Source organism: Lotus japonicus, chromosome 1 (assembly GCF_012489685.1).
Source record: "Lotus japonicus ecotype B-129 chromosome 1, LjGifu_v1.2".
Classification (NCBI taxonomy): Eukaryota; Viridiplantae; Streptophyta; class Magnoliopsida; order Fabales; family Fabaceae; genus Lotus; species Lotus japonicus.
Window position 1 is genome coordinate 71,624,792 of NC_080041.1, and position 139,825 is coordinate 71,764,616.

The following is a 139,825-nucleotide window of genomic DNA, read 5'->3' on the forward strand; positions in this document are numbered from 1 at the left end:
TTTATCTAGATTTTTTTAAAGAGGTTGTGGAGGAACGAGCCGTAAGCGTGAAGTAAAAAAAATGGGTCAATAGGATCCTCATTAGAGGAAGAACTACTTCAATCTCTTTCAAAACCTCTAATATATCCATATACATCTCTATTTAACTGCTCAAGTTTTGTATAAAGTTTATCTAAATCCCTCTTTATGAATGAAAGAGGTTCCACGATCTGAAGAGGAACGTGAGAAACCTTAATAGCAAATTAAAAATTTGGATCTCTATCATTTTTACTCTCACTCGTATTTTATCTCTACTAAATGAATTTCAATCATTGTTTAATTTACATATCAGAGAAAAGAGAAATAAGTAAGAAAGGAAGATGTTAAAAATAATAACATAAAATAATTCATGTGACCCTTACCTAATAGCTTAAGGTTATGGAATAATTTGTTGCTTGACAATGAGTAAGGGTCGGGTGAATGATTCTATATTATATCCTAACAGGAAGGTACTTGGAAGGGAAAAACTCTAGGTAAATTCTGTGGTACCTTGAATTTTTTTTGGGTATGGTACCCCGACTAGATGAAATTGTGAAATTGAAGGGCAAAGAAAGAGAGAAGCTTAGACCTTTTAACTTTTGTTGGAATCTTACACGTCATGCCGGTTGTTGTAGCTCTTTTTAAGTTAGAATCTAGTGGTGGAAGTGAAAATGTATGCGATGTAAGAACAAGAGAGTTATTGACCACAATAAGGGTGAGATATGAAAATTGGTGTCTGGCAAACGACAAGATAATGACATAATCTACTAAAATGCTCATGAATGATGGTGCTAGAGGCTTTTAGAAGTTAAAAAAATTGGAGATAAAGAGGTTTTACGTCATTTAAGGTATTGTACCCTCATTTAAATTAAGGTACCATAGCGAGCACCAAAACTCTAAGGCTTTGCTTGGTTGATATGATTTTGTGGTGAAAGCAAACAAGTGCAGAGAAAACATGTTGCCCAATAAATTTTCTCCTCTTTGGAATAAAAGAAAACTAGGGAAGAATAAAAAAGAGCGTGTGGATCCCACAATATATGTTTTCTTCGCCAAGTTGAAGAGGAAACAAGTTACGACACTTTTTTATGAGTTTTACCAAAATACCCTCATATTTTATATTTTATAATAATAATAATAATAGTAATAATAATAATAATAACAATAATAATAATACTAAAATATTAAGAAATATTAACAGTAGCAGTAAGTTAATTATTTCATTTCAAAAAAATAATAAGTTCATTATTTGATAGTATTTATAAAGTTTATCACAAATGGATGAGGGATGGGTGCAACGTTGTGCTCAGGCACGAACCATTGAATTTTTGCCAGTGGATGTTTTACAAGAATCATTTAGTCAGATTGGTCTGTTCAGTTTTCACCTCATTCCGCTGGGAGCGAGAGAAGTATTGCTTGAATTTGAAAATAGGGAAGATATGCAGGAGACAATAGAAGAATGCAGGGTTTTCTTGGAGCAGAAATTGACAGACGTTAGACCATGTACACCATTCACTTTTGGTGTTGCTCATTATGTCTGGATTCGCATATGGCAGGTTCCAATGGGATTATGGACAGAGGATTTCTTCACAGCAATAGGTAACAGGCTAGGATCTTATGTATCATCAGATTCTGCAACCTCATGTCGGCATCGGGCAGATTATGCAAGAATTTTGGTTTGTATGCATCATCCGATATTGAACTATTTTACAATGTCTGTTGATGTGAGCGGGAAACCTTGCATCATTTTGATAGAAAAGGATGTTGTGACGTATGATTATAGCAGTGTTGAACGTATGCCGTCAACGCTGGTAAAGCTTTATATTTTAGAGGACGATGATTTTTCTGATGATGACGACTGTAAGGATGCTGTTGATCCCAATTTTGATGTTGGGATGGAGAAAGATTATGAGTCAGCAGTAGATGTGGAGTCGGAGGAGGAAGAAGAAGACAACGCATGTAGGGAGGAAGGAGCAGCGGATGGTTGTTTCCCGGTGGTGGCAGGCGGTGGTCAACCTGAGAGTGCGGTGGTGGCGGGATTCACGTTTGGAGAAACTGATGAAGTTCAAAATTCAAATTGGAAAGACCAGGGCATGAAACCAGGCGCTGAAGATGGAGAGCAGTTGTGTGAAGAAGTAATGACGGTTAATGATGAGGCTATTAATTTAGCAATGATTGATGGAGAATTCAAAGAATTGGTTGTTACTAATTAAAAAAGTGGGGGCGTAATAAGTGATATTAATCACTTAAATGACAATCAAAGTCAAATTCAAATTTTGAACACTCAAGTCCAATCTACACGTGATGGTATTACTGGTGGGACTGCCTTGCACATTTTTTTCTCCTATATTAGTTTCGGCCAAACAAAAATCACGTGATCATGAGCATTGTGGGTTAAGCCAGGTGGTGGACCGGGTCAATGACTCTGGAGCGGGTTTGAAGGGTTTGGTTTCAGAGGACAGTTATAGAAGAATCAAAGTTCACCATGGCTTGGCTGAATGAACGCCAAAAACCCATGATTTTCAATCGGCTACAAGATCGCACATGTTGTTGTCGCGGGAACAAGAGGTAGAGGTTGTGGTTGCTAGTACGATATTGCAGCAGCCTGATGTCGATTTGCTTAATTCTGGCTATTCAATGGAGGAGATTGAGATTTGGAAAAAATCAGTAAAGGCTCAGGAAACATCTGTTGAGGGATATCAAGTTCAAAGTAAAACGACACAATATTTTGCCAAAGATTGTGCTCAAAAGTTTCCTGTTACAGGATATTCCTTCAATGCACAAGATTTGTTTTTGAAACAAAGGCAACCGAATTCTTATAATTGGGATTCACATATTTTAGATCAGCAACAAGGAGATGGGGCGTGTTTGGGATCCTATGTAGATTATCCAAGCGTGTTTGTTAATCAGGGGCAGGTTTTCTATCATACGTCTCCAAATCAGATTGTGCGACAACAGACTTCAACGACTCCTTCTCTTCTGTGTGCTTCTCGAGTTATAGAGGCGGTTCAGCAGCAGATTAAGTCTCCTCCAACTTATGAGCATGCTTCCATAACGTCACCAGTGGTGGTGTCAACTCCACAAACTAACTCTTTACAAAAAAGCTCTCAACAGGGACGTCCGAAAGGAAGTAAAAACAAACCCAAGCTTTACCAGTTGATTTTTTGGAACCAGTTCCGGGTGAAGATGGAGTAACGACACGTGCACAAAGAACGTGGTTGTTAGGGAAAGAATTGGGATTGAAGCCAAGGGGGTCAGAAGCTTTGATGATTAGAGGATTGGAGGCTCAAATTCGAGAAAATCACCCTCACCTCAATTGATATGCATGGTCCTTGGCTTAAGTGGTTTAAAGAAAATGGAGGCAGTAAAGAAGGCTAGTTCGCATTGGAGACCAGAACTTTTGTCAAAGGAAGAATGGTGAAACGGATGCTTTGGCAAAGGAAGGTTGCCTCATTTTGGAGCCACTGTGGAAATATGAGGGACACCTTTTGGCCTAATTAAAGGTCGTGGAGGTGGATTTTGGTGTTGTGCATTTTTTCTGACTTTATGCAGTGTATGATGTTGCTGGTGCTTGCTGGTTTTTATTTGTAGTTTGTAGTTGCAGGAGATGATTTTATGCATGAGAAAAATTGTAAGGGTAGCAAGATTGGCTATCTTAAGGATAATGTACTTTTTTTCCTTGCTAGGTTTTTTCCTCAGGGTTTTTCTTAGCAAGGTTTTAATGAGGCACGTTCTTAAGATTTCGTTTTAGAGCCAACTTGGGGGGAATTTGTTGTGGGGTTGCCTCGGCTGACATGTTTGCTAGCTTGCGGGTTGTAGTAATCTGTACTTTCTATCAGCCTTGAGTATCTTTACTCTTGGTTGTTCTATTAATAACATGACTTTCATTTTCAAAAAAAAAATTATTTCTTTACAAAATTCATGATTATAATTTTTTTTTACTTAAGGATATTTATGTCATTTAAAAAAAATATTTTTTCTTTTCTTTTACTTTTTTTTCACTTTCTTTCCGGCCAAACAACTTAATAATCATCTCATTTTCTTTTCTCTTTTCTTTCTTATCTCTTTTTTTTTCTCATTTCTTTTCTCTCACCTTTCTTCTATATACCAAACATACCCTAAGGAATGAGGAGAGAAGATTAAATGATCAACCAACAAACACTTAAATTCTTAGGTAGAAGAATCGTTTTCGTCTGTTCTTTGAAGCAATGCATAAACTTAACGTGAAAATAATTAGTTGACAAATATATACTTATAAGGAAAATTTGGGGGCAAAATGGTAATATTCTAAAAGGCTCCTCCCCGTAAAAATGTAAAAAAAAATGTGAAAGAGGGTAAAAGTCTAGAATAAGATGAGAAGTTAAAAATGTGTCTACGTTTAAGTCAAAATTTTACCACACGTTTCTATGATTTAGTATTAAAGGTCAAATCATAATTATCATAATATGATCAATATCAGTTGAAAATTATGACAAACATTTCGTCTCTAGCATAATCATATATCTTATTGTAAATTTTAAATTGTTCATCTAAGATTTTGATTTATTTGTTTAATTGATCATAACATGACACATTATACTTAGCATTTCTTGGTTGTCCTAATATTGCATAAGTATTATTATCAAGTTGGTGGCTCTTGTTTTGGTCAGCTCAAATGACCACTTGACCAACTTTTATCCTAGTCAGCGTAATAATTACATGATCAAGTGATCGTCAAGCTGGTCGGTCAGGACGATTAAACTCATAGGTAGCGTTTGATAGACAGGTGGGAAGGGAACGGAACAGGACACATGGGTTTCGTTCTGTGTTTGTCATGTTTTTAAGATGGAACGAAACGGGACAAAAGGCTCCAGGAACGGGACACTTTGGTTCCCTGGAAAAGGGTGGAACGGAACGGAACACTCTCTTAAAACTTTTGCAAGTTCAAAAATACCCTTAATTTATATTTGAAATTTTATGTATCTAAACAGTTTAAAATCACTTCTAAAATTGAAAGCACTTATTATATTTGTAGACAAAGTTAAATGAAAATCTACTTTTTCAAAAAAATCACTTAAAATAAAATCAATTATTTTTTCAAACGTAAAATCACTTGTTGTAAGCAATGATAAACGAGCCAATTAGAGTGCGTTCGATTCAACTTATTTTGAAAAAAAACACTTTTTAATCAGAAAAACCCCTTTTAAAATCAAAAAATCACTTTTTTAATCAAAATCTCACTTTTTGTGTTTGTTTCAGGTGAAGCTGAAAACAAATTATTTGAAACAGTTACTTTAGCTTATCATGAAAATCTATGATGATAGATGAGAGGAGATAAAAAAGTGATTTTAATGAGAGTAGTCAAACACGAATCAACTTAATTAAAATATAATCAATTATTTTTTCAAAAGTAAAATATGTTTTTGTAAGCAATGATAAACGAGCCAATTAAAGTGCGTTTGATTCAACTTATTTTGGAAAAATCACTTTTTAATCAAAAAATCACTTTTTTAATCAAAATCTCACTTTTGTGTTTGTTTCAGGTGAAGCTGAAAACAGATTATTTGAAACAATTACTTTAACTTATCATGAAAATCTATGATGATAGATGAGAGGAGATAAAAAAGTGATTTTAATTAGAGTAGTCAAACACGAATCAACTTAATTAAAATATTATCAATTATTTTTTCAAAAGTAAAATATGTTTTTATAAGCAATGATAAACGAGCCAATTAACTTCCACTTTCTAATCAACTAGCTGATTTGATATTATTGATGGTCAAGTTTGCCTAAGTAAGGTTAACACCTCAAGTGTTAGCCACATAACAATCTGGCAAAGGTTACATACTTTCATAGCTGCCCACTTTAACTTCTATATATAGTTTGATCATATTGCAAGGATTGCTCTTAGTGCTCTTCTAAACTTAAGAGAATTCTTTATCTATTTCAGAGTATCTTTTACATATACCTCTGCACTGTAAATCCTCATTGTTCTACCGTAATCTCAGCCACCTACACTACACTACCACACCACGATCAAAGAAAGAGTTAATCTCTTAGCTCGTGTTCTGGAAGAACACACCTCTATGTATGTCGGTGGTCTGGGGTGTGAAAATTGTTAAATTATTTAATTTAAAAATTCAGTCCTTAGTTTGAACTTGAAGTTCTGTGTCTGACTATTTGGTGGTCTTTGTTTCAGTTTGAAATTGAATACTGATCAAGTTTTTCAACGTTCAACCAGGATAGGGACAGAGAACTTTTCCCTTACGAGGTGGTAACTTGAAATCAAGAGGAGCTAGCCCCTTTCAATTCCAATCAATTTACGAATCATATTTCTTTCCATCAAAGTCTACTTGGATTTGGTGTCCTACAAAATGATTATAATGAAAAATATGAATGGTCAACTCTCTACAATATAGCAAAGAGATAAATGAATACCAACTAAACAATTACTTTTTACCATATACAATGGTTAAACAAAAAATGTTTTGTTTAACCTTTTTCTACCCCACTTTTTCTCTTCCCAACACTCCACATCATCTTCTCTCTCCAATTCAACAAACTTTCAACAATTACCCACTCCAATGGTTTTACTTAACTCTCAACACCCTACCCCACCACTCACCACTCACCCTACCCCACTACTTTTTTATTTCACATTTTTATTTAATTTTATATTTTTATTTTTATAATTACATAAAATTACAATTATCGATTTAAATTAAATTAAAACAATAAACACTTAACAATTTATTTATTTTTTTAAAATATAGACTATAATTTTTTTTTTCTTAACTTAAAATGCAAGACAACAAACTAAGCATACAAGAATTTATTTTATTTTCTTAAAATAAAATGCAAGACAACAAACTAAGCACACTATATCTTAAAATGCAAGACAAGGAAAAACTAAGCACACAACACACAAATAACGTAATTAGTACGATACAAATCATCTTCAATCCTGAGACATTCCAAACTTTGCCCAGATGTGCTTCACTAGATCTGCTTGCAGTTCATGATGAACATTTGAATCACGCAACTCGGATCTAGCACGCACATGATTTGCAAAAGCGGGTAAAACCTCGGTCGAGTATGGTTGCTGTGTACTAGATCCACCTTCCCCAGATTGCTCAAAATCGGTCCAATGTTGAGCATATGAATCTCGTTCATCCTTGACAATCATATTATGTAATATGATGCATGACCTCATAATGATACTCAACTCATCTATGTCCCACAAGCGAGCTGGTTCACGGATGATTTTAAAAAGAGCTTGAAGAACTCCAAATGCACGTTCGATGTCCTTCCGACATCCCTCCTGAACTTTTGCAAATAACTTATCGGGTTCACTTTGAGGAAGTCTAATCGTTTTGACGAAAGTTGGATAAGAAGGATAGATACCATCGGCTAGATAGTATGCCATATTATAGGGACGACCATTCACAAAGAAATTCACAGCTGGAGCCTTTCCCTGTTCCACGTCATCAAACACTGGTGACCGATCTAGAACGTTTATGTCGTTCAACGTTCCAGAACATCTAAAAAAGGCATGCCAGATCCATAGGTCATAAGTTGCAACTGCTTCAAGAATAACTGTTGTGGTTCCCTTATCCCCTCTAGTAAATTGACCTTCCCATGCTTTAGGACAATTTTTCCACTCCCAGTGCATGCAGTCAATATTCCCGATCATGCCTGGGAACCCCCGCATGTCATTAGCATGTAGTATTCTTTGCAGGTCTTCTTGGGTTGGTGCTCTCAGGTACTGTTGCTCATACAATCGTATGATTCCTTTACAGAATCTACGTAAACACTCCAATGCAGTAGTACCTCCAATTTTGATGTACTCATCGACCGCATCTGCTGCCACACCATATGCTAACATTCGCATTGCTGTGATACATTTTGCTAAGGGTGATATACCTTGTTTATTGGCTGCATCAACGCGTTGGGTGAAGTAGTTATCACTACTTGAAAGGTCATCAACGATTCGAAGGAAAAGATATTTTTGCATCCGGTACCGACGACGAAACATTGCATCGTCATATGTAGGCTCATTGGCAAAGTAGTCGCCAATTAGCCTCTAGTTTGCCGCTGTATGATCTCTACCGAGATATTTTCTACTACGAGGTGCAGTATCTTCTCGAATTTTTCTTCGACGCTCTCTAAATCGGTTGAGTACATAAGCTTCTTCAATTTGACTATTTTGAATGTATGCTGCAAGATCAAAAGGACAATCAGATGGATCCATTTTTTGTGAAATTTGAAGTAGATTGGAAGAGATTTGGGATATTGGTACATCAATGGATCTATGAGTCCATATAAGTAGGTACATTGAATGGTGGTTGAGTGCCGGATTTGAAATAAGTTATCAACCAGAGTTAATTATCGGAAAAGGACAAGATTCGAATTGAGTGGTACATATTCAAACACAGTTACCCGAGAATTATTAAAGCCAAACACTACTGACTTGACACCACGGGCAAATTATTAAAGCAAACACTACAGGCTTGACACCACTGGTGGATTTGAAATAAGTTATCAACCAGAGTTAATTATCGGAAAAGGACAAGATTTGAATTGAGTGGTACATATTCAAACACAGTTACCCGAGAATTATTAAAGCCAAACACTACTGACTTGACACCACAGGCAAATTATTAAAGCAAACACTACAGACTTGACACCACTGGTGGATTTGAAATAAGTTATCAACCAGAGTTAATTATCGGAAAAGGACAAGATTCGAATTGAGTGGTACATATTCAAACACAGTTACCCGAGAATTATTAAAGCCAAACACTACTGACTTGACACCACGGGAAAATTATTAAAGCAAACACTACAGACTTGACACCACTGGTGGATTTGAAATAAGTTATCAACCAGAGTTAATTATCAGAAAAGGATAAGATTCGAATTGAGTGGTACATATTCAAACACAGTTACCCGAGAATTATTAAAGCCAAACACTACTGACTTGACACCACGGGCAAATTATTAAAGCAAACACTACAGGCTTGACACCACTGGTGGATTTGAAATAAGTTATCAACCAGAGTTAATTATCGGAAAAGGACAAGATTCGAATTGAGTGGTACATATTCAAACACAGTTACCCGAGAATTATTAAAGCCAAACACTACTGACTTGACACCACAGACAAATTATTAAAGCAAACACTACAGACTTGACACCACTGGTGGATTTGAAATAAGTTATCAACCAGAGTTAATTATCGGAAAAGGACAAGATTCGAATTGAGTGGTACATATTCAAACACAGTTACCCGAGAATTATTAAAGCCAAACACTACTGACTTGACACCACGGGCAAATTATTAAAGCAAACACTACAGACTTGACACCACTGGTGGATTTGAAATAAGTTATCAACCAGAGTTAATTATCGGAAAAGGACAAGATTCGAATTGAGTGGTACATATTCAAACACAGTTACCCATACATTAAAGCAAACATTACATAGCTGTCACCACTTCAAAATTATTAAAGCGAACATTAAAGCAAACATTACATAGCTGTCACCACTTGAAAGTTATTAAAGTGAACATTAAAGCAAACATTAAAGCAAACACTACAGACTTCACACCACTGACAAGTTTGACCGAATACAGACAAAGACTCGCTTGAAATTAATTTCCAAATAGCTCTTTGGACAACTGCTCTAACAACTCTTTCTTACGGTCACTGAGATGCTCTTCCGAAGTTAGCTTTAGATACATGCTAACTTTCTTAGCATTAGTCTTCTCTTTCATCGCATTAGTCTTCTCTTTCATCAATTCGTTAGTCTCTGCTTGCACCGATGCTATCTTGTCCAATCGTTCAAGCTCTTTCTCCTTGAATTGGATATAAGAATCCCACTCTTTGTCCACCACCTCGTCGGCATCTTCTCTAATTTTCTTTTTACTCTTTTTTTTAGCTGCCTCCCTACCCATTGGACGAGGAATTGATCCTATAGAGTTTGAGCCACTTGCATCACTGTCGTGTGATCTCTTAGATCCACTACTTCTCGAGCCACTATTTCCTCCTACCTGACTACAAAAACGTGGTTGATCACGAAGAACGCGCCATTCTTCCATCAAAGTAAATTGACCAATCTTCCCACTTGCGTATAATTCCTGCGCTCTTGCGATAACATCATCCTCCGACCAACCGCTTCGGTGCTCACGCTTAGCGCTATCATAAGCGCCAATCCATTTACCCAGTCTTGTGTTCATATAATTCCAACGGTTTCGGCAGGCAACCCAATCGCGCGGAGGATCGAATGAGCAATGCTCATTACAATACTCAGCAATATCTCTCCAAAATGTTTCTCCTTTCTGGTTTCTTCCGACAACACTGTTTGTTCCACAATTAATCCACCCACTAACTAGCACTAGATTTTGTGCAGTGTTCCATGCGGGTAAATGGGCTTTTTTGCTCTTAGGATTGATTTCATTGACTTCATTATCAGCTGACCCGCCACCAAGATTGACTTGTGTTGAAAATTCCGGAAATTCCGATACATCAACACTCGGAAAATTTTCAGGAACCACTGGCATATAACCACTAGACTGAGGTGTTTGAGATGAATATCTCACAGATCCATAAGATGGATGAGAGTTTGGAACAATTGATGACTGGTTAAAATTTTGTATGTTTTGAGGAGGTTGGTACGAATATTGATTTGGATCTGGATAATAGTTTGGATTTCGAGGACGTTGGTTGGAGATTTGATGTGGGACTTGATAATAGTTTGGATTTTGAGGACGTTGGTTGAACAATTGATGTGGGACTTGATAATTGGTGGGATTTTGAGGACGTTGGTAAGAAATTTGATTTGGATCTTCATAGTTGTTGTGATTTTGGTTGTAAAATGGGTTGTTTGAAGAATTTTGGGTGTTGAAATGGTGATTGTTGGGATCCATTTCAATACAAATGTTAATAGATAGATAAATAAGATGGTGAGAGAGATAATAAGAGAGTGAAAAAACTTGGTTTTTTTTTTCTGTGTCCAAATCAAACGAACCAAGTTTCTATTTATAGAGAAAAAAAAATCATGAATTTTGGTATAATTTTTTTTTTCAGAAAATATTTTTTTTGATGAAATAATTGAGTTCAAAAGATAAGGAAAAACGAAATCCGGACTGACCAACCAGAGGCTGCCACGTGGCAGGGGCAGAAAAATCCGTTTTCTCTCTCCTGCAGACAAGGCGCGTCACGCGCCTTGTCTGCGCGTGTTGCACACGCGCCTGCGGTGGCCACTAGCCTCGCGCCACGTGGCACATCGCAGGCTCTTTAAACATGTTGAAAATTTTCAACAATTTGATACTCTCTCTCCCCTTTCAACCAATTTCAACAAACCATTAAACCTCTTCAACAACTTTCAACAACATCAAACACCCCATTCAACCATCCATTGTGGATGGTCTTAAAAGACAAATATTTGAGTTTAAATTGTTATATCTATTTTATTGTTATTATCTATACTTCTTGTCTTATTTCAGAATACGATTCATTCTTTTTTTTTAACGAAGAATAAGATTCATTGATCCTGGTCATTTGTGAAAATTTCTACAAAAGGAATTTTAATATTTTTATTCTTTTCTTTTGCAAACAGGTTATAATGAAAACCTTGGGCTAAATAACTAGATAGAAACTTCAAGTGGTAAAGACTCGGTTATACAAATATGGACAATAGGTAGGTGAAGTGCACTCTCAAAGGTAACAAGAAATCGATCAGAGATTTGTAACATTGGGCGATGTTGAAACATATTATGGAATTAGATGACATGTTTGACTCAGAATCATTCTAAGCAAAATAAGGTAGCTTCCTCCCGACACGAAATCTAGGAGCCTGTTGGTTATATCAGACAGGCCCAGGTCTCTACCAACCAATGATTTGGTGTTGGACCCCAAAAAAAAAAAGGGTTTGGTGGGAGAAAACATGGCCAGTGAAACATGATACTAGCAGCCAATTGTGGCTCAAAATAAAAAATAAAAAAAACCAGGGTAGACAGAACATAGAATAACCAAGTTTGAAGTTTTTGGCTATATGGTTGAGAACCTCATAATCACTTCTAAGAAAAAGCTACAAAGTGTAGCTTCTGATATTACCCTGCGAACGCTGAAGTGGTCAGTTGATCAATGGTGACAAGCAGTAGATGGCAAAAGACAATTTCACCAAGTTGACCATTATAACAGAATCAGCCACTACTTCATATGGCTTACCAGAAAGATTAAAATAAGTATCAATTACAGAATTGCAGGCAGTAAAATATCACGTTTGTTTTTCAAGTGTCCCCAACTGAATGCCGACGAAGGGGCTGAGCTCATTTCCCGTTGGGGCCACAAGAATTCGCATCAAATATGGTTTTCAACTTAAAAACATAAACTAATTTTGTAATATGGTTCTTTAAATAAACTATAAACTCCACAGGTTATAAACATCCAACCATAAAATCCTCTGGTTATGCAAGACCAACCCATCATAAATTAAGCCTTCAAGATCCTCAAAATGCCATCCAACTCTACACATAACTCATAATCCCAACGAGAAACAAAGATACCATACTGCAAGACTCAAGGGCAACAGTATCTGTTTCTATGTATGTATATATGTAAATATATCTCAGCAGCAATCAACCCCAGAAACATACATGGAAGGATGATTCAGTGCATTGGAGAACGAGGATAGCGAGACATTGGAGAGCGAGGAGAGCGAGACCGTACTGGTGTTTTTGATGGACTTACCCTGCATACCAAACATGAGATTGGTTGTCACAAAATTAAGAGAGTTGCTGCAGTTTTTTGGAAAGTTATAAATCAAAGGAAAAATCATTGATCCAACCTTATAGGCAGTGAACCCAATATCACACCACTGCAACTCAGAGCAGCAATTGCACTCTCAGCCTGAAAGTATGAGGCAAAGAAAACCTTCAGAGAACCAAATAAGAAAAGAGACTAGGTGCAACAAATAGTAGCCCAAGAATATTTGAGACAGCTGTTCATTCTTACATATAAGCACGACACATAATTCATAAAAGCAAAAGATTTGATGCCTATCAAAGATATAAAGAACTTTAATCATTAATGTCCTAATATGACATTTTACTAGGGGAGTAAAAATCAGGACCACAGCCAGTGAAGAAAAACTGTAAAGATGTATCTTCCAAAGGGAGAGAAATTCGAACTAACGAAGCTAAGATGATATATAAATGCACGACCTACAAACATAAAAAATACTCATTATCTTAGTGTGGGAGCTTTATAACATTCAACAATATAGCTTAATGAGGTCACAAACCAACATGGTTGATCCATGAATCACTATCGAGTGATTCCTGAAAACCAAATTGTACCTTAATGAGGTCATGTGCAAGTATGACTCCCTTTCATCACCCAAAGTGAGACCCCGCCATAAAATATACAGCAAGTAGCAAAGTGTAATGTGTAATATACTAGAACTGGGTCAAAGTATAGAAAGAAACAGTGTTCATTGATATAGATTCTCTATTACACTCTAGGTATCTGAGATACCCTGGTTCTCTCCCTCCCCAAATTTCTCTCCAAAACGAATCCTAATTATTCGCTCCTTCCTATTAATTATACCCTCTAGATCCTCCTCTCAAGTCTCAACCGCATTGGGCAAGCAACCAAGAAAAATAATAGCTAGCCTAGACAAGGTCACAAACCTGGAGGAACAGCAGAAGGTTGAGTATGACTCCATTAACATGAAACTAAGGTTAAATAAATAATATTTGGATGCATGGTGTTGGGGCAAAGTGAGTTCATAATACGATTCTTGTATGATAGAAAATTATCTATATAAACTGAAATTCATCGTTAAAAAAGTAGTTAGGTTGAAATCATTAAGTTCCAGACAAGGTCCAACAAGCTTAATAGCTCTTCCAATTCAAACTAAGGAAGACCAAGCATGGGTGACTACAAATGGAAACAAACTGTTATAATAATCTTTTACCCAATAGCTTAAGGTTTTGAGATAATTGGTTCTTGACATAGTATCAGAGCCCTCTATGATTAAGTGGTCTAGAGTTTGATCCTTGCCACCCCCAATTCTTAATAAAAAGTTCAGCTCATGGTTGGTGGGTCAGTACTTTGTCCACGCTTCAAGCCCAAGTGGGCTCTTGCATGAGGGGGTGTTAGAATATAATATAAACCCATTTATGTGGCCTTTACCTAAAGCTTAAGCTTTTGGGATAATTGGTTATTTGACACAAACCAACACTAAGTGATACCCGAAAACCAAATTGTACCTTATTGAGGTCATGCTTAAGTACTAATGCCCTTTCATTACCCAAAGTGAGACTCACCATATAATATACAGAAAGGGATAAGCACCTGACTAGATTACCAGAGCTACAGGAACATAGTACATGGAAACTGTAATGTGTAGTATACTACAACTGGGTCAGAATATAGAACAAAACTGAAGTTCTATTACACTCTAGGTATTTGAGACACCCTGGTTCTCTCCCTCCCAAAATTTCTCTCCAAAACCAAGTCCTAACTATTCGCTCCATCCTACTAACTATATCCTCTAGATCCCCCTCTCAACTAATTCATTAGCTAACTACATCAGTTCCTGTTATTTATATTACCAACTGGTTTGAGCCTTGCTGACGTATGCAACATAATCAAGCATCAAAAACTGTATTCTCCCATTCTTAGTTCTAAAGGTCAAAAGCATACTCAAGTACCAGATCAAAGACCATCAACGGCCACTTACAAGTTAGAACCTTCCCCAGACACATCAATTCATTCAATTGCCTATTTTCTTCCCTCTCATTGTTCTAATTAGAACATAGAAAACTGGCTGTACAACACCTCCATGCTGCAGCTTATAGTAAGCAATTAGAGGAACAGGAAACCAACGGACTTTGTCAGGCCTGTATTATAGTAATTCCTGTACACACTCCATAGACAAACAAAGGTGAAAAAAGTAAAAATTGTAGCCATCATTCTCTCACAGAATTTGGAGATGATTATTTCCAAAGAAGGAGCCACCTAGAGTACTTTGACATTATTATTATTCAATAAATAGTTGTGAAAATAAGGGGAACACCCAATCTGAGATTCAATTAACAACTTTTACTTTATATGATTATGAACAAATTTACCACTACATACGGTTGAGGCTGGCATCCACACATGAGAAACGGTGATGTAAGAGGTGGCCCCACGCACCTTCATGTGCATCTAGTCGTGCACACAAGTGGAGAAATCAGAATGGCATCTAGAGAGATATGGCGCATGTTGGCACACGGCTAGGTGATTGGGCTGGAAACTTTAGCTATGGATTGGACAGTTGGTGACAAGTCGAGTGGTGAACTGGTGATCATTTTTTACCAGAACAGTCAGTGGAAATAAAAATCTAGTGATAGAGATTGGTGACAGATGGCAGAGACTTCGATGGGAAAGATGATTGTTGTAGAAGAAAATGAACATGGTTAGGCAGTGGGCTCATGGTTGGCACTCTTTTAGGCTCTAGATAACATGTCGACAGCGGGAAAAGAGCGACATATCATGAATTCCATGTCACAATTACACAGCATAGTACATAGATAGAAAAGTAATTACTACACTTATTACAGTTATCCTAATTACCATTACCATAACAATACAATTCAACCTAATCAATGCAATGTACTTACACATACAATTTACTTATATTCTAACACAGCTTATTTTCACAATACACTCAGATTGGCTCTGGCGTCGCAAACAATATTGTGCAAAATAGAGTAACTTGTGAATATTTTACGACCTACCGCTTTTCTCTTAACAATAAAACTCAATGCCTTTGTGTCTAATATAATTTTCATTAATGGATTTTTTGTAATTTAATGTTTGTTATAAAAAAATCAATTTCATCAGATTGTCTTTCGTCTTCCCTATTTCCTAAGCATGAATATCAACAGTTAAAGCTTGACTTTGAATACAGAACCAACCAAAACATCACTCCTCTAGTTTGAAAAAAGCATCAGCTTGTTGATAAAAAAAAAAGAAACAAAAAAGGATGCTAATCACTTGTGGTGAGTAGAAATTGCGAGAGAACTTAATCTGGCCAAATCTTAATCGAACCCTTTGACGAAGATACAGATTTACAGAAACTGGCCAAATCTTAATGAATGAAAAGCGAGACGAAGTCATTCATTTGGAACATTTAATAATAGTCTCACCATGAAATGTTTACTGTTCTCCTTTGTTTTGTTTTACAAAAAATTGTCAGTATATAAAATTTTGAAAGAAATAAGAAGAAATGAGAAAAGGAGGTGCAAGTTTTTTTTTTCACTTATAAACAGTAGATATTGTTTTAACAATCATAAATTTAATATTAAAAAAAAAAGTGCACGGGTGTTTTCTTATGTAGCTTGCTATCATACTCAAAACGAAAAAAAGAGTAGAAGGATCTTAGCAGCTCTCTTTACAGTTTACACACAGCTCCTGTCATCCTAATAACACATCAAGATTTACTCAGTTTTTCTCTTGATTCCTTTTATCAAATGAAGGACTGTTTGGAACTGTTTTAAGGGGAAATGTGCAGTTACTATTACTATGGAAGCATGAAATGCCATAATTGAAAGGGGTGCACCCAGAAGAAGTAGAAAGTACAAACAGACTGGAATTGTTTTTCTTCTTTTTGGGGAGGACGGGAACTGGGGGGAGGGGGGGAAATAACCACATGGCCGCAAATGACTAATGCAAAGCCAGAAGTACCACTCAATTTGAGGGTTATAGCTAAGTAAACCAGGTACAAGTAGATAAAAATAAGACAAGTGAAAGTTAGTGAGTAATTACCACTTTGAACTCAACAAAAGCAATTCGAGTTGAATGATTGTGATCCCCAAGAAGCCTCAACCGTTGAACCTAGATGAACAAATGAACATGATCGAAAAAATAAGATACTTACATTCAACTGACAACAACCATTAGAATACAAAACCTAGATGATCATGGCAACATAGTAGTCAATCGCGGATCACGGCCTGTCGCGGATGACCCCCAAAAATGAAATCCCATACAAGGGAAGGCCGCTATTGGCCGCTATTGACCGCGAATAGCGGGATTTCGCGGCCGCGATCCCGTCGCGGAAGGGGTCCACTACTCTACGCAACGGCACTATAGCGCCGCTATCGCGTGCTATTGATAAATATGCATGGCAAATAAAGGAACATATCTAAAAAGCTGAAAAATTCAACCAACAATAGACAAGATAGGCCTTGTTTCATGAAAAGCTACAAACCTCTCCACAAATAGATTCAAAGAAGTTTTTGACATCAGATTGAGTAAGCTGCATCAGTAACAGGAAAATACATTATTGAGAATATCGAGCTTTGATTGCTGCATAGCTGCAATACAAAATGGAAAAAGACCACATAGTTCATCCAAGCAGATTCTAAGGAAGTATCAAAACCTAACTACCTTCTTGTCAATATTTGTGCAGTAAATTGTTCTTGAGCACATCTCCCTTTCATCTTCAGACTAAGAAATGTAGCACCATCAGAAAGACAGAAAACAAATGCATTATCAGTTCACTCTGTTCAATCATCTTCTGATACATGTAATACGAATTTCTAAGAAACAAAACATTACCCTGGGCAAATAAGTTGGATTAACAGGTGCAATGGCAGTTTTCGAAGGTAGCACTCTCAGTGGGTAGTATCCAAGCATAGTTCCAGACAGGTTCAAAGCAGTCCTTGCACCTTCTGCAAGCACAACAATGTTAATACGGTGAAATGCCAATAATAAAAACAGCATATAAATCACATATATTTGATGGAAATGCTACCTTCATCTGTAAACTCAACAAAGGCGAACCGAAGAATAGAATTAGGATCCCCACATACACGGCAATCAACCACCTATGGACAGGAAAAAAGAAGTTAGTTCAGTAACATGATTCACCGACAATAACAAGAAAACAAACATCTTAACCATTTTGTAACAGTTTCTACCTGGCCACAGTTAAGAAATAGAGCCGCCAGCTGCTCTTCAGTGACCTAGATGCCAAAAGAAAACGACAACAATTTGAGCGAATATACATGAAAACAACAATCATTCGAATGAATCAATGTTGTCAAATCGCGGACCATCGCGGTGAGCTAAAAACTCCGCTATTTCGGCCGCTATTTAGCGGCAAATAGCGGGAATAGCGCGCTATAGTGGGCAATAGCATCGTCGCGATTAGCCAAAAATCCGCTACGCCGCTATAGCCGCTATTTGATAACACTGGAATGAATACACATTTAAAACATCAAAACCAGCCGAAATGAAAGAAACCACAAGTCAGCTAAAAGTTGTACCAGTTGATCAATGTCAGACACGTAAACAGTCCTCCGAATCATCTCATCCCTTTTCTCCATTTCTATCTTATGAAAAATTCTTCTCTTCCCAGAATTATAGACATTCTTCCTCTGTAACAAGTTAAAACCATGTTAAAAAATGTGAAAACTATCATAGTATTGGGATAACAATAGTATGAACCAAAAGAAATCAAAATATACCCTTCTATTAGTCTGTCCAAAATCATTTTGCAGAATAAAATTGTTAGGATAACCAAACCCAGCATTAGGTCCAGCTAAATAGCCATGGCTATTAGTCAGTGAAGGGGGCACAAATTCCTCAGCCATGGGGTTCAACTTTGACAACAGCTCAGCCAAATCCCTCATGTCACGCTTGAAACTCTCATCCCCATTCTCCCCATACCCATCATTGTTCATCACAAGCTGCTGGTTCTGGACACCATTTGCTTGCATCTGACCCACTTGAGCATTATAGCTGTAGTTGCCATTAGGAACTGCTATGTTCCCAGGATGATGTTCATGGTTGAAACCACCGTTGCTCAGATTCTGATCGGTCCTAGTCTTCGATTTCTCCACCTCACTTGAGTCCTCAGCTGACACAACAGTGTTGTTGTTGTCCAAATTCTGACCGGAAGAACCGATTTTGGCTCCAGCATTCTCAGCAACCGCCATGATCACTTGTCTAGAGGTAAAAAGTTCTCACCTTTTTTTATCTCTTACACAATTTCAGCGAATCTGTAACAAGAGATTGAACAAACAAAGAAACATGAAACAAAACAAGACACGACCCAGTACCAGAAAACCATGTAAGAAAAAGAAAGTTTATACCTTTGGTTTTATCTAACAAATCTCCATCAAAGTAAGACCAAAATGATCCTGAAAAATTGTGAGTTTCACAACTTTAGTTTAAAACCCACAAAAGAAATTACTCAAAGGAAAGAACTTTGGTGAAATGGAAGAGGAAGAGGAAGAGATGGTTTACCTCACTGTTGTTGATGATGATTGTAGAGAGAGAAAGATGATAAAAGGGTATTATTCTTCGGATCGTTTGTTTTTGCTGCACTGACTTTTTGGACCTTCCTGAGAAGAACGTCCCAAATTGATGTCTTGGGTTGTGTTGTGAATTGTGATGATGATCATGATGATGATGAAAGTATCAAAGGAGAAAAGAACAATTTTTTTTCATTAAATTTCCATATCTACCCATTTACTCATTTAGTCACACATGTCACCACAAGCCTAAGCATATCATGCAACCCCCAAAGGTACATACATGGTTAGTAGTAGTAAATCAAAATAATGACTTTGATTTTGATATTTCAAGGCATTAATTGAGAACCCACTTACCTTTTTTGGCAGGTTTTATTGTGGTAAGGGTATTCTTGTAAGAATTGGATAAACATCTTGATACGATAAGAATAATGTTTGTTTGAGGTGGATGAGATAACGATTGAAAATGATGTAAGCAGACAATAATCATAAATGAATGAAATTTCTCTCTTTGAATAAAAAATATATGATATTTTTTAGTATTTAATCTTATTAAATGAAAGTTTTTTAACATTAAATAAATATTTTTGCAAAAACTTTAACTCATATACTACAAGAACATCATATGTAAAATATTGTATCATCAAACCACAACTTGGAAATTTTACAAATTTAATAAATATGGTTTATATGTGCAATGTTGTTAGGTTTGAGGGTGAGATTATGAATGAAGAATGACGAAAACTAAATTTTGTTGCACCCCAAACACTTCTTTACTATAAAAAATTCACCAATATTAATTGTAAAAAAAACATATGTTTCTATTTATTTATTTTACCCTAAAAAGGGAAGACATAATAATTGAGTAGAACCAAAAAAATTCATTAAAAACAACAACAGATGACTTTGCTCCATCGAGGTTATGGCGCCGCAATAGTTGAACTATCTATGTCGGCACCATTTTCAGTGTTTGCATGTGGTTGCACCTCTCCTTACGTTACGTAAAATGATGGTTATGCAGTTGTTTGTAGACTTGTTATGTATAAAGTTTAACCTCTACTTCTGACTTTCTAGCGTTCTCGTCCGGTTTATATGTGCAATGTTGTTAGGTTTAAGGGTTAGATTATGAATGGAGTATGACGAAAACTAAATTTTGTTGCACCCCAAACACTTATTTACTATGAAAAGATCACCAATATTAATTGTAAAAAAAGCTTATATGTTTCTATTTATTTATTTTACCCTAAAAAGGGAAGACATAACAATTGAGTAGAACCAAAAAAAGTCGTTAAAAATAACAACATATGGCTTTTCTCCACCGAGGTTACAGCGCCACAATAGTTGAACTATCTGTGTCGGCATCATTTTCAGTGTTTGCATGTGGTTGCACTCTCCTTATGTTACGTAAATGATGGTTATGCTGTCGTTTGTAGACTTGTTATTTATAGAGTTTAACCTCTACTTTTGACTTTCTAGCGTTCTCGTCTGGTGGCTGCTCTTTAACACTATCATACTAGTTTTTTCCTGCTTCGTCTCTTTGCTGCTCTTTTGTTACCATTCTCAAGTGGGCCTTCCATGGCGTCCTCGCCAAATTCAAGTAGCAAGGGCATTCAACTCAGTGGTAAGAAGGTTGAGGTGTTGAATGTCGATGTGCTTCCGGTTGATCCAAATTTAGGAAATGACATGAGGTTAGTGGGAAAGCTTCTATCTTGCTCTCAATTCAACATTAATACATTTTGTAATGTTATGCAAAAGCTCTGAGGTAGCAAGAGCTACGTGGATATACATGAGGTGTCGTAGAACCTCCTTCTTTTCAAGTTCGCCAGTATGCCAGAACGTGATGCGGTGACAACCTTTACATAAGTAAACAAGGATTCAACTAAGTTTCTCCACAAGAAATTAAAGTTGAGGATATAATCTAAGTAGATACCTTGTATTTTCGCTTAGTGATTTTGAACTTAAGCTTTCATAAAGGCTTACAACAGAGTGGGAGAATGAATTAAAACTTAGAACAATGTATCGCATGAAGAAATTAGTTGGCACTTAAGTTTTCAATTTTCTCCTTCTTCTTTATATAAACCCTAGAGATATTATTAGAAAATACCAAGTGGAGACTCAAAGAAGTCCAACATTAAGTGTATATATAATAAAGAACCACACACACCCATTGTCTTAAGCCTAAGGTTTGGTGATGTGTCGTTCTAACTTAGGATCTCTAACACTACCAAAGTGAGTGTGATGACTCTTTATATTGGGAAGAAGTGGAACTATAAAGGTTTCATTACTAGAGTCTCCAAGAGCCTTCTCCTATGTGTCTTCAATAGGGCCACAGCAACAAAACGGAACATGTGCCACTACTATAAAAAAAGACTCGCAACTTTTACATATTCCTAAGCAGTACTGAGTGGCGGTTAATCCACACTAATAGGACTTAGAACGAAGTCGTAGAGGTTTGTAATGAGCTTAGGATATTCTCAGTAGCCCCAACCAACTTTAACTTTTTTTGTTACAACCACCTTTTATTTTAATATCATGTTAACTCTATTTTTCTCACTAATTATAGTTCAAGTTTTTCTTGATTTATTCAACACTGAAATATGTATAATTGCCTACATTATCTGCTTGTTTTAATCAGCAACTTCAACATGCACTGATATGCTTATATCTCTTTCGGATTGATACATGTGGCATTCCATTTTGTTCATTCATTGAGTACGGTTAGGTGTTTAGTTTTCATTAGGCATTTGGATCACTTTAATTGTTAGCTTTCCATTATACTTTATGTTGTAGTCTACTAATCATGGCATTTTCTTAACGAAGTTCATGTATGCATTCAACATGAAAAATAATTTCAAATGTCAAATAATTGTCTTACTAACTCACTGAAAAGCACAACTGCCAGACTAAAAGTGATCATTCTTGTTCAAACGAAACAAACCCAAAATGGTAGCAGCAATTTAAAAACATGTCTACAATCCCGAGAATCCACAAACTGATAACTACCACAAAAACAGCTCTGGTACATTAAGATTTCCATTAAACAATGTAATCCAAAGGAAATAAATTCCAATAGTGCCCAAAATAGGGCAATTGCTCCAGAGAAAATTCTGCAGTTGGCAGAAAATCAACCACTACCAGACGGCGCCTGCGAAAAAGTTAATGTTTAAAGGCCATTGCTCATTTTTTTAAACAAATCACAGACATGCGGAAAAAAATAGGTATACTAGAACTTAAAATAGTGTGATTCACTACTCTGTCATGGTGAAAAAGGTGCCCAAAATGTTAACTTCGAACATCATTCCTAAATCCCAACTTTGAAGTCAAATGGTTATAAAAACATTTTCATTTTCTTTACATTACATCCAAAATTTCAATTGTAGCAATTTTCGTATAATATTAGCTCTGAACACTAGAAAACATGGTGTAGAAGATTGGGAGACGATATCAAGTTATATCCTCAAATAAGTCATTCACTGAATGCTTTCAAATTTTTATATTCCCTCTCATCATGACAGGGAATTATGACACCATACAATCCATGCAGCCAACCTCACATAGTAAAGGCTTTGTTGTTGTGTTCCCTATTTACTACAAAAAATATTTGGAAAGCCAACACATCTGAATCAAAAGCTTTACATACCTGGCGTGGAGATACAGACCGTGATCGTGATTTTGATCTTGATTTTGGCCTACATAATTGAAAAAAGAATTCAGGTGCATAAAAGCATGAGGTTTACACCAATATTAAACCATGGCATAACCATATATATTTCACATACCTGGAAGATTTGATTCGGGAAGCTGATCTGGATCGAGATCTTGACCTAGATACAGATCTGTCCAAAGACCTATGGCAGAGGGAAACAGCATAACTTTACATAAGTAACTATGTTGGGAAGGGATGACAATTGACAATGATGAACACTTGAACAGTAACAGAAAAAGGTAGCACCTTCTAACCCTCTTTGGACTTCTGCTCCTGCTGAGGCTTCTGCTGCGGCTCCTTGATCAATTGCTCTCAAACTTTCTTACCTGTATTGCCACAACTTTGACTTAGGGTATAACTCCCAACAAAACACTTCTCACTGAAACATTCATGCACTCTTATTCTTCAAATGTGTGTGTGTGTGTGAGAGAGAGAGAGAGAGTGGGAGAGTTCAATATCTTTTGTGGAAAAAGAAACAGACAAAAACACAAGGGTGCGAGAACTATCAGCATGTAGAAGTCACTTGAGGTTTCAAGATCATGTGTTCAAAAACTATCTTGGATGTAACCATTCCAATCAAATATGAGGGGTCTACAAATGTTGAGCAGAGATTTCATTACCCGAATGTAGCCTCTGGCCCACGGATTTTTGAATTCAGTGTCATCCAGTTTCCGAATATGTGAAACAGAAAAATATGCTAGAAAACAGATGGAAAAGGAATACCGTGTCGATCTTGTATGATTCAACAAAATGAAAAACTTACAGCATACTTCATGTCATCATAATTAGTATAATCAACAAGGCCAAAAGTCCCTAAACAGAGAACAACATCATTACTGGTAAGTGTGAAACTATATTTCAAGCATGAAAGCAGCTGGAACAGGATATATTATTCTGTAAAATAGTTATATCACAAAGGCTTATATGAGTTGAGGAACTCGCATCTCATTATCTCCAGAAAAATACTCCAGGGCTATGTAAACAAAATTAATTCCACATTCTTAAATGAACATGAGGAAACTCTAACAACAAATTATCAGCTCATATAAGATAGATGGCTTTATGCATCAAAGCCTTGTAAAACCATATTATCTAAACTGCTTGGTGCTAAAATACTGTATTTCATAGATAATGGGTTAATATAAAAGAATACAAGATTAATTATATCAACGTTCTCAGCTGCAAACTCCAAATTCCTAAAATTTGTAATTTTCCAACTTGATATCATTCGACATATATGCAAGTTGAATCAGTTCAGGTAATTCGAAATTAAAAAGCCACATGCTTGATCATTCTGTTCACACTTCATACTGGTGAAGATTTTATGACATAAGAAAATCCACTAACAACTAGGTCCTGATAGGGCATCATAGTGTTAGGGACCCAATTGCAAGGTATGGGACTTGAGTCCCACATTCGAAGTATGGGATTCTAATGTGGGGTTTATAAGGCATTGGGCTCTCCAACTACAACAGCTAGCTTTTATGGTATAGTTCTCCCAAGGTTCTTGTCACAAAGTCTCAGCTCTAGTAGAATAAATAAATCACTGAAGACTCATCTTATTTCAAAAAAGAAGTCTCATCTTCTTAAGTATTACTCCCTCCGTCCCCATTTATAAGTCACTTTTACCTAATTCTCTAGGATTAAGAAAAGAAGTTGCTAGCATTAAATTTGTAAAAAGTTTTATTGAGTTTCCTAGATTACCCATCAACTTTTCTCTCCAAATTAATTTCTTTTCAAAATTACATTATCTCTTTCATATTAAATATGAGGGTAAGTTTGGAAAAAAAATATTAAATGCTGCATTGGTATTATAAAGTGACTTATATTTTGGGACTAAAAAAACTCTCAAAAAGTGACTTATATATGGGGACGGAGGGAGTACCATTTACCATAGAGGAGCCTTCGGGAGAGATTCGTTTTCATTTGAAAGGGGGGCGAGGGAACCACAAATCATATTCTTTTGTTGGATGTGGACTAAAGTTCTATCATATGCAATTAACAAAAGAATCAGATATGATATCATTAGGGTAAAATTCATATCCACAGTTTAAATCCCTCATTTGGCTTATTTACACTTGGAAGCGGTGAACTAGTTCTGACTTGAAAAATTGCTCCAAGCCACATCTGGCATTTACTCTAAGCCTGTGAATGAAGAATTCCCAATCCGAAAAATTGATATTTGTTAGATATTACTAACTACAAGTATACCAGATTAAAAGTAATGGGGAACTTTATATGTTTGTTGGTTCATTGATATTTGTTAGATATTACTAACTTCAATATTAATTCAAACATTAGAACCACCTACTCATAATTAGACTGTTTGTATTTGAACAATATGAAGTTATGAAGTTCAAGCCACAATGATCATATAAAAAGGAAAGCAACAGCTATCTTAAGCAAACAAACTTCAAAAAAAGGGTTGATTTTCGCTGTTACTACTGGTAACTTCATCTTCAAGAACGATTGTTCAAAACCCAAGCACAACCACAAAAAATAAAATTAAACAAAAGAACAATGGGAGCACCATGAGTTCTTTATCTTTTACTAGGCCCTAGCTCCCTTTTCTTCCATGTTTAAAACAATAGAAACATGAAACTTACTTCGATGTAAACATCATAAATGATAACAGTAAAGACGGAAAAACACAAACCAAGATGAAGATGTACCTTCACTATCACGGGAAACCTCAGCAAAACAAACATCACCAGCTTTTCGCATATGATCCTGATACCAAATATTCAAAACAAATATCATAAGATGATAGAGATTTTAGTAATCATTAACTTTAACAGTATGAACATTCTGATACCTTCAAATCTTGCCAGGATGCAGAAGACGGGAGTCCACGGACAATAACTGTTGAAGAACATAAAATAAAGATGTATGGTATTAATGTACACGGTCATTTAGAATATGAAACAAAAACCTTCAGTAACTAGAGCTGATTTGTAATACATGAAAAACAAATCTCATATTAATTATGAAGCATATAAAGCAAAGAAAATACATGCTAAGTAAATAATTTTCTGCAAATGCCAAATTCATGTGGATGTAGTGTAGTTCATAGTCATGGACCATGGTTTCAAAGTTCTCAATATGATAACTGAAATATCATAAAAAAAAATGCATCAAACATGTCCAATTCCATATTAAAAAATTATAACATACATAAATACGCATAGCTCAATGAGAAGCAGTTCAAAGGAAAATAAAATCATTCAGCATATGCTTGTTGTACTTCTATATATGAAAAAAAGGAATTTCCTGATAGACCACACCTCGAAATTCAGAATGGCGTGAGATGCCAAAACGTCCATCACCACCATCGCGGCCGCCGCCGCGACCACCACCACCATCGCGGCCACCACCATACCCACGTCGATCACTTGATGATGGCCCTCTACCACCGTGAGCAAGCTCAACCTACAACAACAATAGATCAGGCATACGAAAGAAAAGTATCAGCTACTAAACAAAGGTTGGAAAAGCTCATCACCCTTAATCGACAACCATCAAAGTTGTATCCATCTCGACCCCGAATAGCTTCTTCTGCATCTCGAGCATTGTCAAACTAGCAGGCCACAAACAAGAAATATTTCAATAATCAAAGAAAAGGTAAACACATAGAATCGATCACAAAGAAAATGAGGCAGTGAGAAAAATACCTCGACAAAGCAATAACATGGAGGTCGAGGAGGAACCTTCAATTCAATCTCCATTATACGGCCATACTGCAGAGAGAATATCATGGAAACACTACTACTTAGTACACAATTACCATCGCCACTCATCAACCCTAGAACTATAAATTTCAAGAACATCAAGCAATTGCTATACAATACAAGGTGCAAGCCTTATCCTTAAGTTAGGCTAATCTTGGAAAATTATAACCTATTCCCCTTTTCAAAGGTATACAAGATCCATAATAAGAAATCCAGTATGGGAAGTCAGGAATTCAAAATGACTCTTTATCCTTGCTCATAAGTCATAAGAACACACTACACTTACAAACATCTTCATTATCAGTTAACACCACAATACAACCGCCACCAACACCAAAGCCTTTTCCCACTAGGTGGGATTGGCTATCATGTCTAGTAAATGATTATTTCATTAGTTACTATATTTTGTTGATTGATTTCCAAAATGCAGATATTAGAAATGTAATTTAAAAACAACTCATATGTCTTCACCCATCAGCTTAAGCTTTTGGGAAAATTGGTTCATGACATCGTATCAAGGCTTCTACGACTAGGTGGTCTAGAGTTAAATCCATGTTGCCCCCAATATTTCAATTTCAGAACATGGTGGATGAGAACATGCATTGTCAACAATTCCACGCTTCAAGCCCAATGGCTCTACATTAGAGGACATGTTAGAAATATAGTTTAGAAACCACTAGTAAGTCTTTAACCAACCGCTTAATCTTTCAAGATAGTTGGTTCATGACAGTTAAAAAAAAAGGTTACATGGTTCTAGTAAGGAAATTCATATCTTAGAGTTTACAATATCATGAAGGCATGTCCCGGACAGCAGGTTAATATAATGAACTAGATGGGCAACAATGTAAATACACAAATCAAACCTTGTAGAATATATCTTCAATTTCTGATTCTCTTATATCACCAGGCAGGTTGCCAACATAAATTGTGCGAGAAAAGCGACCACTCATGTATGATGGAAGAAGTAATATAGGTTCTCTACAAACAAAATTGGAAGGTCATCAGCAAAGAAGAATTCTATGACTTTCGGAAGCCACACCAAAACCTGAAATGCCTAATTATCATCATCGTTACTCTATAATGATTACACAAAGTAAATAAAACCAAAACTATGAAGCAAACCAAAAGAGCAATCCTTGAGGTGAGCAGTGCTCCACAAGCTCCATTGCTCATTTGCTCCAAGATGCTCCAAAGCTATAACAATATGGTAATTAAATTTGATCTCCTCATCCTTTCCAGAATATTAGCATGCATACATCTTCTGAGAGTGAGCAAGAATCTCCAAATATTTAAAAAAATAACCACAACTCCACCCCGATTCTCCCACTCCCTCTCTATATCCCTATGTTTGATTGCAAAGCTCATATTGTTCCAAGCGCTTGACATCTATCATAAACAAAGCATTGGTGTCATGAGATCGAATTGAGATCAACATACACTTAAACATTTACCTTACTCATCTCTCTTTTAACAGCATTGAAAAATCAACCCTGGCAAAATTTCGCAACTTTAACCCTAATTGTATTTGTATATACTTTCTTAAGCACCTTAATTGTCCTGAATGCGTAGTGAAACTACATTTCTTTACCCTACCTATCTGAAGTATACACAAACCGTTTGAAAGAACGAATATTTGTAATCCTAAAATTGACAAGTTAGAATCTTTCTTCAACATCTAATACAGATTTCACTACCCGAGTGAAACACAACCAGAATTGACAACCAAATCGGCTAATTTGGAGGTTGTCTTCCTATAATAACTTGGATAAACACCATAAAAAGGAGAAAAAACGCGATTGTTAAGACAATGACAACAAGAACCGATAAAATGCACAGAAACACCCATTACGAATTATAAAGAACTGAAAAATTCCAAGCTCACCGAGGGAATTGAGGTCAAATTCACCTCAAAAAAACCCTAATTGAAGACCCGGGTCATTCAAAATCGAATAGAGAGACATGTAATAATAACTACAAATTGAAGTAGGCGACAGTGATTTGATGAACACCATACCAAAAGGTGAACAATTGAAGTTCACAGATCGACCCTTTGCGAAGATGGAGCTGAAGCCGAAGGTGACGAAAACGAAGCTTCTGAATTCGAGAAAACAGAGAGGGGAGTGATTAGGGTTCAGATACGAATTTATGAATCGCGAACGGGATTGGGCGCCACTTCAATTCAGCTCATGGAGGCCACGGCGTCACGACGGCCTTTGAGAGAAAAACGGGTTTGTGCCTCCACTGCAAAACCGGCCCATATCTCGTTTCAATCATCAATGTAATTGTTTGACAAAAATAACTAACGGCCAATATAAGTTTTTTTTTTTGGGGGCCGAGGAAAAAAAAACAGGCGGAAAAAAAAAAAGAAAAACTAGAGCATCCAAGTCCTAACTAATTAATCTATTCGTGGGAGGAAGAATGGCATCGTCGGAGGTGGGGTTCCCGAAAACATGAACTGATTGCGATTTCCATCAGCTTGCTTGTTCGCTACTGAGTTGCAACCATTAGGAACATGAAGAAGTGTGACCTACCAATCAAGATGCAGCAGTTGGAGAGTAGATGCCAGTTCAGCACTATATATGGGGAACTGACCAATGCCATGTTGCGGAGGAGATTAATAGCTTTCATATAGTATGATTCGCATCGAATCCTCATAAATCCCTTTAGACAACAAAGAGTAAGCCCTTGCTAGATGGTTGAATCTTTGCTAAAAGTGTATTTCTGCCACCCAATTAAGTCATGAAACTGAAGATCCACATGTTGTTGGAGTCTCACACAACACCCCCATTTAAGTAATTACCGTTTGACAGGATATGGCTGCCATCTGAGTTCACTTTCACCTACTGCTAAGGTGAAGGGATCTAGCAATCTGAAGAACCAAATTTGTCAAAAATAGCTGAGGAAACTAAGAGCAGCTTCATGTCCTAGAGGGAGAAGGAGATGGTGCACTGCACCTACTTCATGGGCCAAATATGCGGTAAAAAGTGGAGTTGTTGCGCCAGCACCAACTCCACCACAAGTGGGTGAGAAACGCATCATTCTTGTAGGGCTAAGCATAAAACTCGGACCGACCCGAACCCGAGCTATCCGAGTGAGATAAAATGTTCTCAGGCGGTTTTGGGCAGTTAATCGAGTAATCGGGTGTAAACTTTCAGTTTGTTAAGGGTAGTTTCAGTTGGTTTTGGTTTCATTAAAGCTAGCTCGTCGGTACCCGAAACCGACCGAAGGTATCATAAATGAATTTTAAATTTGAATATGTATCAACACATATTGTCTAGCTGTGCAATTCCAACATTGAATTTTATTATACTACTTTTTTATTGGGAAGAGTTAAAGTTTATGGAAATTTCAAAGTTTATTACTCCTCAAACTAAACTAAAAAACCATTAAACATAAACCCATTCTCAATACTCTACCTTCCCAGTGTCCTTTACCCTAACGCAATGGACCACATGGCTTGATTATCCGATTGAAGATCTTCATAGCCAAAGCTTCGCCCACCGCGAACATCAAACGCAACACTAGGTTCTGCTTTAAATCTACCACCTTATCTGCCTCTTCCTCCGCCCACCTCTCTCACACGCCTCCACCAAGCCCCACACGTTCTTCTCCAACTCTCGCTGGGCCACCATACACTGGATCTGATAGTCGCAATCACTGCAAGCCCCACGCGTTCGTGTAATTGCTGGATCTGAACATGCATATGGCGGATTACTCATTCGCTTCGATCAAAGGTTTTTAAAGGTGTGGTTGGTCATAGTCTTGTTGGTCAATGAAAGATGAAGCTAAGGATTCATTAGAGTGTGTTGAACTGTTGATAATCAATTACTTTTATTTTATGTATTTTTTATCTTCTCCGCAATATGTTTTCAAGGCTTTTTCTTCTTTGTACTAAGTTCTGTTATGTGTAATTCTTCTTCTCTATTTTTTTTAAACTTCTCTAGTCAAAACCGCCCGAACCGTTCACCTAAACCGCCCACCGTTTCAACCCGCACCCGAGATACCCGATGCATAGTTTGGTCGGAAATGGGTGGAGGTATGGTTGATTCAAAACCGTTCAAACTTGGTATGTTTCATCCGAACCAGACTGTTGCTCAGCCCTACATTCTTGGTGCGAGTGACGATAAATTGCAGCCAAACAATGAGGTTACAACCAAAGAAGTTATGCGATAAGGGGAGGTTCGCTTGGAGCCAAACTTGACTGGCATGTGGGCAATCCCGAAAAACAGTGTAATGCGTCCTCTAAAGGGCAAGAGCAAAGACTACACCAAGAAGCATCTACCAATGTCCAAAAATAACAAATAGCATTTGTAGGAAGCATTACTTTTGCCTTCCAAAGATGAAAGCACCCACCGTACTCTGATTTGAGAGTCGGTAATATGTTGCAGAATGGTTGTGCCTAAGTTGAGACATGCTATTACATGCCCACGAATCCTGCAACGCAGAGAAGGAGGGACCTGCCATAGAATTAATAGCTTTTAAGCAGACCTCAAACAAATCAGTATAAAGCACCTCGAAATTCCAAGTGTCATCGTGCACAATCATAAATGAAGGAGGTTGTGTCACTAATGTGAACAAAGGGAATCAGGTCGCATAAACGTCCTAGTCTAATCCAGTCTTTGTACCAAATGTTAGTTGCACTTCTATGAACCAAGAAGGAGAACCCCTCTCTATGCTCGTGGAAAGCACGATAAATACCTCTCCAAACAAAGGAAGCTGACCCTATCAACTCATAAGAAAAGAGAGCGCCATCTTTGAGGTATTTAGCCTGAAAGATGCTACTTCATAAACATTCTAGATGAGAAATGATATTTCAAACAAGTTTGTCGAGAAGAGCAATATTCATAAATATGGTAGATTTAGTGCTCCTTAAGATTTAGACAAAACTACCATCTCCCAATCAACAATCAACAAGATTCCAGCTTGTGAGGGAGCCATTAGCTGCATAGTATAGATTGGAATAGAGGATATCACTAACTTAGCCAAACGAAGTCTCCCCACCTTATTTAACAACCTAACCTTCGAAGAGCCAATTCCTCCATTCATGCTGGCAATAAGAAAATGGAGCACCCCATTCCTTGGAGATCTATAGGTGAGAAGAAAGCCCAGTTACTTCCTCAAATCATTGCAGCCAGAAGCTAAAGAGAAGGACAGGAACTGTAGCAATATGTAGAAAATGTCGCACGGGAGATGATCACAATGAGATCTAAAGATTATGATCACATTTGGGTTTGTCTTTGCAAGTCAATGTGTTTGGGCAACTTTAAGGTTCATCTTCCTTCTATTGAGATTTCTAAGGCTTTTTTGGTTTTCATCTTTTTGCTTCATATGTAAATGTTGAATAATCAAAATTTGTCACATCCACCAGGTTGTGTAACGTGAAGGGCAATAGACTATTTGAACCAAATAGCAATCGGATTGGTTGTGGACCAAATAGCAATCGGATTGGTTGTGGACCAAATAGCAATCGGATTGGTTGTGGACCAAAACGTCCAATGAAAACCCCAATTTCTCTTGAATTAATTTATCTTGTTCATTTTACCCATTACTCATATTACGAAGTCAATGAATCATTGTACCCATATTTTGGATTGATCCTTAAACCAATAAAATTGACAGTTTTTCATAAAATATTAAATAATTGGCATTGCTTTCCATGAAAACTTTTTGGGACAATTTCTTATCACTTAGATTCGTATAAAGACATCCCTAGATTTGTAAAAAGCAGCAGAATAAAAAGAAAACAAGTCAATAAGAAATTCGATTGCCACAAATATATAAAAAAAACACCACCAAAGATTCAACAATTATGATAGTAGATTGGCTAAAACTCAGCTTCAACAAAAAATTTATAGAACAAAACAAGTTTTCCAGCAACTCCTCACCGAGAGGAATCAGGACTAGCTACAGCAAACTATAAGAAAAACCTAATCGAACAAGCTGAATCCCATGTCATCATCACTTTCTTCCTTTGCCTCTTCCTGCAAACCCAAATCAGAAATGAGTTAAGAGCAAAACAAATGCAGCCTTGCATGAATTGCAACCAAAATTTATGTAGCACAAGCAATTATTAATCATTTTGGAAAAAAAAGAACTACAAAACAAGCAGAAAGGAGAAACTTAGGCTAAATTAGAGTATAAAATAACGGTGCAATGCATGCTGATCAGAGTAGAACCATATGCAAACTTGAGAATAGGAACATAATTAGCCAACGGGAAATACAATAAATCCAATGGAATTCATGCTGATCAGATTAAAATCATGCGAATTTGAGAATGTAATCATAATTCATCAACAGGAAATACAATAACTCCACTGCAACGCATGCTAATCAGATTAGAATCATATGAGAACAAGAGAATATAAACATAATTCATCAGCAGGAAATACAACAAATCCAATGCTGACCAACCATAAAAGGCTTGGCTATGAAGTTGAATCCTATAAATCCTAATTCAAGAGCTCATGTTCCAAATGAACCAAGCTATAATACCCAAAAACTGCCATCTAAGCAAACAAAATTCCATTACCAACCTGACTTGTTTTATCTAAAAAAAAACACTTTAGACTAATTCTAAAGAAACAATACCTACAGGTTTACATATAGTGGCTATACTGGTAAGACTAAACTACTGGAGATTGTAATGATGCAGAACAACAGTTACACATAAATAACCCTAATAGCCTAATTTACAACTACAAAGATCTTGATAGCAATTAGCAAATGATACAAAAAAGAGAACTAATAACCCCAAATCAATCACAAATTCCAGCAAGATACATTACAGAATAAAAATAGAGAAACACGCAACAGTAAACAATGCTCCAAACGCAGATAGCATACTTGCATCTTTATGAATAAACTTCAGAAACCAACGTACAATGGACAATTCATAATGCAAAACAATATCAGACATTGAAAAATAATATATTAAACGAGAATATCACAAGAGAAGCAAAATGTTTAAGAAAAGGGCGTCAAAATCAGTACCTTCTTCTCCTCCTTAGCAGGTGCAGCGGCAGCGGCGTCACCACCACCAGCGGCGGCACCAGGAGCGGAAACGGCAACAGCGGCACCGCTGGCGACACCAGCGTTCAAAACGAGGTCATCGACGTTCTTGTTCTGGGCAAGCTTAGCGAAAAGGCTAGGCCAGTAGGACTCGACGGTGACATTAGCAGCCTTCAACAAAGTGTTGATCTTCTCCGCCTGGAAACAAAAATCAAAACAGGAAATCAAGATCTACGATGATACATGGATTTACAGAGAAAACAAAATCAAGAAGAATTGGAAGGAGGTGAGAAACTCACGGTGATGGGGATTCCATCGTCGTGGAGGATCAAGGTGGCGTAGATGCAACCCAACTCGCCGGCAGACATTGCAGCGATGAGATTCAGATGCCTGCTGCTACTTCTCCTGTTGTGGGTTCGGGCACGGAAACAGAATTAGGGTTCTGGAATCAGAAGGCGTGAAATATATAGATATATAGTGCTCCTAGGGTTTCTTCAATTTGGATCCCATCATATGGGCCGTGAAAATTCCGGTTTGTTAGGCCCGATCTGAAGTAAGTTATCTTTTTTTTTTTTTTGAAAGAAAGTAACTTATCAAATTAGGTTTTATTTTTATTGGGATTGTAGGTTTAAAATTAGTGGACCTTATTTTCCGATGAAAAAATAAATAGGGGACCTTATACTTCATTATTTTACGTAACCTTTACTTCATTTAACTTTGACTTTGAAAAGCTCTGAAAGTGTTGCTCATGCTCTTCTCCAATGCTACTGGACGAGACCAGTTTGGTATGTCTCCAACCTGCAAGCTAGACCAAGCCAGGAAGCCATAAACAGCTTCCAATAATGGTTCATGAGCTTATTAGAAAGATTGAAAATTGACAAGCAGACGCCGGAAGAAAACATGAGAAAGGTGGCTCTTATACTGTGGAATATTTGGAAGGAGAGGAGTGAGAGTCTCTTCCAAGCCAAGATGCCAGACCCACGAGCAACGGTGGCAAGAATCAACTTAGAAAGAGACTTTGTAGGTTGTGATTTTGGATGGATTCCAAGTGAACAAAACCAGGAAGCTCACGGTCTGGCAGCAATAGGAGTGGGATAAGCTTTCTCTAGCTCTCCTTTGGTGCACTGGGCAGTTTTTTGTTGTACTTGCTTTTTAGACTGTGATCTCTGTAGTCTCAGTTATGAGCATTTATTTCGCTGTCTTAGTCCCTATAAGCTAGTGTACCTAATTTGCTAAACTTGCCCTAACTGATTTTTGCATTTGGTTTAGCGTTTAATTAGGATTATGGGCCTTGTCCCAACACTTATTTTATCTTGTATTGGTTGGGCCTTAGCCCATTTTCTATGAATGAAGTAACAATCATTGACAAAAAAAACTTTGACTTTGAAAAAAAAAATCAAAGTTGACAAGCAGACGCTGGAAGAAAACATGAGAAAGGTGGCTCTTACATTGTGGAATATTTGGAAGGAGAGGAGTGAGAGTCTCTTCCAAGCCAAGATGCCAGACCCACGAGCAACGGTGGCAAGAATCAACTTAAGAAGAGACGTTGCAGGTTGTGATTTTGGATGGATTCCAAGTGAACAAAACCAGGAAGCTCACGGTCTGGCAGCAACATGAGTGGGATAAGCTTTCTCTAGCTCTCCTTTGGTGCACTGGGCAGTTTTTTGTTGTACTTGCTTTTTAGACTGGGATCTCTGTAGTCTCAGTTATGAGCCTTTATTTCGCTGTCTTAGTCCCTATAAGCTAGTGTACCTAATTTGCTAAACTTGCCCTAACTGATTTTCTCATTTGCTTTAGCGTTCAATTAGGATTATGGGCCTTATCCCAACACTTATTTTATCTTGTATTGGTTGGGCCTTAGCCCATTTTCTATGAATGAAGTAACAATCATTGACAAAAAAAAACTTTGACTTTGAAAAAAAAAATCTGAGACAAAAATCAATGTTCATTAAACTTGTTTTGTTAGCTCAACAATAGAGATTACATTCAACTTTTTTTTTGTGTGAATAAAATGATAGAATGGAGAGAAAACACATTCAGACTATTAGAAGGGTGCCAGTGGGAAAATCAGTAGTGACTCATTCCTAGGGTATACATGTCGGCTACTTCCTTAAGTGGGTTCACATTATGCCTAATGGCCCCAAAAGCGTTAGGGGATCTCCATAAGTAGGATTGCTCATCAATTAAAATTTTAGTTAACCTAGGGGTTCGAACCCTCAAACAATGAGAATGTGAGAGTTAAGCTGGTAATATGTGGAAAAAATGTGTGTTAAAACTCCAGTTGAGAACTCATTCAGCAAGATTAGCATTAGAGGAGAAATGTCATCCCTAAACCATAAAGGACCACTCTGATTATCCTGATACGGGTATAGTAGACTCGGGTCACTTAAGTCCATAATAAGAAGTTTTTCACCACCATGAAAATTGAGTTTGTAGCCAAAGTAGGGGTCATGGCAAGGAACCCCTATAAATAGAAATATCATTTGTTGGTTTGAAGGTCAAATATTGGAGGCTAGCTAGGCCTATTTCATGAAAGTACATCATAATCCAAAATAGAGAAACCAAAGAGGGCATCCCACAGCCTTGAGAATTAAAAATGTGTTCAATCTTGAATAATAAGAATATGGTTAATGTTGGAACCAATAAATACTCATACAAGCTCAAATCTTCAAGATGACTACAAAGACATGAATCAGATCATGATCTTGTATGAGGGTGCAAGATGTTGGTTTCTTATCCAACTCCCACGACTTTCTCTCATCTTATTTATTTGACTCAACAAGAGTGCATTGATTGACTTCATTTAGAATCTACTAACTCTAATCTACTAAGACCATTTACAGTGGTTCAACACTCTCAACACCATTTTTCTTCTTCCCAACACTCCACATCATTTTCTCTCTCCAATTCAACACTCATTCATCTTTTACCCACTCCAATGGTTTTTCATTCAACACCCTACCCCACCACTTTTTTATTTCATATTTTTATTTAATTTTATATTTTTGTTTTTATGATTACATAAAATTACAATTATCGATTTAAATTAAATTAAAACAATAAACACTTAACAATTTAATTTTTTTAAATATAGACAATAATTTATTTTATTTTCTTAACTTAAAATGCAAAACAACAAACTAAACACATAATAATTTATTTTATTTTCTTATCTTAAAATGCAAGACAACAAACTAAGCACACAACACACAAATAACGTAATTAGTACGATACAAATCATCTTCAATCACGAAACATTCAAAACTTTGTCCATATGTGCTTCACTAGATCTGCTTGCAGTTCGTGATGAACATTTGGATCACGCAACTCGGATCTACCACGCACATGATTTGCAAAAGCGGGTAACACCTCGGTCGAGTATGGTTGCGGTGTACTAGATCCACTTTACCCAGATTGCTCAAAATCGATCAAACTTTGAGAATATAAATCTCGTTCATCCTCAACAATCATATTATGTAATATGATGCATGACCTCATGATGATACCCAAATCAGCTATGTCCCACAAGCGAGCTGGTTCACATATGATTTTAAAACGATCTTGAAGCACTCCAAATGCACGTTCGATGTCCTTCCAACATCCCTCCTGATATTTTGCAAATAACTTATCGGGTTCACTTTGAGAAAGTCTAATCGATTTGACGAAAGTTGGATAAGAAGGGTAGATACCATCAGCTAGATAGTATGTCATATTATAGGGACGTTGATTCACAAAGAAATTCACACTTGGAGCCTTTCCCTGTTCCACGTCATCAAACACTGGTGATCGATCTAGAACGTTTATATCGTTCAACGTTCCCGGACATCCAAAAAAGGCATGTCAGATCCATAGATCATGAGATGCAACTGCTTCAATAATAATTGTTGTGGTTCCCTTATCCCCTCTAGTAAATTGACCTTCCCATGCTTTAGGACAATTTTTCCACTCCCAGTGCATGGAGTCAATACTCCCGATCATGCTTGGGACCCCCCGCATTTCACTAACATGTAGTATTCTTTGTAGGTAATCTTGGGTTGGTGCTCTTAGGTACACTTGCTCATACAATCGTATGATTCCTTTACAGAATATACGTAAACACTCCAATGTTGTAGTACCTCCTATTTTGATGTACTCATCGACCACATCTGCTGCCACACCATATGCTAACATTCGCATTGTTGTGGTACATTTTGCTAAGGGTGATATACTTTCTTTATTGGCTGCATCAACTCGCTGGGTGAAGTCGTTATCACTATTTGAAAGGTTCCCAACGATTCGAAGGAAAACATGTTTTTGCATCCGGTACCGACGACGAAACATTGCATCGTCATATGTAGGCTCATTGGCAAAGTAGTCGTCAATTAGCCTTTAGTTTGCCGCTGCATGATCTCTACTGAGATATTTTCTACTACGAGGTGCACTATCTTCCAATATTTTGTTTCGACGCTCTCTAAATCGGTTGACTATATAAGTTTCTTCAATTTCACATTTTTGAACGTATGTTGCGATATCAAAAGGATATTCTGATGGATCCATTTGTTGTGAAATTTGATGTACATTGGAAGAGATTTGGGATATTGGTACATCAATGGATCTATGAGTCCATATATATAAGTACATTGAATGGTGGACACTGACGGTTTCGAAATAAGTTATCAACTAGAGTTAATTATCAGATAAGGACTAGATTCGAATTGAGTGGTACATGTTCAAACACAGTAACCCATACATTAAAGCCAAACACTACATACTTGACGCCACTTGAAAATTATTAAAGCAAACACTACAGACTTGACACCACTTGAAAATTATTAAAGCAAACACTACAGACTTGACACCACTGACAAGTTTGACCGAATATAGACAAATACTCGATTGAAATTAATTTCCAAATAACTCTTGGGACAACTGCTTCAACAGCTCTTTCTTACGGTCATCGAGATGCTCTTCGGAACCTAGCTTTACATACAATTTCATTTTCTTAGTATGAGTCTTGTCTTTCATCAATTGGTTAGCCTCCAGTTGCATCAAGGCTATCTTGTCCAATCGTTCAAGCTCTTTCTCCTTGAATTGTTTGTATTCAGCCCACTCTTTGTCCACCACCTCCAAGACAGCTTCTCTGCTTTTCTTTTTACCCTTTTTTTTAGCTGCCTCCCTACCCATTGGACGAGCAATCGATCCTATAGAGTTTGTGCCACATGCATCACTCTCGTGAGATCTCTTAGATCCACTACTTCCTGAGCCAATATTTCCTCCTACTTGACTACAATAACGTGGTTGATCACGGAGAGCGTGCCATTCTGCCATCAAAGTAAATTGAACATTCTTCCCACTTACGTATAATTCCTGCGCTTTTGCCAAAATATCATTCTCTGACCAACCGCTTCCTTGCAAACGCTTAGCGCCATCATAAGCGCCAATCCATTTACCCAGTATTTTGTTCATATAATTAAAACGGTTTCGGCATGCAACTCCATCGCGCTGAGGATCGAATGAGCAATGCTCATTACAATACTCAGCAATATCTCTCCAATATGTTTCTCCTTTATGGTTTCTCCCGACAACACTGCTTGTTCCATATTTAATCCACCCACTAATTAACACCAAATTTTGTGCAGTGTTCCATGCTGGTGACCGAGTTTTCTTGCTCTTAGGAGTTGAATCTTATTGATTTGGAGTGACTTCATTAGCAGCTGTCATGCCACCAAGAGTTATTTGTGTTGAAAATTCGGGAAATTCAGGTGCACCAACACTCGGAAAATTTGCATTCACCATTGGCATATAACCAACCATTAAACGGGGGTGTTTGAGATGGATATCTCATCATAGGATGAAAGTTTGGAACAAAGGATGACTAGTTGAAATTTGGTGCCAAACCAAAATTATGTATGTTTTGAGGACGTTGGTTGGAAAATTGATTTGGATCTTGATAATTGTTGGGATTTTGGTAGCTAAATGAGCATTTAGAAGAATTCTGGGTGTTGAAATGGTAATTGTTGGGATCCATTTCAAAACAAAAGCTAATAGAAAGATAATAATATTAAGATAGTGAAAAACTTGGTTTTTTTTTTCTGTGTCCAAATCAAACGAACCAAGTCTCTATTTATAGAGGAAAAAAAATCATGAATTTTGGTTAAAAAATATTTTCCATTCAAATTTTTTTGCAATGAAATAATTGAATTCAAAAGATTAAGGGCCCGTTTGGTGACCAGGACAGGATATGATAGGACAGAATAATAATCATATCCTGTTGTTATCTGTTGTTTGTTGCGCCAACAGGATATGATAACACTATCTTGTCTTCTATCCTATCCTGTCAATCATGTGTAAAAGTTATCTTGAGAGGGGAGCTAGGATAGAGCAGGATAGGATATCAGTTATATATTTTCTTTCAGTATCCTAACTCCAAATTAATTTATTTTAATATTATATAATTTATAATTTATAATAATATTAATTAATAAATATAAAAATATTAATTTAACTAAAATAAAAAATAAATAAAATTATTATTCATAAATAGTAAAATAGACTACTCACTTAAAAATATTGATTTATTAATAATAATAGATTAATTTAATATTTTCATCTTCTATTATTTAAAAATTATTTATCTACTTATATAATAATTTAAATATAAATTATTTTTGAAATAATAATATTTTTAATTTAGTTAATTTTTATTGTTTATCACGTGTCACAACTAAGTGAAAAACATTGATTACAAATATTGATTTTTTAATAGTAATAGATTAATTTTTTATTTTCATCTCCTATTATTTAAAACTACTTATCTACTTATATAATAATTTATAATTCAAATATAAAATACTTTTGAAATAATAATATTCTTAATTTAGTTAACTTTTATTGTTAATTATCACGTGTCACAACTAAGTGAAAATCAATATGTTAACTGTATAATTTTATTTAAAATATAGGGTATCTTCAAAACAATAAAATAAGCTAATTAATAAAATTTAAATTAATTTTATTTATTTTAAAATATAGACTCATTCATGAAAGTGTAAAGAAATTAAATTTAATAGAATGATCAATTTTAAATGTATTTTTTATTCAAATATAAATCTGATACATTTTTCCTTATCATATCTTGTCTTTATCATGTGCACCTCAAACACAGGATATGATAAGAATCTATCCTGCTCTTATCAAGTTATCATATCCTGTTGATATCCTGTTCACATATCATATCCTATCCTGACCACCAAACGGGCCCTAAGATGATAAAAATCCAGACAGCCAATCAGAAAAGGCCACGCGTCCTTATCTGTTTGCAACACCACTTTCTCTCTCCTCCATCTAACGCCTCACGCGCCTTGTCCCCTCGTGTCCTGCACGCGCCTGCCGCGACGAACCAGAACGCGCCAAGTGTCCCTCCTGCGTCAGATTCAACATGTTGAAGCAATTCATCACCTCTCTCCACCACATTATCTTTCAACAATATTCAACACACCATTGCACTCTCTCAACTCTAATTTCCTCCCCTTTCAACACACCATTGCACATGGTCTAAGCCTTTTTATAGGGTCATTTCTCTAGTACCCCTCTAAATAGTAAATGAGTTTCATACCTTTAACTTTACTTTATCATATTTTTTTATAATAAACTATATTCTAAAAAATATCCTACTATCTCACTTTCAATCGGTACCAAAGGAACACCATTTTTATAGTGTCCAAAGGCAAATATCTATACAAATTCTCCCATCTTTATCCCATATTCAAAGCTTATCATCGGAGCACCTAATATCCACAATTTTTTTTTGTTGTGTAACTTACACAACCACATAAAATGACCCTTGTACCCCTCGTCCAAGAATTATTTTCCCTATGTGTCCTTCAAGTTTAATCAACTCAAATTATCAAATAACCTCTTTTTTCTCTCAGATCTGTTTTGACAAAAAATAACCAAGCCCTCTTGAAGAAGATGATCTCCGCGGCGGCGCATGGCGGCAATGTCGCCGGAGAAGAACTGAGGGTTGGAACCTCTTCTCCTCGTGGTGGGGGTCATCGTGGCGGTGTTCGTTTCTTTAAAAGCCGTAGGAATCAACCTGTAAAAGCCATTTACAGGTGGTGGCGGTGGCGGCGGACGGCGGCGGAACGACGATCTGACTTATGGGTTTTTCTGCGGACCGCGAGGGAAATACGATGGTGGTGGTGATTTCTTCAGATGGTTTGTGGTTTGGCCGGGATCGGAGAGAGAAGATCGCGGTTTTAGCCATGCATCAGAGGAGAAGAAGCCAGAGTGGTAGAGGTTAACAGCAGATCTGGCGGCGATGGTGATTGTTTATGTTTCTGTCATTATTCCAAGTCTAGAAAGCCCAAAATCAACAACCTTTGATATGAAATTCTGGACCCAAAGTATGTTGCTTCGTTTAATATCTCCATCTGGGCGAAAGGTACCCACAAACAACGTTTAGTGCCTTTTTCCTTTGAAAACCTTTCTCTGATTCACCTCAAATCGCTCAACTGTGTTGTGTTTTTGCAGCACAAGTTCGCACCAAGAAAGCCCAAACCCCAGGCAAAGCCACCTAAAATGTAATCACTTGGAAATCAAAGCTTTATTAGTTTCATTCTTTGTTGTGGAGAATTTTCTGATACAGTGAAGAGTTTCTGTTTGAGCCTCAAGATTTGTGAGAATAACACTTAGCTCCATTCTTATCCAAAATATGCACTCCACCCCAATAATAATCTCACAATTACACTTAACTCAATTCTTCTCTAAATTCTACACTCCACCCCACCCCTTTTAACACCATCCAAAAAATGCTAACGAAATATTATTTTAACTCAAAATTAATTAATTTAAATATAAATACATTACATTATGTTCTAACTAAATAATAAATATACTTTTTTTAAAAAAAAAAGTAGCACGAGATAATCATTGCTCATTCAAGTAAACAAATGCTTGTTATTTGGAGGGCAGCACAAATGATTTACAATAAAGCATGTTCTGGCCTTCTTGGTGTAATTCCAAATTCATAGAACTAGAACATTTCTTAAACGAGAACAACTTCTGTTTTACTTCTTTCAGATATGAGTTACGTAGCTTCCAGCTAACTTTGAAATCATCCTCTTCAAGGCAACAACATTTTTCATCACAAATTTAGCAAAACTTAACTCAATGTCAGAACCATCAAAACTCAAAAACTTTACCACTAAGTTTACTAAAAAAATTTGTCTATAAGTTTACTAAACTTTCAAAATATAATTGTTTTATGACGATATGTGATTACCTTAGTTATTAGGTTGTATGAGCACTTAAGCACATGACATTTTAAGTTCTAAAATATAAGTTGTTTAAGGTTATACACAGGTATTAAGAATTCATCATTTAATAAATATTTTGACTAAAATACTCCATATTTAAATTTGAGTTATATTAGAGAGAGAAATATTTTGACCATAATAAACATCAAGTTTAATTATTATTTTTTATTTGTAGGTATTTAAAATATTTTATAAATATTTAGAATATTTACAAAATTATAGTACAATTATTATTTGGTTAGAGGATAATGTAATTTATTTATCATTTATATTTTAATTAATTAATTTGAGTTAAAGGAATATTCCGTTAGCATCTTTTGGATGGTGTTAAAGGGGTGGGGTGAAGTGAAGATTTCAGAGAAGAATTGAGCTAAGTGTAATTATGAGATTATTATTGGGGTGGAGTGTATATTTTGGATAAGAATGGAGTTAAGTGTTATTCTCATAAACCTTGAGGGGTGAGTGTATTTTACTTTTTTTTTTTTTTTTAAACACTTGCATTTTGTTGAATTTGGCTTTGGTTTCATTTCTATTCGGGGATTTCTTTTTGGTGATGTAGTAAAGCAAGTGATGAATGGGAAGATGAAGAAGATAGTGCTGCAGATAGAGCCACTCAAGCTCGCTTGCGTAGATGGGTTAATTAATTTTGGAGGATGAATGATTAACTATGAAACCGAACAATTAATTACATATCTTGTTCCTGTAATACATAGCCAGTAGTATGTATGAACTATTTTGCTAAATAAAAATTTCTTGGATGATTTGGGTTGATTAAACATGAAGGACACATAGGGAAAATAATTCTTGGACGAGGGGTACAAGGGTCATTTTATGTGGTTGTGTAAGTTACACAACAAAAAAAATTGTGCATATTAGGGGGCTCCCTTATCATCTGTCACTCATAACAAAAATTGATCTCATCTTCAAGCAGGCATGAAGTCGGGTCGGGAATTTGGTTTGACACCCCACCTATTGGGTTTCGCACCCCACTTTATTAAAAACGGGAATTTAAATTCCGATTTTAATACGAAAAAAACGGAAATTAAAAAACCGTTATGTATTTTAGCATATATGACACATTTTCAACCGTTCATTGCATATAAAAAACAAATCGGAATTTTAAATTCCGTTTTGAAAACGGAAATTAAATTTCCGTATTGAATACATGGGGTGCCAAACCCAATAGGTGGGGTGCCAAACCCAAATCCCAGTCAGGTCAGGCTTGCTTCATAATATAATTTTTAATTTTTTTCCAGTCCAAACATAACTTTACACGAATAGTATAACAAATATACCAATGATTATCCTTATACATAGTTTGGTCATACGATGACAGTGACACTTCAACAAGAAAGTTATCCCAAAATGCAATTGAATCAAAGTTGGCTTACCATTTATTCAGAGCCAAAAAAGAGTATTTTTTATCCCTTATTAAAAGAGCACTTTAAAATGGTAAACTTTTCTAAATTTTCTAGTCCAAAGAGGGTGAAGGTTGAATACACACACGCAAATGGTTCAACTACGCGTCAATGCAAGAAACTTCTACACAGTCCAGTTCAAAGTCCACACGACACGAAACAGCACCATTTTGAGATAGAAGCTTCATGAAAATTCCAAGTCAATCTTCCTCCATTCTCATCTCACCGCGTCTCCACTAATTCCAACTTCATCAATATAAATACTCCTCACCGATCATCATTCAATAATCAAACCAAACACATCAACAAACTCATCATCTGATAGCAAACACATTAATCAATTCCAATTCCAATTCCAGTTCTTCACTAATTTCTCTAACACACCCAAGTCATCACAACCATGTTTATGTCTATGTTCAGCCACTTTGAGATCGCACAGGGCCAGAAGTGGAGCTTTTCATTGGGTCCAGTTAAAGATGGAAACCCAAAGTCCAACACGGAGGGCGCTACTTCTTCTTCCTCGTCGCCGCCGAGCCCAAAACCGCTAGAAAAGACCAGAATCCTTCACCGTCCGGTGGATCCCAGCAGAAGCCGACCCGTTTGAAACCGAGGTTTGCGCCTGAGCTGGATGGCCTGCACTGCTTCGAATACATCGTGCCCTGTTGATAGATTCATTTCAGATTTCCAATTCTGATTAATCATCTCAATTTATTTATCTTCTTCACATCATAGCAACTTGATTCTATTTATTTTTACTGTATAGTTTAATGATTTAATCAGTAGTTGAGATATTGATGTACTGTGTGCGTATGTTTCAAATGAAATGAACCTTATTCCTTGTTCTGTAACTATCATACTTGCAATTCTAGTATTCTACTACTATATGTTAGGGCCAATTCCAAGCAATACTGATTTGAAAATGAAGAAAATTGACATCGGGTTAGGAGAATAATTATCAAAGATGATGCCCACTTGAGTGATATATATTATAGTATGCTTCTAAATTTCCAATTGTTATGATGATTATAATTATGTAGCATGCCATGCAGGGCCAAGCTTCACCCTGTACTGCAGACTGCAGTAATCAATTCATGTCAATAAATGGCTTTGAACATGTCTTGGCCAGTTGGCCTGTGGTTGTGCTCTAGCTTTCGTCAACTAGGATTAATGATATGCAAAATAAGAATAAATGAAGTGATCTTCTTTCATAGACCTGACTACAATATTATCTATATACTTGTATTAATTTTTTGTTCATAACTCCTTGATAATTAATCTTGAGACTGAAAAACATCATCAATCATTCACATGTTCCTAATTGTTAGAATAACAACGCTTATATATAAAGATCACATAAAAATCACTAGATCAGAGTAGTAAGTGAAATTCTGGCACAAGTAGGACAGATGTTCTACTCGATGTCTAAGACATCTTGTATAACATATCACACTCAGTAAATTAAGATCGACAAATTGAGTAAGTAAACTGCAAAATAACACAAGAGATTGTTAACCCAGTTCGGTGCAAAATCACCTACGTCTAGAAGGTTTTTTACTCGAGAAAGATAATACACTATAATAGATAATCAAGTACACAAGGTCTTAGATGAACAACTCTTGTTCATAGCCCTTTCCCTATTTCTACCAGTGGCTTACTACTTAGTCTTCCCCCTAAGTATGAAGCCCCTCTTACTTTCTCTTACAATCACTGCCACACTGATTGTCCCTTACAACAAGAGCAAAGACAGATCACACGATCAAACAACTGACACAAACTACTCTCAGCTTAATCAAATGCAATATGTGCTGCTAAGAGAGTTACAAATCACAACATTATGAACTCACAAGATAAACCCTAATTCTCTATATTGAAAAACGTAACCTAGTAATTAGGTCTTGGTCTTCACATATAACAGTTCCTCAGGCCTTATTTTCAATAGGCTTGAGCGAACAAGGAGTCCATAACAAATAACAGAAAGTCCATCTTTTTAAAACTGCACCAAATCTTATCACTTAAGATTTGAACAAAAGATAGACTCTTCCACAATCAAACCCTTTGATCAAATTTGCTAGAATCAATTTGATCACATTTGCTAGCATCAATTTGATCACACTTGGCATATTCTCTTCTCTGAACGGCGCACATAAGCCTTATCAACAACCCTAACTTGTTGACCACTTGATCAATCCAACGCTTCTGAAATAAAACACGTAACCACACACAGCATGCCCACATGGACAAATGCTACATCTAAGATGCTACAACATCGTGTCCCACATCTTGCCACAAAACACACTTAACTAAAATGTAGACAATCAAGAACAAAGGAACAACAATCTCTCTCTTTGTTAAATTTTAGCTAATATCACCATGCTATCACATAAGATCTTAAAATATGCAAAGAAGCTTGGATAAACATATCAGAGTAAAACGCTAAGGCAGCACATAGAACACCTTCCAGCATCATAGCTATTTTCAGCAGTATCACACATAATCATACTCCAAATTCCAAACATAGCAGTATCACACATAAACTATTACAACTACTGAACTACTGCCACTATCATGCATAGCTACCACAAATCACATCTTCCAAACAACCAAAGCAGAACTACCAGCTAACAAACATATGCACAACATAAACTACTACTCCCCCTTATTAGCAGAATTTGGGAAAGGATAGCTGAAACAACCAGTGAAGAAAACACAACCAAGTTCCATAGTAGCATACCAGAGTAACTAGGCAGAGTGTATCATAACCAATGTCAAAAAATTATTACAACCCAGAAGTCAGACTAAACAACCCAGTGGCTGACAAAATACATCCAAATGAAAAGAAATATCCTAAACAAAGCACAGCCTACTCAAAAGAGCTCTCAGAAGTAGAGTCTTCTGCAGTAGTAGCTCCTCCTTCCTCTTCCTCATTGTCTTCATTTGAATTTTCCTCCTCTTCTTGTGCATCCATCTTTTCATCCTCTTCTTCAGCAGGATCTCTCACATTTTCAACAGATGTTGCAGTCAACTTTTTTATGAGTTGATCAAAATTATGCTTTCGAACCTTGCTAGCTTGAATGGTTTTTTGAAGAGACTTGGAGATCTCTCTTAGTTCAGCCAAAATGTCATCCTTACTGGAACCAGCAACCCTCTTGGCCCCACTTGCACTAGCACCGCCCTTGGCAGCAGACACCACAATGTTTAGAGTGAAGACTTGTTTAAATGACACATGCAGATTAGTAACCCATAACTCAATGGATTAATAGGATTTTTTATAAATAAATTAATAAATAAAATATAGAAATTTCAAGTCACTTATCTTCAATGTGATTAGACGATGAGTCATTGGTTATTTAACCCAAAATTTCTCACAAGTCATTTAGACAACCCCTTAGAGTGAAGATAGCTTGTTCTTTATTTTTCTTCATCTCATAAGTTCGTGGCAGTATTTTCTGTTTGAAAAAACAGCTTAATTAAGCACTGATGTTATGAAAATCAACTATATATATGCATAAGCTCTTTTTCATAAGCTATCTTGAGTAGCTTATGAAAATAAGCTCAAAATCTACCATAAGTTGTTTGCGTAAGCGCTTATGCTATCAAATAAGCTCGAATAAGCTCTTCCAAACAGAGCCAATTGACTTTCATATATGAGGGCCCTATTTAATCAATATGCACCATCTTAATTATGTTACTATTGAGATATTATTGCATTATTAATTATTGTTTAATAAGTTGCTCATTCAACTCAATCAAGTGTTACGACTGTGGTAAATTCTGTGGTGCCCTGAATTTTTTTTGGGTGCAGTACCCGTATTAAGTAATTTAATAGATTATTATCATGTTATTTAAGGTAAGCACTACATATTTAAATTTTACTTTACTTATTAATTAATTTTATCTCATGAAATTCATTTTTTAATGAAAAATGAATGGGTGGTTAGAACGAATGATGATGATGAAGATGCGCGTAGAATAACCATGATTGATGGATGAACAAAGCTCAGAAAATACAACTCGCAAATCTCACGTCCCTTAGAATGGAACGCTGCATTACTACGATAGAACAAAATCAAAATTTTAACTGGCACATGAATCTTTATTATCGAACCAACTCATTTTAGGTACCACACATTAATCTGGCTTAAGGTACCCCAACAAGCACCTACGATTGTTCCCGTGTCTTGCCGCCTTCCATTCATCGGCGCATCAGGTTAGGCTTTTACCAACTCACTCCTCCATAGGCCAATCTATCTATCTAAGAGTTCTAATCCTATAATCATTCGATATGATGCATGTTTCAATCCAAGCTAATGTTAATTTATATGTTTTGTTCACAATTTTCCAAATCCTAAACATTTTGCTTAGTAGACTTCGTGAAGTAGTCCACTAGCTGACACATTTTGGTCCTTCTTTATTCTAAGCTAAATTCAATTCATTTGGTATTACTCCATAATCATATGAAGGGGGATAAAACTTTTACATTTTAATTATAACGTAATATCTATTTTTTAAAAAACACCTACCCAACATGTGGTTTATATGTAGTTTCTATTTAATTGGCCGCAAGTAAAATGAGAAGAATGAGCATACCTTTTCTGGAGTTAATTTGACCAAATATCCCTCACATGCAGTTCATGTTTTAATTATTGCTGCCAAAATTGTGTCCTCAAGATGGTAAAACCGACCAAGACTTCAATGGGTGCATATGAGATGTTAGTATATGGTACATTGTTACTCCATTAGGGTCAACAAAAGGAAGAAAAATTAAACTTCATATTTCTAGGCAATAATTTCAAAAACAGCAGAAAGTTATCGAGGAAGAGGAAATCTGAATAAAAACAAAAATATGTTGCAACTCCAAGCATGAATGGACTGTGGAGGTTCGGAAAAACTAAGCACGAGCTAAATTCTTGATGTGGTTCCTATCATCCAAAGACGTGGCCTTTTTTCCTTCACTGAATATTGCAATTCAAGCTTTTATATTTATTTAGCATATGGCTGGAAAAGGATCCAACAAAGGGTTAAATATTCACCACTGGCCATATATAGGTTCTAAGGTTCCCACAGAGATTGATGAAATTGACATGATGGAATAAAAGGAAAATGGAAATTAACTACTACATCCTTATGTGAATTTAGAATTTTACTGATCGGTATCATTGATTTTATAAAATAAGTTGAAAGAGTAATTTATCAATATTTTGGTTCCCACAGAGATTGATGAAATTGACATGATGGAATAAAAGGAAAATGGAAATTAACTACTACATCCTTATGTGAATTTAGAATTTTACTGATCGGTATCATTGATTTTATAAAATAAGTTGAAAGAGTAATTTATCAATATTTTTACAAAGCCCAGTTGATGCGTAATCTTTTTTTTTTTTTTTGAAATGAGTTGATGCGTAATCTTGATTAGATAAAGTGTCATCGAATCATTGTAGTGGGCTTATCCGCATATATATAACTTCCAAGAATATTATTAAGTAATGTTCTTCCAAAAAAAATTGTAGTAGGGTGCACTATGGTGATTGTAGGTTGAATGCTCTGGTTGTGATGGTAATGTCCGTAGTGAAGCACGATAAGGAATGATGTGTGATGTACTTGTAAAAGATACTGTGACGCTCAAATCAACTTTAAGATTAGAGAGAAATAGAATCTCAAAGTCTAAGAATAATTAAGAGTTAGTAAATGAGTAATGTCTGAGAAATGTAGAATCAATTAAACCTCTATTTTTAGGCACAATAATCTTAGTTTTTGTGATTTGAGGTCTTTAGGAAGTCTTTATAGATGATGATCATCTTTATTAACCTTGTGGTAGTTCATTGAATGTTTCGGCCGCATCCGCTCGACTAGTGTCTAAATGAGATGTTCCTTATCTTATTCATCTCAACCAGCTTAGATGGTCCTCATTTAATTGTGAGACCTTTAATTTAGACTAACTGTGACGTAATGGCCTTGTGATCATTTGGGCCGGCTAGAATGGGTACCAATTTTAACTGCGGAGGCAATGGATCTACCTTGCTGTAGGATGACTTCAATTCATATGAAATAAAAAGGGATAATGTAAATTTCATAATACTTAGGAAAAATAAAGGCATAAGGAAGTAAGTCTATGTTCCCCTTATTTCAAGTTTACTTTGCACACAGTTCAAGACATTGCAAACGGTAAAGCTTTTTATCCATTTCCCTTCTTTATAGACCATTGTTTGCTTCTCTTGATCAACAGGGTATCTTCTCAATTCTTTCTCTATGTAACTCTTCTCCATCACCTTGCCATTTATGTCGTTAAAACTCAAAGACTAGTTGTTCATTCCAAGAATTAAGCTTTCAAGGGGAGCAATGGTTATGGAAGCTATTTATGCTGCTGCTGTCCCTGCTGTTGCTGCTGCAATTGGATTTTATTTCTTGGACAGAAACCATGTCAAGGTAAGAAAGGCTATAACCTATAAGTATTGTTTTATATCAGCATCAAACATCAGGGCATGTCAAGATAAGAAATGTTATTGTTCTAGGACGGGGAGAAACCGCCCCCGTCCCAACCCCTCGGGCAGTTCTGTGATACCCCGATTAAGCATAGACCGGTTAGGGGGACGACCGGAACAATACAGGAGAGGTACTGGTCCGGGACGAGGAGAAACCGGTACATCCCCGTCCCTGCACCGTGAACGACCCTTGAGTCCCCACAGACGGCGCCAATGAACCGGGAGAAGCCCAGGATCCTCGGAGAACGGGAAAGTGGAGACGACAGAAGTGCTGAGATGATCGAGGGAAGGCTGGTCGTCCCGGGAGGGGGGCCTGCAAAGAACTCCGAAGCTTAAGTCAGATGAAAGGGAATTTTGTGAGGTTTAGAGTTAGAGAGAGTGAGAAAAACGTAACCTTGTGCCTGGAAGTTTGGGGCCTATTTATACTCTTAAAAGTCTCCCGGGTGGGTCCCAGATTGACAGGAAATGCCATGAGTGCCTAGGGTTCCTGAATTGACCTTAGTTTCCTCACCGTAGGATCCTCCTGTAGCAGCTGTCCTTTCACAGAGATCTTACGGTTTAGGCTTCAAGCGGTCCCTCCTGGGTCCTTGGGATGTGACCTTAGCCGCCAAACTACCTGTCGAGGGATCCGTGATGGGATAGATGGTTTGGTTCAGTCTACTCGAGCTTGGAGGTCGTTTGACCCTCGGTCGCTTCTCCTCGGTCAAAGAGGGTTTGTCGTACTCCGCAAAAAAGGTTATCCCCGGTTGACGATCGTCCCCACGACCGGTTTAGTGCCCGACTGGGGACTCAAGGGTCGTTCACGGTGCAGGGACGGGGATGTACCGGTTTCTCCTCGTCCCGGACCAGTACCTCTCCTGTATTGTTCCGGTCGTCCCCCTAACCGGTCTATGCTTAATCGGGGTATCACAGAACTGCCCAAGGGGTTGGGATGGGGGCGGTTTCTCCCTGTCCTAGAACAGTAGTCCCCTAGTTTCGGTCCACTCGGGGAGTGGAACAGGAACTAAAGCTGGGCCGTAGGTAGTGTGGACGGTTTTCTCGTCGTACTAGAACAGTTATGTTATTGTTTTTATATTCCTGAAGTTATAAAATATCTCATATGTAATGTAGGAAATGAAGAGAAGGCTTCCGGTATCTAATAAAAGAATGATAACAAAAGAAGATCATGCGAACACGCTTCAAAAGCCAAAATGGGCACCCCAGCTTGACGGATTGCATTGTTTTGAAACCTTGGTGATGAACTAAATTGGCTTGAGGTTGTTTGTAATACCTGTGCTAAAATGATGAATTAATGATGATAAACTAGATACTTGTTTACTTATTCTCTGATATTTCCTCCTCACAACCCATTTTTTTGCTATTTATTCTACATCATATCCTTGACTACATCCAAAACGACATAATATCCTATTTTATCAGATAAATTTGAATGTTAGCTGTTGAAAGTTATTATACAACCACAAATATACCTTCTTCCTTACAAATGTCATATCAAATGAAATCAATTATATTGTCCTCAATTGGTTTTTTCCATCAAATGAGTTTTTGTAGTCCCACTTGATTTTTAAAATTAATATTCAGCTTTTTCCTATCAATACTAGATTTAAGTATTTTTTTCCTTTTATAACCTTTTCTTTTTCTTTCGAAATATTTGTATCATGTGAGTCATACTAGGTGAAAATTGCTAAAATTTGATTTTGTACAGAGGACAGTGACCAAGTAACATTTTTCCATTTCCAAAATTAATTCTCTATGAGTAAAATTGGTGAAGTTTCATTCAATGTTTTTTCTTTAAACAAAAAGAAATATCAACAGGAGCAGATAGTTACATTGCAAGATAAAATCCAAAATTGGTGCCAACGTAAACACTTAATAGATCATTGCAAATATAGCATAAATGTATTTACACTTTACAGAAACAATAACAGATAAATAAAGATAAAATAGATGGAACTGAAAATAGACTTTCTTATTCTTACTGAGTTTGTACAACTATAACTCTTTGACCAACTCATGGAACAAAAAAATTTCTCAAATTATTTCCCGCCCCAACAAACAAGCCGAGACTTTCTCATTTCCCTTGGATTTTACTTTTTTAACTATAAACGATTTATCTAAAAAGGAACCTAACATTAAGCAGCTATGATGGATAACATTGATCATCCAGACCAAAACAATGGCATTCAAGATAAGATTGGTTCACTATCTTTTGCCTAAATTAGCAAATCTTCTAGCAACTCCAAATATAACATACTTGGTCACCAGTCCCCGGTCCAGACTACAAGCAAGAGCAACAGCACCCCCAATGACTAGCATCTTGGGTATGTTCACGCCCTGTGGTTTGTCCGTGGCGACCGCATTTTCAGTCTCTGATGAATTCTCAGTGGTTCCAATGGATTGCAAGTAGTCAGGGCTAATTTTTGTGTTGACCTGAGCCATGAATGCTGCACGAGAGAGTGGAGCACCAGCAGCTCTTGCCTCTTGATAGGCTCTCAAACCAGGCTCAATCTTCTGGACCATTCCCCACATCCCTTTTCGTACTCCAAGCTTTGCAATTTCCCAGGGAATACCCATTTCCTCGTGGTGGAAGAGTAAAACTTCACAGGCAGTTAGCTGTCCATTGCCTCGGTTTGATTCCACTGTCACAAGAAGAACCGTATATCAGTCATAAGAAGTCTAGTTCAGAAGTAAAGGCTAGTTTGAATGGTGGGTTAGACAACTCCTAAAATTGATCTAATACACAAATCAAAGGACTAATTCAATGAGAAGGTTATGGAAATAAACCTGCTCGAATGCACCAACTAGAGTAGTACACATCAACCCGTCTAGGTTTGTCTCGTTTTGGCATTGAAGGACAATCTATTCCCTGAAGAAGGAAACAAAAACGAGGGTTAGAATAACAATGTAACTAAATATATAATAGTAATATATCATCAAGGAATATCTTTAAATATTCCAGCAGAAAAAACAAACTTTCGTCTCATACCTTTGTCACACAATAGTATGACCTCCCACATTCCCATATTCTTCTACCAATAATATATTCTCTGTCTTTACAGAAGAAGGGAAACTGTAGAGAGACAATAAGCAGCCATAAGCACATCAAACCAAATACATCAACAACAATGATTACACTTAGAATTGATCAATCAAGAGATTTTGTACCTTCCGAATCCATTGCACTTTCATGGTTCCTGTCGTAGGACACTCTTCAAGGGTTGTCGAGTTTGTAAGCAAATCATCCCATTTAGGTCGGAATTGATCATCCCAGAACAAGTCTCTCACCATCTCAGGAGTTGCATCCTCAAATATAGTACTGCTTCGGTATTGAGGAGGACCATCCTAACATAGTAACAAGATACTAATAAGAAACTTAAATACGTAAAACAGAATAAAGCATAGTGATATCAATCTTCTATTGTATACCTTAGGTTCCCTCCGCCATGCCTTGTAGCCCATAGTCGGCGTAGAACGATCCATCATCTGTATCCAAGGGAGACCTCCATCTTTCTCCTCCACAAGCTGGCACAGGTGGTTCAAATCCTCCGTTGTAACAGAATCAGAAGTTTCTTCACTGAAATTGAGTAAACATCACAGCAAAACAAAGTGAGAAATTTAATATCCCTTTCATCCCCATGATAGTATAAAAATCCATTTATACAACCAAATATCCAAACTTCAAAGTCATCAATCACAAGGATGCAAACAGCAATAACAGGCCACAAATCACATGACAACATATCCAATTTTAGTATCTCTCCAACTTCCATTTCCAATTGATAAACAACCATCCTATATGATTTCTAGACTAATTGAATTTTGATTAAACAGATTAATAACTATTCATCATCTAAATCCTGTAAGCTAATTAGAACAATCTCCCTAATACCTTAAAAGAAAATTGACATCAAAGCAAAACTCAAAAACAGAATAGCAATCAAAATTACCTTCTGGGAGCATCACATTTCATCGGCGAAGAAGACGAAGAACCCTTCTTACTATTCACATCTTTATTCAACGCCAGAGATTCTGGGTTTGGAGCTTGCATTGTGAAAGAATTGAGACAAGGCGAGGAGAAATAGCTCTTCATGGGCGAGAATACAGAGCTTGACGGCGAAGCCGAGGATGGTGAAGCGAAATCCAAGGACTTAGCAAGCGAAGTGGTCAATTTCTGCTTCCCCAAGCTAGCCCATTTGGGTTTCCAGAACCACCCAACCACCACGCCGAAGAAAAACGCCACCCACACAGGGCTGAAAAACACCGCCACCGCTGTACACGCGCCCAAGATTGCAGGATTCTCCAACACATCGTGAATAGGCTGAGGCAACGCCATAACCAAAAAAACAAACAGAAAAAGCAAATTTTGAAAGGTGTAGAGGAATTTGCAGGTAAAAAGGGCAAAAGGGTTTTGTTAGAAGGAGCTAAAGAGAGAAACTTTGGTGGAAAAACGGAGGAAGATGGAGGGGAAGGGATATGGGTCGGATTGGGTGATGAAACGACGGCGTTTGGTGGCGGTGACGGTGGTGGTGGTGGTTGAGGTTTGTATTTGGTGGATGATGGGAAGGGATAAGAGAGTTTAGAAGAGCCAATAAAAAGAAGGAACGGTGAGGAATGAATGAAGATGCGTGTGTGTATGTGTATGTATGTATGTGTATGTGTGTGTGTGAATTAGAAGTTGAATGAATGAAGTAAGTGTGGTGGGGATTGCAATGAAAGGTTGAATGCAATTTGGAATTTGAGGAATTGTTAATTGGGAGAGTGAGTCCAAGGTTTGTCAAATTGACGGTGCTTGTTGTTGGTTGGGTAGAGGGAAAGGGAAAAAATTGGATAGAGGTGAAATGGAGAGAAAAGATAGGGGATTGAGATTTGAGAGATTACTTTTTCTTGTTGTGTGGCATGATGTGTGAGCTCGTTTTATATGGGGTAGTACTTGAGACTTTCCTAAGGCCTTGTTTTTCACGTTGTGAGAGGAACTCGTTTTTCTTGCTTTTTATTATTTTCTTACAAAAAACTCTCACACGCTGAGTAAATTGAAAGGATTAATAAATTAAGAGATAGGCCATAATAGAGATTGGAAAAAAAAATCGATGACTTTAATGAATGGTCAAATAGTTTTAATTTAGAGTTTGAGTATTACTATGAACTAGTTTTACACTAATTTACCATGTGATAAATTTTTAAAATATGCTTTTTAAACCTTGGTTTTTATGAGATAAGAGAGAATTGAATATGAGTAGGATATGATAAGAACATAATAGATTATTATTCAATCATGTGTTTGAGACCGATTTGAATCATGATGATATAAATAACAGTAAATATCATAAGCGAAAAAATTAATTCAAAATTATATTTATTCTAAAAAATTAATTAATTTATCAAGATTTAGTTTTCACATTTTATAAATGGGTTTATGTTATAAAATTAACTAAATTTTGATTAATTAGTATTTTTTAAAACTAAAGTTTTTTTTTGACGTTAAAAACTAAAGTTACATAAGTAACAAATTAATTTTTCCCCAAGACATCTATAACTGATAACATAAAACTAACCCTCGTAACTTGGAGATTACACTAAAGTTACATAGGTAACAAATTAATTTTTTCCCCAAGGCATCTATAACTGATAGCCATAAAACTAACCCCTCGAAACTTGGAGATCACGTTAAGTAGGTAGGTATTTTGCAAAAAATGTTTCCACATGCGCTGCCAAGAGATTGAACTCTGGACTACTCGATGGTTAAGGAGTCCAATTATATATCTTTCTAGTAACTTTTAAACTTGTATTCTCATTCTTATGGGGTCAAACTTCCTTACCACTAGACCAACACGTTGTTGGTAATCTTTACATCAATATATTAAACAAACATAGTTTAACACTCAATTTTTAAAATATTTTAAAATAAAATTAACTATTTGATTCAACTTTAAAATTATTTTTTAGAAGTGGAGTTAAATGGGCCCATTGTCTTTCTTCTTAATTTGTGGCACTCTACCGAATTTTTCAACACAGGTCCAGCTTCGGTTGCGGCTCCGACCAAACTTTGCTTCGTTATGTGATTGTGAAGTGAGAGTTAAATAAATTGATTTGAGGGAATAAGACTGATAATCAACTTCATGTTTTGGTTTGAAAAGAATGGTGAACAGAGATACTAAAACTTTGCGAAATGATCATTTGCTTGGAGAGGGAAATAAAGAATGTGTATAGCTAGAAAAGGGAAATAATTAAAGCCTTAGAATTAAAAAAAAACAAATTCTATAGCAGCATATTCACATTTATACAACGTCCACAGCTCTTGGGAAGCAATTAATTTTCACTTGGTCCATGTCAAGTTCTTACTATTTGATTAAATCATATTTGAAAGTCAAGTCTAAATTATGTTTTCCAAATAGGAGGCAAGTTGAAAGTCCAAGGCTAATAACTAATTCAATTGTTTCATGAGTTTGAAGGGGCCAAAGCGGCTTAGTGTGGTTACGTAAGAATTAATAATAAAAATTGTATGAAAAAAATATAGTAGTATCAAAATAATGTGCTAGTGGAATTTATATTTAAATATTATGTGTAAATTGTGCTCATAAAATAGTAGTGTAGGCGCGTCACTTGGCCCTCCTAGTGAAATGTGATCAACACGGTTTTGATTTGAAACACCGTTCCTTTTACTGAATGGAAAAACACGTATTAGACCAAAAGGACACTGAAGACTCAGGTTACATAATTAAAAGGGAGAAAAAGATACACACTGACACACCAACCACATTGATTAATACAGGTTAACTAAGTAATTAAGCATATGCTAACCGCATTATTATTTTATTACTATAGTAGTACATCATAACTTATCTTATGCATACTTTAGCGGTTTAGCCAACAGTTGACTTTCATCCACAATATTGAAATATAGTACCAAACTACGTTGTCCTATTTGAACACTAAGGGCCTGTTTGGATGGGCGTTAGAGGGGCGAAACGTGCGTTGCGTTGAGAGAAACGCGGTTCACCAGCTTTGCCAGTAGATTTTGCAGCACAGTTTATGATGTAAGTAAACACCAAACATAATTTTTGTTGAGATTTGAAATTGACTTAAATTTCAAGTATATGGAATATGTGAATTTTTAATGGTCTCAAACCCCACAACACTCAAAAGCAACTTATGTAAATTAAATTTTACTATAATTTAAGTTCTTATATTACTTTTGAACTAATTAATCTTACAACTATGTTCTTAAATTTAAAAAATCAACAACTATGTAAGTACCCTCTAAAATTAAGCAATTAATCAATCATCAATATCAATATCAATATCAATATCAATATCAATATCTATCTATATATATTAGAAAAGAACAACTTCTAGCATGACGTGTCGCTCTCACAAGCCAAGTTAGTGACGTGTCGCTCCGAGATTAATTCTCACTTAATTATTTACACGTCAGCTTTTCCACCTATTAATTATCATTTAATAATTTACACATCAACTTTTCCACCTTGGCCGTATTTGCCACATTAAATTTTAGATTTGATTAGGATTTAGGTTGTTTATTTCTTGATTTAATCTTAATTTATTTTTAGAGCATTAATTAATTTTTATGGTATTTTTATTGAATTTTCGGATTTTTAATTAATTCAGAATTTTATGAGTTTTTATTGTGATTTGCTAGATTTTGATAGTTTTTATCTATATTTATTTAGTACCTTTTTTAATTTTAGATTTGATTAGGATTTAGTTTGTTTGTTTTTATGTATCTTTGTTAGATAGTTTCTGTTAGAAAAATCTTCCTAAAAAATATTGTTTTTTATATAGAGTATCAATATCAATCTATATTAGAAAATAAAAAGGGTTAGAAGAGCAAAAAGACCTTCATACGTTCTCTATCTCCAAAATTCTCACACAATTTTCTCTATTTCTCCCTTCGCGTTAATTCTCATTAAAAAAATTCCACGTGTCATTCTCAGGTTAATTCTCATAAAAAAATTATTTTTAAATTTTAGATTTGATTAGGATTTAGGTTGTTTATTTCTTGATTTAATCTTAATTTATTTCTTATTTTTTTAGAGCATTAATTAATTTTTATGGTATTTTTATTGAAAGAAAAAATTATAAATATGAGAATTTTATATTTGAAAATTATAAAAATGACTCAAATATAATAAACCTTTAGAATATCATTTATATTTGATGGACTAAATAAAAGTTTCATGGAATATAGGTTAAGCTACAGTAAATGAAATCTATATTTACTACTTAACTTATTTTCTAATGTATTATAACAATAAAAAAATTAACAATATTTGATAAAAAAATAGTAACCACGAAATAATTCACCATTGATGTGCGTGAACATCAATATAATAAAAAGAAGTTTTGAATCATCATCAATATATTTCAAAACAATTTAATAAGGAACTAATCATCAATATAATAAAAAGGGTTTTCGAATCATCATCAATATTATTATTTTTTAAACTTTTAACATATCTACTTGAGATCTTGGATGTAGATAACATGAAATTTATGTATGCAGCTATTTTGATTAAATAATTTTCCTTTTTAAAAATCACAAAATTGAAAATAAATAATTTTAAAGATTAAAATTGAAACACTTATTCAAAAATGACAAAATCAAAAATAAATTATTTCAAATATTAAAAATAAAACACATATTCAGAAATCACAAAATAGAAAAATATGATACATAAAAATATCACATATTCGAAAATATTAAAAATAATTGGAGTTTTTTTATTTTTTATTCCTTTGGGTATTTTCCGCAATGATCTCATTATACTAAAAGAATACTCCCTCCGTTCCTTTTTATTTGTCTTTCTAGCACAAAGCTCTTCCACCAAGGTATTGCACTTTTAGAGCTAATTTTCCCATTTTACCCTAATTCAATTCACTATTTACTTTATCTTCATTCATAGAATTTCTCTCTCCAATAATTAATTTCCCAACACTCTCTCTCATATCATTAAACTATTTCAGTTTTCAACAACATTAATCTTACATTGTCTCATGCACTCCTCAAAGAAAGACTAAAAGACTTCAAAAAAAAAAGGAAACGCAGAAGGTTTATACAATTATACTCCAGCACTCCAATTCCCTCCAAGAAAGGACGTGTACATTTCACTCCAATTCCTTCGAATTCCAATTTAATCAAAACTTAATTATTTGAATTCATTTATTTTTTAAATTCAAAGGCCAGTTTCCATTCAATCAAATTCTACTGCAGTTTTTTTTGAACCACTAAGTATCATGCAATTTTATGATGTGATTATATGAAATGTACTCCATAATTAACCGCAAAGTAACATTGGAGTATGTATTTATAGTCAAGTTGAATAGTCATATAGAATAATTAAAGCTAAAATCAGATTGGACAATGAAATTTTGAAGCAAGAAAGACAACACAGTTTTCAGGAAGCTCATTAAATTCAATTTTCCACTACTAAACTTTGAATGGAATAAATGAGATTGTGTTAGGGGTATAATTGGTACAATGTAACCTTAAATCACCAAATGACAAATAAAAGGAAACAAAAAAATTGTGCTAGAAAGACAAATAAAAAGGAACGGAGGGAGTATTTTTTTAGATATAGATAATAGATGAACATGATTTTGTATCAAAATAAACTTCTCATCTCTTTAATTATAGTAATTTAAGATAAAATATTTTAAATTGACAATGAGTTTTAATGTTTTTTATTATGATGCTATAAATTGTGTACATATAATTTAATTATAGTAATTTAAGACAATTTTTTTATAGATTGACCACGATATCAATTTTTTTTATAAGAGTGCTATAAATTGTGTCAAGCACTGAAGTGTGCAATATACAGTGTGAGGAAGAAAAAAAAAGGGTCATACCAAAGGTTTGTTCCTTATATACCTTCATCTTTACAATTGAGATTTTTTTTTCTTCTTTTTTTCTAATGCACAATGTTCTATATATTTTTTTCTTCATCAATCTTCTTCAAAAATGTCTTTGGTTCAAAGGTTTGTTATTTCTGATCTTATACCACATGCAACGGTACAGTTATAGTTGTTTTCTTTCTTATATTCACTGTCAATGTTTTTTTTTTCTTTTGCAATTATATAATAAGACTATTTGAAAATTTCTATTGTATATCCAGATTCACTTTTTTTTGGGAGAAACACGTGAATTTTAATTTCCATCAATTAAAATTAGCTTTTGCAGGAAAATAAGAATGAATGCCGCATGATAAGGAAATTTTAACCAATGATAGATATTCGTTTGCATAACATTCATACAAATTAGCATTTTCCATAATTTTCACCGATGTGAAATCCATGCCGCTACTGGAAAGAACCAAGTGCCAAGGGCAGAGGAAAAATAGCCTGCATTTTAAACCAAACGCCCAACAATTTGAAGAAAAAAATGGTAAATAAATGACCTCAATCATGCATGATTGTTCAAATTGAAAAATAGTTTACTTTAATTAAATGTCTAATTCATAATTTTATATTCTCCCATTTATATTTTTAAAGTTTAAGTAAGATATAATATTTTACCTACAAATAATTTTGAATGATTAAATTTTTTTAATTTCATCTTTATATTAATATATTTAATGTTATTTATTACTATGAGATGAATCAATTTTAAATCTCCATAAAATTAGCAGTTGAGTTTTTTCACTATAAATGACAAATATTTCCTACAAAAAAAATTGATCACATTTAATAGGTTATGATATTTAAATATAAATAAAATATTCCCAAATATTAAAAAGCAAAATGTAACGTGAATGTTGTTTTTTTAAATATATGTAAAAACATGTATTTCAAAGTTTAGAAAAAAAAATTAAATGCAGATTTAATAGTGTTTTAAAAAATATGTATTTCAAAGTTAAGAAAAAAATTTTAATGCAGATTTAATAGTGTTTTAAAAAATATGTAATAAAAATATTTATTCAATGTCAAGAAAAACAAAATTTGTATATATATTTTTGGGATGATATGGGGGTGTCAGGTGGCAAAACATTCTAGAAAAAAATCTTCATGCAGATTTAATATTGAAAAACAAAGGATTAATTAATTTTTATGGCATTTTATTGAATTTTCGAATTTTTATTTAATTCAGGATTTTATGAGTTTTTATTGTGATTTGCTAGATTTTGGTAGTTTTTATCTATCTTTAATTAGTACATTTTTAAATTTTATATATGATTAGAGATTTAGGTTGTTTATTTCTTGATTTTATCTTGGGTATTTTATTTTATTTTTGATGTATTTTTAGAGTATCAATTGATTTTTATGGTATTTTTATTGAATTTTCGGATTTTTATTTAATTCATAATTTTATGAGTTTTTATTGTGATTTGCTAGATTTTGACAGTTTTTATCTATCTTTAATTAGTACATTTTTTAATTTTAGATTTGATTAGTATTTAAGTTGTTTATTTCTTGATTTTTTCTTAATTCATCTTATTTTTATTTAATGTTAATTCTAGGAAAAGGGAGATGATCTGATGCTAAGGGTCCACAAAACTATCATGGACACGCAGAGATTTGATGGTTGCTAGGTGAACTTGGCAGAATTTCTCATTAGTTGCGGACTGCGGTTGATTCTATATTGTTTCCATTTATCATACATTAAATTCTTATTTAAAATTATTGTTGCGAAATGCGAGTATTTTTTTTACGGGAATAAATATCATAATAAATGCCATTCAGATTTTTTTTGAGAATAAACAAGTTATATATTAATAATAAAGCATGAGTGGTTAAAACCACCCAAAGCACCGTACAAGCAGCAAAAGCCCATCACTAGCAAATACAAAGAAAACAAAGACAATACAACTAGAAAAGAAGAGAAAGATAACACAACTACTAGAACTGGGAAACGAAAAGAACATTAATAACATTCAGATTTAAGCGAGTTTTTTCTGGGTTAATAATATACTACTACTTTGCACTATTTAATTAGACAGTAATCTTTTTTTACTCATCTTTCAAAAAAATCTTATTTAACTCCCTAAAAAATGATTTCTATAATATATTGGTTCAATAATTAATTAATATATTTGTAGATTTGGTAAAGGGATTACACACGCACACATAACAGAACCCTATTTTAAAATAATACTATAACCCAATTATTTTTAATGGAATAATTAACTCAACATTTTTAAAAAATCCTGACATTTTTTTTAACGTCCTAACATTTCTTAAAAAGCATCTCATGCAGTAGCACTTCAAGGGGATCAAAGAAGTAGGTGAAATGTGAATTTTTAGATGGTATGATGTCATATCCAATTAATACTTATGGAATATATTTGATGATTCACTAATGAAGTGTCGAATATTAATTAGTGAGTTTTAGAGCTTGGAGTCATCCAATACTATTAGAGGGAAGAGGTGGAAGAAGAAGAATAGTTAAAAGTTGAATCGTTCAGATTAGGTAAAGAAAAGTTAAGAGTAATTATATTTATATCTGTATATAACTATAATAATTTGATAGTAAGAATCGTATGAGGAATAAAAAATATTAATGCATATATACTATAAGTCTATTAGTGCTAACATATTTGAGTTACGAGATCTCACGGGAAGGAACATTTTACATGAAAAATGAAAATTTGTACGAGTGAAAAAAAAAACATTTTTACATAACTTAAGTGTACTTTTAATAATGTAAACAATAATTATATATTTATGTATTGTTACATATCTAAAACACAAAAGCAATATCTTTTATGTAACACGGGTATACATCTTCGCAAACAAAATTCAGTTATAACTCATATATGCAAAACTTTACAAAACACTAGAATTGAGTGTCTGAATTTATGCTATTTAAATATCTACATCTTTATTATGATTATTCTTACCTTCTTAGTATCTTAAATTTTTTATAATTTAAAATATCAATATCAATATATATTAGAAAAGAAGAACTTCCATAGTGACGTGTCAGCACCAGATTAATTCTTAGTGACGTGTCAGCACCAGATTAATTCTCATAAAAATTATTCCACGTGTCAATTTGTTAGAGGATATAATTTTCAATTGATATATGTTTTAATTTTATATATTCTAACCTAATTAATTGATATTATTTTAGAAGATATAATTTTCAATTGATATATGTTTTAATTTTATATATTCTAAAATAATTGATTGATATTATTTTAAAAGATAAGATTTGGTCTTTTAATTTATTTTAAATTTATTTTTAGAATATATTGATTAATTTTTATTGAATTTTCGAATTTTTTATTAATTCGGGATTTCATGAGTTTTTATTGTGATTTGCTAGATTTTGTTAGTTTTTATGTATCTTTATTTAATACCTTTTTTAATATTAGATTTGATTGGGATTTAGGTTGTTTATTTCTTAATTTTATTTTAATTTATCTTATTATTTATTTTATTTTAAATCCAGAAAATACTTTATTTTTTTTTAGATTTACTTTTAGAGTATATTAATTAATTTTTCTTAAATTTTCAGATTTTTAATTAATTCAGGATTTTATGAGTTTTTATTGTGATTTGCTAGACTTGGTAGTTTTTATCTAAATTGATTGTTAGTATAAGTTTATTGGTGAAGTAACCACAATTATTTTGGGTGGGAGAATTATTTTGTTTTTTTCTCACATATATAGATAATTTGTTGGGGTGCGCACATATGAGGCAATACACCATTTTTTGTTTCTCTTGACTGAAATGTGCCTTTGATTTTTTGTTTCACAAGGGTTCCACCCCAAGATTCACAAATACACTAAATACAATTCTTTCACCACAGTCCTTTCAAATTGGTGAAGGAGGGTATTTTATTCTTCAAGACTTCATTTTGGGTTTCTGTTTCAATCTTCTTCATGAATTGATTTTGTTCTTCAACTAATTGTAAGATGTCATATGCTTCAAGGATTCCTGCTTTTCTCTTCTTAATCAAAAGCAAAAGGATTGAGGAAAAGAAAATCTTCTAGGGTGCAGAATATTCACTAATTGGAAGAAAAAAAATAACACGTGTCATTCTTAGATTAATTCTCATAAAAAAAATACATTTTAAATTTTAGATTTGATTAGGATTTATATTGTATATTTCTTGATTTTATCTTAATTTATTTTTGATTTATTTTTAGAGTAAAAAAAATACATTTTTAAATTTTAGATTTGATTAGGATTTAGGTGGTTTATTTCTTAATTTTATCTTAATTTATTTATTATTTATTTTTAGAGTATTAATTAATATATCCCAAACTTTTTTTTAAAAAGAAAGAGTGAGTTTGAAAGCTATAGCTTAAGTTAATTTTTTAATATATTCAAAAATAATAATAATAATAATAATAATAATAATAATAATAATAATAATAATAATAATAATAATAATAATAATAACATATGTGTGCGGATATGGGTCGGTTGGGTACTATAGTGCCCATACCCGCACCCATACCCACTATTTTTTGCGGGTAATTATCTGTACTCAACCTCATACCAATTTAACGATTTTTATCATACCCATAGTGGATATTTTTTGCGGGTACCCTATGATTTTAAGACCCATTGTCATCCATAGATTTAGATTTTGGCAAAAATGGATAGCTTCCTGTAATGACATTGAATTGTCTAAATGTGGGGAGCTTCCAGTTGCTACTCACGTGAGTATGGAGACGAGTACATGTAATTTTTTAAAACGCGGGTGTGGAGATGGTACTATAGTACCTACCCATTGTCATCCCTACTTAGTTGGAATAAACACAATAATGTTATACTTTATGATATATCTTACACAATTCTGATTTGTGCTACTATCACATTAATATGTTGATAATTCCTTATATCTATGATTTGTGTTATCGTCTTCATATTTATGAAGAATGTGAAACGAGTTTCTCTTGGTCTCAATCAGGCTTAGAAGAGAAGTCTTTATCTCCACTTTACTCATCAATTCTGACTTTTCTATTTCATTCGTTGTTTAATATATTTTTAATAATCAAAGTATTAATTAATGTATCAAATACAATAGACATATTTCCCGTGTAACGCGCGGGTAAAAAATACTAGTGTTCTTAAAATAAGAACTCATTATAAGCAAAGCAAGCATTGGAGATGCTCTTAAAACATGTACTTGTTGGAGTATTTTAGCTAGATAGGTTATATATAGTACCTTATATGGCTGCAGAGTTAGAGTATTTTTCCTCTTTAATCCTAAGATTGTGGATTTTATAGCTGAGTCAACTTGTATATTTTAGCTTGAGATAAGTTGTAAATGATTATTTATGGTGTCAGTATGTGCACTATTGAGCTAATTATAATTGTTGGCCAACTAAATAACCATCGTTAGATAATCCAATCTTAACATCAATACTATTTTAGAGTAATTATCCTTTCCTCCATTTTGTTAGACATAAGAACATAATATTTAAAATTACATACGACGAAAATAGCCACAATTAGGATAACAACAAATTAGCTTGCTAAATTGACAGATAGGGACTTGGGCAGAGAAGGTTGCCTTCTATCATTTTCTACTTCCCCTCCATCACAAAAGTTTAATGGTTGGAGTTAGTCTCTGGGTGCACACAGCTCAGATCACATGATATTTTTAGGTATATTAGTCATAAATATATTTAAATTTATGACACCATATTAATTTTTTTATTAATAACCCAAATCCAGTTACTTAACACAGTACAAACTACACACAGGATCTCAAATCACCAAACTTATTAATTATTTATTACTCTGTTCCTTAACATTTTATGATTTTTTTAGGCTTAAATATGTTTTTGGTCCCTCTAAAATTAGGGTCTTTTGATTTAGACCTTTCAAAATATATTTTGTTGTTGGTATACACCCCTAAATGCAAAATAATACTGAGGTTTCAGCCCCTAATGTCACCTTACATCGTTTAGAGGAACCTAAACTAAAGAATCATAATTTTATTAGAGGGACGTAAGACATGATAAAAATTGAGTTTTAGGTCCCTCTAAAATCATGGTTCTTTAGCTTAGGTCCCTCTACAATTGTAGTTACTTAGTTTATGTCCCTCTAAAATATGTCACGTTAGTGATAAAGGTTTTTTCCTCATTGTTTGTACTGCTTTTGGCTAAACCTTTATGATTCAATCATAGTAAAGCAGATACGAGTTTATCGTCCTCAAGGATTGTGTGAACATCAGTTCCCCTAGTTAAATATTGATCTGAGCAGATAAAAAGATGCTTGATAAATTGTTTTTGTGGTTTTTGAATATAAAAGAAAACAGTAAAAGACGATTTACTGAGGTAACAAAGAAGAAAACGTATTTAGAATGCATTCCCCTAATCCTCTAATTGCTTTCAACTCAAACACTTTTGCAATGGTTCATTTCACTTACGATGCCGAGAGTTATCCACCTAACTATCCCTAGCCTAGGTGAATCTATCAATTGGAATTCTTGGACGTAATCCCTTACCATCTAGAAAGCCCAAAAGGAACAATACAACTCGAATTCTCTCTCAAAGACATTCTCAATGACCAATTTTTCCTAGAACAAGGTACCCTAGGCTTGCAAATCAACATTATCACCCCGGAAACTCTTGTTAGAACTCAGAACCCCACCTGTCACGTGTAAATCCACTATTGCTCCTACCCAAGATATTCTCACCCTAAGACAACTAGTTCACTGAGTGATTTCTCTCTTGAACCGGACCCGCAATTATCTCCCGATCTCATGCTAGTCCATAGGAATCTAACACAAACCAATCAATACTTGAAGCGAAGAAAGTAAAACTTTAACACACAAATTCTGACCTAAGACATAGGCGGTCTACCTTCACTGAACTACGCATGCACTAATTCATATCAACCTTCCGATCTATTTATAAATTAGTGGAGCTCTTTTGATTATCAATTGATAGGTTAGAAACATGAAGCATAGAAAGAAACACCATACATGAAATATTTCCATTTACATCAATGAATGAGTTTAGAACAAATCAAAGAATCAAGTTTCAAGAAGCTAAATACAAAAATAGAAACAACATATACAAGGGATAAGGAAGAAGAGATGAAACCCAGAAGAACGGCGAAGGATCCACGGCGATAGAAGCTTTCCCAAGATTTCCATCGCCTCCGAGAGGTTGTCACGGTCTTCGGCGGTCGCCGCCATGCTCCGGAGCTTCAATTCGTCAATCCTAGACCCAGGGACCTCTCCTCCATGAAGCCCAACTCCCTAGCTCTGTTTTGCTGCAAAAATGGGAGAAATTCGAAGAGGAAATGGAGAGATACCCACAAAAACGTGTTCTGGCCCTTAAATAAAAGTTGAATCCGTCAGAATGGTGCTAAGCGCCATTTTCTGGTGCTAAGCGCCCCTGTTACTTCCCCCTTGGGTTTTCTCCACCGCCTTTGGTGTTAAGCGCCACTTATTGGCGCTAAGCGCCATGGTCTTTTTGCCAAAATGGTGCTAAGCACCATTTCCTGTTGCTAAGCATCAAACCTTCAAATCTTCATTTTCTTCATTCAAACTTGGCTCTTCCTTGAATTTCTTCCCTACATCAAAACTCCAAGTTAGAACATGAAATTAATGATATTTTCATTATTTTTATGCTAAAACAAAATACGTGCTATATTAACTCTTTTGAGGGATAAAATGATCAATAATGCAAGCATACAAGTCAAATAAGTGCTTAAAATGATATTGAAATATACGTAAAAATGACACTTATCAGTTAGCGTCCGTTAGGTAAAGTTAATGGCAAGGGCTTATCTCTCCATATTATTTTCAAAATAAGGGTGTATGTATACTAACAAAAAAAATTTAGAGGGCCTAAACCCAAAAAACCCTAATTTTAGAGGGACAAAAACATATTTAAGCCTTTTTTTTAAATAGAAGTCACTTTGAAGAATTTTTTTATCCTATTTGACTGTCTACTTACAATTTCAAGAAAACATTAAACAACTTTTCAATACATTTTTGCAATAAATTGTGATATTTTCACTTCACATAACAATTAAATACTTCAAACAGAAGAGAGAATGTGCAACAATAAATGATGAAAGATAATCATGAATAAAGGTTAAAAAAGGTAAAACATGTTATATTTTTCTAATATTCAGCAAAACTAATAATATTCGTTTTTTAACTGCTAATTACTTTTCTTAATTTGTGTGTTTCTTATTTACTCAGACATGCAAAACAAAAAAAGTATATCTAGAAAGCATTAGATATTTCTTTCCAAATTGAATCTCGTAGTTAATATGAAATAGATAGTAAGATTTTGAAAAGTTACCATGAAGAGAGAGATTATTGATACTCTTCTATTTCTTATTAATTTTGTCCCTTAAGAATTTCAAGAGAGAATTAGTTGATTTTTTACCAAGTAATGTCGTTGTGGGAAAAATAAATGAGGAAAAATAAAATACATTATATGGTAAAATAGAAAAACAAATAATATTTTTCTAAAATTATTAACAAAATTAATTATACTCCTTAATGTGTGTTTCTTTTCTTTCTAGACAGTTAATTTAGAACAGAGTAGTAATTAAGAATATAATTAAAATAGAGGGAGGAATTTATTGAACTTGTAAGTTTTAAATATGGTGATTTTGGAAAGTTAATCAAGCAATTACAATTTTTTATTAATAACTACTTTTATTGCTCTTAAAAAATTAGGTAAAGTGACTTATATATAGAAACAATTTTAAAACAAGCTTATAAGTTTATCTAGGGTGTTGCGCACACATATTTCATATATCTTTTCAGAGCAATTAGTACATCAACATAATATTTATAATGTGAATTTTGGGGTACCCATAAATTATTTTGGGTGTAGTATCTGTATTGAGTGACTCAGTAGATTATCATGGTCAATTAATGAACGGAGAGCAATAGAATTCTGCCATCGAAACTTATTGACGACATTTGGATATCGTGGTCGGCGAACGAAGAGAACGGTAGTGCAATTCCAACGCCACTGCTTTGAAACAGTTTTGGTGATACAGAGGAGATGAAAGGTTGAGAGTTGTATGAAGAATTACTTAGCAACTAATTATAATAATATTAACATTTAAAATTTATAAAAGAAAATATTAATGCAAAATATATGAATAATGACTCAACTACAACATGTATGTTTTTTATTTGTACATATTATTTCGGGTACCACACTTTAATGTAGCTTAAGGTACCACATCAAACATCTATTTATAATCCCAACCAATTGTTTAATATCTCTTATCCTGAAAATGTTTGGACATAGGAGAATCTTCTGAGCTTAAAGCTTCACTCGCTCATGACTCTTATAATGTTCTAATTTTATCTCAATAATGTCAGTTACTTCTCTTATAAAAACAATCACAACCAAAATATATATATATATATATATATATATATATATATATATAAATAAAGCATGAGATTAACTAAAATAAGTTCAGCAGTAGCTTAATTTTTCATCAATAAGTTCTACGGGACTTTGACACAACAACTTGTTGTAACATTGTGGAAAAATTCTCCGCACAAAGAATGAACAGGTATGATGAGAGAGGGTCACCTTGTCTAAGGCCCCTTTGGGGGGAAAAGGGTTTATCTGGACTCCCGTTGACCATCACTGAAAAGGTTACCATTGAGACACAACTCATCACAACCAGTATCCAAGCTTGGGGGAAACCAAAACAGGTCAGCGTGCGCTCCAAGAAATGCCACTCGACACGGTCGTAAGCCTTCGACATGTCGAGTTTTAGTGCTATGTTACCCGAGGTTCTCCTATTACACTTCATATGGTGGAAACATTTGAAGGCCACTAGGGCACTGTCCATTATGAGGCGATTGGGCACAAAGGCGCTTTGGTTCTCAGAGACAATGTCAGGGAGTATTAGTTTCAAACGGTTGGCCAGGACCTTAGTGACAAGCTTGAAAAGGACATGGAATAGGCTTATGGGGCGGTAGTGGCTAATGTGGGTTGGCTTCTTAATTTTTGGGATCAACACAATGAGGGTATGGTTAATATCTCTTGGACTTTTATGGCCATTGAGAATCTGGAGCACTAAATTGGTTACTTCATCTCCCACAATATTCCAGAATTTCTTGTAGAACAGTGCAGGGGTACCATTTCCTGGAGCCTTGGTCGGGTGCATGCATTTGAGGGCCTCAACAACTTCCTCGTAGATGTAAGGGTTGTTCAGAATGAGCTCATGGCTAGCTGTGAACTTCCGCTCACAAGGGAAATAGGATCAGTGTTGAGAAGATGTGGAATGATTGCTTGGAAGAGGTTTGCAAAGTAGCCATTAATCACTTCAGTTATGTCTTCTTCCTTTACAAACCTATTGCCCCGATCATCCTCTATGGCATCAATGGTGTTCCTGGACTTCCGTTGCGATGCCTTCCTGTGAAAAAAGTTGTATTTCTATCTCCGTGAGCAAGCCAGGTAGCTCTTGATCTTTGGCTCCAGAATATCTCCTCATGTTTGAGGAGTTCACTTTCAGTTTTTTTTTATTCCTTGATCGTGGCTTCAGTTTGGAGATGGTCGTTGAGAGCTTTCAGCTTGTCCTTTAGAGCGGCAACCTGTATGAATGGGTTTCCAAATCTATTTTCACCCCAGATTTTGAGGTTTTCACCTGTGGCTAGGATCCTCCGATTTGCAGGGCCTCTGGTGTGGCTCCACGCTGCAGCCACAACTTCCTCGCAGTCCTCATCCTGTAACCAAAGCTCTTCGAATCTATATAGTCTGGTTTTCTTTCTTTTCTTTCTAGCTTTTAGAGAGCAGAGGATGCTGATGGGGCTATGGTCAGATTCAAATCTAGAGCGGTGGAACACCGAAAGGAATTTCCACAATTGTTGCCACTCTGGGTTGGCTAGAGCCTGATCCAACCTTTTTTCAATGTTGTCTGGAACCGGTCTATTGTTTGACTAAGTGAAGATTGGGTTTGAGTAGCCCAGGTCCTGCAAGTTGCAGGCATCAATGTTGTTGAGAAAATCCATTTGTTGTAGAGGTGTCAGAGGTAAACCACCACGTTTCTCTTGGCAGGTGATTTCATGGAAATCTCTAAAACACATCCGTGGAGATTGGTCATTGGGCTTGAGGTTCCTTAAGAGCTGCCAGGACTTCCATTTGTGTTATTTTTCTAGAAAGCCGTAGAAACCTGTGAGGGTGGCTACTTGGTTGTCATGATCAATAGGACAATGAAATGGATACGATTTTGTGAATAAGAGATGATGGAGAGATCCAGATTGGATTCCAGTGGAGGTCAAGTCCTCCAACTTTTCTGCTCCCAGTACCTGCAAAAACATAGTCAAAACCTTCAAGGCGCCGAAGGCGTTGAATTTCAGTAGCTTTCTTTTTTGTCTCAATGAGGAAGACAATGGTGGGAGCTTCAGCTTGGGTGAGTTGTCGCACAGCTCGAATTGCACCCGGGGTCCCAAGCCCGCGGCAATTCCAACTCAAGATTTTCATGGTGACCGGTGTGGTGTCCACGTCCATGAGTGAGGTAGCATCAACCGCACATTCCTTCCTTTTTGGTTCCCTAGGCTGTTTTGGAAGGTCAACTGGGGGCGAGGATGGGCTACAGGCTCTTCTTTTCCATTTTCTGAGGTTGCAGGTTATTGTTTGGTCATGGAGGATAGTTGGGCTTTCATCTTCCTCCTCTGGTTCTAGGACTAGTAAGGTGCTGTTCTCATTTAGGGTTGTCTCTGGCTGTGAAAGTTTGAGTCGGGGTGGGCCAGTTTAGGGGGTGTTTGTCTCCCACTCATGGAAGGGGTAATTAGTTTTCCTTTCGTTCGGTTGGGATCAGTGGAGTCCTTTTGTTGTAGAGTGAACTTTCCCAAAGATTCCATTAAGCTAGCAACCATAAGTGTGGTGGTTGGTGGGGTCATAACTGTTGTGGTCCCTAAAGGTGGAACCTTTTCTCCTTGCAGGGCGCAAGTTTCCCCTTTGTCCCCCACATTGATTGTCGTCTCAGGGAGCCCCATTAAAGGCACACTAGTTTCCTCAGATTCAGCATCACCTCTTCCTCTGGTACTTGTACTTCCCGATTTGGACGAGTCCCCTTTGTCGAAAAGGGATCTTTGCTTAGGGGTGTTCTTCCTTCCTGTTTCATTACTGACTGGTTTGCTGGCTTCAAGGGTGAAGCTCTCACCCATGGTCCGTAGGGAAGATTGGAAACATTATCTTCTTCCCATGAATCTTCCTTATCATAGCAGTATCGGAGGACGTGGTCTAGAGACCCACAACCAAAGAAAAAATCGGCCAATCTTTCGTATTTGAACAGGACCTTAAGTGCTGGCTTTCCTGCTCTCGGGATCATGGTGCCCCTCTTCAAGGGTTTGGAGAAATCGATCCAGGTTCTGATATGGAGGTAGCCCCCAAGCCTCTGTTCGTCCTTGTCGTCCCAAGAGACGTATTTCCCCAGGAACTTACCCATGCGCATCGCCATTTGCTCTGTTCGGAGGTTCATGGTTAGGTCATACACCTTGACCCAGAAGAGTGTGTGGCTCAAATCCACCTCTTTAGGGTTTTCATCTAGGTTCATTTCTTTCATAATGATAAGGTTGTGGTTGAAGTTCCATGGTCCCATCTGTTGGATATTCTGACGATCCTGCTCTGCAAAGAACCTGAAGGTGAAGAGGTTTCGTGATATGTCTCTGGCCTCAAAACCGTGTTTGGTTTTCCGAGTGTTGGTGACCATTGATTTAAAGGATCAGTTATTGATGGATTAGTGGGTAAGAACCCGTCCCACAAGCCACCAATCTGTGGTGAGGGTTGGATCTGGTTCTTCAGCTAACGGTGGGAATGCTTCAATTTCGTCGGGGCAGAGGGAGATGTTCTGCCATGGGTCCATCAGGTGGTCAGGCCAGGGGAGGTAGCCCAGTGAGGGAGGAGAGGGAAGCACGAAGCCTGAGGGGAGGTCTCATCGGCAAGCGCCTATAAGGGAAACCCTAGCGGAGCTTAATGGGAGAAGCATCGAACATAACAATTTATTTAAAAAAAAAACTATGTTATCTCTGTGTTGAATACTTGAATGTAGTAGTTTTCTGGTTCACTCTACTCTATTCATATATAGACTATAGAAATTGTGTACTCTTTTTCCTTCATTAAATTTTATCCCAAAATGATTTTTCTTAGTAAGGTTTTAATAAGACACTCTTCATTTTAAGGATGAGGGGATTTTCTCATTGGGAGTGATAAAGTAGTATGCGGTGGGATAGCAATAGCAAGGGTTGGACTCTCAGCTACTGTAATTTTCTATTGTCTTTGTCTTTATTTTCTTGTTCTTCATACTTGTATTGGAGTTGAAGTAACCCTTGTACTTCATTTCAATATATAATTCATGGCTTATAAAAAAAATATGCATCTCATTAAATAATGAAAGAATTAAAAAGTTTATAGAGTAGCACACTTGAGTTTTACATTAAATGCATTAGCAAAGCTCAAGTGTTGCATTGTATTAAAAACATTGTAACAAGCAATCATAAATTTCTTTGAAATAAATATATTAAACAATAACATTAAAAACTAAAAAAATTTGTATTCCTAAAATATATTCAACTATTTACAATAACCACATTTATAAACTTAAAATTTACTTAAGTATTCCATTGGATACTTTTTGTTTTACAGGAAAAATGATATTTTATTGAAATAGAGATACATGTGAACAAGCACACGTGTTGAAAACCAAACAAGAACAACCCCCCAAACTTAAAATTTACTTACGTATTTCATTTCAAAAATATTAAAAATTAAACTCAATAATAAAATGATATTTATTAACAAATAATTTAGATAAAATATTTTAAAATTAAAATTTTCTATTTATATGTAAAGAAAATTTGAGTATTACATTAAATGAATTAAACCATAAAACTCTCATACCTTTGTATTAAAACACATTAAGAAATAATAATTTTTATTTGTAAAAAATATATTACAAAATATTTGAAAACCGAAAAAAATTGTGTATTAAAAAACTATTCAACTAATTGCATTAAATAACAACATTCATCAACTAAAAATTGACTTAAAAAAAAACTAAAATTTTCTTAAGCTTTTCATTTGAAAAATATTAAAAAGTAAAATTATTTAATAAAATAATAGTTTTAATAAATAATTTAGATAAAGTAGTTCCAAAATTAAAAAATTCCGCTTAAAGGTATTTAATATGAACTATATAACATATATGTGCATTATCGAAAAATATTTAAAACTATATTTTTTTTATTTTTTATATATTAGTAAAAATTACTCGAGGAAGCACAATAGTAAAAAATATTAATGGTCCAAGTTGTATAAATTTTTGTTGTGACAGACTTATCCACTTAACATAATCGTAGAGCCTCAGGCGATTAGTCTCATGGCTATCAGCTATGAGGAAACATTCGAAAACCAAATAAGTTAAAATTTATTTATTTTTCTTGGTCTTGACAGATCACAATAAATGACTTTCCCGGTTAAAAGTATAAAAAATAATATTAAAAATTATTTCATGATATTAAACACTCATTACTTAACTTTTTTTACTTATTTAAATATTTCAAATTAACTTAATGAATTTTCATATTATTAAATAAATAAGATTTAAATTGTTAAAATTATTTCTAGGATGATAATTATTAATTAAATATCAATAATTAAATTTGAGTAATATCAATTACTTACACAAAAAGAACTCTAATATTTTTTTGAAATGTCTTAACACAATTTTTTATATTTATAATTAAAAAATATTTTAACTCTTTTTACGGGAACTTTTATTTATTTAAACTACAATAATTTATATATAATGTTAAGAAATATTGTAAATAAAACCGTGCAACACATGTGTATAATATCTAGTATATATAAGTAAACGTCACTTGACCTATACATTTAAAATTATTAATTATTTATTGATGACTTGATGTATACATTAATAAAAATATTAATTATAAATTGTAAAAAAATCTGTTTCACATATTTAACTAAAATAACTATTCATTATTAATGACAACTTAAGGAAAATAAATAAATGATAATAATAAGTAAAAATAAAGTTGACTTAACTTCACATTAATCACATATTTACTAAATAATATTTTACACCATTAAAGTTATAACTAATTATAATTATAAATGATAAAATTACTTTGTTGTTGATAAAGAATATAAAGAATATGTTATTATTACTTATTTGATGAAAATTATTAAATATAGTTTAAAAAAAGATAATTATTAAGTATAAATTATTAATAAAACTTGATTAATATGTTATTTACACAAATAAATGTTGAAACATTTAATATTAATAAATTTCATTGATTTTCATAAATTGTTAAAATGTAAAAGTAAATTGATATACAAAAATAAGTATATCTATAATTTTTTTAAATAATATTTCTGCCTATATATAATAAAGAATCACAACTCATAACACATCAACAGTTGCAATGTCTCTTTTTGTGAAAAAGGTTCTTTTACTTTCCTTTCTTATGTTGGCATCATGCCAGAGTTCATTTTCAAAAACACATGTGAGGGTAACAAATTCCTTGTATGAGAACCTGGACCTAACCATTCACTGCAAATCCAGAGATGATGATCTTGGAGCAAATCTTCTCCATCACGGTGCCTTTACTGAATGGAGTTTTAAAGTCAACATTTGGGGCACAACACTATTTTTTTGCGCTTTTAATTGGAAAAATATAACTACAAAATGGTTTGATATATATGATGCAAAAAGGGATGCGAAGGTATGCAACCAGTGTAATTGGACTATAACACAAGATGGACCATGCTTGGTATCTCCGACTCCCAGCGTCAAAACGAAATGTTATGGATGGAAACAAAACTAGAATTTTTTTTATGTAATCTCAATATGTACTATGAATGATGAGGTTGAATTTAATAAAGATTACCAATAACATTTAAAAGAAAATGTAATTCATTTTTTTACATGGTTTATTTAATTTGTTTAAAATAATTTTACCTTTTTTTAAAGTGTTTATCTCTAGTTTAATAGGTGTAGTGTAACTTTCACCGCTAGTAAAGAATATATTAGAAAAGAGGAGGTCTCCATTTATTCTAGGAGTAAGTCTCTAAAGCCACTTCCAATCTTAACTGTGTATTATTTTAAAATCCAAAGGCTTATATTCATCTCTAACTTACCTCACGTGATCTCAAAATACAGGGTTTGGAACATCGACGAATTTTCATGCATAAAATTTTGGTTCATTGTAGGGCTAAATCAAGCCGTATAGGGTTGAGCGATGGAGGAGGTGAATCATCTTTCTCTGTTGTCGCATCCCCCTTCTATAGCTTCACTTCCTGTTGAAGAAAGAGAGGTATTCAAAAGTGATTTTGGGAAATTGGTATCGTACACTTGATTATGTTCTCAGTATATTTTAATTCATCGCAATCTCTTCCTTGCAATTTTTTATTTCCTTGCTATCGGTGATTGCTGTGGGAATGTCCAACTCTGATTGCTCACGATGAGAGACAAGGGGTAGAAGTGGTCAAAATTGGAATTGCCTCATTGATGATGTATGTCATGCGGTCAATACATAGGCTGATTCTCATGTTTGTATTGTTCTGGTTGCTAATCTTGAGGCTTCCTCTAGTTCTTTTGTTGTACTGCTTTCTTTGGTTTCTGTTAATTCTTGTTTCTTTTTATGGTTTCCCCTTGTTCTTTTTGGCTTCCCCAAGTTCTTTTGCTATTGGATCAGTCCTTCAATTTTTTTATGAAGAAAACAACATGATCTCGTTGATGCTATAAAAGAGTTTCTTCTGGTGCTTGAATTGAACTTGTTATCAATTTGACATGCTATTAGTTCTAAGCTCATACTAATATTTTTTTTTCTTTTAAACTCAGGGACAACAACTAATGGATGATAATGGTATTGATAATAGTAAACAAGATGCAAGAGGAGAATTCAACATCAAACTTGAAGTTGGGATGAAATTTGAGTCCATTGAAAAGGTTAGAGAATTTTATAATTTGTTTGCGAAGAAGAATGGTTTTGGAGTACGGGTTTGCTCAACTAAACCAAAGAGAGCAGTCTTGGTATGTTGCAATGAAGGTCAACATAAAGTGCAAATCTCAAGAATTAAAGAAATTCAAGATAGCACTAATTAAACTAAAAGGAAGTGCTCAACTTTTTGAAGTGGTTGTCTGGCTTCACTTATTGTTTCCAGAGGCACAACTAAAAGTAAGTTGATTATTAAGTCTTTTAACAATGATCATAATCATGTCATGGTTAGTCCAAAAAGTGTGTCCTTTATGAGGTGCCATAAAAAGATGAGTGTAGCAGCAAAGAGTCTTGTTGAAAAATTTGAAGAAGAAGACATACCTACTGAAAAGGTTGCTGCAATTTCAAATGACGATGACTTAACTTTTTCTAATAAGGATTGTTGGAATCACATCAGAAATCTTCGGAGAAGGAATTTAGATGTTGGAGATACTCAAGCTGTTTTCGATTATTGTAAACGAAAACAAGTAAAAACTTCTAACTTTTTCTATGCAATCCAATGCGATGAAGATTCTCGGATGGTGAACTTGTTTTGGATGGATGCTAGGTCACTATTATCATACCAACTCTTTGGGGATGTCATAACTTTTGATACCACATATGAAACTAACAAGTATAGTATGTTGTTTGCTCCATTTGTTGGGTTGAATAATCATTCGCAATCTATTTTATATGGTTGTGCTTTACTACAAGATGAGTCAGAGGCTTCTTTTGTGTGGGTGTTTAAAACATGGCTTGAAGCAATGGGTGGAAAGAAACATATATCTATCATAACTGATCAAGATTTAGCCATGAAAGCTGCTTTGGCAAAAGTCTTTCCAGAAATTCGTCACCGTCTGTGTTTGTGGCATATAATAAAGAAATTTCCTGAGAAGTTAGCTCACATATATCACAAAAAATTTGTTTACAAGCGAGATTTGAAAAGATGCATTCGAGATTCACATAACATTCAAAGTTTTGAAGAAGAATGAATGCGCATAATGGTCGAGTATAACTTGGAGGAAAATGAATGGCTTCAGGGGTTATATAAGATTAAAGAATCTTGGATACCGATTTATAATAGAAGTACATTCTTTGATGGGATGAATACTACTCAGAGAAGTGAAAGTATTAATTATTTTTTTGATTCTTTTGTGAACGCATCAACAACATTACAAGAGTTTGTGTTGAAGTTTGAGAAAGCTATTGAAAGTCGCTTTGAAATATTTTCCCTTTACTTTTAGTTTAAGCATTCTCACTTTGAAATATTTTCCCTTTACTTTTAGTTAAATTTATAGTTATAATAACAAACTAATATTGAATTTGTGTCTATGTAGGACTGATGAGGAATTGGCTAATGGTGGAGTGAATTAGGATACATTCCCTTATACACAACTGTTTTAAGGTCCTTGTTTCGGTGCTGCCTTGTTTCGGGTTCTGAGGTCCTTTTTCTGCCAAGGTTGGAGGGTGCGGTGTGGCTGTTTTCTCGACCTTTAGAGCTGTTCTTGATTACTGTTCCAGCTACTGGTTTTGCTTTTGTTTCTTTTTTCATCTTGTTGTTTGTTGTTTTGCTTAGCTTTAGTTTCCTTTTGCTTTTTTGTTGCTCCTGTTGTTCTGCTATCGTTCTGTTTTTCCTCACTTGGGAGAGGTTGTTCCCAAGCTTCTTGACTTTCTTTCTATATATATTATTCTCCTTTAAAAAAACAACTTATACACAAATGCAGCTTTATAATGAAAGATCCTGATGACCCTATTTTAGTAGTGTTTTTAGGGTCATTTCTTTGTTGGTTTTGTGTCTTTTTGTTGAGTCTCATGTAGTGTTTCATGCACTCTCATGCATTTTTTTTTATCTTTCTTTGTGTTTTTACTTTGTTTTAGTAATTGTATAGTTTTATAAGGACCTTTCTTGCATTTTAAGTAAGTTTAGGACTTGCATAATTTTTCTATTTTATTTTAGGGTTCTCTTGGCTAATAGGCTCTTGGAGCTCCTAGATATTTCCTTGGCTTTGTGGTTAAGTTTTCAGGGCTGAAACTGAAGGAGAAAGAAGGTCAAGAAGCTTTGGGAATTGAAGGGAGGCTTAAAGAGGCTTGAAGAGGAGTTAAGAGGAAGATAAAAAGGTCTTCCTGCGAGCTTTGAGCGCCTAGGCGCTTTTTCCAGGGTTTTTGGAATTGGCGCCTAGGCGTGCTCAATTGGCTAGGCGCCAATTGCCTTCCAGAGGGCACATTTTCAGCTTGAATTGGCGCTCAGGCGTGCTGAATTGGCGCATGAACGCCCAGACTCGTTTATTTTTCCAATAAATAAAGTTTTGGCCATTTTCTTTGTAACATTTAGACATTTTACTCATTTTTGATCAAGTTTAGAAGCTGAGGAGAATCTTGGGGCTTGTGAGAGGCTTCCAACTTGTAATTTTTCTTAAGTTCTTTAACATTTCTTGTATGGATTCTCTAGCCATGAGTGGCTAGTGTCCTTTTATGCTTTGGGCTTATGAGATTCTATGAAACTCTAGTTTTCTAAATCTTGTCTCTATGCATGAGTTCTTGATTTAACCTTGTATTTCAATTCCATTATGCATGATTAGCTTGATTGCACACTTGCTATAGACTAGATTATAATCAAAACGGAAGTTTGTTATTATTTAGGGACATGAATTGAAATAGATCCTTCTATGCTTTCTACTAGGGATAGAGTGAGGGTTGAGTTTTGTTGGCCTGAGTTTATATGCTAAAAAACCTCAAATGAATGATTAAGTACACAAGGAATTGGGCTTAACTTCTAGTTTGAGAGAATTGCTTATGTGAGGAATCAATACATAGGCTAAAGCAACAAGGAGTTAATCAAGGTTTCACATGCATAGGATAGGTAGACTAGAGTGGATTAGATGAGCAATAACCCAAGGTATTTTCATCAATTGTTATTTTCAACACTTTCAATATTACTCTTTTGCAAATCTTTTGTCATCAACAACCAAAATCAATTTCAGAATTTTATTGCATTCACAACTTGCAAACTTTAGGCTTAAATCCACAATTCTCACTCATAATCCCTGTGGTTCGATATTTTAAAACTCGGAGGTTTCTATACACTTGCAGATTGACCAACAAGTTTTTGGCGCCGTTGCCGGGGATTGTTTGTGGTTTTCGGTTTAAGTTAAGAGTTTGTAGTGTTTGTTCTTGTTTTGCTAAACATTGCATTGAATAGGTGTTACTAAACTTTTCTTTGTTTGTGTGATTTCAGTTTATGCCAGGTAGGCTTGGCACGGATCCATTGGTGTTTGATCCGGAGCTTGAACGTACTCTCTATCGTCGTCGAGCTCAGCAAAGAGCTGCTGAGATAGCCGCCATGGCTGTCCATATGACGGAGGAGGAATTGCAAGCCCATATTGAAGAAAGAGTGCAAGAGGCTATTGCTCTAAGACTTCAAGAGCAGGAAGCGGAGAATGCCAATTGTTCTCTTAGAGACCTCACCTCGGCGGCCATGAGCTACGATTATCCGGACAGCAAAGTTTCCCCCGATGGCATGGGAAACTTTGAGCTAAGGCCTGCATTCATCAACTTGGTGAGCCAAAGTCAGTATGGTGGAGGTGCTCTTGAAGACCCTCATGCACACATGGAGCGGTTCATCCGCAATTGCAACACCTATAGAGTTCAAAATGTCTCAGCGGACACCATCCGCTTGAGTTTGTTTCCTTTCTCTTTGAGGGACACTGCTGAAGAGTGGTTGAATTCACATCTCCAAGGTAGCATCACATCTTGGGAGGATCTAGCCGAGAAATTCACCACAAGATTTGTTCCAAGAGCCCTCTTGAGAAAGCTTAAGAATGATATCATGACATTTGCTCAATCCACTGATGAGAATCTTTATGAATCTTGGGAGCGTTTCAAGAAGCTCTTGAGGAAGTGTCCTCAACACAACCTCACCCAAGCTGAGCAAGTGGCAAAGTTTTATGATGGACTCCAATATTCTTCGAGGTTTGGTTTGGATACAGCTTCAAATGGAGAGTTCGATGCCCTTCTTCCACAAATTGGGTACGAATTGATTGAAAAGATGGCTATAAGAGCCATGAACTCTAGTAATGAACGCCAAGCCCGAAGAGGAGTCCTTGAAGTTGAAGCTTATGATCAACTCATGGCTTCCAACAAGCAACTCTCCAAGCAAATGAATGAAATTCAGAGTCAAATGAAGACGACCAAGGTGATTGGTGGCCGAGTTGCCAAAGTGGAGTGTGTGACTTGTGGTGGGCCTCATGACAGTGAAAATTGCACCGAGACAAGACCGGAAGAAGAAGTCAAGGCCATGGGTCAAGCTCGAAATGACCCATTTTCAAACACTTATAATCTGGGATGGAGGAACTACCCCAATTTCTCTTGGAGACAAAGCAACAATGGACAAGGAAGTAGCTTTCAAAGGAAATTTCCTAATCAAGGATTCCAAGGGCAAACTTCAAGACAACCTCAAGAGCGAGGAGAAGTTGAGGGTGGTGGTAGAAAGAAAAGTTTGGAGGAGTTGGTTGAAACTTTCATCAACCGGACGGAGAATAATTTCAAGAACCAAGAGGTGGCTATCAAGAATCTAGAGAATCAATTTGGCCAGCTGGCCAAGCAAATAGCCGAGAGACCTCAAGGTAAATTTCCTTCCGACATTATCCCCAATCCTAAGCATGAAAATGTCTCTGTTTTGACCACTAGAAGTGGGAGAGTGATGAGTGAATTGAAGAAAAAAACAGAGAGAGAAAAAAGAGAGGAGATAGTTGAGGGGGAAGTTTTTGTGCCTATCAAGGCGAGAGAGATGATTGATCTTATTCTTGAAACTAGCAAGGTTCCTTTTCCTAAAGCATTGGCTAAGAAGAGCTTAGACAAAAAGTTTTCAAAGTTTGTGGATGTTTTCAAAAAGCTCCACATTAGTATTCCTTTTGCCGAAGCTTTGGAACAAATGCCTATATATGCTAAGTTTATGAAGAATATTTTACATAAGAGAAGGAGGTTGAAGGAAGTAGATGAGATGGTGTTGTTGACGGAGGAATGTAGTGCCATTTTGCAGCGGAAAATGCCAAAGAAAAGAAGATACCCCGTAAGTTTCACTATTCCGGTGGAGATTGAAGGAGTGACGGATGTGGAAGCCTTGTGCGACCTAGGAGCGAGCATCAACTTGATGCCGCTTACCATGTTTGAGAGGCTGAACTTAGGAGAGGTTACTCCAACCATGCTTTCCTTGCAAATGGCGGATCGATCCGTGGATTTTGTTGTGCTTGATATGGAGGAGGATGAGAAGACTCCTCTCATTCTTGGTCGACCTTTCTTAGCTACTGGTAGAGCTAAGATTGATGTTGACAAGGGTCATCCCATTCTTCGTGTTGGTAAGGAAAAGGTAAGATTTTCTGTTTTTAATCCCATGATACAAACTAACCATGATGATGACTTTGTTTGTGATGTGATTAGAAGCGTACCAAAGGTTTCGGAAGAGACCCCCAAAGCTAATGAGAACGTTGATGAGTTCCATCCGGCTCTCATCAAGCTTGTTAGTGGAAACAAGTATGGGGGGTCTAAGTACGAGAACTTGCATGCTCACATGATGAAGTTTACCCAAGCTAGTTCCCTTGTCAAGATTGAGGGTCTTTCAAATGATGAAGTGAAGATTAAACTCTTCCCTCATTCTTTGACAAGGGGAGCTAGAGCTTGGTTTGATGAACAAAAGGACATTGCCTCATGGGAGGATTTGCTTCAAAGGTTTTGTGCAAGGTTTCTTCCTTGCACTTGTGGTAAGTTAATCAATGGTAAGGAATTTCCTTCCTAACACCATAGGAAGGAGAGTCCACCTAGGACTATAACCTAGGGCTAAATGGGAGACAACCCATTCTTTTTCTTTCTTTGTTTTATTACTTTTGCATTTTAGTTGTTTAAATTCAAAAAAAAGGCAAAAAAAAAAAATGAAAAAAACTGGACAGAGCGCCTAGGCGCCAATTACCCACAGAGGCACTGCCTCTGTAACTGGGCAGAGCGCCTGAGCGCTCTCCTCGAACGCTCTTGGTGCGTTTTTAGGCCAGTTTTTGGGTTTTAAAACCCCCAACTCTTCATTTTCCCACTCTTAACTCTCATTTCTTCATAAAAACCACACCCCACACTCTCCATACCTCATTTCTACTTCTTATTTCTCACTTGCACACACTTTAGCTCTACCTTGTGCTTCTAAGTTTTGCATTGCATCAAGCTCATTCCACTTGCACCCACTCACTCTCAAGTCAAGGTAAGTTCCATTTTTCACTTTCTTTCATCTTGGTTCATGGGTCTTGCAATGCATGCTTCTTTGGGGTTTGGGTGAGAGGTTTGTTGCTTGTGCAAGTTGGGTTTGGATTGTATTTGCTTATTGTGGGTTGATTTGTGCTTAATTAGAAAGGTTGGGGGGATTTGTGAGAGTTGGGTAGTTAGGATTTTGTGGTTTAGTGTAGTTTAGCTTTTGCCTACTAGGTGTTTGTTAGAATGCCTCAATGAGTTCTTTTAGTCGATTTTTGGCAAATGCTTTTGTGGTTGTCTATATCTCTTTGCCAAAATCACTATGGAGCTTGTTGGGTGCTCTTAGGTAGCTTTGTTTTTATTTTTGTAAAAAGTTTCTCCTTTTTAGTTTCTTTTCATTTTTGAACTAACTATACTAACGTTTTTGACTTGTGTATGTGCTAACAGTTGTGCAGATGCCTGCAAAGAGAGCAAGTAACAACACAAGAGCCGCAGCTTCTTCCTCCACCTCCCGAAGCTTTGACTGCTCCCGCTTCCTATCATTGGTAAAGGAAGAGTTCTAGCGATCTCACCTAGCACACAAAGAGTGTGTGAAGGAGCGAGGAGTTCTTTATAGGGAGGGGAGGAGAGACCTCTTGGGCATGCAAGAAGCCATGGAAACAAGGAGGTGGAAAAATTGGGTCAACCCCATTCCCTTTGCTTGTGAGGTGATGGTTAGGGAGTTCTACGCGAACACCTACTATGACGATCAAGAGGACAAGTCCAGACCCCCGGTGAATTCATCATGGTTTAGGGGGGATGTGATTTGGTACCGTCCTTCAGACATTCGGGAGCATCTTGGTCTCCTCACGGAGGACCAAGAGAAGGAGCGCTTCCCCGAGAAGGCTACTTATCATGAGCTCTTAAAGGAGAAGTCACCGGAGATTTTAGAAGACATGAATGCAGTGATTGTTAGGCCTGGGTGGGACTGGGAAGCAATTGATGGTGAGATCATTTTTGTGCAGAGGAAGGATATGACACCGCTGGCCAGAGTTTGGGCTGATTTTTTGCAGGACTCCCTCTTTCCTAGCTTTAACAAATCTGAAGTTAGGGAGGTTGCAATTGTTGCTATCTACTGTATTGTGAGAGGCCATCCTATGGACGTGGCAAGGATCACTGCTGGTCGGATTTATTCCCTTTACAATGGGAGTAAACATAAGCATTGACCCGTCTTTCCTCATTTGATATGTTCCTTAATTCATGAAGTGAGGGACAAAGCTAGGAGGCCGGTCTTTGCTATTGAGAAGAGGTTGCCGGTTGCACCTCAACTCAGTAAGGAGAGAATCATGAAGCTCTATCAAGAGTGGATGGCAAGGATGCCTCAAGAGGAGGAAGAGGAAGAGGATCCTGAGGAGCCAGCGGAAGAAGAAGAAGAAGAGGAAGAAGAAGAAGAGAATGTTGAGGTGGTGAATGAGGTTGTTACTCCACCACGTGCTGACCCTTCACCGGCTTGGATGGAGGCCGCTTTCGGGCGGATGTTCTTGAGACAAGATCGCCTTCACCGGGATCTTGATCTTAATTGGAGGGGAGGAAGCACGTCAGATCCCAGGTACAATGGCTCAATGGATTTCAACACATTGGAGCAAGGGATGGTTGACTTGAGCTTAATGCATGACGCCGGTGTTCATCCAGATTATGGTGATGGAAGGGGTGACCATGACCCCATGGAGTGATGATGTTGAGGTACTTCTACCCTTAGTTTAGGTCATGCATATTTAGCATATTTTCCATTTATAGATTTTGTTTTTCTTTTCATCATGCATTGTTTAGTTATCTTTTTGTTTTTGGGTCTATTACTTCCCTATGCTCACATGTGTTTAGCTATAGTTTTGCTTCCCTACTTGTGCTGTTTTTGAAAATGCTTTTGTGAGTACTTGTTGTTGTGTTTTGGGGATGAGTGGTTGCATGTTTGGGGAAAAGAGGAGGAGACTTCGGTCTTCCGAGTGTTTATTGAGAAAGGGGTCGGTGTGAGTCCATAAGGGTCTATCTTTGGCCCTTCACCATAAAAATTCCCTGGAGGATCCTGTCTCACTTGTAATTCTTGGTTCTGCGTTGATTTCCCTCATAGCATGCTTAGTGATTCTTGCTTTGTTCTTGAGAGTTGTAGGATTTCTTGAGCTTCTGAATTTGTTGGTTTAACATTATCCTTAGTTGTCCCATTTGAGCTTTATTGGAGAATTTCTTTGTTAGCTAAATGATTGGGACAGATGTTTGGTTGGAATATTGGGGAGTGATGGTCCGTGATATGTTTGTTATGGAGCTGAAAAAAATGGTAAAATAGTCTCTTGCCCCAAAAGAAAAAAAGTTGTTAAAAAAAAAGGAAAAAAAACTCCTGAACAAAAGTTGAAGTTGGAAAAAAAAAAGAAAAAGAAAGTTGGAAAAAGGGGTCAAGAGGCTTGTGATAGAAAGGTTTTTGATTGAAAGCTCCGGGGGTACTAAATTTGGACCACACTCATTGTGCTTTGAAGCCTAGATTATCCTTAGGGACCAACCACCATCAAGGTTAACCAAGCCAACATTTCAACCCTTTTGAAAGTCTATTTGAATATTTGCATGTTTGATCTTTGTTGCTATTGAGTGAATGATATTCAGGACCTATGAACTTGCTTGTGTGCTCAGTGCACTATATTAACATCTCATCCTAGGGTTTTTAGATCTATATGCTTCCCATGAATGGACTCTACGCTCTTCTCTTTTCAAAAGATGCATGAAGTAGGTTGTTGGATCTTCCTCTTGGAACTAGCTGTGGTTACTCTGTCCCCCTGTTTTTTGTGAAGTATTCCTTGTTGAGAGCACTTGTTTAGGAGCATTTCTTGCGCTTGAGGGCAAGCGAGTGTTTTTACGCTCGAGGGCGAGCTGTCGTTGAGTATAGTGGTGTGATGACCCTATTTTAGTAGTGTTTTTAGGGTCATTTCTTTGTTGGTTTTGTGTCTTTTTGTTGAGTCTCATGTAGTGTTTCATGCATTCTCATGCATTTTTATGTTTCTTTGTGTTTTTACTTTGTTTTAGTAATTTTATAGTTTTATAGGGACCTTTCTTGCATTTTAAGTAAGTTTAGGACTTGCATAATTTTTCTATGTTATTTGAGGGTTCTCTTGGCTAATAGGCTCTTGGAGCTCCTAGATATTTCCTTGGCTTTGTGGTTAAGTTTTCATGTCTGAAATTGAAGGAGAAAGAAGGTCAAGAAGCTTTGGGAATTGAAGGGAGGCTTAAAGAGGCTTGAAGAGGAGTTAAGAGGAAGATAAAAAGGTTTTCCAGCGAGCTTTGAGCGCTTAGGCGTGCTCAATTGGCGCTTACTTTTTCCAAGGTTTTTGGAATTGGTGACTAGGCGTGCTCAATTGGCGCCTAGGCGCCAATTACCTTCCAGAGGGCACATTTTCAGCTTGAATTGGCGCTCAGGCGTACTGAATTGGCGCCTGAGCGCCCAGACTCGTTTATTTTGCCTGTAAATAAGGTTTTGGCCATTTTCTTTGTAACATTTAGACATTTTACTCATTTTGGATCAAGTTTAGAAGCTGAGGAGAATTTTGGGGCTTGTGAGAGGCTTCCAACTTGTAATTTTTCTCAGGTTCTTTAACATTTCTTGTATGGATTCTCTAGCCATGAGTGGCTAGTTTCCTATGCTTTGGGTTTATGAGATTCTATGAAACTCTAGTTTTCTAAATCCTGTCTCTATGCATGAGTTATTGATTTAACCTTGTACTTCAATTCCATTATGCATGATCAGCTTGAGTGCACACTTGCTATAGACTAGATTATAATCAAAACGGAAGTTTGTTATGATTTAGGGACATGAATTGAAATAGATCCTTCTATGCTTGCTACTAGGGATAGAGTGAGGGTTGGGTTTTGTTGGCCTGAGTTTATATGCTAAAAAACCTCAAATGAATGATTAAGTACACAAGGAATTGGGCTTAACTTCTAGTTTGAGAGAATTGCTTATGTGAGGAATCAATACATAGGCTAAAGCAACAAGGAGTTAATCAAGGTTTCACATGCATAGGATAGGTAGACTAGATTGGATTAGATGATCAATAACCCAAGGCATTTTCATCAATTGTTATTTTCAACACTTTCAATATTGCTCTTTTGCAAATATTTTGTCATCAACAACCAAAATCAATTTTAGAATTTTAATGCTTTTACAACTTGCAAATTTTAGGCTCAAATCCACAATTATCACTCATAATCCCTGTGGTTCGATATTTTAAAACCCGGAGGTTTCTGTACACTTGCAGATTGACCAACATATCCCACAAGTCACAATTCACTGGTTCATTCCATTGATGAGCATTTGATAAAAAAAAATATAAAAGAACAGAAGGTATGACTAACTGAATCAATAAGAAACCAACAAATTATTTTATTGCTGTAGTAAGAATATCTCTTTCAACCTTGGGCGATGTTGGTTCTGAGGAAGCCCACCAGTTGTTACAATGAAATAACTATGTTCTGCAGATCCAAGCACAATCTTGAGAGAATAAAGCTTTTAGGAGGACCTATATACGCAAATGATGACAACAAAAGCTGCATTTCTATCGTATTAAGTTGAATAACATGTTTACAAAATCCGAATTACACAGTGTCAAATGAAAATTAAAAGAAATAGTTGTTGTGTAATATTAATAATTAAAGAATGGATTAATTTTACTTTTGGTCCCCCAACTATTGCCTTCCAGCGAAAATCGTCCCCAAACTTCAAAATTAGCAAAAAAACATCCTCCAACTATACATGTTGTTGCACTTTTGGTCTGTCGTTAGCCTTCCGTGAGAAAACTAACGTGAGATGTTGATGTGGCTCCCTTACACGTGTCTAACGTGACTTTCTTTAGAGAGCTTGATGACTGGACAAGTCACATGCTTCTCACGTGACTCTAAAAGTCTCCAACGGTCATCTCCCTCCTCCATCGTCTTCTTCACCATGGAACCCTTAAAAGAGTGACGTGAGAAGCATGTGACTTGTCCAATCATCAAGCTCTCTGAAGAAAGTCATGTGAGACACGCGTGAAGGAACCACATCAGCTTCTCACGTTAGTTTTCTCACGGAAGGCAAACGACAGACCAAAAGTACAACAACATGTATAGTTGGACAACATTTTTTGCTAATTTTAAAGTATGAGGACGATTTTCGCAGGAAGGAAATAGTTGGGGGACCAAAAGTGTAACTAAGCCTAAAAGAATCTCTTACAATGTAAAAAAAATGGATACAATTTTTTCATGAGCTAATTCTCTAGCCAAATACAAAAAAACTTGCAAAATGCATAAGTCTTGCTATCATTAGCTTTCACAGTGCAACACTATTTCATACATCTAAGTACATAAGCATTGACTTTCTTATTATCTCTTAATGTCTTGGTTGTCTTGTGCTCTTTCCTTGTTGGTTCTTCAAGTGGGTTTAACTTTTTTTGATGATAACAGCAAATCCAGCAACTCTGAAACAGTTATGAAACACTTTTTTTCTTAGAGATGCTTCAAGAGTTAATCAATTTTCAGTTCTGAAACACTTGAAGCTCCCATTGGATAATTCAACACACATTACATCTTTAGTGTCAGTCCTCTGATAACTAACAATTGCCAAGGTAATATACCAATAATTAATTTTTATGTTAGTTTCATACATCAAAATCAAATTACATCTTTATAATCCCAGAAACCAGTTACAAGCTTACCTGTGTCATAGAAACTTTGAATCCATCCATCTCAGTCAGTATCTGAAGTAATCCTTGTTCCCTTTCAGCACTTCGCTGTATAATGTGATTACAAACAAAGGTAATGGAACTGGTGAGAACTGATAAGCAAAAAAAGTAAGAAAGCATATCTATGAAGTACATACTTTGCAGAAAACCATATCTAATTGGAGTAAACACTTCTCTATAGCATAACACATATACTCATCTCGGAGTGGTTCAAGCTTCATTGCAAGCAGTACAAAACAACTAAGTTGTGACACAACTAGGTTTATAAAAGTAAAACACTTCTGTCAAGGGAAAGTGGACTGGGCGAGATCCCGGAGGCCCTCGCCCAGGGACGCTCACCCCAGGGCGACACATAAGCCAGGGATTTGGGCCTTTTCCAAGAGGCCCAACCGGCCCACTAAGGACAGTTAGATACGTTAGGCCCAACCCCTCGCCTATAAATAGGGGCGATTACCAATTGTAAAGGACTCTTGGCTCATTTCATGGATAACAAACTCTAGATTCAGTTATACTCTCTCTCTTTAAGTGGTTACACGCTCTCTCTCTCTAGATTCTCTCATAGCGATCCTCATACTCTAGGTACTGTACCTTCTTTCTATGTTCTTGCTGGAACATTTGTCGCCGTCTGTGGGGTCCGTTAGATTTCGAATCCCATACTACGTGGATTGTTGTTTTGGCTGAGAGAAGTTTGGAATTTTGTGCAATTTCCTCTAATTTTCGTGTTTTTTGGTTGAAATTCTAGTTCGTGGTTGAAATTCGATGGAGACTCGCCGTCATCGACCCAACGAGATGTTGGATCAGAGGCGCGGTTCGCCGCCGCGTCGTGTGAGGGGAAGACCGCGTCGTGAGGAGGTTCGTCGCGAACAACCTGAGCAACCGACTCCTCCTCTGCCTCCACCGCCTCCTCCTCCTCCTTCTCTGACGCCTCCATCCTCACCTTCGCAGCAAGGATCTCCAGTACGCTCATCGGAAGCCTCGGGAGGCGGATCACCGTTACCTCAAGCTCCGATCACCCACAGAGATTGGAGACGCTTGATCTGTAACGTTGACAACATACGGCAGCGGAATGATTACTTTTAAGAGCAGTTAGACTACTATTGCCTTGAACAACAGGATGAGGGAGAACGGGAAGCGGAGGTTGTAGCGGAGTTTGAGCAATTCTCGGCGTCGGTAAGGGAGGTAGAAATTCCAGATAACATGAAGAATCTCGCTCTAAGAGCGTACAGCGGGAAGACGAACCCGAAGGATCATCTGCTCTATTTCAACACAAAGATGGTGATAAGTGCAGCTTCTGATGCGGTGAAGTGCAGGATGTTCCCGTCAACGTTCAAAGGAACGACGATGGCTTGGTTCACGACTTTACCTCGCGGATCCATCACGAACTTCCGCGATTTCTCGTCAAAGTTCTTTGTTCAGTTCTCCGCCAGCAAGGTCAAGCAAGTCACGATTGATGATCTATATAATGTTCGTCAGTTAGGAGGAGAAACTTTGAAGCACTATGTGAGGCAGTACAGTGCAGCATCCCGGGAAGGCTGAACAGCAAGCTGAGTCGGAAGCCGGTCTATTCCCTGACGACAATGCGTGTTCTGGCGAACACATATATCCTTGATGAGGAGGACGAGGCGCATAAGAGCACACGACTGCCGCTTGAGAGGCGAGAGAAGAAACCCCCGAGGGAGAACAAAAGGTCGCCTTGGCGGCGAGGAAGCCTCGGAGGGGGGAGCCAACAGGGGGCAACCTTCTCTCCGGAGGAAGGAAACGCTGTTCGTGGGTAGCCCGGATCAGACGAAAATTTTCCAAGTGATGAAGGCGACACAAATGATTGGCGAACCAAGAGCGCCTAGGCGACCAACTAAGGGTCGCGGTACGAATACTTGGTGCGAGTATCACCGTGCGACAGGCCATTCTACTGGAGAATGCCACGCCCTGAAGCGGGAGATATTGGAAGGGTGGTGGCGGCAAGGCAACTAGCGAAGGGAACCACAAGTTCGCGGGGCAACATAAGTTCTACACTTAGCGAAGTTGGCACGATAGCCGGAGGCTTCGGAGGATGGGGTGTCACGCATGCGGCGAGGAAACGACATGCGAGGGCGGTGAATGCGGTCACGAAGGTCCCATTCGGTTTCCATCATCCTGACATCACGATTTCATCTGGTGACTTTTTTGGAATCAAGCCTCATCTTGATGATCCGATTGTAGTCCAACTCTGTGTCAACCAACTCAATATACAGCGCGTGCTTCTAGATCAGGGAAGCTCGGCAGATATCATTTGTGGCGATGTGTTTGATCGACTTGGTTTGGGCGACAAGGACTTAACTCCCTACACATGATCTCTTGTGGGGTTCGCGGGCGAGCAAGTTTGGGTAAGGAGTACCCTTAACCTTGACACAACATTTGGCGAGCGCGAGAGTGCTAAGGTGTTGAAAGTGAGATATTTGCTTCTGCAGGCAGTTGGGTCTTACAACATGAACATCGGGCGTAACACCTTGAATCGGTTGTGTGCTGTGATTTCGACAGCACACCTGGCGGTCAAATATCCTCTGCCAGGTGGGCGGATTGGGAAGATTATTGTGGATCAAAAGAGTGCCAGAGAATGTTACAGCAACTCGGTGGATCGGTACGGGCAAAAGAATGCCCCGATAGGACACCGATGCAGCGAGGTTGATGCGCCAGAAGAAAACCTCGACCCAAGAGGCGAAGGGCGGCTGAACAGACCCACGCCAATCGGGACCAGGCTGACTGAGGACCAGGAACAGAGGCTGGCGAAGCTATTGGGCGAGAATTTAGATCTTTTCGCATGGAGTCACAAGGATATGTCGGGAATAGACCCAAACTTCATTTGCCATAGGCTGGCTTTGAACCCTGGAATCAAGCCGGTAACTCAGACGCGCCAGCGCATGGGCGATGAAAAGGAGAAGGCTATTCAACAAGAGGTGAATAAATTACTTACGGCGAAATTCATTCGTGAAATCAAATATCCCACATGGCTGGCGAATGTTGTGAAGGTAAAAAAGGAAAATGGAAAATGGCGCATGTGCGTAGACTACACGGACCTGAATAAGGCATGCCCAAAAGACTCTTACTTATTGCCGAGTATAGACAAGCTTGTGGATGGAGCATCCGGCAATGAGTTGTTAAGCTTGATGGATGCCTATTCAAGTTATCATCAAATCAAGATGCACCCATCGGATGAGGACAAAACAGTCTTCATGACTGCCAGGGTAAACTACTGCTACAAGACGATGTCGTTCGGGTTGAAGAATGCCGGGGCGACATATCAGTGGCTGATGGACAGGGTCTTCGCCAACCAGGTGGGGAGAAACATGGAGGTTTACGTAGACGAAATGATCGTAAATTGTTCTTTGGGAACGAACCACCATGAGGATTTGTCAGAGGCTTTTGTTGAACTCCGGAAGCACAACATGGGGCTCAATCTAGAGAAATGCTCTTTCGGGATACAGGGGGGAAATTTTTTAGGTTTTATGATAACATCAAGAGGGATTGAGATCAACCCATACAAGTGTAAGGCAATACAGGAGATGAAGTGTCCAAGCAATGTAAAAGAGGTGCAACGTTTGACAGGGCGGATCGCAGCCCTTTCGATATTCCTCCCTCACTCGGGTGACAAGTCAGCTCCATTCTTCAAATGCCTTAAGAAAAAAGTGGCATTCGAGTGGAACTCGGAGTGTGAGGAAGCCTTCAGTCGCCTTAAGGAGCTGTTATCCGCACTGCCCGTCCTATCGAAGCCCGTCCAAGGTCTTCCTTTGCATTTGTATTTCTCTGTCGGCGACCATGCAATCAGCTCGGTAATTCTTCAAGAAGTGGATGGCGAGCAGAAAATAGTCTACTTTGTGAGCCATACGCTTCGGGGAGAGAGGACCAAGTATCAGAAGATAGAGAAGGCGGCGCTCGCCGTACTCATGACCGCCAGACGCCTAAGGTCGTACTTCCAGAGCTTTCAGGTAAAGATAAGAACTGATTTGCCTTTGAGGCAGGTGTTACAGAAGCCAGACTTATCGGGAAGACTCGTCGCATGGTTAGTAGAGCTGTCAGAGTACGGTTTGCAGTATGACAAGAGGGGAAAGGTTGGAGCGCAAGCTCTAGCTGACTTTGTGGTGGGGTTAACGCTGGAAACTGGCGAGATGGTATGTACACAGTGGACGCTGTTTGTTGATGGGTTGTCGAACGAGAATGAAAGCGGGGCAGGAGTGACGTTGGAGGGACCTGGAGAACTAATACTGGAGCAATCTCTGAGGTTTCAGTTCAAGGCGAACAATAACCAAGCAGAGTACGAGGCGTTAATTGCAGGTTTAAAGCTAGCTATCGAGGTTCAAATTGACAGTTTGCTGGTAAGAACATATTCATTTCTGGTTGCGAATCAAGTGAATGAAGTGTTTCCGGTGAAAGAGCCTATTCTGGTAAAATATCTGGAGTGTGTAAGGCTCCTGATAGGACAACTGCGGGAGGTGGTGGTTGAGTTTGTTCCAAGAACGAAAAATCAGAGGGCGGATGCCCTGGCAAAGCTGGCAAGTACTCGAAAGCCTGGGAATAATCGGAGTGTGATTCAGGAGACACTAGCCAACCCAAGTATAGGAGGATAAATGGTGGCCTGTGTTGAACGCCAGAAAACTTAGATGGACCCTATCGTGGATATCTTGGCAGGGGAGCCGAGTGAAGTGGTAAGATACACGAAGGAGCAGAGGCGAAAGGCGGGTCAATACACGCTGCTAGACGGCACCCTGTTTCGAAGAGGATTTAACTCGCCCCTCCTAAGGTGTCTGCCGCCTGAAAAGTACGAGGCCATCATGGGAGAAGTCCATGAGGGTGTTTGTGCTAGTCACATCGGGGGAAGGCCCTCGACAAGCAAGGTACTCAGGGCCGGGTTTTATTGGTCCACAATAAGGAAGGACTGTTCAGAATTTGTGAAAAGATGCGACAAGTGCCAAGTGTTTGCGGACTTGCCCAAGGCACCCCGGAACAGTTGTCCACGATCAGCGCGCCATGGCCCTTCGCTATGTGGGGAGTCGACCTGGTCGGACCTTTCCCAACCACTAGGTCACAAATGAGGTTCATTCTTGGGGTAGTGGATTACTTCACGAAGTGGATAGAGGCGGAGCCCCTTGCAAGTATCACCGCAGCCAAAATCGTGAACTTTTACTGGAAAAGAATTGTGTGCAGGTTCGGGGTTCCGAGGGCAATCGTTTCGGACAATAGAACACAGTTTACAAGTAATCATACAAGAGAGTTTTGTGGGGAAATGGGTATTCAGATGAGGTTCTCTTAAGTGGAGCACCCCCAGACCAATGGCCAAGCGGAGTCGGCAAATGAAGTAATCTTGCGAGGCTTAAAGCACTAGCTCTCTGAGGTGAAAAGTGCCTGGTTGGACGAGCTCCTGGTCGTGATTTGGTCTTATAATACGACGTCGCATTCAACCACGAGATAAACGCCCTTTAGGATGACTTACGGGGCGGACGCCATGCTACCAGTGGAAAAAGACAACAGCCTATGGCGGACAGAGCCACGACTCGAGGGCGAGAACTCCTCCAACATGGCGGTAGAGCTGGACCTGTTATCTGAAACCCGAGAGGATGCACGTGTCAGAGTGGCAGCAATGAAGCAACGGGTTGCGGCAAGGTATGACACCAAGGTTCGCCCGCGGGCGATGTAAGAAGGAGACCTGGTTCTCAAGAGGCGGACTGGAAATGTGGGGAACAAGTTGAGGTCAAGTTGGGAAGGCCCTTACAGAATCTTGAAGGCATTAGGGAAGGGGGCCTACCCCCTCGAGAGCTTGGATGGGAGACGAGTGCCACGATCTTGGAACGCAGCGAGCCTACGGTACTACTACAGTTAAGGATTGAAGAAAGGAGCAGCTTTGTGCAGCGGCGGGCAAGATAGTTGCGGGATTAAAAACAAAGACATGTTTCTTGTTCTCCATCTCGGGAGTTTGTTGGCTATAACGTCTAAACTGTAACAACAAAGACACGTTCTTGTTCTCCATCTCGGGAGTTTGTTGACTATAACGTCTGATTGAAAATACAAAAATTGTATCAAGCGATTTCAATCAAACTGAATTGCGGCGAGTGCTAGTGGGAAGAATTCCCTAAATGTGGCGATCCCAGCACGACCTTGATATCTGGGGATCGCTCCGGAAAATCTGACGTTGCTCGCCGTCACCCGTTGACGACGTGTGCGGATAAGCTTCTTATCCAATAAAGCCTCCCCGAAATATGGGCGACCATTTCTAACTAGGCTAAGTCTCGGGCAACCCACATGGCCATTGGGACCCCAGCCACCATAAGTCCTCGCCAGGAAAAACTGGCAAGGCCACACCTGAACTTACGGGAAAAGCTTGTGAACAAAGCCTCAGTTCGAAAACTGAGCAAAAGTGCTAGTTAAAGCACACCACCAATGTCGTCAAATGTAATTCAGATTTAAGAATAAAGCGCGGGGAATAATACTGAAAGAACATTAAAAATAAGTTTAAAGTAAAACCAAACTAAATAATTTGGCGCAGAAAATACATTAACCATGCCCAGTGGGCGAAAGCGGTACTTGCATTACAATTATTTTTCGGAAAAAAGAAAAGCGATTAACACTATGTTCTTTTTCTTATACCACAGCATCCTCCAGGTCGACATTGGCAACCTCCGGTGGATCCTCCGAACCTTCCACATCGGTTGGGGTGACCTTCTTGAAAATCCCCATAGGACCAAGGTCGGCGGAGGGATGAAGGATCTTGACTTGTGCTTTGGCGATAAGGAAGCCACGCACGCGCTCTCTGGCCGCCGCCTGGGCAGCTTTACCCCTCATTTTTTCCTTAAGAGCCGCGGCCCGAGCATCCACCTCGGCTGCAAGTCTACCTTTGGACGCTAGGTCCAACGTGGCCTCAGCAAGAGCTTTACCCTTACTCGCCAACTCGCCACTTGAGAAAGCAATTTCCTTGTCTTTGGCGGTGAGAGTTTTCTCTAAGGAGGCAACGATACCTCCTTTGGCGTCAAGATCTCGCTGCAGCTCTTGAATGCGGATCTTGAGTTGCCCTTCCTTCTCATTGGCCGATATCAGCCCCAACTTCACCTTGGTGAGCTCGTTAAGCATTTTCTTCGTTTTGTCCTCTTGAGTCACTAGTTGGTCGGTCAGTTTGGCACAAGTCTCGTTGGCCCGGAAGTTGTCAGAACGAAGCTTCTCCACTTCTTGGCGAAGTCCAGCGACCCCAGCGAGGTGTTGTGAATGCTGGGCCACCTGGGCAAACAAGCATCCGGCGCAAAGGAGGCTTGATCGGCCTCTTGAGCCACATTCTGCGAGTCCTGACTCGAGGCTTCCCTCAAATTCTCCAGATAGGGGTGAGAAAAAAGGAAAGCCAGGGGATCACTAAAAGAACCAGCAGGGGGCCCTTTGGTCGGTCCACGGAAGGACCTTCTTTTTCACCACCGACCCTAGGAAGATCAGACGTTGGCGGATCATTGGTGGTCTGACTGTCAGGACGGGAAGGAGGCGGCGATGAGTTCTGCCCCTTTAGCGGAACAACGATAGGAGGGGCGGTGGGAAGTGTGGAGGCACTCGTCTCGCAGGGAGGAGGAGCGAGCCTGAATTTTTGAGTGGCCGAGGAGCATTGGACATTGTGCAGAGGGGGAACCGTGATGACAGACTCGAGCACATTAGGTTTTTCACCTGTGCTTGCTGTTGGGGCGGTCTGGGGGCTTGGGCCGCCTAAGTTTCTTTTCTTGGGCAAACAGTCGCCAGGGGGGCTCGCCTCGCCAGAAGCACTCGCTGGCGATCGTTTCCTCTTTCCCTCAGTATTGGCAAAGGAATGCGTTCCGACGTTCCCAGCAGTAAAAGCACTCAGGAGCTCGGCGGTGGAGAACTTCATATTCCCTGAAAGGCGAAAGCAAAGTTGTTAGAAACAGAAATGTCAAAAGGGGGGCGTAAAATAAGAACAAAATGTGACCTAGTCGCGGTAGTAAAAGTTTGGAGCCCGGAGGGGCACTGAGCAGCTCGACACAGCTGAGAGGAGGAAGTCGGGAAAGGAGCCCAAGGGCGAACCTCTCCTTGGCGGGCAAGGACGTTTCGAGGGGGTCGGCTAAGAGGCGGGGACACTCGGTCCAATAAAAGGGAAAAAGGGAGGTTCCGTCCTTTCGTGTGAATGATGCGGGGTAGGATGGGTGAACGACTACTCGAAAGTATCAGCGAAAAAGGCAGGGTTCGGGGTCGATCCAGTAAGGGCCGAGACGTTCGCGACCCGAGCGGGGTGTCAGGAAAACCCAGTCGCGAAGTCGCAAAGATTGGGAATCTACTCCAAAAAGAAAGAAGAAGAGGGCAGTTGAAGGAACGACGTTAATACTATCACAAAGGATTTTGAAACATCTCAAGTAAGCCCAGACGTTGGGATGTAATTGGCAAGGGGCAATGTTGATATCGCTCAATGTCTGGCTAAGGAATGGGGGGAAGGGGAGTTTGATTCTGAGATCGAGAAACAGGTACTTATATACGAAAAAGAAATGAGAGTACTTAAAGTCATTAACCGCGCGGTGCTGCCACGGGCGGTCTCGGCTCTGACAACCTGAGGTATGGAGAAGTTTCTCTAATAGCGGGGTGTGGCAGAACCCGCCGGCTCTACGAGCAAGGCCGGTAATAAGGTCGTCAGAGGAAAATTCCGATGGTTGATTAAGATCCCCTTGGTCAGGAGCATCCTGAATCGAGGGAGGAAGGGTAGCAAAGGTCTTGAGACGGTGGGCCTTAATTTCCTCCACGGAGGAAAGGGCTCCTCTTAAAGAGGTTTCAGGGTAACGCTTTGAAGACATCGTGGGAGAGGAAAGAACGGGAAAACACAAAAGCAAGATAAGGAAACAAGGCGGGAATGAGGAGACTCACCGAGTGAAAGTCGTGGAGGGAGGAGCGAGGAGGTCGGAGACGGCAGGGCAGTCGTAGGGAGCTCGAGGGAAAGACGGAAGTAAGGAAGTGTAGAAGCTTGAGAAGAATGTGGAAGTTTTTAAAAGGCAAGGGAAGTGGGATTAATAACGCGAGGAAGGGAAGGACGCGCGTAAAGATAAGTGGGAGATCATGCCTCATGATGACAAGGTGAAATGATTACTTTGGGGAAAGAGACGCGGGTTTTTGGGAAGTGGGAACAACACATTAAATGGGAAGTCACAACGGTTGATTGGTTCAAATTCAAATTGGCAGGCTTTATTGGGGTTTGAGGGGACGTTTTTTAGACCGCAGTTGAGATTCTGCAGCGGTTGGGATTCTGAAGATTTGTTGGCCTTTACCTTTTCTTCAACGCATTACACGCGGCCTACGCGCGTCAAGTCACCATGACTCATGGCGGCAAAGACTGCATCTGGTCGAGCCAATCAAATGCTGCCGCCTCAGGCCCACTTGTGGACCAAGTTAAAATTTAGCTTTAACTTTATTTACCACGCCATGTCGGCTACTTATCTAGTTCATTCGCCTTGATATTAGTGTTGGAACATGTTGCCATGCATTTTGTCAAAACAACCGATTGTCGAAGCAGATGTCGTGGCATCTGATCTCGTGAAGCTAGGGCATCAGTCCTCAGCTTGTGGGCCCTCTGAAGATTTACTGAAGATATGTTTTTGAGTTACTTGAGGAGCAAGTAGCTATCCAGAAGGGTTTTAATTGTTGGGTTGTTATTTGTTGAAATAATCTTTGTTAAAAGATTGATTTCTATCTTTACTTGTGCAATAAGAAACCGAATCTATCAAGATTGCGTTTTTGAATTGCTGTTACTGCAATCTGTTTCTTCAGCCCGTGCCAACACTAAAGCCCATGCTACCGCTGCTGAAGTCTATAAAAGGGATGAAGACCTAAAACATGAAGGTGTCGAAGCTGATAGAGAGAGATCGAGTGTTTTAGGATTTGTTAATTGTGCTTTGTCCTTTGTTGGTTGTGAATCTGTCTTTGCTCACTGATTCTATAAAGCAAAGAGAGATTCTGTGTGTTTGATTGCGTTCAAACTCTACTTGTTCATTGTGTTAACCAATCACTGTGGCAGTGATTGAGAGAAAGTGAGAGGGGCTCTCATACTTAGGTTGAGATTCTAAGTAGAAATACACTGGGTAGATTAGGAAGTGAACTATGAACTGAGTTGTTCATGAGTGTCTGTAATTCCTGAATCTTGAGATAGTGGATTTCCTTTCTTTGGGTGCAAACCCTCCAGACGTAGGTGAAAGTTTTCACTGAACTGGGTTAACAATTACTGTGTGTTATTGTTTCTGCTGTTAAGTTTTGTTTTACTGTAAAGCAGTTGTCGAACCTCTTGTCCCAGCATCGTGCAGGACAATCGGATCAGAGGGAACCTGAATTTACAATTGACATCAGAGCAGGCACCCTGTTCTGGTTGGGTGAGCTCCAGGGAGTTTGATTCAAGTTCTCATGGATAACAAGGAGGGAGGATCAGTCAATAGGCCACCCATTCTGGATGGTACTAACTATGACTACTGGAAGGTTCGCATGACAGCCTTTCTCAAATCAATTGACAACAAGACTTGGAAAGCTATTGTCAAGGGTTGGAAGCACCCCACTAAGGCTGAGGTTGAAGGCACCTCTACTACTGTTGTGGAGAAACCTGAAGAAGAATGGACCAGTGTTGAAGATGAAGCTGCTCTTGGAAATTCAAAGGCTCTAAATGCTATCTTTAATGGAGTTGACAAGAATATGTTTAGGCTGATCAATACGTGTACTGTGGCAAAGGATGCTTGGGAAATTCTGAAAACTGCACATGAAGGAACTACTTGAGTAAGGATGTCAAGGCTTCAGATGCTTACTACTCAATTTGAAAATTTGATGATGACTGAAGAAGAGACTATTTCAGAATTCCACATGCGTGTCCGTGACTTGTCTAATGCTTCATTTGCTTTGGGAGAACCTATGTCAGATGAGAAGCTTGTAAGGAAGATCTTGAGATCTCTTCCTCAGAAGTTTGCTATGAAAGTCACTACAATTGAGGAGGCTCAAGACATCGAGAACATGAAGGTTGATGAACTTATTGGCTCTTTGCAGACATTTGAGTTGAAACTGAGTGGAAAATCTGAGAAGAAGAATAAGAGTATTGCTTTTGTGTCAAACACTGATGAAGGTGATGATGAAGTTCAACAGAGCATTGAGAAAGATTGACAAAAGAACCAGGCCTAATGTCCAGGACATGAAGTTCGATAACAAACCCAAGCCTTCTAATTCACAGAGGAAGACCAAAGAAGAAGAAAGATCTGGTCAGAATAAAGGAGTGCAGTGTCATGAATGTGAAGGATATGGTCATATCAGGTCTGAATGCGCCACCTATCTAAAGAAGCAGAAGAAAGGTATGATGGTAACTTGGTCAGATGAAGACACTGAAGATGAGGAGGAGATATCTGCAAACAAAGTCAATGCTTTCTCTGGAACCATCTATGAATCTGATACAAGTGATGAGGACATTACAGATGAGGAACTGGCTGAGACTTACAAGCTGCTACACATCAAGTGGGAAGAAGCATGTAAACTTGTGAGAGAAAAGCAAAGTGAGATAGAACAACTTGTTTCTCAGAATGAAAGGCTGAAAGAGCTCAGCACAAAGCTGAAGGAAGATCTGGAGGAATGGCAAAGTAAGTTTAATAATGCTGATGTTATTGAAAAGGCTAATCTAGTGTTGATCAATGCAGGACTTCAAGAGGAAGTGGCAACTCTGACAAGAAAGCTTGAAACTACTCACAAATCTGTTAGAATGTTAAACAGTGGTTCTGATATGCTTGATGAAATTCTGAAAGAAACTAGCAAGCAAGGAGGGAGTCTGAAGGGAATTGGCTTTGACTATAAAACAGCAAACAAAGAAAATCAGAAAGGTTCAAAGAAGTTTGTGTCTGCTGCAAAACAAACTGAATTCAAGAAGCCCAGAAATTATCAGTTGTCAGATTCATTGCCTCGACATGTACCTCTGCATGTGAAACCCCAGCTTAAGCTTGACAAAACTGTACCTTGGAAGTGTCACTACTGTGGTAAGAATGGTCATATAAAGCCCTACTGTTACAGGTTATATGGTTATCCTCAGATGCACGAGAAAAAGCCTGTTCAGATGAGGAAGCAATGGAAGCCCAAGGGCGAAGTCAGATGTCAGGTAGCCTACACGTCCTTCAGAGCATCATCAAAGGAAGATTGGTATTTTGATAGTGGCTGCTCAAAGCACATGACAGGAAACAAGAGCTTCTTGCAAGACGTCAGAAGTCACTCCACCAACTATGTTACTTTTGGAGATGGAGCTAAAGGAAAGATCAAGGGAGTAGGAAAACTTGTTAGCACAGAATCTCCTAACTTGAACAATGTGTTACTTTTGAATGGTTTAACATCCAACCTAATCAGTATAAGTCAACTGTGTGATCAAGGATATGATGTGAAGTTCAATAAGATAGAATGTGTTGTGACCACTGATGATGAGAAAGTTGTGATGAGAGGAGTCAGATCAAAAGACAACTGTTATATGTGGACATCAGAAGAAAAAGCTCATGTTTCCAGATGTTTGTTAACTAAAGAAGATGAGGTGAATGTATGGCATCAAAGACTAGGACATCTCAACTACAGGAGCATGCAAAAGATTCTTGCAGATGAAGCAATAAGGGGATTGCCCAATTTGAGCTTGGGAGAAGGAAAGCTATGTGGAGAATGTCAGATTGGTAAGCAAACCAAGGTGCCACACAAGATGCTCCAGCATCAGACCACGACAAAGGTTCTGGAATTGCTTCACATGGATCTCATGGGTCCCATGCAGGTTGAAAGCTTGGGAGGAAAAAGGTATGTGTTTGTCTGTGTAGATGATTTTTCAAGGTATACATGGGTTGAATTTATGAGAGAAAAATCAGAGACTTTTGAAATATTCAAGAATCTATGTATGAGACTTCAGAATGAGAAGGACTGTGTGATTGTGAGAATCAGAAGTGATCATGGAAGGGAGTTTGAGAATTCAAAATTCTTGGAGTTCTGTGGAACAGAAGGTATTAGCCATGAATTTTCTGCCCCCATCACTCCACAGCAGAATGGAATAGTTGAAAGGAAAAATAGAACTCTCCAGGAATCAGCTAGAGTAATGTTACATGCTAAGAAGATTCCACACCAGTTCTGGGCTGAAGCTATGAGTACTGCTTGTTACATACATAATAGAGTCACCATCAGGGCAGGGACATCCTCTACATAGTATGAGCTATGGAAAGGTAGAAAGCCGTCTGTAAAATACTTTCACATATTTGGAAGTAAATGTTATATCATTGCAGACCGTGATCCTAAGAGGAAGCTTGATCCTAGAAGTGATGAAGGAATTTTCATGGGATATTCTATGAACAGCAAAGCTTATAGAGTTTTTAACTCTCGCACAAGGACCATGATGGAATCTGTGAATGTGACTGTGGGTGATGAACCAAGCAAGAAGGAAGAAACAGTTTTGAATGAAGATGATGATGGTGCTGATGTTCCAGCCGATGCTTCAGCAACCGCCCTCGACAATGAGTCAGAAACAAGTGCTGATGAAAAGGAAGACAAAGATATCACATCAAACAAAGCTCCATCAATCAGGGTTCAGAAGAATCATCCTCAAGAAAACATTATTGGGAATCTTCAAGAAGGGGTAACTACCAGATCCAGAAGTATGATTGCTTACAGTTGTTTCATTTCTAAGATAGAACCCAAGAATGTAAATGAAGCTCTCACTGATGAATACTGGATAAATGCTATGCAAGAGGAGCTAGAGCAGTTCAGGAGAAATGAAGTATGGGAGTTAGTGCCTAGGCCTGAAGAAGTAAACATCATTGACACTAAGTGGATATTCAAGAACAAATCAGATGAAACTGGAACAGTCACAAGGAATAAAGCAAGGCTAGTGGCTCAAGGATATACTCAGATAGAAGGGGTTGATTTTGATGAAACCTTTGCTCCAGTAGCTAGACTGGAATCTATAAGACTCTTGTTAGGTGTTGCTTGTCTCTTGAAGTTCAGACTTTATCAGATGGATGTGAAGAGTGCTTTTCTGAATGGCTATTTGAATGAAGAAGTATATGTTGAACAACCTAAAGGGTTTATAGATCCACATCATCCAGATCATGTGTACAAACTTAGGAAAGCATTGTATGGCTTGAAGCAAGCACCTAGGGCTTGGTATGAAAGGTTAACTGAGTTTCTTGTAGGCAACGGTTACTGCAAGGGAGGAATTGATAAAACTCTGTTCGTGAAGAATGTCAAAGGAAAGCTCATGATAGCACAGATCTATGTGGATGACATTGTATTTGGAGGAATGTCGAACTCAATGGTGGAGCATTTCGTTCAACAAATGAAATCTGAATTTGAGATGAACTTAGTTGGTGAATTGAATTATTTTCTAGGACTACAAGTCAAGCAAATGGAGGATTCTATGTTCATATCTCAGAGTAAGTATGCTAAAGGCTTAGTTAAGAAATTTGGCCTTGAAAAGGCTGGTCACAAGAGAACCCCTGCTGCTACACACATCAAAATGTCCAAGGATGAGCAAGGAGAAGATGTTGATCAAAGTCTCTATAGAAGTATGATTGGAAGCTTGTTGTACCTTACTGCTAGCAGACCTGACATCACCTTTGCTGTCGGTGTATGTGCAAGATATCAAGCAGCTCCTAAGGCTAGTCATCTGCTACAAGTCAAGAGAATTATAAAGTACATCAATGGCACGAGTGACTATGGTATTCTCTATACTCATGATACAAATTCTTCTTTAGTTGGTTTCTGTGATGCAGATTGGGCAGGAAGTGCAGATGATAGAAAGAGCACATCTGGTGGATGTTTCTTCCTAGGGAATAATCTGATTTCATGGTTTAGCAAGAAGCAGAATTGTGTCTCATTGTCTACAGCTGAAGCAGATTATATTGCAGCTGGAAGTAGTTGTACTCAACTCATGTGGATGAAGCAAATGTTGAAGGAGTATGATGTTGAACAGGATGTCATGACATTGTACTGCGACAATCTCAGTGCAATCAATATTTCCAAGAATCCCATACAGCATAGCAGGACCAAGCATATTGACATTAGACATCATTTTATTAGAGACTTGGTGGAGGATAAAATTATCAATTTGGAGCATGTTACAACTGACAAGCAATTGGCTGATATTTTCACAAAACCCCTTGATGCAATCACTTTTGAAAAATTAAGAGGCAGTCTAGGGATTTGTTTTTCTGATGCATAGCAATTAGCGTGCCCCAGTGTGTTAACGGCTAGTTTATTCTTGGTCATCACTAACTGCCGTTGTGACATCAGCAGAGAGAAAATTACTTCATGGTTCACTTATCCTATAACTACCTCCAACGGGCAAATTGTGTTCTTTCAACCGCTTGTGCATCTATCTTCTTCCTGTCATATCATCTCTCATTTGCAGTTTTATTTCGTTGTTCTGTACTCTGTTTGTAATTGCTCTCGATTCATCATGTCTCAAAGTTCAGGAAAGAAGGAATCTGTCAAGACCAAGATTGAAAGAACTGCTAAAGGAGTCAAGTGTATGGGTTTGAAGAGTGATTCTTCTCAACCATCTTCTGTGTCCAAGAAAGCTCCCAAGAAGATGAGATCACGAAACCCAACGTGTAAGGTCTACAAATCACAGGTCAAGAATAGCAAAGCTCCGAATGATCCTATCCTTGAGGATGTTCCTGACGAAGAGGAAATCAATGATGAAGATTCTCCTGTGAAATCGCCCCCTGATGTTGTGCCTGTTGTTGAGACATCTGGGTCTAAGGAAAGTTCTGCTCAAGAAAATTCTGGAAAGGATTCCACTTCTCATGAAGATTCAGGTGGTGCTACCCAGCCTGATATCTCTGTATCATCCTCTTCTAAGGATGCTGATCCAAAGAATGATAACTCTGCGGGTATCAACTCTGAAGAACCAATCCAGGATCCCGCCTCTGTTCAGAACATCTCTGATGATGCTTCTGATGATGTTCCTCTGACTGAGACCTTTGCTGATAGTGTTGCTGCGAGGATGAAGAAGAAAAGAAGGATTTCTTCTCCTGAAGTCACTCCTACTCCATCAAAGAAATCCAGACAGGCAAGTGTGAAGAGTCAGGGAAAGCAAAAGGAAGAAAAGACTCCCACTGAGAAGAAGAAGAGGAAGATTTCAGTTGAAGTTGAAGACTCTGAGTCAGATGTTGAAGTCGGTGTCCAGGACATTCGATCTTCTGAGAAAAAGAAGTTCTCTGGTAAGCGTATTCCTCAGAATGTTCCTGCTGTTCCTATTGATAGAGTGTCTTTCCACTTAGAAGAGAATGTTCAGAAGTGGAAGTTTGTTTGCAAGAGGAGAATGGCCAAGGAAAGGGAAGTTGGTTCTGATGTTCTTGAATGCAGAGATGTAATTGCACTAATTGAGAAAGCAGGTCTGATGAAGACTATTCAGAATGTTGGAAGGTGCTATGAGAAGCTTGTGAGAGAATTCTTGGTGAATCTCTCTGTTGATGTAGGACTTCCTGACAGTGCAGAATTCAGGAAAGTCTATGTGAGGGCTGAATGTGTGATGTTTTCACCTGCTGTTATCAATCAAGCACTTGGCATAAGTGCTATCGAATTTGTTGATGAAGAAGTGTCCATGGATGATGTTGCCAAGGAACTTACTGCAGGTCATGTGAAGAAGTGGCCCAGCAAGAAGTTGTTGTCTACTGGAAATCTCAGTGTGAAGTATGCTATTCTTAACAGGATTGGTGCTGTGAATTGGGTTCCTACTCAGCATACCTCTGGTGTTTCTGCAACGCTTGCCAAGTTGATCTACAGGATTGGCAAGTCTATTGCTTTTGATTTTGGAACTTTCGTGTTTGAGCAAACATTGAAGCATGCTGATACTTGTGCTGTGAAGCTGCCTGTGTCATTTCCTTCACTTCTTACTGAGATCATACTGAAGCAACATCCTCAGATTCTCAGGGCTGATGATGTGGCTATGTCTCGTGGTGTACCAATCACTTTGGATCAACGTTTGTTTCTGGAGCCACATGTGCTAGACATTGCTTTACCAACCAGCAGAACATCTGCTCCTCCTGTGACTGAATCTGGCACTAAGGCCATAATTGTTGAATTACTGGAAGTCTCCAAGGCTTTGCAGGAGACAATCAGGGTGAGTACTGCCAGGAAGCTCAAAGTTGATGCGTTGCTACATAAGCTTCAAGAAGAAGAATGTCAAGGTGGTGAGCACAGTGCTGCTGCTACAGCTGCTCAGAAAGCGGGTAATGAAGAGGTGGAAGGTTCTGAAGAAAGTGCAGAAGGGTCTGGAGAGGAGTCAAGTTCTGAAGACTAGTTTGCTCTGCTCTTGTGCTATTTTCTTTTGTTTTGGATGCACCCTTTGCAAATTTGTGCTAAAAATGGGGAGTAGTTAGTTGGATTGAAGATTCTATCTGCTGTAATGTTTTTGTTTCTACTGTGAAGTTTTACTGTGAAGTTGCTTCTGATCGTGTTAGCTTTGGTTTGTTTAATTTGAAGACAAGTTCAAGATCATGGCTATGTTTGTTTCAAGAGGTAGTTTCTGTTGGCAGTATTTCTAATAGCTTATGTGTTGCTAACTTCTGATAGCAGTAGTTCTGAAAGATTAGCAGTATTTCTGACAGCTTATGTGTTGCCAACTTCTGAAGGCAGTATTTCTGAAACGTTATTTCTGAAACGTTATTTCTGAAATGTTACGTTTGATAGTAGTACTTCTGATCAGTTGCTGCCAGCTTCTGATGGTAGTATTTTTGATTCTATGGTGTTCAAGCTGTTCTATTTTGGTGTCATCATGTGCTTAGGCTGTTTGTACTTCTGGTTTTGTGTTTGTGAGTATTTTTGTTCCAACTATGTCTTCTGAAGAATGGTAGTTGGTTGTGTAGTTGCATCAGTTGAGGGGGAGATCTGACTAAGGGGGAGAATTGTCTCTCTAGTTTTTATCCTCTCTGATTGTGAGTTGTTTTAGACAAAATAATTTGACAAAGGGGGAGATTGTTGGAACATGTTGCCATGCATTTTGTCAAAACAACCGATTGTCGAAGCAGATGTCGTGGCATCTGATCTCGTGAAGCTAGGGCATCAGTCCTCAGCTTGTGGGCCCTCTGAAGATTTACTGAAGATATGTTTTTGAGTTACTTGAGGAGCAAGTAGCTATCCAGAAGGGTTTTAATTGTTGGGTTGTTATTTGTTGAAACAATCTTTGTTAAAAGATTAGTTTCTATCTTTACTTGTGCAATAAGAAACCGAATCTATCAAGATTGCGTTTTTGAATTGCTGTTACTGCAATCTGTTTCTTCAGCCCGCGCCAACCCTAAAGCCCATGCTACCGCTGCTGAAGTCTATAAAAGGGATGAAGACCTAAAACATAAAGGTGTCGAAGCTGATAGAGAAAGATCGAGTGTTATAGGATTTGTTAATTGTGTTTTGTCCTTTGTTGGTTGTGAATCTGTCTTTGCTCACTGATTCTATAAAGCAAAGAGAGATTCTGTGTGTTTGATTGCGTTCAAACTCTACTTGTTCATTGTGTTAACCAATCATTGTGGCAGTGATTGAGAGAAAGTGAGATGGGCTCTCATACTTAGGTTGAGATTCTAAGTAGAAATACACTGGGTAGATAGGAAGTGAACTATGAACTGAGTTGTTCATGAGTGTCTGTAATTCCTGAATCTTGAGATAGTGGATTTCCTTTCTTTGGGTGCAAACCCTCCAGACGTAGGTGAAAGTTTTCACTGAACTGGGTTAACAATTACTGTGTGTTATTGTTTCTGCTGTTAAGTTTTGTTTTACTGTAAAGCAGTTGTCGAACCTCTTGTCCCAGCATCGTGCAGGACAATCGGATCAGAGGGAACCTGAATTTACAATTAGTTAGTTTTTTTTACATTCGTCGCCTTTGTTCTAAAGACACTCTTAGCTCTCATGCTTCGAGCCCGGTGTCTTGTGGACTTGTGGACTGGACGAGATCCCGGAGGCCCTCGCCTAGGGACGCTCACCCCAGGGCGACACATAAGCCAGGGATTTGAGCCTTTTCCAAGAGGCTCAACCGGCCCACTAAGGACAGTTAGATACGTCAGGCCCAACCCCTCGCCTATAAATAGGGGGCGGTTACCAATTGTAAAGGACTCTTGGCTCATTTCATGGATAACAAACTCTAGATTCAGTTATACTCTCTCTCTAAGCGGTTACACGCTCTCTCTTTCTAGATTCTCTCATATAGCGATCCATATACTCTAGGTATTGTACCTTCTTTCTATGTTCTTGGCTGGAACAGAAAGAGTGTACTGAAACAAAAGCTACAATGCTCAATTACTCTACCTACAAATTTTAATGAAAAAGCGCACCTGACGATGACCAGTGGTTGTGGTAGAGTTCTTGGGCAATTGCTAAGCTGAGCACGAGCGAAGATGAATATAAGCCTTTGGATTTTAAAATAATACACGGTTAAGATTGGGAATGACTTTAGAGACTTACTCCTAAAGTAAATTGACACATCCTCTTGTTTTAATGCATCATAGGCTATTTATTAGTTGTAACCATCATACGTCATACTCCTGCAACAACTATTTGAAAAATAGTACTATATGAGATAAATAACTGTATATATTTTTCCGAATAAGTACTAAAACCTATAATAATGGCAACATCGATGGATAAAATATTGACTATTCTTATGTGATGAAATTATCTTATACGTCTTGTTTGAAAGGCTTGAAAACGGAATAAATAAACCTAAGCAGGAGACCTGAAGAGAAAATTAGGAGCTTCCCCCAATTTTGCTGCAAATGTATAGTTTTCAATCATCTAACTTGCTCAATTCACGTGTCATACCTTATGTGTTTGTTAGTTTGTTTGTACTCATTTGTATGTGGTAATTAATTAACTGGCTTAATTGCATTCTTTAATCTCATCCATCGTACCATGAGTGATTTGGGTCCCTTGTTTTTCAAATGAACGAATTTATATTAGTCCATGATTTTTTCTTGTGTTGCAATCAAGTTCACGCGTTAGCTAACCAGTCCGAGTCAGAGGAAGCATTAAGGGCATGCAAGTGAAACCCAAATGATGATACTTGGGAGAAGACAACATTTGATCCAAAATTCTAGGCTAGAAACTTCCAGACAATTTGCAATCCAGGTACACTTCACTCAATTTGGATGTGTGCTTTCTCATTGTCATTATTTGGAAAAGTTATCTTAGACCAAAATTAAGTAAGGCTAATTACTATGTTTTTTAACATCATCCAACACATGATTATGTTAAAGACATGTGTGATAAGATAGAAGATTAGGAGCTTGATGAAATTAATTCAGCACAGTAAACGTGTAAAGAGCTTGTGATAGCCATGCATCATAAAAGTGTTAATGAATAATGTTACTTTGACACCTTTTTAAGAGGTGGAAAGAGGTGGAAGGAAGAGAGATAAGAAGAAAAAATAAATGTAAGAGAGAAAAAATGTGAGATGTTATCGATGATAAGATAAGAGAGATATAAATAAAAATGAGTGGAAATTGAGTGCTTAGAAAATAAAGTGTGTATATATCATTGTTGGTTCTATAGACACCTAGAACTGACATTTCCAATGATGAAGATGTTATAAAGTTTTTGAAAAATGAAAAATGAAAAAGGGAAAATGGCGGTTGATTTTTTTTTGTTGAACACTTAATAGAGACCAATGTGGAATTTGATAATGGGGAAGAAGATTTGTTCGATTATGAGAACTTGAGCAAAGTCTCTCTAGGTTGCGGCGGTGGATCATGTTAGAATGAAGCAGTTGTTGTCCTTGAGATCGCGAATGAGACGGTACCTGCAGAAGATATTCCGACGCTCAAGTCAGTCTAAGTGTTGAGACACAATCTCAGAAATTCAGTAGGGACTCAAGTGTAAATGCTAATAATAAATAACATGCATGTTGTGTAAATAAATGATAAAACTTGTATTTATAGGTCGGACCTCGTGGTAGTTGTCTTTGCAAGTGTGAGGGAAACCCTTTAAGTTAAACTTCCCAGTTAATGTCAAATATTACACACACTTGACCATCCACATACTCCATAATCTCTCCTCATCTCTCACAAACTTCCCTTTATGATGGAAGATCAAATCAACAATCTATTCCATCTACAAGAAAGAAAATGAAAAAAAAGCTTGTAAGACAAAAAAAAATGTTTCAGGATTTTGCAAAACTACATACCTTCACACCAAGGAAGAAGAACTCACAAATACTTCCTTCATTTGTATTGTCTAAGGGATAAAAAGAGCAAATGATAGTTGAATATTTTGCGTTGAACACTTATAAAGACCAATGTGGAGTTTGATAACTGGGAAGAAGATTTGTTCGGTCCTCAGAACCTGAACGAAGTTTCTTTAGGATGCAGTGGTAGATAATGGCAAAATTATTGTTTTTGAGATCACGGCAGAGCACCAAGTTCCATTGCGAATGAGAGAGGACGTTGAAGTCAGCACAAGTGTTGGGAGAGAATTAGAAATTCCGTTAGAACTCAAGTGTAATAATGCTAATAATGAATAGCATGTTATGAAAATGAACGATAGAACCTGGATTTATAAGTCCGAGCTCATGATGGTAGCTATCTCTGTAAATGTGCAGGAGGCCCTTTAAGTTAAACTTGCGAGTAGATGACTTTCAGCCGTCGTGCCTTAAATCATTGTGTCTTGGTCTTCAAGTGATCGAGCGAGCACTAGTTGGGCGAGTCATTTTTTCCTGATTCATTTAGGTTGATCTTATGGAAAATGCTTCTATGCATGCCTTTTGGTCAGCTAAGATACCATCAGGCTGAGTGACTTTGGAGTCGGCTTAGTAAGATGGTCTTTATCCGACACTTTGACTTTCATATATGGACATTTTTTTCTTTTTGAAGTTAGGAATGAATTTGTTTATCCACTACTACTTGCCTCCATTCTTTATTAATTGTTCAATTTAAAGAAAAAATTTGTTTTTGTATATCTATTTATTTACTCATTTCAAAAGAACATAAAATGATGTTTTACCAAATAATACCTTTGTGGGCGTAATAAATGAGGAAAGATAAAAATGCATTCCATTGGGTAAAATAGTAAAATAAATAATTCATTTCTGAAAATTAACAATATTATTTGTGCTCCTTAACATGTGTGTTTCATTTCTCTCTAGACGATATATAAACAAAAGTAGTATTTTTTTAAGTTTAACGTATCCTCTTCTTTGTTTGGTGTAAAACAGGTGTCTTCCTTCAGAGTCAATCATGTTTGGGCCAAGAACATTCACATGACACATCATGGTAGACTAACTCTCCCATCAGAGTTTTATTAACAAAAATAAATTCTTACCAAATAAACAAAATAAAAGTTTTAAATACAACTTTTAATTTTCTTAAATAACCGTCCAAGTACATTTGTACAACATTTGTTGGTCAGCAAAATCTTCATTAAAAAAAGAGGAAAATACACTCGCCCCCCTTAAGATTTGTGAGAATAACACTTTAGCTCTATTCTTATCCAAAATATGCACTCCACCCCAATAATAATCTCACAATTACACTTAACTCAATTCTTCTCTAAATTCTACACTCCACCCCACCCCCTTTAACACCATCCAAAAGATGCTAACGGAATATTCTTTTAACTCAAAATTAATTAATTTAAATATAAATACATTACATTATCTTCTAACTAAATAATAAATATACTTTTTTTATAAAAAAAAATGTAGCACGAGATAATCATTGCTCATTCAAGTAAACAAATCCTTATTATTTGGAGGGCAGCACAAATGATTTACAATAAAGCATGTTCTGGCCTTCTTGGTGTAATTCCAAATTCATAGAACTAGAACATTTCTTAAACGAGAACAACTTCTGTTTTACTTCTTCCGGATCTGAGTTACGTAGCTTCCAGCTAAGTTTGAAATCATCCTCATCAAGGCAACAACATTTTCCATCACAAATTTAGCAAAACTTAACTCAATGTCAGAACCATCAAAACTCAAAAACTTTACCACTAAGTTTACTAAAAAAATTTGTCAATAAGTTTACTAAACTTTCAAAATATAATTGTGTTATGACGATATGTGATTACCTTAGTTATTAGGTTGTATGAGCACTTAAGCACATGGCATTTTAAGTTCTAAAATATAAGTTGTTTAAGGTTATACACAGGTATTAAGAACTCATCATTTGATAAATATTTTGACTGAAATACTCCATATTTAAATTTGAGTTATATTAGAGAGAGAAATATTTTGACCATAATAAACATCAAGTTTAATTATTATTTTTTATTTGGAGGTATTTAAAACATTTTATAAATATTTAGAATATTTACAAAATTATAGTACAATTATTATTTGGTTAGAGAATAATGTAATTTATTTATCATTTATATTTTAATTAATTAATTTGAGTTAAAGGAATATTCCGTTAGCATTTTTTGGATGGTGTTAAAGGGGTGGGGTGGAGTGAAGATTTCAGAGAAGAATTGAGCTAAGTGTAATTATGAGATTATTATTAGGGTGGAGTATATATTTTGGATAAGAATGGAGTTAAGTGTTATTCTCACAAACCTTGAGGGGGTTGAGTGTATTTTACTCTTAAAAAAACTGAAAAAGCATTAAGTTTATCTTTTAGTTTATTTATTATTACCCTCCTTTATTTTCTGAGTTTCCTGTCCAAATCTATTGGTATGTGATGGCCACTGTTCACTTCAGTCATTTGAATTTCAATTTTCAACTCACAGCACTCACTTCTGACCACCACGTGGCAGTCACCGACGACTCACCACGCGCCTCACTTTCCTTTTCACACTCTCTTCATCCTCTTCTTCTTCATCTCAATTTCCCTCTTTCTCCGTCCACCATGATTTGCTCGATTCGAACCGGAAAATCCGGTTCAGAATGGCTCGACCGTCTCCGGTCCAGCAAAGGAATCCCCACCGGCGACGACATCGACCTCGACTCCTTCCTCCGCACCGCCCACTCCCATTCGCCGCAACCCCGGCCGCGAAACCCACCCCGCCACCGTCCCCACCCCTCCGAAACCCGCGACCCGCCGCTTAGCGCGATCCTCGCCCAGCTCTTCAACACCGGCACCGCCCTCACGCTAACCTCCAAGAAGTGTCCCCGGAAGCAGACCAACCCTAAAATCTTCCTCGCTCACTCCTCCTCCACATCCACCGCCGCCGCCGATTCACCAGTTGCCGCACCCAGCGGCGACGTGGCGGTGGAGGAAGAACAACCAGCTGCTGTAAACCGCGGCGGTGGTGGTGAGGAGGAGAACGGCGATGACGACGGTGGGGATGAGTTGAAGGGTTTCACGAGGAGCGAGGTGACTGTGATTGACACGAGTTGCCCTAGGTGGAAGGTTGATAAGCTTGTGTTCAGGAAGAAGAATGTTTGGAAAGTCAGAGAGAGGAAACCGAAGAACAAGTCTTCTGTGAAGAAGAAGAGGAAGGGGGTTCATGAGGTTGATGATATCAATGGAACTGAGATAAGAAGGTACGTGATGAATCAATGTTGCTTTGGATCATTGGTTTCTATATTAGGTGGTGCTGTTATGGAATGTTTGTGTTGTCTGTGTTGTTATTGCATGCTGAGAAAATGGTGGTGCCTTTATATTTTATGTTGGTTTTGCTAGATTGCTCCCTTTCCTGTTCATGATTTGAGCTCTTTGGAGTTTAGAATGTTCATATCAGAGTTTGTTTCACACTTTCACTGTTTGTATTGGTTTCACTATCTCACCTGCAAAAGGTTTGACTTGGATTTGAAATCATTTTGATGAATGATAGAATTGCAACTTCTAGTGCTATATGGAAAATTCTTTTGATTCCTTGCTGTTTGCTAATTGGGGTGCAGTATCTTGCTTATGATTTTCCATTTTTTTATTTTTCAGATGGATACCATCGAATTTCCTGTTATGACTTTTCATCTTAAACTCTGTATGTAAAATGAACCCTCAACAATACTTCATGCTGCAGTTTATGGGATAGAAATGTTGGTGTTGTTTAAGAAACTAAGAGGGAATGATAATGTTTCTCATTTAGATTTATATCTAATATCTAATTCATTTCCCTTGTTCATAAGAGCATGTTGTGTGGTCAAGTGTAACTTTAATGGATGAAGATCCTCTGCTGTTACAAAATGCAACTGAAGGAATCTCAGCCATCAAAATAATTTTACATATAATATGATAATGTAGAAAGTTTGTAAATTTAATTTAGTTTGATGTGAACCATTGGATTATATTAACTGCACCATCCTGCAGTTATTTCCTAACTCTATGGGATCTAAATCCAACATTAATGCTGTAAGCTATTGATTATTGAATATTGATGTCTAATATACCATGTTAGTTATGATTACTTTATTTAGATTCTATATCTGAAATGTCATTTCCATTTTATGTAGCATTTAGAAGCTTGTGTGGTGCTAGCATGCATGGGTAAATTTTGTTAGATTTCGTAATATTTATTACATCTAATGGACCAATGGGGTGCTCACCAAATATGAACTTATGTTTTAATTAGCTTTCTGTGTATTGAGAAGCATGTGGTGTTGAATAAATGGTTTGTTGTGTTACCAATGGAGTCAAAATGTTTATTTTACGGGAGCCATGTTCCGCTTTTTTATCCTACCCTACTCCGGCTACTTAATTTATTGAACAAGAAAATATGAAAAAAATAAAATCTTCAAATGGACAATTTACCACCTTGCAATGGGTGGAGGACTGGAGGAAGATGGGTACTTATGGTTTCCTAGTTCTTATTTATTATTGAGATAGTCTTGATTGTCTTCTGTTGAGATTGACTTGTTGATATGTTAATATCACTTGTATTGTCCCCTTTCTGGAATACACGTATGATGATAATTCCTTTAGCTACATGCCACTGTTTGGTTAAACACCACCTGTCAGCCAGAAGTAAAATCAAAAGAAGGAATTAGAGAAGGTAATATCAAGATGATTTATTTTACTGATAAGAAATTCTGTTATGTATAAGCTTCTTACTGTGTTTTGAAGGTAAACCTCTATGTGCTGCTTAGTTTTCTTTATCCCTTTTATTTGAAGCTGTTCATAATTGATTTTTAAGTAATGGTATGATAATGCTCTCACACGCATCTCTCTCTTTCCCTATAAGTCATTGTGTATTTGACTTCTAAATGTCTAAGTTATTCAAACGGTGCTTGCTTGGGTGCCCAGAATTTCAGATGAGTGTATGGTACATGAGTGATATGGACCAATAATAACAGTACACTTAATATGACATTCATAAGTTAGTGTTGAGTGGATATCATTTACACTTTTTATGCCATGACCACAATACTTGTTATTTTACTAAATAGGTCCCTGTTTAAGTTAAAAAAAAAATCTCATCCTCTTCCTCTTCCTCTTCCTTCTTCCCCACAACTCAAACCAGAAATTCATGAATCACCTCATCATCTTCTTTTATCAGTTTCAAACACAGATCTAAGAAGATTGGCCCAACCTTTCGAGACTCAACCGAGAATTGAGAGATCCATAATCGAAGCGAGGAAGAAGAAGATGCCTCTACCGATGGGTTTCTGTATGCAGCGGCGGCGACGCGAGAGCGTGGTGGCGGTGTTCTAGATCTGGTGTTTTATCAGGTGTGGAGGCTGAGTATGGTGCGGTGTGCTCCTGGTTCTGTAGGGACCATCTTCTCCTCCTCTCTCTCGCTAATTTGTGCACGAGCAATCAACGCCGTGACTTCTGCAATCATCTTCCTCCACAAAAATAACTCATTACCTTCACTTTCAGAAAGCCAAACCCGTTCCCTCTTCCCTCGGAAATCGGAAATCCAAAATCCCAAACTCAGTTTCTAACGAGGACGAGGACGAGGACGAGATGATGCGAGCAGGGATGACGACGAAAGCCACCACTGTAAACCCCATCGTTTCTCTGGGTTCAATGGTGCGGATTCAAACAATGATGGAGATGGCTCAGATCTAAGTTCCTCTAGTTCAGTGGTGTGTAATCAAACATGGAAAAGTTTGATTTTTAATTAATGTTGTTCGTGAGCCAGCTAATTAATTGAATATGAATGTTAAAGGAGGAATTCAGTGGTGTAATCAAACATGGAAAGGTTTGATCTAATTGATTTGGGTTGCTCTGGTTCAGTGGTGCTAATGCCGATGAACTCTGTATCCTTTTAGGTTTTAACTTGAGATGCGGACTAAATTGAAAACAAATGTAACCTATGAGGTTGGTTCATAATTTAAATAACCCTACTGGGTTAATATAAAATTTCAAGAGATCATAAATAATATTTACTAATATTTCCACATGTCATTTTTCCTATGGTACATGTCACTCCTGTATTTGACCCAAATTTTTTTTGCTTGTACCAGAGGAATTGCCTATTCAAACACAGCCATTGTGAGGCAATTAATCATCACCCTTCATTTTATCCTTATTTGTTGTTTGTCATAAAAAAGAGATGATTGCGTTAAATTCCGATCAAATTTTTCTCTTTATACTTTTTAACAAGTTTTAACTCATGCATTTTTTTGAAATTAAGCATGAATTTTCTACGTGTTTCATGAAATGCAGTCTGTTGTATTTCAAGCTGCTTACTCTCACATGGTTAGATTTTGTATGAATTTGTGCGGTTCTTGGGGGTCAGCTTGTTCTAATATTATCATTTTAGAACTCCCTCTTTTTTTTCCCTAAAGCTTTTCAAGAATTTTCAGAAGACATCTTTATGTTGTCTTCATCTGGATTCAAGAGCAAGCTAGGCTTCTGACAACAGATGTTGATTTATGCTTTGTGTTGTTATAAACTGCTTTTGCAATAGATATTGTAGAATCATGACCTGTTTGTTCTTGTTATGATTTTTATTCTCGCACGAGTCTTGAGTCTTGACTAACAATTGATATGCCATAACGATTTGGATTTGTTCTCTTTTTCCTATCAGTTCATCCAGTTGATATGCTGATGAAATACATATAATGTTGAACCTTTTCTTTTTCAATTCATGAAGCAAGTGGCTATATGCAATGCTTCTTATTACCTTAGAAATAAGTTGTAATAAGCCTTCCAGTATAATAATCTGTTCTTAAATTTTACGGTCATAGCATTAAGATATATCCATATTTCCTTGATCTGACATGCTTCAAGTATGCTTAATTGTGAAGTCCTGAATTTTTTTTATTTAATGTGCTGCCATGTTCAGGTCCGATGCAATCAACATGGGAGGAAAAAAGCCTGCAAAGAAAGCCAAGGTTATATAATGCCTTATCACACAAAAAGGCAAGTACATTACGGATGTTTGTTTCGAGGATTTAATCAATAATTTGGCTATTTTGATTGGAACGAAAGGAGATTGATTTAACTAGACTACAAGGTAGTCCAGATAGATCGATTATCATCCTTTCATTTCTCCTCCTCTTCAAATACTTTCTGTTCTATAACATTGACTACAAATATGTCATAAACCTTCAGGTTCCTCTTTTCCAGGTCTTCCAAAAAATCTAGAAAGGAAAACACATCTGTCTTATTCATAAAAGCAAATACTTCGTGAAATAGCAAAGGATCAAGAACAAAGTTTGACAAAAACTATGAGAGGACAATAGTTCTAGTTTTTACAGGTCATTTACTTCAAAATTTTAAGTTGGCTGCAAGCTATGATGCAGGCTTCGCCTTGGTGCTTTTTGATGGTGGCATACTGGTCTTCCCCTGGTATTTATCAATTTCATACTATATTTTCTCTTGAAAGGAACTTGGTTTAAGTTACATCTGGAGTTCTAAACATGCATTTTAGTGTCAAAATATTCAACTTTGTAAATGTATCTCTCCCATTTTGTATAACTTTGAAACATTCTTTCCTCAATAATTCAATATATTTGCAGCAGGGTATTGCTTTTCTTCTCGTCTTTTGTTATTAGGATCTGTTCTCATGTCGGAAGGAAGCTCATATTTTGGGCAATTCTTATGAAAAGGGTATTAGTTTAAGTTCAGCTTGGCTAATAAGAATGGGCTGATGGCAATGAATAATTTGTTGGTTTAGAGTTTAGGGTTTAAGATTTACCCTGGTGGCCGAGAACAGCTAGACGCAACCCTTCAATGGAACCCTTCAGAACTGACATTGTCATCACAAGATCAAATAGACACAGACAAGGAACAAATATCTGTCCAAATAAAATATCTGCCACTGTCCGAACCTTTAACCCTTCAAAAACATAATCCTCCAAAAAAATGTACCTGAAGGATACAGACTACAGAGACATAAATGCCGTCTTTCTATGTAAACCATAGGAGCTCAAAGAATTTATAATCTTCCTTTTTTTTCTTTTTCTTAAATCAAATAATAAGTTTTTAATATAAGTTATAATAACATTTTTATACTTTTATTAACAATAAAATAATTTTAACTTTTATAATTACAATCTCCTATATATAACGATCAATCCACTCATCTTCCATAAGTGTACATATAGTTTATTTCCAAACATTATGATAATTCTCAACAAGTTTTTTCACATCATCAACTGACCTATCCAACAAAAAGCCACAAACTCTTTTTTATATTTGGAGCTTTATACTCTTTTCATATTACGATAATGTGCTGAGTTAAGTACATTAAATGGCACATAAGCATCAGCCATACTTTTCAATCACCTTTTTACTTTGCAACTCGTTTTTTATGGTGGGTTGAGCGTCTGGAGCTGTTTTGGGAATTAAGTAGTTACCTATGCGAATAATATTTTTGCCCTTTTGTGTAAAAGGTGTTGTCCTTGATAGATTAACAATATTAGCCTATTAGGCACTTCATCATCAATTACTCTCATTGGATCTTCATCAAGAGGATGATTATCATCACATTCTTTTTGAAATTTTTTTTCTTCCGACCTACATCAATCTTTTGTTTCATAAGAGATGTAACATCAACAGGCACCTTCGAACATTTCTCAACTTATCTTGTTTCCCAGGCCAGGTGACTCTTTAGTCTGTTAATTCCACCTCCCATAATAACCTTTGCACAATAGAGACAGGTCGAAAATTCTTTCTCATCTCAACACACTGTGTACAATGCCCGGCCCCTTGCTGGATCTGATTTCTACCTAATGCATCTATGAGATGAGTTTTGAGCTGATACCTCTTGTGATGACGGTGCTTCAGGTTCATCAGTAGCTGGCATCTGAAATTGAAAAAGAACAAGAAAAGACATTCAATAAGCCATTTGTGTCGTCCAAAATATAACTCAATGTTCAACATAACCGAAAAGAAGAACATGACCACGTTTGGAAGAATGTATTTTAGCTTATCTGATAGCATAAACGCTTATATATACCAGTGTTTGGGAGAGCTTATGCAAACAGCTTATGACCTACCATAAGCTGTTTTAAGCTTATTTTCATAAGCTACTCATGATAGCTTATGAAAAATAGGTTATGCTTATATATAGCTTTTTTTTAATTTATTTCATTAAAAATTTTAAAATAGGTTATAAATAAGCGCTTATGTCATAAGCGCTTATGACCATAAGCGTTTAATTAAGCTGTTTTTTCAAACGAGACATTTTAAATTGAGAACTGCATACTTCATTTACTCATCATCATGCCTAAAACAATCTAAAATGTAGATTGCAGAATGAGATAAATATAATCCTTGAGATAACAAAATATAGAAAGAAAGGTTAATTTCACAATGAAACAGAGAAGGAAGGAGAGGGAAACAATGACTAAGTGATGATGAAAACTCAACTATCAAAGGTTGTTTTTATCTCTTCAATTAACCGGGACAAGCTAGCTTGTCTTATATAAATATTCAACAAACAACAAAGCAGAAAGAAGATGCACTTCCAAGTTCCAAGCATAGATACTTACACAGTTGAAGATTGCATAAATAACAAGAAAGATAGAGAAGCACAAAGAGGGAATCTCACACCTTCCAAGATGGATGGGCGGCATTTGGCAACCGGAGGCGAGACGAACCATGGTAGTGGGGAGAGTGTTCAGCAAGGAGAAGCCAAGAGGAGCTAGTTTCTCAACAGTTGAGGGATAAATGAACAACTTTAATTTCTTTAGTACTTGCTGACATGATGATATCCTTATAACTTATGCATTGTTATAAAAAAAAACTACTTAAGGGATTTTTAGGCATCTACATTTAAACTAAACAAAATTCTCATATGTAATAATATTATGTGGTTTTATGTCCAAATGTAAGATTTTAGTGTTGCACACCCCTTATGCCAGTACTATAGTCCTCAAGTTGTGCCTATTGCGATATGATGTAAATTCTCTCAACTCAAGGGTGATGTGCTTTCAAAGTCCATTTCTGCACATGAATTTTTCAAGGGAACCATTAGGCATAATTTCATATATGAGAGCTGTATTGAATTAAGAGACTTCGCATCATATTACAATATGCATAGCTTGAGGGCTAGAGTACTTGCATACCCTGCGAAAGTATTATAGCCCTCGAGTTGTGCCTATTGCAACATAATGAAAAATCTGTCAACTAAAGAAAGCTCTGATATATGAATACATGTCTAGTGATTCCTTTGAAGAGTTCATTTACCCAAACAGACCTGAAAAAACTCCACTCTTGAGTTGAGAGATTTTGTGTCAAATCGCAATAGGCATAGCTCGAGGGCTAGCATACTTGCATAGGGGATGCAACCATAAAATCTTGCATTTGGACATAAAACCAGAGAATATTATTTGGGATGAGAATTTATGTCCTAAGATAACATATTTTGGGTTGATACCAAGGTTTGTCACAGGAAAGAGAACATTATTTCCATGTCAGGTGCTAGATCCTAGATGGATAATGAGGTATGTAGCTTTAGGAGTGTTGTATATACATTTTGGAGGAGTTTCAAACAAGATTGATGTTTATATCTATAGTGTGGTGTTGCTAGAAATAGTGGGGAGGGGGTATACCTCGGTACTGAAGTCATTCATACCATACCAGTGATATCTGCTTCCCCATGGTTTAGAGGAGGCAAAGAATAATACATTCTCCTTCTTTTTCTTCAACTTCCTGTTTCCTTTATTAAATGAAGAACTTATCACTTGTTCAGAGTTCTTGTTTTTCGTAATGCACAATGCATTTACTTTATTACCGTTTTGACATTTTATCAGCTCAATAACCTTCAATCGATATTTTATTCAATGTGAATTCGAATAATAATGAAAATTCACAAAAAAAAAAAGAATGATTAATGACAAGCAGTAAGTGATCCACTACTATAAAAAGAATGACAGTAATATATAGAAATAAAAGTGACCAATTAGATAGTGGGAATTGCTAAAAAAAACTTACCCTTTTTCTTGAAGTGGGTAGAATACCGGGCTTAAGAATATTTATCATCAGAAATAGATTGCTCGAGGCTTATGATCTCACAACAAGTGCCCTCCAAGATACAACGCTCATTTCTCATTAACTCTGCACATGAAATAGCAAGAATACTAGAACCGCTATGAAATGCTCAAGGGAAACTTCTCTCCTTATTTTGTATTTTCACTGAATAAACTTTGATAAGAAGACTTTTCCGCTCAAGAATGGTTAAGAAAAATGGGTACATTATAATTTAAGGGGTTGTCTAAATGACCCATGATAAAGTTTGGGTTAAATAACTCATCATCCAATCACATTGGAGATAAATGAGTTGGAATTTCTATATTTTATTTATTAATTTATTTCCAACTCATTTATCTCCAATGTGATTTGATGATGGGTTATTTAACCCAAACTTTATCATGGGTCATTTAGACAACCCCATAATTTAAAGGTTAAAAGTAACATAAAACAACTTTCTGGGTCTCCCATAAAAAGAAAAGCGTCAAATTGACACAATAATCATAGCACTCTTAGAAACTTTTGATGACATTAATTTGCTTGTAAAACTACATGAAATTCTCAATCATGATTTAGAGAGTCAGATCTAAGAATAATGGAACAACCATGAAATTCTCAACCATGTAAGAGATGAGAATATGACTTAGAAATTGCTAAGTAAGCGCTCAATGCATTTAAATTATATAGTGGAACAAGGGGAAGGTTATATAGAGCCCTTGAGGTTTTTTTTAGGCCTTGATAACCAAGAAATATTCATGGAAACAGTTGGGTTTCCTAGAATACGGTTAAACAAGAAATATTCGGTAGCGTTTGGTGACGGAACGGAACAGGACAGAACAGAACAGAACGGGACAGAACAGGATGGAACAGGACAATAATGTTCGATGTGTTGTGTTTGGTACCTCCAAGTCAATAGAACAAAACCATGATTTTAATTACATATATAACCCTACATGTTTAATTTTTAATTGAGGAAAACAAATTGAACTCAATTGAACATTTTGCATAGAAACCGTTTGTTATTGCTTACTTCATGAAATAATCACTTATTTCTTTAAAATAATCACTTATATATTGTTTAAGTTATTTGGGTATGCTATTGAAAAAAGCAGAAACCTAATTATCTATTTAAGCTATTTTAAGTGCGTTTATTTAGATTAAAAATATTGATTTTTTATTATAATTTTTTTAAGAGATTTTGAGAAAAGCATAAGTTGATTCGTGTTCAACTACTCTAATTAAAATCACTGTTTCAAATAACTGTTTCAAATAATTTGTTTTCAGCTTCAGCTGAAACAAACACAAAAAGTGATTTTTTTCAAAATAAGTTGAATTAAACGAATTCTAATTGGCTCGTTTATCATTTCTTACAAAAACTGATTTTACTTTTGAAAAAATAATTGATTTTATTTTAATTAAGTTGATTCGTGTTTGATTACTCTAATTAAAATCACTTTTTTATCTCCTCTCATCTATCATCATAGGTTTTCATGATAAGCTAAAGTAACTGTTTCAAATAATCTGTTTTCAGCTTCAGCTGAAACAAACACAAAAAGTGAAATTTGATTTAAAAAGTGATTTTTTGATTTTAAAAGTGATTTTTTGATTAAAAAGTGATTTTTTATTTTAAAAGTGATTTTTTGATTAAAAATTGATTTTTTCAAAATAAGTTGAATCAAACGCACTCTAATTGACTCGTTTATCATTGCTTACAAAAAGTGATTTTACTTTTGAAAAAAATAATTGATTTTATTTTAAGTGATTTTTTTTGAAAAAGTTGATTTTTATTTAACTTTGTCTACAAATATAATAAGTGCTTTCAGTTTTATAAGTGATTTTAAACTGTTTAGATGCATAAAATTTCAAATATAAATTAGGGGTATTTTTGAACTTGCAAAAGTTTTAAGAGAGTGTTCCGTTCCGTTCCCTTCCGTTCCACCCTTTTCCAGGGAACCAAAGTGTCCCGTTCCTGGAGCCTTTTGTCCCGTTCCGTTCCATCTTAAAAACACGACAAACACAGAATGGAACCCATGTGTCCTGTTCCGTTCCCTTCCCACCTGTCTACCAAACGCTACCTTCATGTTATTCATTGGTCAATTATAGAAAAGGGAGGAATATGCTTCCTAGAATATGGTTAGCCAAGAAATATTCATGGAAATCATTGGTTAATTACAGAAAAGGGATGAAACTACTTCCTAGAATACGGGTTATCAAGGACTTCATGTGGTTTGGTTTCGTATGAAACCTTCAAGATATTGACTAAAGAACCCTTGATTCTAGGCCATTCATTTATTGAGAGTATTGCCTAAAAACTTGTATTTTACTCAAAATTGGGTAGAGTTCCTTTTTGGAATAGAATTTATGTATTTTAATGTTTTAAGTCAAAAAAATACTTGTATTATTATGTATAATGACAGTTTTTTTGAAAAATAATTGCAATATATAAAAGTTATTTAAATATTTTGATAAAAGGTGGGTGGAGGATAATATTACTCCCTCCAGTAATTCATTCAATATAGTGTTTATTACTCTCATGTTTTTCTTTGTATTAATTCGTGGTATTTTTTTTTTCTTTATGCACAGTGAATATTGATGACTAATATTCTCATCACGGGTTCTCTCACTTAATGTTTAAATGCTGACCATAAAATGTGCAACAATGGTCGAACCTTATCCTCATAGTTAATAAACGAAGTAATAACTATGTGGTTTTTTTTAAAAAAATTATTCGTAACCTTTCAAATTTTAAAGAGAATGTTAATTTTCTGTACTCTTTATACCTTTAACTTCAAATCATTTTTAATACCTATATATCCGAAGATATGTCATCACTATTCAATATATGTGTTAGCAAAGTTTTATAAATACGAGTGATATCCTGTCCTAATTCATAGTGGTGATCAGAGTCGCACTCACTCAAACTTTTTATTGAAAAAATAAGTTATGTGAAAAAATTATTGACATTATTGTCATCTCAGACGTCTTGACGATGTTCCTATTATGGACTTAATTTATCTCACATTAACTAGTTCATGATGATAAGTGAATAATTGGTAATAATAATTGATGTTATCTTCAAATATTAAAGTGAGAGATAGTAAATGCAAAAAAAGGGTTAATCATTTAATAGGTCTCTGTCTTTGTCTCGCCGTCTGAAATTAGTCCCTCCCCGGAAAATTTACAAATTTGGGTCCCCTCGTTTGCAATTTGTTTGGAGCAGGTCCTCGCCTTAGTCCCTCCCCGGAAAATTTACAAATCTGGGTCCCCTCGTTTGCAATTTGTTTGGAGCAGGTCCTCGGGCTCCGGCGAGTGATGAATAGGCATGCTGATTGGATAAATGAGGCTGACGTGGATTTTAGAAATAAATAAAAAATAAATTACACATAAGAAATTTTAATTTAATTAACAAAAATAAAATCAATAACAAAATTAACCCCAAGTTAATTAAAAAAACAAATTCCTCCCCCCAAATTAACCCCAATTCTAAATCCCTAATTCATCCAAGCTGCGCATCATAATTCCAGGGCTTCTAGCAATATCTTCTGGGGCAAAACCTTCCTTCATCAAGAAGCTCATTATCTTCAAAATCTTTTTTTTTTGACATCAACATATACTGAGATACCTTTTAAAAGCCGAGAGACAGATATATTCATCAAGAAGCTCATTATCTTCAAAATCTTCTTTTATTTCCATGTTGCTTTATCAATATTTGCAACTACTTTAAGTGCCAAAACAAAATTCATCTCCAGAGGATCAATCCCAATTTCCTTCAACAGCCTCCTCAACAAATCTCAAATGCTTGGTGAATGCTACACTAGGAAAATTGGTTACCAACAGGGAAATGGAACCCATGCCAAGCTGCGTCAAAACCTCAATGTTACGAACTGCATCACTTATAGAAAAAAAAATTCCCCTGGTCTTCAACATCATAACTAGAACCCAGAAACACAAACCCAGAAAAACAAGCCCCTTCGTTCAAACCCAGAAGTGTTGGTGGTGGCTAAGAAACTAAGATGTAGCGGTGGTGGCCAAGTGGTGGTGGTGGCTAAGAAACTCAGTAGCAGCAGAACTAGGAAAGGAAAACAGGAACTCAGATCGACCCAGATTGAGGAAAACCCCAAATCGACATGCAAACCACACACAATGGAGGAGTGAACGAGATGAAGAAGAAAGGCAGAAGATGAAAAACACGAATCCAAATCCCCACCATTGACGAACCAGATCGAGGTGGAAACCCAGTTGAAGGCTTTGCCTTGGAGATCGAGGGTTTTGACTTCTTCCGGAGGGCTTCGATGGGGATCTCGTTCTTAGGGTAGCGGGGGATGATGTTCTTGATCTGGTTCTTCACCACCCATCGCCGGTTGCGTGACAACCCCGATTCCAAGTCTGGGTCCTTCTTCGACGACCATAAACATAACGTGTGGCGAAGCCATTCTCCTTGTGGTGATGTAGTGGGCTGGAGATGATGATGAATTCGTATGGTGAAGATGATCATTGAGATGAAGAAGAGTTTGAGTGATGAAATCAGGGGATTGGAATCAAGGGATGAGAAGAAGAAGAACCACCCTAATTTGATTGGGAATTTGGGGGAATTGGGATTTTATTTTCTTTTGGGGTTAATTTGTTTTTGTTAATTAAATTAGGGTTAGTTTTGTTAAGTTAATTAGGATTAGTTAGTTTTTAGTAAGTTAATTAGGATTAGTTAGGTTTTAGGGTTAATTAGGGACTATTAATTAAATTAAACTGATTTGTATTTTTTTAAATTTTTTTTTCCTTGACACGTCGGCCTCATTTATCCAGTCAGCATGCCTATTCATCACTCGCCGGAGCTCTGGGCTCCGGCGAGGACCTGCTCCAGACTTATTGCAAACGAGAGGACCCAGATTTGTAAATTTTCCGGGGAGGGACTAATTTCATATGGCGAGACAAAGACAGGGGCCTATTAGATGATTAACCCTGAAAAAAATTTAGGTGCAATATCTATGGTGATTTTTTTTAAAGGAATAATATCTATGGTGAAATAGCATGTTAGCTTTTCGCATGTGAACTTTTTAGCCACTTGAAGTTACAAAATTACATTTGGACTAATTTAAAATACCAAATATGTCAATGGTATTATTTTCCATTTTTACCATTATATCCTCAACTTCACCAATAACACATACCACTAAGCTCCCCTATAAGGCTAGCTATCACACCACAAACACAACTACAACAACCACCACCTGAAAGCCCAACCAAACAGAACTACAACAACCACCTGTAATTCCAACCAAACAGAACTGAAACTTTTCCAAGAAGAGAGGAGGAAATCAGAGCAGATGAATGAATCAACACAAACAAGAGGATTAATAAACCAAGGGAGGAAAGCAAATGCTAGAAGCCAGAGCAGATAATTGAAAAAATAGATCCAAAGGTGTTGTTGCATAATTGAAAAATATATCCAACAAATTGTCCAGTAAAGAAATCTGTAGAAACACAAAGGTATCAAGAAGGTTAATAGATTTTCAATAAAACAGAGCAATAACACCCCCAATTTCTTTTTAACTTTTTGAATAAAAAGTATGCACTCTTTATGGATTCAAGAAATGGGTATTGGTTTTTTTAAGGTTCCTGATGATTTTTCCTCAATCTTTATATTGCATCCGGCGATTTTTAATGTTCTCTTCACTATGACTCGAGTTCTTGTCCACAACTTAACGCTTCTAAATCATTTTTGTAGTTTGTTTTACTATATTGGAAAATGTTGTTTTACTATCACAAATAATGTTCAATTATGTTTTCAATTTTCTTGTTTTCAAAATTGTTTTGTCTTTTAAAAAAATTGTTCTGTAAAGTAATTTTTAAGAAATATTTATCAAAATAAAATAAGAAAAAAGCTAGTTTGATAATATGATTTTTAATAAAAAAAAACTTTGTTTCATAATTTTTTCTAAAAACATGTTATAAGATTATTGATTTGGTTGCATATTAAATTATTGATATGAATTTATTGAATCAAAATAAATTTTGTTATAAGATTTTATTAAATATTTTTTCTAAAAAATATTTGGCCTTTGTTATTATTAATATTTATCATAAAAAAATTATTGATTAAAATATATTTATCATAGGATTTTCTTTGGTTTATGAAAAAATCAACCTTCGAAAAATTGTTAGCAGTGAATGTAAAATATTACAAAGAAACCATAAATCTTACAAATAAGTATAATAACCTATATAAAATGTCATCAATCGTATAATGATCCTAAAAATGAATATAATTAAAGTCTTTATATGTTGTTGTCAACACTCAATTTTTTTGTGGTACATTGGAAAGATAAATTGGACCCGTTAGGAATCGATCCCTGGACCTCCTCCTACACGATCCATATGTCCTGCAGCTCTTACCACTTGAGCTATCCTACGGAGACTCACACTCAATTTTTCTGACTCATTATTTAATTTATTTTCAGTTTTTTGAAAAAGTTAACTAATTAGTTAAGAAAAAAATTAAAAATAAAGAGAATAAAAGAAAAATAAAAATGTAACTAAAAGAGAAGATGTGAAATGATTTAAAGCCCCAATTGGGAGGGAAAGAAAACCTCCCCACCACCCACCTACTAGGGAGGGATGAGGGCTTTAATCTATAAGGTTGTGTGGCGCTTTGGAGGTAAGAAGCCAACTGACCTAAGAAAAAGCCCATGACAGGTAATACATTCGTTTTATCCTTTGAACTTTCTAAGTAGGTTAGATCTAATCACACATAATCGAAGCCAACTCAATCTATTTCCTCCCTTTGTAATTTTTTTTACAATTCAATTAACTTACGCTTGTTTTTACCTTCCAATATATTTAAAAAAGTATAACTTTTTAAAAATAATTTGCTCAAAGTATAGTTTAAGTTTACTCTAAAATTAATTTGATTTATGATAAAAAGAAAACATCTTTCCCAAGTGGTTTTCCTTTTCTTATCCTTATTTAAATCCCATTTGCAACTCCACTCCACTCCCTACACAAACCAAACCATCCCTCGTGAACTTTGCAGAAATGGTGTTAGCACGCGCTCTGTTCCCAAATCGTTTCTGTTCTTCCCCTTCTTCTATCACCACGTTTCATGCACACCCTCTCAAGCTTCCACACTCCCTTCAACTCCCATCTCATTCACCTTCAACTCAACTCGAAGCTCAGTGCTCGTTCTCCATCTTCCAATGCCGCTTCAGCACCTCCTACGCAAACCCTGAAGCTGGATTCGGTAAGTTCCTTCTCAGAGGCAAATCATCAAACACCTTACATGCATGCTCATTTTTTTTGCTTTGTTTTGTTTCAGGGATGCGTATCTCTTTGTTTCAAGAAATGGGTATTGGTTTTGATGAAACCCAAGTGCTCCTGCTCAATAACCCTGACCTTTCATTGTTACCATTGGACTCATTGCGTGCTCGGATTCTTTCTTTGCAGTCTCTGGGATTGGATCGTGTTGCCATGAATCAATTGGTTTCAAAGCGACCATCTGTTATAGCAGCAAAAGAACTTGAACCCCTTTTAAGCTTTTTGAGATATGGGTTACAGGGACAGCTTGAGCAAGCACAGGTTACGCGTCTTCTGTCGGCGGCTGAACCTAGATTATTGGTGGGTTTTCCTCATAAGGTTCAGTTGCTGATTGATAGAGGAGTTCCTGTTGATAAGATTGTCCATGTGCTTAACAATGTGAGTTTGCCAAAGGCATTGTGTAATAGGTCATTGGATGAAATTGGCAAAATGCTAAGTTTCCTTGAACCCTTTGGTGGTGTTAGTCTGATTTTGAAGCGCCCGGCGATTCTCAATTTTGATTTGGATAATCAGCTGATTCCGAGAGTCCAAGTCCTGAGAAAGATTAGTGGAGGAGATGAGGATGGTGTTAGTAAAGTGCTGTATAAGTTCCCTACAATTTTGAGTTATAGTGGGGAGCATGTCATGGGACATGCTAGGTTCCTGAGGGATTTTGCAGGCCTTGAGGACAGTCAGATATTTAGGATAATAACAGTGTTTCCGGCTATCATTACAGCTAGCAGGGAGAGGAAACTGCATCCTAGGATACGATTTCTCAAGGAATGTGGGTTAGATTCTGCGGAGATCTTTAAGTTCTTGAGTAAAGCACCCACTTTTCTAGCACATTCATGGCATGAGAACATTGCCTACAAACTTGTGCTTCTGGTCAAGATTGGATATAAACACAGGACAAAGGACTTGGCAACGGCAATGGCGTCTACTACTAGGACAAGCTGTGAGAACATGCAGAAGGTGGTGAGTCTATTCCTGAATTTTGGGTTTTCATGTGAAGACATTTTTGCTATGAGCAAGAAGCAGCCACAAATACTGCAGTATAATCACACTTCTCTAGAGAAGAAGATGAATTATTTGATTGAGGAGATGAACCGTGACATTGAGGAGTTACTGGTTTTTCCAGCATTTCTTGGTTACAACTTTGATAGCAGAATTAAGCATAGGTTTGAAGAAAAGAAGGGTGTAAGGGGGGAAGGAATGTCTCTCAATAAGCTTTTAACTGTTTCAAGTGATACTTACACCACCGGCAAACGGAAAAAGGTCTCTGCCATAGGATCTGAATTGAAATAAAGCTGAACAAGTTAATCTGTTTCCCTTTTCCTTCTGTGTTAGTTTTGCTGCCGCTAGTTGTTTTGTTTTAGACCTTGTGCCTCGAGGCCTTTTCCAAGAAACATAACTGGATAGAGTAATTCTTAGGTGAAATTTTTTATGGGAGACAGACTACAATCAGGAACAAACATCGGCACTTGTGGCGAAAGAAGCAATGTTGTTTTGGAAGTAACATTTTTCTAGTGCAAAATGTCATATATTTCAGTAGCAACTGCTGCGTTGATTAGCTTATTGTGCCCTACAAACCACAGATTGATTTGCTTGAAGCTGTGAAGATATTGAGAATTGATTTCCTTCAAGCAGTGAGGGTATTGATTCTATTTTATCCAAACGATGCAAGGATGTTTCTTGCACAGTCCAATTATATGATTTTGTAGCTTTGTAGAAAGATATCTGTTGTTGAAAAAGCCTAAACTTACATGGTTCTAAATAGGTCATAGCGACCAGAATTTGGCTATCACTTTTATTTGTTTTTAGCTAGCTTCTCTCTCTACTAATAGATGTTTACTAACTGAAATGTTGTAGTAAATCTTTGATTCTGTCCCATTAAGGAAAACAGGAGAGGAGGACCTGGTTGTAGAGATTTTATGACACTGTTTCCCGTGTTTATAAATGTATGGGATTGCATTTTTTTAGTGGGATAAATTGTTGATTTTACTTTTAAAGAAATCTATCTATATATATTAGAAAAGAACAACTTCTAGCATGACGTGTCGCTCCCACAGGCCAAGTTAGTGACGTGTCGCTCCCAGATTAATTCTCATAAAAATTATTCCACGTGTCAATTTGTTAGAGGATATAATTTTCAATTGATATATATTTTAATTTTATATATTCTAACCTAATTAATTGATATTATTTTAGAAGATATAATTTTCAATTGATATATGTTTTAATTTTATATATTCTAAAATAATTGATTGATATTATTTTAAAAGATAAGATTTGGTCTTTTAATTTATTTTAAATTTATTTTTAGAATAAATTGATTAATTTTTATTGAATTTTCAAATTTTTTATTAATTCGGGATTTTATGAGTTTTTATTGTGATTTGCTAGATTTTGTTAGTTTTTATCTATCTTTATTTAATACCATTTTTAATATTAGATTTGATTGAGATTTAGCTTGTTTATTTCTTAATTTTATTTTAATTTATCTTATCATTTATTTTTAATCCAGAAAATACTTTATTTTATTTTAGATCACTTTTAGAGTATATTAATTAAATTTTCAGATTTTTAATTAATTCAGGATTTTATGAGTTTTTATTGTGATTTGCTAGACTTGGTAGTTTTAATCTATCTTTATTTAGTACCTTTTTAAATTTTAGATTTGATTAGAATTTAGGTTGTTTATTTCTTAATTTTATCTTATTATTTATTTAATTTTACTTCCAGGAAATATTTTATTTTATTTTACATTTATTTATAGAGTATAATAATTAATTTTTATTGAATTTTCGAATTTTTAATTAATGCAAGATTTTATGAGTTTTTATTGTGATTTGCTAGATTTTGATAGTTTTTATCTATCCTTATTTATTATTTATTTAATTTTAATTTCATGAAATATTTTATTTTATTTTTGAGTTACATTTAGAGTATAAATGAATTTTTATGGTATTTTTATTGAATTTTCATATTTTTATTTAATTCAGGATTTTATGAATTTTTTATTGTGATTTGCTAGATTTTGGTAGTTTTTATCTATCTTTATTTAGTACCTTTTTAAAGTTTAGATTTGATTAGGATTTAGGTTGTTTATTTCTTGATTTTATCTTAATTTATTTTATTATTTATTTAATGCTAATTCTAAGAAAAGGGAGTTGATTTGGTGCTGAGGGTCCACAAAGCTACCATGGACACGCAGAGATTTGATAGCTGCTATTTCTACCTCTGCCACATGTCGCGATCACGACAGAGGTATGCCGTAAGATGATGTTACGTGAAGAAGAGTTTATCATGTTGTGATTGATGGTTTGTGCTATTTCAGTTTATCCTTTGTTCGTAAATCAATCCTGGATTCTTAAATTTCACATATTTTGTGTGTTTTGATCCAAAAGTTTACAAATTTTTGCATAGACCCTTTAACGAATCATTGTTGAAGACGTAATGTTTTTTCTATTGTTCTACTTCCGCTTTTGTATTTTTTTAAACCAGATTTTAGTATAGTTTGTAGAAATCCATGCGTTTGAAGCCATTTTAAACCAGATTTTGGTATAATTTATAGAAATTTACGAAACTTAGGATAGCCTGAATTTATATTCATTTCTCAAATTTTGCACGTTTTTATTCATCATGTTTGAGCTGTGTGTATAAGCATACTATTTGCACTGTATGTGAATGATGCACAACTTACTAATTTTTTTTTTTAATGATGCACAGGTCAGTCAAATTGATGAAAGCATATGAAGAGCTCACATTTAATCTTCATGAGTATGGTTAGCTCATTCTTAAGGTTGGTTCATGTTTTCCTCAAACTCATTAGTTTTGCATATACTCATGTTTTAGTATGCCAATTGAGTGACTTATCTTACTTTACTCTATATATTTCCTTAAGTTCAATTTAAATTGATTGTTAGTATAAGTTTATTGGTGAAGTAACCACAATTATTTTGGGTGAGAGAATTATTTTTTTTTTCTTACATATATAGATAATTTGTTGGGGTGTGCACATATGGGGCAATACATCATTTTTTGTTTCTCTTGACTGAAATGTTCCTTTGATTTTTTGTTTCATAAGGGCTCCACCCCAAGATTCACAAATACACTAAATACAATTCTTTCACCACAGTCCATTCAAATTGGTGAAAGAGTGTATTTTGTTCTTCAAGACTTCATTTTGGGTTTCTGTTTTAATCTTCTTCATGAATTGATTTTGTTCTTCAACTAATTGTAAGATGTCATATGCTTTAAGGATTCCTGCTTTTATCTTCTTAATCAAAAGCAAAAGGATTGAGGAAAAGAAAATCTTCTAGGGTGCAGAATATTCACTAATTGGAAAAAAAAATAACACGTGTCATTCTCAGATTAATTCTCATAAAAAAATACATTTTAAAATTTTAGATTTGATTAGGATTTATGTTGTTTATTTCTTGATTTTATCTTAATTTATTTTTGATTTATTTTTAGAGTAAAAAAATACATTTTTAAATTTTAGATTTGATTAGGATTTAGGTGGTTTATTTCTTAATTTTATCTTAATTTATTTATTATTTATTTTTAGAGTATTAATTAATATATCCCAAACTTTTTTTTAAAAAAGAGTGAATTTGAAAGCTATAGCTTAAGTTAATTTGTTAATATATTCCCAAATAATAATAATAATAATAATAATAATAATAATAATAATAATAATAATAATGATAACATGTGTGTGCGGATATGAGCCGGTTGGGTACTATAGTACTCATACCCGCACCCATTTAGCGGTTTTTTACCCTACCCGTAGTTGATATTTTTTGCGGGTACCCTATGATTTTGAGACCCATTGTCATCCATAGATTTAGATTTTGGCAAAGATGGATAGCTTCCTATAATGACATTGAATTGTCTAAAGGTGGAGAGCTTCGAGTTGCTACCCACGTGAGTATGGAGACGGGTACATGTAATTTTTAAAAACGCGGGTATGGAGATGGTACTATAGTACCTACCCATTGTCATCCCTACTTAGTTTGAATAAACACAATAATGTTATACTTTATGATATATCTTACACAATCCTGATTTGTGCTACTATCACATTAATTTTTTTTAAGATTAATATGTTGATAATTCCTTATATCTATGATTTGTGTTATCGTCTTCATATTTACAAAGAATGTGAAACGAGTTCCTCTTGGTCTCAATCGGGCTTAGAAGAGAAGTCTTTATGTCCACTTTACTCATCAATTCTGACTTTTCTATTTCATTCGTTGTTTAATATATTTTTAATAATCAAAGTATTAATTAATGTATCAAATACAATAGACATATTTCCCGTGCAACTCGTGGGTAAAAAACACTAGTTATTACCATTTAACATTAAAAAAACTTGAGTTGTCAAATTTCATATGAAGATCTTCCAAAAAAATATAATAATGAAAAAGAATTGTTTGGAATCACTTCTACAAGGTGAAGTATGACCATGCAGATAATGCAGTATGATCATCATACTTTTTTCTAGAGAGAAGATGAAGCATTTGATAGAATAGGTGCTTGTAATATTGAGGAATCCCTGGTTTTTCCTGACAAAATTTAAGCATGGATGTGAAGTAAAACAATGTAAAGGTTTGAGCATTGGTCCTGATCCTGTATGATCTTAATAAATCTATATCAGAGAGATAATTGAGAGAAGTGGAAAACTAAATGGATTGAGGTTGAACTGGACTGAGAACTAGCTTTAGCTAGTTTATATACATGAAGCCAAAAAAAGGCAACAAACTATTGTGACTAACAGAAGTAACTAACTCAACTATAGGCTAACTGACATACTTTAACTGCCACTACAAAAAAAAACGTTATTTAGCGGGGGTTTTTTTTGCCTTTAGTGGGGGTTTTCAACCCCCGCGAGTTACTTAGCGGGGGTTTTGAAAAATCCCGAAGTTACACTCCCCACAAATCATTAACGGGGTTTTTCAGCAAACCCTGGTACATGCATATAAATTTAGCGGGGGTTTTAAACCTCCCTTATCTGCAAGCATTTTTTAACGGGAGTTTTCAACCTCCCTTAAATGCAAGAGATTATTTACACTGTTTCTATGTCATTAGGGACCTCTAGCATGTCTAGATAACTTATCATCCCTCATGAAAATTGAAACATAGAATGGTCTAGAAGTCTACTTACTTACTTCTAGGAAAAGTCTGCAAGCTTCATGATAGACAACCAACTTAACTAATTGGTGATAGTAATAATACTCAAAATCAACTAAATGTGCAAAAGTACAGAACCTCAGTAAGAGAGCATTTCTTTGTTATACTACCATGTGCAAACCAAGTTCATCTAAGTTAACCAATAAATACCTACATATATTGACAGAATAGACTAGAGTTAGATAAATACTTTGCTGAGAGTTTCTTCCAAAATACAGCAGCAGCAGTTTGAATACTTCATTTCGTTTCCTCTTTCGATCCATCTAGCTTAAGTATATCTCCAATCATTCACGACCCCTAGATACATGAAAAAGAAATATTGAATGAGTTATTAACCCATTAATTAATTCTTCAGAAACTGATATGTGAAAACTAGTTGTAAAAACCATACTTGGAAAACCGGTGACTTCACCGGTGTTTGCGGCATATCCCACTAAGATCGTTGGTCTGTTGTATCAAGGAAAGTAGTAGGTCGTTGAACTTATCGGCTAACATCTCAAAGTCTTTCATCTCCATCTCCTTAACCTTCATGAGCCCCTCATCCAATTCCTTCCAAGATGAATTAGATAGTGAGATAGTAAATAGAGAGAGAGAGAGAGAAGTTTAGAGTGAACTGAATGAACTCTTCTCTTGAATTAACACTGTGATTTACAACATATATAAAGTTTTCAACAGTAGCTAACCATCTAACTGCCTCTAACAAATTGATAACTCAGCATAACAAAAATTTATGGTGATGTCATCATTCAGTTACATAGAAATCCATACACACTAGACTAAGACATTAGTATAAGGTAAGATTTTATAATTTGCTGATGAAAAGTGTCTATCTCATTTTTTAACTAGGCACATGAGCAATACTTTCAGGGCATCTATAATCTGAAAAATTAGTAAGAATTCATTTTAAACTTATTTTTTAATTTATCGATTTGAACTAAAAACAGTTTTTAAATTGCAGAACACTTTTATAAATGACATGTAGTACTTTGGTCAGAGTTAGGAACTTAGGATGTGGAATAGAAGACTGGCAATTGCAAACTGGAACAAAGTGAAGTAGCACCTGAAAACAAGATACACAGTATCCATATAGGCTGGTTCATTACTGGAAGAGAATATACTAATACCAGACAATCTTCCATTCGTCTCCTCATCCTGGCTGTGTTCATCCAACTTATTTGTTAACAAGTCCAAGCAGTCACACATACTATCACAAAGCAATGAGAACTGAGAGAATATTAGGAAAAGAAGCCAAATCATATATACTCTAACATCTAAAAGCTACTATCAAAGCATAGGCATGTAATGGATTCTTCAAAAAAATATGTGCTGATTTGTTTGTCATTTTTTAGGCAAGTATGAGGATAAAGTTAAATTTGTCCCACTAAGCTTAAAGTGGTTCCATCATCAGGAATCTCATTATAATAGTGTATATTGCATAGTTGTTACATGGAAAATGCAAAGTGATATCATCCATGTAACAGGTTTATGAAATTTATGCTCTAGGTTTTATGAAGGTAATGAAGTTAACCTGACTCGCAGCCTCAGTTTTACATTTTTTACTAATAATTGCATGTCAAGGGTTAAGTGTACATAACCTGAATCCAAGTAAGCAACATTAAAACATTTTTTACTAATGCTATAAAAGAAACTACGGAATCATGGAAATTCATGTATGGTGCCATATGCACTGGTGGTCACAACGATAAGCTATTGGCTTTGAAAGACAAATCAACTCAATGAAATTTAAGTAGAAACTATATCATGAAGAAACAATGGATGTACCCAAGCTTCCAATAGACAAAGTCATAGCTTAGAACCTGTTTATCCACCATGTGGAAGTTTCAGTACTCATTATTTTTTGAGTAATAGTATTAATAGGATATGTCAGATTTCATCAAAGCTAACATGTTAACTCACAAGTCTAATATTTCAGCTATTTAAGATTTGACAATCATTCAAGCGACAAATCGACATAGCATATTCAGATTTTCATGTTCCATTACGAGTGACAAAAACCATCAAATCGACATAGCATAAAGGAAAGTTAGATTGTTCAAACCCGGAGTCCCATTTCAATCCAGCTTCTCAGCGTTCTCGGAACACCATCAGCAAGCATCATACTGACTTGATTCGCATCAAAAAACTCAACGGAGACATGAAGGGAAAGAGAGAAAACCAGTCAGGAATTTTGTCGAACAGTTTATAGGCATTAAAACTTCAATGGTAATATGCTTATAAATTCAGGCAATCAATTAACCGAACAATGTGTATGCCTCAGAAACCAGGATAAAAATACCAAGAAAATTAGGTATCTACTCCCAACGCAAACTAAAAATTCCATAGATAGTATCAAACAATTTTCAAATGATTCGAAACTGTTACAACAGCAACAACGAAGGTTGCAGAGAGAATCGAAAACGCATGCAGCGAAACCAAATCAGAGAACAGAAAATGCTGAAATTGAAGGAACGATTGACGAAGAAAGAGGGTTGAAGAAGAATGAACCAACCTTTGAGCAGTGAAGCCATGAAACAGTTGAGCAGTGAATCGAACTCAATCGCTCTTCAAGAACTGATTCTGCGCTCGAAAACAAAAATCCGTGAGAGAAGAGAGAGAACGATCGGTGAGAGAAGAGAGTGGAGAAACAACGATCGGTTGCTAGATCTAGGGTTTCATGGTGAGAGTTGCAGAGAGATGAGAGGTGTGAGTCGTGAGAGAGGTAATTAGGAAAGGGATCTGAAATAAACGAGGGAAAATTAGAAAAAATCCGCGAGTTAATTACGGGGTTTAGTAAAACCCCCCTTAACTTTAAAAAGTTAACGACATTTGCGGGGGTTTCGGAAACCCCCGTTAAAAACCCCCCACTAAATGACAGTTTTTTTGTAGTGTGCCAACTGCTTCTTCACATGGATCATCTCTACTCAACTGTTGTGTGCTGTTCTTGGCCTACCCATCTTGGAAAGAAACCTAGTAAAGGTACAAGGAAATAAGACCTTGGTAAATATGTCCGCAACCTGGTAATATGTAGACAAAGGCAACAATCGCATGAGACCACCTTGGACCTCTCTCCAACAATGTGACAATCGATGTCAAGGTGCTTCGCCGTTCATGAAGGAATATAATTGCTGCTATGTTAAGAACACTTTTGTTGTCATAGTGAACTGAAGCATAGCTTTGAAGTGAGCCAGACACATGGAGATCTTGAATCAAGTAAGATAAGCGTTGCGGGTCATAAGTGGTGGAGACAAGTGCTCTGTACTTCACCTCAAAGGAAGAGCGGGTACACAATTATTTGATTGTTCGACTTCCATGATATGAATCATGAATGAGTTGCCAATGAAGAAACTATAGTTTGAGACTTATTGACAGGAGTTAGAATAGCCACCCCAACTAGCATCGCTTATCCTTGAATCAGAACAAAGGAAGTCCAAGGGAAAAATAAGCCTGAGCCTAGAGAGGACTTGAGATAACGAATTCCATCATGATATCTAACTTTACAGAGGACTCGGTTTAATTTTAAGGAAAAAATTCATCCGATTCAATCACTTCGGTTTTGTCACTTCATCAACCAATCGTTTTTTTTTATAAATTCGATCCAATTTATCGGTTTGAATTTAATTTAATTTTTGTTTTTCAAAGACGTAACTATCAAAATTAATAAAGAAATAAAAATTGATTTGAAGCATATAACATCATATTACAAGTCTAAACAATGAGAGTATTAAATAAAAAAAATAAGACAATCACCAATAGTCTCTAACAAATTACCACATTCACCATTTTTCACTCAATACCTCTAAAATATGAAGAAAAAAGTTTAATTCTACATAGTAGATGTCATATTTTTCAAATATATGTTCACTTTTATGCATATTTTTAGAATTATTACTTGAAACTATATTTATCCAAGTATATCTTCATAAATAAGTACATGTCATATAATAATTTTACAAATAAATAGGACATAAACATGTAAGTATGAATGATACAATATATATACTAATAAAATTATATATATTTGCAAACATTCGGTTTGGATTGGATTGGTTTGGTTCAGTTTTGATAATCGAATCTGAAATCCAATCCAATCCAATAAAAAATACCAGTTTTTTCGATTTTGGATCCGTTCGGTTTTCAGTTTTTTTAGATCGGTTTTTTCAGTTTTTGTTGGATTGGTTCGGTTATGAACACCCCTATCTAACGATATGTCCAGGACGGACAAGCGTGAGACTAGCCATGAATTCACCCAC

At 36.5% G+C, this 139,825-nt stretch overlaps 6 protein-coding genes, 3 long non-coding RNA genes, 1 other non-coding gene and 3 pseudogenes across 12 annotated transcripts; 5 read left to right on the plus strand and 8 right to left on the minus strand.

Annotated features, from left to right (window-relative positions):
- Positions 1–6,952: 6,952 nt before the first annotated feature.
- LOC130732011 (uncharacterized) lies at positions 6,953–10,994 on the minus strand (annotated as a pseudogene).
- Positions 10,995–12,388: 1,394 nt separating this feature from the next.
- On the minus strand, positions 12,389–19,498 carry LOC130746108 (polyadenylate-binding protein-interacting protein 12-like). Its single transcript, XM_057598631.1, has 12 exons — positions 19,302–19,498; positions 19,148–19,195; positions 18,521–19,054; positions 18,320–18,430; positions 17,972–18,016; positions 17,806–17,878; positions 17,610–17,722; positions 17,439–17,498; positions 17,260–17,307; positions 16,815–16,883; positions 12,844–12,905; positions 12,389–12,747 (listed from the first exon to the last, which is right to left on the minus strand). Exons 3-12 carry the CDS (start codon positions 18,989–18,991, stop codon positions 12,666–12,668), a joined length of 1,134 nt encoding a protein of 377 aa, XP_057454614.1. The 5' UTR covers positions 18,992–19,054; positions 19,148–19,195; positions 19,302–19,498; the 3' UTR covers positions 12,389–12,665.
- Positions 19,046–27,719, minus strand: LOC130744777 (serine/arginine-rich splicing factor SR34A-like; annotated as a pseudogene).
- Positions 27,720–32,491: 4,772 nt separating this feature from the next.
- On the minus strand, positions 32,492–34,211 carry LOC130746121 (60S acidic ribosomal protein P1). The gene is made up of 3 exons (XM_057598655.1): positions 34,053–34,211; positions 33,736–33,951; positions 32,492–32,724 (listed from the first exon to the last, which is right to left on the minus strand). Exons 1-3 carry the CDS (start codon positions 34,119–34,121, stop codon positions 32,671–32,673), a joined length of 339 nt encoding a protein of 112 aa, XP_057454638.1. The 5' UTR covers positions 34,122–34,211; the 3' UTR covers positions 32,492–32,670.
- A 2,785-nt stretch (positions 34,212–36,996) lies between these two features.
- LOC130732012 (uncharacterized) lies at positions 36,997–39,580 on the minus strand (annotated as a pseudogene).
- Positions 39,581–41,420: 1,840 nt separating this feature from the next.
- LOC130746126 (uncharacterized) lies at positions 41,421–42,349 on the plus strand. Its single transcript, XR_009022016.1, has 2 exons — positions 41,421–42,175; positions 42,265–42,349. It is a non-coding gene; the product is annotated as an uncharacterized LOC130746126 (long non-coding RNA).
- Positions 42,350–50,571: 8,222 nt separating this feature from the next.
- LOC130732013 (uncharacterized) lies at positions 50,572–52,270 on the plus strand. The gene is made up of 2 exons (XR_009016915.1): positions 50,572–50,893; positions 52,060–52,270. It is a non-coding gene; the product is annotated as an uncharacterized LOC130732013 (long non-coding RNA).
- A 629-nt stretch (positions 52,271–52,899) lies between these two features.
- On the minus strand, positions 52,900–55,832 carry LOC130746155 (uncharacterized). The gene is made up of 6 exons (XM_057598705.1): positions 54,897–55,832; positions 54,376–54,523; positions 54,115–54,291; positions 53,936–54,019; positions 53,734–53,815; positions 52,900–53,588 (listed from the first exon to the last, which is right to left on the minus strand). The coding sequence occupies exons 1-6, from the start codon at positions 55,280–55,282 to the stop codon at positions 53,152–53,154; spliced, it is 1,314 nt and encodes a 437-aa protein (XP_057454688.1). The 5' UTR covers positions 55,283–55,832; the 3' UTR covers positions 52,900–53,151.
- A 17,032-nt stretch (positions 55,833–72,864) lies between these two features.
- LOC130744787 (uncharacterized) lies at positions 72,865–73,581 on the minus strand. The gene has a single exon (XM_057596943.1). It carries the CDS (start codon positions 73,579–73,581, stop codon positions 72,865–72,867), a length of 717 nt encoding a protein of 238 aa, XP_057452926.1.
- A 3,419-nt stretch (positions 73,582–77,000) lies between these two features.
- LOC130746170 (uncharacterized) lies at positions 77,001–80,348 on the plus strand. Its single transcript, XR_009022037.1, has 3 exons — positions 77,001–77,209; positions 77,737–78,073; positions 79,210–80,348. It is a non-coding gene; the product is annotated as an uncharacterized LOC130746170 (long non-coding RNA).
- Positions 80,349–81,680: 1,332 nt separating this feature from the next.
- On the minus strand, positions 81,681–81,787 carry LOC130734775 (small nucleolar RNA R71). The gene has a single exon (XR_009018120.1). It is a non-coding gene; the product is annotated as a small nucleolar RNA R71 (small nucleolar RNA).
- A 31,675-nt stretch (positions 81,788–113,462) lies between these two features.
- On the plus strand, positions 113,463–118,656 carry LOC130746235 (uncharacterized). 3 transcript variants are annotated; one of them, XM_057598802.1, is made up of 3 exons: positions 113,468–114,271; positions 117,961–118,037; positions 118,230–118,656. In XM_057598802.1, the coding sequence occupies exons 1-2, from the start codon at positions 113,634–113,636 to the stop codon at positions 118,016–118,018; spliced, it is 696 nt and encodes a 231-aa protein (XP_057454785.1). In that variant the 5' UTR covers positions 113,468–113,633; the 3' UTR covers positions 118,019–118,037; positions 118,230–118,656. The 3 variants fall into 3 exon arrangements, with proteins under 3 accessions (XP_057454794.1, XP_057454785.1, XP_057454779.1); XM_057598796.1 differs by having other exon boundaries at positions 118,245–118,656; XM_057598811.1 differs by lacking the exons at positions 117,961–118,037; positions 118,230–118,656 and adding an exon at positions 114,666–117,954 and having other exon boundaries at positions 113,463–114,271.
- A 10,415-nt stretch (positions 118,657–129,071) lies between these two features.
- LOC130746272 (transcription termination factor MTERF8, chloroplastic) lies at positions 129,072–131,184 on the plus strand. The gene is made up of 2 exons (XM_057598844.1): positions 129,072–129,327; positions 129,403–131,184. Exons 1-2 carry the CDS (start codon positions 129,123–129,125, stop codon positions 130,683–130,685), a joined length of 1,488 nt encoding a protein of 495 aa, XP_057454827.1. The 5' UTR covers positions 129,072–129,122; the 3' UTR covers positions 130,686–131,184.
- The last annotated feature ends 8,641 nt before the right edge of the window (positions 131,185–139,825 follow it).

Bases quoted from the DNA above. Each gene is read 5' to 3' on its own strand.
- LOC130746108 (XM_057598631.1), bottom strand. From the start codon at position 18,991: ATGGCGGTTGCTGAGAATGCTGGAGCCAAAATCGGTTCTTCCGGTCAG. The intron at 17,723-17,805 runs GTAGCATTTCCA...TTGTGCTTGCAG, and splicing joins TGTTGAGTTTACAGATGAAG to AAGGTGCAAGGACTGCTTTG. The intron at 12,906-16,814 runs GTAATTACTCAC...TCATACTTTCAG, and splicing joins CTTTTGTTGAGTTCAAAGTG to GCTGAGAGTGCAATTGCTGC.
- LOC130746121 (XM_057598655.1), bottom strand. From the start codon at position 34,121: ATGTCTGCCGGCGAGTTGGGTTGCATCTACGCCACCTTGATCCTCCAC. The intron at 33,952-34,052 runs GTGAGTTTCTCA...TTTTGTTTCCAG, and splicing joins ACGATGGAATCCCCATCACC to GCGGAGAAGATCAACACTTT. The intron at 32,725-33,735 runs GTACTGATTTTG...TTGGGTTTGCAG, and splicing joins CTGCTAAGGAGGAGAAGAAG to GAAGAGGCAAAGGAAGAAAG.
- LOC130746155 (XM_057598705.1), bottom strand. From the start codon at position 55,282: ATGGCGTTGCCTCAGCCTATTCACGATGTGTTGGAGAATCCTGCAATC. The intron at 54,524-54,896 runs GTAATTTTGATT...ACTCAATTTCAG, and splicing joins AAATGTGATGCTCCCAGAAG to TGAAGAAACTTCTGATTCTG. The intron at 53,816-53,935 runs GTATGAGACGAA...TTCCTTCTTCAG, and splicing joins CATACTATTGTGTGACAAAG to GGAATAGATTGTCCTTCAAT.
- LOC130744787 (XM_057596943.1), bottom strand. From the start codon at position 73,581: ATGGTCACCAACACTCGGAAAACCAAACACGGTTTTGAGGCCAGAGAC.
- LOC130746235 (XM_057598811.1), top strand. From the start codon at position 113,466: ATGGCCACTGTTCACTTCAGTCATTTGAATTTCAATTTTCAACTCACA. The intron at 114,272-114,665 runs GTACGTGATGAA...TTTATTTTTCAG, and splicing joins AATGGAACTGAGATAAGAAG to ATGGATACCATCGAATTTCC.
- LOC130746272 (XM_057598844.1), top strand. From the start codon at position 129,123: ATGGTGTTAGCACGCGCTCTGTTCCCAAATCGTTTCTGTTCTTCCCCT. The intron at 129,328-129,402 runs GTAAGTTCCTTC...GTTTTGTTTCAG, and splicing joins AAACCCTGAAGCTGGATTCG to GGATGCGTATCTCTTTGTTT.